The sequence below is a fragment of the Salvelinus fontinalis genome, chromosome 33 (genome assembly GCF_029448725.1).
Source record: "Salvelinus fontinalis isolate EN_2023a chromosome 33, ASM2944872v1, whole genome shotgun sequence".
NCBI lineage: Eukaryota > Metazoa > Chordata > Actinopteri > Salmoniformes > Salmonidae > Salvelinus > Salvelinus fontinalis.
Genome location: NC_074697.1, coordinates 7,340,155 through 7,484,333, shown reverse-complemented (window position 1 = coordinate 7,484,333; position 144,179 = coordinate 7,340,155). Strand labels below are relative to the sequence as shown.

Below are 144,179 nucleotides of genomic sequence, written 5' to 3'. Positions count from 1 at the left end.
GTCCCCAGCAGAGCATCTCCTCTGGGGCTCAGAATGAGGTACAGACCACAACTCCTCCACAACCGCTGTCTACAAAGGTGTGTGCGTGTGTGTGTGTGTGTGTGTGTACACACGTGTCTCACAAGGCCTGGGGGTTCTCAGAAGGGGACTACACAGGGGTGGCTCTACGAGGGGTTGAGAGGGAGGAAAAGAGGAGAAGGAGATAGAGGGCAGTGTTTGATTCTAGGTGGTCTGAAAAATGATTAATACATCTGATGATCTAAACACTGTGTTCTCTCCTTAATCCCCCCCCCCCCCCTCTGACTTTATACAAGTCCCAAAACATCAACTCCTCCCTCTCTCTCTCCCTCTGTCTGACCTTATACAAGTCCCAAAACATCAACCCCTCCCTCTCTCTCTCCCTCTGTCTGACCTTATACAAGTCCCAAAACATCAACCCCTCCCTCTCTCTCTCCCTCTGTCTGACCTTATACAAGTCCCAAAACATCAACCCCTCCCTCTCTCTCTCCCTCTGTCTGACCTTATACAAGTCCCAAAACATCAACCCCTCCCTCTCTCTCTCTCTCTCCCTCTGTCTGACCTTATACAAGTCCCAAAACATCAATCCCCCCCTCCCTCTGTCTGACCTTATACAAGTCCCAAAACATCAACCCCTCCCTCTCTCTCTCCCTCTGTCTGACCTTATACAAGTCCCAAAACATCAACCCCTCCCTCTCTCTCTCCCTCTGTCTGACCTTATACAAGTCCCAAAACATCAACCCCTCCCTCTCTCTCTCCCTCTGTCTGACCTTATACAAGTCCCAAAACATCAACCCCTCCCTCCCTCTGTCTGACCTTATACAAGTCCCAAAACATCAACCCCTCCCTCTCTCTCTCCCTCTGTCTGACCTTATACAAGTCCCAAAACATCAACCCCTACCTCTCTCTCTCCCTCTGTCTGACCTTATACAAGTCCCAAAACATCAACCCCTCCCTCCCTCTGTCTGACCTTATACAAGTCCCAAAACATCAATCCCCCCCCCTCCCTCTGTCTGACCTTATACAAGTCCCAAAACATCAATCCCCCCCTCCCTCCCTCTGTCTGACCTTATACAAGTCCCAAAACATCAATCCCCCCCCTCCCTCTGTCTGACCTTATACAAGTCCCAAAACATCAATCCCCCCCTCCCTCTGTCTGACCTTATACAAGTCCCAAGACATCAATCCCCCCCCTCCCTCTGTCTGACCTTATACAAGTCCCAAAACATCAATCCCCCCCCTCCCTCTGTCTGACCTTATACAAGTCCCAAGACATCAATCCCCCCCCTCCCTCTGTCTGACCTTATACAAGTCCCAAAACATCAATCCCCCCCCTCCCTCTGTCTGACCTTATACAAGTCCCAAAACATCAATCCCCCCCTCCCTCCCTCTGTCTGACCTTATACAAGTCCCAAAACATCAATCCCCCCCCCTCCCTCTGTCTGACCTTATACAAGTCCCAAAACATCAATCCCCCCCCTCCCTCCCTCTGTCTGACCTTATACAAGTCCCAAAACATCAATCCCCCCCTCCCTCTGTCTGACCTTATACAAGTCCCAAGACATCAATCCCCCCCCTCCCTCTGTCTGACCTTATACAAGTCCCAAAACATCAATCCCCCCCCTCCCTCTGTCTGACCTTATACAAGTCCCAAAACATCAACCATCACTCTCTCTTTATTCCCCTCTGACTACCTGCTCTCTCCACCCTTCCTTCCCCCTCTCTCCACCCTTCTTTCCCCCTCTCTCACATCCCCTTCTTTCCCCCCTCTCACATCCCCTTCTTTCCCCCTCTCTCACATCCCCTTCTTTCCCCCTCTCTCACACCCCCTTCTTTCCCCCTCTCTCACATCCCCTTCTTTCCCCCTCTCTCACATCCCCTTCCTTCCCCCTCTCTCCACCCTTCTTTCCCCCTCTCTCACATCCCCTTCTTTCCCCCCTCTCACATCCCCTTCTTTCCCCCTCTCTCACATCCCCTTCTTTCCCCCCTCTCACATCCCCTTCTTTCCCCCTCTCTCACATCCCCTTCTTTCCCCCTCTCTCACACCCCCTTCTTTCCCCCTCTCTCACATCCCCTTCTTTCCCCCTCTCTCACATCCCCTTCCTTCCCCCTCTCTCCACCCTTCTTTCCCCCTCTCTCACATCCCCTTCCTTCCCCCTCTCTCCACCCGTCTTTCCCCCCTCTCTCACATCCCCTCTCTCTCCCCCCTCCCCTCTCACACCCCTTCTTTCCCCCTCTCTCACATCCCCTTCTTTCCCCCTCTCTCACATCCCCTTCTTTCCCCCTCTCTCACACCCCCTTCTTTCCCCCCTCTCTCACACTCCCCTTCTTTCCCCCCTCTCTCACACCCCCTTCTTTCCCCCCCTCTCACATCCCCTTCTTTCCCCCCTCTCTCACATCCCCTTCTTTCCCCCCTCTCTCACACCCCCTTCTTTCCCCCTCTCTCACATCCCCTTCTTTCCCCCTCTCTCACACCCCCTTCTTTCCCCCCTCTCTCACATCCCCCTTCTTTCCCCCTCTCTCACATCCCCTTCTTCCCCTCTCCACACCCCTCTTCCCCCCTCTCACATCCCCTTCTTTCCCCTCTCTCACATCCCCTTCTCTTCCCCCCTCTCTCACATCCCCTTCTTTCCCCCCTCTCTCACATCCCCTTCTTTCCCCCTCTCTCACATCCCCTTCTTTCCCCCTCTCTCACATCCCCCTTCTTTCCCCCTCTCTCACATCCCCTTCTTTCCCTCTCTCTCACATCCCCTTCTTTCCCCCTCTCTCACACCCCCTTCTTTCCCCCTCTCTCACACCCCCTTCTTTCCCCTCTCTCTCACATCCCCTTCTTTCCCTCTCTCTCACATCCCCTTCTTTCCCCCTCTCTCACATCCCCTTCTTTCCCCCTCTCTCACACCCCCTTACCCCATCTCTCACACCCCCTTACCCTCTCTCTCACATCCCCTTCTTTCCCCCTCTCTCACACCCCCTTCTTTCCCCCTCTCTCACACCCCCTTCTTACCCCCTCTCTCACATCCCCTTCTTTCCCCCTCTCTCACATCCCTTCTTTCCCCCTCTCTCACATCCCCTTCTTTCCCCCTCTCTCACATCCCCTTCTTTCCCCCCTCTCTCACATCCCCTTCTTTCCCTCTCTCTCACATCCCCTTCTTTCCCCCTCTCTCACATCCCCTTCTTTCCCCCCTCTCTCACATCCCCTTCTTTCCCTCTCTCTCACATCCCCTTCTTTCCCCCCTCTCTCACATCCCCTTCTTTCCCCCTCTCTCACATCCCCTTCTTCCCCCCTCTCTCACATCCCCTTCTTTCCCCCTCTCTCACATCCCCTTCTTTCGCCCTCTCTCACACCCCCTTCTTACCCCCTCCTTTCCCCCTCTCTCACACCCCCTTCTTACCCCCTCTCTCACACCCCCTTCTTACCCTCTCTCTCACACCCCCTTCTTTCCCCATCTCTCACACCCGCTTACCCCATCTCTCACACCCCCTTACCCCCTCTCTCACACCCCCTTCTTACCCCCTCTCTCACACCCCCTTCTTACCCTCTCTCTCACACCCCCTTCTTACCCCATCTCTCACACCCCCTTACCCCCTCTCTCACACCCCCTTCTTTCCCCCTCTCTCACACCCCCTTCTTTCCCCCTCTCTCACACCCCCTTACCCCATCTCTCACACCCCCTTACCCCATCTCTCACACCCCCTTTCCCCCTCTCTCACACCCCCTTCTTTCCCCCTCTCTCACACCCCCTTATTCCCCCATCTCTCACACCCCCTTCTTACCCTCTCTCTCACATCCCCTTCTTTCCCCCTCTCTCACACCCCCTTATTCCCCCATCTCTCACACCCCCTTCTTACCCTCTCTCTCACATCCCCTTCTTTCCCCCTCTCTCACATGCCCTTCTTTCCCCCTCTCTCACACCCCCTTCTTACCCCATCTCTCACACCCCCTTACCCCATCTCTCACACCCCCTTACCCTCTCTTTCACATCCCCTTCTTACCCCATCTCTCACACCCCCTTACCCTCTCTCTCACATCCCCTTCTTACCCTCTCTCTCACACCCCCTTCTTACCCCATCTCTCACACCCCCTTACCCCATCTCTCACACCCCCTTACCCTCTCTCTCACATCCCCTTCTTACCCCATCTCTCACACCCCCTTCTTACCCCCTCTCTCACATCCCCTTCTTTCCCCCTCTCTCACACCCCCTTCTTACCCTCTCTCTCACACCCCCTTCTTACCCCATCTCTCACACCCCTTACCCTCTCTCTCACATCCCCTTCTTTCCCCCTCTCTCACATCCCCTTCTTTCCCCCTCTCTCACACCCCCTTCTTACCCTCTCTCTCACATCCCCTTCTTTCACCCTCTCTCACACCCCCTTCTTTCTGTCCCTCTAACAGTCTCTGTGCTCCATCCCTCTCTTCCTAAAGTAAGGGCTGGCGTGTGCCGTGCCAAACTGTTCCAGTGTACACTGAACTTCTGAGGATAACCATCAGCTGCAGGAAAAGCCTAAATTAGTTAGGAGAGAAGTATCGATGGCGAGAGAGGGGAGGAAGGAGAGAGTGTGTGATATTGACCAGAATATTTCCCATCTTTTGTTTTTCGACAGGTCTATCTGAAAAAGATTTTTTTTTTAAATCACTCCCACGCATGCCTGTGTACATATGACCCTCGCCCTAAAAGTACAGTACAAATTGAAGTCGCTCATACACACTAGAATGACATTGAGTAAATGCAAGGCTGTGTGAGTGGGGGGTTCGGGACCATTATGCTAGCGACAAGATAGATAGGACCACATTCCTGCTGCCTGTCTAAGTGAAAACACCTCAGACCCGTTGGGGGCTGGTCCTCTTTCTCGCTCTCCCCTCCCTCTCTAAATTTAATTTATTGGCACGGTAAACATGTTTATAATTCCTAAGCAAATGGAATAGACAATAAACAAAAAGGGAAATAAACAAGGGAAACATTAGTGAACAGAAAAGTTTTAAAATAAAATAGACATTTCAAATGTTATGTAGTGTTGTAACAAGTAGTCTCCGTACTTCACTCTCTCCTCCTCCCTCTCCTCCTCCCTCTCCTCCTTCATCTCCTCCTTCATCTCCTCCTTCATCTCCTCCTCCCTCTCCTCCTCCCTCTCCTCCTCCCTCTTTCACACACTCTCTGCAACTATTCCGCTCCCTTCATTTTTGGTTCAGACTTCCCTCTTCTTTTCGCTGATCTTCTCTGTTTTTCTCCTCCAGTCTTCACCTGTCTCCCCCTCTCCCTCCCCCTCCCTCCCTTGTTCTGTGTTCCTGTACCTGATATCTGGCTAAACCTGTCTCCCCCTCTCCCCCTCTCCCTCCCTTGTTATATGTGTTTGTGTACCTGATATCTGCCTAAATCTCACCCCAAGAAGCCTGAACGAGATGACCTCATCTCCCAGCAATGCTCAGAGAGAGAGACGAGAGCAGAGTGGCGTAGGAGAGATAGAGAAGAGTGGCGTAGGAGAGAGAGAGAAGATAGGGGGGCAGGAGAGAGGAGAGAGAAGAGTGGCGTAGGAGAGAGAGACGAAAGAAGAGTGGCGTAGGAGAGAGAGAGAAGATAGGGGGGCAGGAGAGAGGAGAGAGGAGTGGCGCAGGAGAGAGAGAAAGGATAGGGGGGCAGGAGAGAGGAGAGAGAAGAGTGGCGTAGGAGAGAGAGACGAAAGAAGAGTGGCGTAGGAGAGAGAGAGAAGATAGGGGGGCAGGAGAGAGGAGAGAGGAGTGGCGCAGGAGAGAGAGAGAAGATAGGGGGGCAGGAGAGAGAAGAGAGAGAAGAGTGGCGTAGGAGAGAGAGAGAGAAGATAGGGGGGCAGGAGAGAGAAGAGAGAGAAGAGTGGCGTAGGAGAGAGAGAGAGAAGATAGGGGGGCAGGAGAGAGAAGAGAGAGAAGAGTGGCGTAGGAGAGAGAGAGAGAAGATAGGGGGGCAGGAGAGAGGAGAGAGGAGTGGCGCAGGAGAGAGAGAGAAGATAGGGGGGCAGGAGAGAGGAGAGAGAAGAGTGGCGTAGGAGAGAGAGACGAAAGAAGAGTGGCGTAGGAGAGAGAGAGAAGATAGGGGGGCAGGAGAGAGGAGAGAGGAGTGGCGCAGGAGAGAGAGAAAGGATAGGGGGGCAGGAGAGAGGAGAGAGAAGAGTGGCGTAGGAGAGAGAGACGAAAGAAGAGTGGCGTAGGAGAGAGAGAGAAGATAGGGGGGCAGGAGAGAGGAGAGAGGAGTGGCGCAGGAGAGAGAGAGAAGATAGGGGGGCAGGAGAGAGAAGAGAGAGAAGAGTGGCGTAGGAGAGAGAGAGAGAAGATAGGGGGGCAGGAGAGAGAAGAGAGAGAAGAGTGGCGTAGGAGAGAGAGAGAGAAGATAGGGGGGCAGGAGAGAGAAGAGAGAGAAGAGTGGCGTAGGAGAGAGAGAGAGAAGATAGGGGGGCAGGAGAGAGAGACGAGAGAAGAGTGGCGTAGGAGAGAGAGAGAAGATAGGGGGGCAGGAGAGAGACGAGAGAAGAGTGGCGTAGGAGAGAGAGAGAGAAGATAGGGGGGCATTATTCCTCCTCCACCAAACTTTACAGTTGGCACTATGCATTGGGGCAGGGAGTGTTCTCCTGGCATCCGCCAAACCCAGATTGATCCATTGGACTGCCAGAGGGCGAAACGTGATTCATCACGACCGAGAACGCTAAGGTGTATGTAAATGTCCGACTTCAACTGTATGGAATCATGAGAATCACAATCTCTACCCCAGAGCCATATTCAGAGCAGTTTCTCTACCTCAGCGCTATAGAGATAAGGAGCTTGGCAAACTGTCCTCCATATCTGCTCCAAACACTCCATCGCTATAACATTCTACTGACTAAACACACACGCGAAACCAAGCACTCACACACGCAAGCGTCCACACACACACAAACAGAGAGAGAGAATCCTGGCACAGCTCTTTAAAGTTGGGCTGATGTTTTTGCATCCTGATTCATAAAGGGCCCCTCCTTGAACACATCATTAGCAGCCTAATATGGGTAAGATACATGTCAGAACATACTCCATCTAGCAGTGTGGTTTTCATCCATGACAACAGCAAACATTCAGCCTCCTGCAACATCAAAACACACTTTTGACCACTTAGACACACACACACACACACACACACACACACACATACACACACACACACACACACACACACGTTGGCAATGTTACTCACCACTCTGGGTTTGGCTCTCTGTGGGGCTGGTGGGGTCAGCTCTTCACTGCTCTTCCTCTGCAGTCTGGGTTCTCTGGCACCACTGGGAGTAGCAGGGCTGGAGTTGGACCCGTCTGGTACAGGCACCGTTCCTCTAGACCCAGACTCAGAACCAGACGGCTCGCTCTCGCCCCCTGGAGCAGTCAGGGCCAGAATATACCGCTTGGTCACATCTTCCAGGGAGGGGGCCTCCTCACTGGTGGGCTTACCCAGGATGGAGGGTTCACAGGCGGGTGGTAGGGAAGGCGGATTCCCCTGGGCTCGCTGGGGCTGTGGAGGTGGGAAGATGGGGATGAAGGTGGCAGGTTCGCTGGCGTGGCGGACGTGCTTGGACCTAGTTTTGGGTCTGGGGGGGGGCAATGGGGGGGTGAGATCAGTCTGGTCTTGATCCTGGTCCTCTGAACCTGGTTTCGAGTGGTCCGGCTCCTCTGATGCTGATTGGGTGACCCAGTTGGGGCGTTTCCTGTAGGTCCGCCAGCCCATTCCGGGAGACACAACCTCCGCTAATTTGAGGTCAGAGTTCAATATCTCCCCTCCTCCCACTCCGTCTGTGTCATCACCATGGAGACAGGAGTGCACCTCCCTTTCTGATTGGGAGCGGAATTTCCCGCCTTCATTGTTGCCATGACGACTAATTAATGGGCGTCCACATTCATCTCCGAGCTCCCACAGCTCATCTCTCTGCTCACTCAGGATTGGCTCACTGCTGGAGGGCGGGATCTGACCAGGCTGATCCAGCTCACTGACTGGTTCTTTAGGGTGATGGTGACTTTTGAACCCTGGTTCATCAAGCAGGGGGCCGTCACCACGGCGACTGGGGTCAGAGAAGGACTTCTTCTTCGTGGCTTTCCCGTTGTTCTTGTCATCCGTCATCAGTCTGTCCATCGCTCCTGGCTCCGCAACAATGCTCCGGATCACATTGCTGTAGTCGTCACGGAGACCACCATCACTGCACAGCGATAGGTCGCTGGCCGCGCTGCCCGTACACTCTGATAGATCAGCTGCAGAGGACGACTCTGGGACACTTCCACCTCTGACTCCTCCTGCCCCCTTGGAGGAGAGAGAGAGCGACCCCAGCAGGTTACTATCCACAGAGAAACTGTTATTCCCTTCTTCTGACACAGAGTGGCACCGGTGAGGCATGGGGTCGCTTAGCGAACGGTAAACAGTAGGATCTCCGTTCCCGTTGGACTCCCCGTTGCTGCCGTTACTGGAGTCAGAGCCCGTATTCCCGGTTGAGGAGAACTTACGGCGGCGGCGGATAGCGCTCGGAGTGGGAGGAGCCTCAAGTCCTGAGGCACTCTGGGATACATTGGCCCTCCCGCTAGTACTGTTGTTGTTATTGACACCGATCATCTCTGTTACTACAGCAATGCTCTCACTCTCAACCCCAAGGGCAGGAACTGAGTCAGGGTCCTCTCGTTTCTCTCTCGCTCCTGCGTGTAGCCCTAAACCCCCTCTCATCCCCTCGTTTAACCCTAAACCCCCTCTCATCCCCTCGTGTAACCCTAAACCCCCTCTCATCCCCTCGTTTAACCCTAAACCCCCTCTCATCCCCTCGTTTAACCCTAAACCCCCTCTCATCCCCTCGTTTAACCCTGGCCATTCCTCCTCATGCAGAGCAGACTGCTTCCAGATGGTCAGGGGTTGACCCAGCACATCTCTGGCCAACGATGATCCTAAACTTGACCTGACAAATAACCTCTCAGGGTCACCAGGTCCAGTCTCTGGTTCTGTGACTATGCCCTCGTCTGTGAGGCTCGACTCGTGACCCGATAGCTCATCAACAGAACGGTCATAAAACACGTTCTCCTCAGAATCTCCCTTCTGTTGGCACTTCTCTTTTTCCCTGTTTTCACATTCCCCCTCCCTCTTCTCTTGTTCCCCTGAAACGGAGGCTGCCCCAATGTCAACCTCAGCCTCTCTAGCGCTCCCCTCCCTCCTCTCTTTTTCCCCTGAAACGGCAACCTCAGCCTCTCTAGTTCTCCTCTCCTCTTTTAATTCACCTCCCTCGCTATCTTTTATCTCCTGCTCCTCCACTTGTTTTCTTTTGAAACCCTCGTCTTCAGTGCCATCTGTCGCTAGCACATCATCATCATCGTCAACATCCTTGCGAGCGCTCATCTGGCAGATATCTCTGATTACCTGCCTGGCCTCCTGGACATACCGGTCCTGCAGCGGAGTGGGCATCACATCCTCATACCCATAACCCCCTGCTCTGCAGTCTCCTCCATCACTCTCCACCTCTCTGTCGGGCACCGCCCCCCTCCCTCCATCCCTCTCTTCGTCTTGATCCAGACGTTGCTCAGAAGAGCTTCTTTTGGCCGAGGACTCGGCTGGATGTTGCCTCCCTACTGGTTTATCAGAGTAAGTGAAGGATTTGGCACGTCTGAGAGTTGCAGTGAGGTCCTTTAATGAAGGGCGGAGTCCTGGGTAGAGGCCTCTTGACCCCATCCTGTACACCGTAGATGACCCCTCAGTAACCCCTGACCTGTCCGTCTTTCGAACTCTGAGATCTGATAGGTCACTTTTCAGGAAGCTGAGGAGGGACATTGTTTCCGAGGCGATGTCCGGGTTTGACATTGACATCCTGTTCTTGTCCTTATCACCGACTACGCCACCACTTAGCAACCGACGGAACACTGTAGTCTCCTCCCTAGCAACCCCTCCAGTGTCCCCTGTGGCTGGGGATGGGGGATTGACAGGGGGAAGAATGCGGGGTTGGCCTTTAACAGGGGCGTGGGAAAAGTTATCCCCGTGTCCGAAGCTGGGGGAGCGGTACATGGTGAAGTTACCGTGGTAGGTCTTACTGAGCATGGAGGAGGATGCACCAACCACACTGCCTGGGGTAGTAGCATTACAGTTCACCTTTCTGTTAGCATAGCTAGCTTGGTCCTCTTCTTTCAGTGTCTCGGTGCTACAGTATCTACTGCGGCTCTGTGAGCCGCCGGGACTCGAAATAAATGACGAGATGTTGACCTTTGACACCCGCGACACCCCTGGGAGGGGTGTGGTCATGCGAGATGTCCCCGCCCCGCCTGATGTGTATTTACGTCTGTAGCTCCCCTGAGCGCCCATCTGGTTAGGAGTGGAATTGCGTCCCCACTGTGCTGCACAGGTGCTAGAGGCTTTGGGTTCTCTGAGCCGGTTCCGGGAGCTCCCAGTCTGTTCTGGGGTGATGTTCTGTTGGTGTCTCTCAAGGTGTTCCATCATACCCATCTGCTCGTCGTCACTGTCGTCTGATTCGCCATCGTCTCTCCCCGTTGCTACGGCAACCTCGCTGTTCTTCTTTTTTCTAAGTGAGCGGCGTCTCACAGTGTCTCGGCTGGGTCCTAGTGAAGCAGGGTTGTCCTCCTCACTGCCTGAAGACCTGCCAAGGACCTTACCACCCCACCAGCCATTCTTACCGCGGGAGAGGTAACCTCTGCTGACACCTAACGAGCGAGCGCTCCTTCCTCCTGCTCGGTGGTACTCCTCTTCTTCGTCTCCTGAGCTGAACCTCCAGCGGGCTGTGATGGCTGCCCTGGCTGAAGCTCTATCAGAGGAGGGGGCCACCGGTCTGGAGGAGCTATGTGAGGAATGTAAACTGTCCCTGGGCTGCCCGGCCCCCTGGCTCTGCCTCTGCTCTCCAGCGGGGCGGGCACGGGAGGAGGAGAGGCCCACGGAGTTGCTCCGAGGTGGGGGAGCGGGTGCAGCGGCGAGGTCAGAGGGTGGAGGGTCAGAGTTCAGACTAGAAGTCCAGGTCTCAGGCCCCTCTCCTCCACTGCTGGGGCTGTGGGCTCTGTGCGTGTTTGATGCCTGGGCCACGCTAAAAAACCTACCACTTCTACTAATAATAGTGCTGGCTGGCTCAATCTCTGCCTCGTCTGAGTAGTGCTGGTCAGGGCGAAAGGCTGAGTCCATGCCCTGGTGTCTCCTCTCTCTGCCCAGGGACGCAGCCCTGCTGAGGTGTCTGTCTGGCAGTGAGAGGCTAGTGGCTTCGGGGGCTGGGCTGTTGGGAGACTGCCTGTCGCTTATGTCTGCTAAAGAGTTGTCTTTAGAGCTGGCGGAGTGCTGGAGGTGGTCAGCAGATTTTAAATCCTCTGCATCAAAAAGCTCTCTGATCTTGGTGACACTGGGCCAGTAGGTTAGGTCAACGTGAACAGGAGAATCTCCATGGTGACTTGGGAAATAGCTCCTGTGTGACTTGCAGGCACGCACCCCACTGACAAAAACGTAATCCTCAGTGTTCGAAGTCTTACTGCAGTTATTGTTATAAGAGACAGACGGATCAATTTGGGAATTATCTATTTTACCAGCCCCAACGCTGCCTTGAGAACATTTGCGAGTATACATCCATTTTTGATTTCTCTCCGAATCCGATCCAGAGACCGAGTCTGTGCCTGAATAACACTTCTGTTCGTGAACTTTAGTGTCATCCGGAGACACTGTTAAAACCGTGTCAGTAACTTGTAAATATCCACTGTCCTCATGGAATGATTTCCGAGATGGGGACCCTTCTCCCCTGCTGCTTTTAACCCTGGGTAAAGTTGTGCTTTTCCCGGCAACGTTACTGCCAGGGCTCGGAGCTCCATGCGTTCGAGACGAATTAGTGCTACTGAACTTCTCAGTGAGTTGGCGAATAGAGGGAGAAATGGAGGAGAGAGGAGTGGAAGAGGCTTTCTTTAGCTCTGAGGTTGGGAGGCTTGCAGCGGAGATTTTGGAAACTTTCCTTGACACACTAACATTACGCATAGCCGAGGGCTGCGCTTTCTCCGCCGCTGCTGTAGACGGAGGGGGAAGGGCGCTGCTACTACCCTCCAAAATCGTTGTTTTGTTTAGTTGTTCTTCACAGCAACTTTTGTTCGCGCTACAACCTAACTTGTTGAAAGAGACACTGCGATACACCTTCTCCTTTTCTGCCATGGTGCACGTCTTTATTTTGTTCGTTTATCTCCTTTTGCTAATTCATTGATACAGTACTTGTTATTTTTGCAGTGCCCCAGGTTTTCACCCCCTTTCAAACAAGTACAATAGTCTACTTTTTAACCACAACTTGCTGGCAAGGATTTTTCTCTCTACTCCACTGAAAAGAGGCCAAATCGTTCACACTAAAAGGAGAGTGAATTATGGAGTAAACAAAGTGAAAGAAATAGATAACTATTCTGCATTCTGACCTTACAATATGTCCTCTCGAATCGCATCCAAGCACGACGAAAAAGGGCAAAAGTTTGTCCAAACGTTTCTCCCTTCAACTATGCAGGGGTTTTTTTCTCCATAGATTCCCCCATATTCCAGACTCTTTCCCATCGCTTTATCCACGCGGATTGCCCTAAACTCACAATTCACTATAATCCCGAACTGTTGCTATATTCCTTATTTTTGTTGACATAATTGAGTGATTTATGTTTTTGAATGCAAATGCCTGAGAATGAGGGAACAGTCGTGGGCGGGACTAGTCGTGGTATAAGGGCTGTCATAGCCCCTCGGGAATAGGTAGAAAAACCACATTTCCTTTTAGATGGGAGAAAACAGATATTGCGGACACAGAGGGATAATTATAGCTCAGGACCGTGTAAACCGTCGGAGCGCTGAGAAATTGTACTTGAAACTAAATTAAACTAGAATAACACTTGGTGACAGTGTTCCCACTGTCAATGTATTTCATTAAGTGATTATTAGTGCTGACTCATGCGGGGTCGTGAGTGTCGTGTTTGCGAATTGTGTCAACGTTATTTATAAAGCATTTTCTCTCATGCACAATGATTTATGTTTTTTCCCATGACTGTCTGGTAAAGGCAGCTCTTTGTTCGAGCAAGGATATTATACCGGCCTCTGGGCGATGGAATGTTGACCGCAGCGCCATCTTACGGCCAATGTATAAAAGTTCACCATCCTTTTTGCTCTTAGTGTCGAGCGTGACCTACCTCTCCCAAAAATCTGCTCCCACTGTTTTTGTAGATGAGGGGCAGAGCAGGAACAGAACATTTCCAATGAATATATTAACTGTATACCAGAATAAAACACATTCGGTTGATACATGCAATCTTTATTGACAAGAGCAAGTTTATTACAGTGTCAACAGGCTTGTTAATTTGAGGTCATCTACAAAGCAGAGGCATGTATGAAACAACACAACTAATAAATACATATACAAACATAAGTGAAGAAAAACTAAATTTGTAACAAAAATATAATTCAGTTATGTTATAAAAATAAGATTTCACTGTAGAAAAAAATACACTGACTCAGAAATATATCCGCTCCAAGAAGAGCATCTGACATCTACCTTGGTTCCTATTAGACCCATACAGACATGTGCCCCACATATCAAACTTATGTTATCACTTCATTAAGGGCCTTATGCTAAGAAAGAGGTTATACATACACATCACATTCCAGACAGACTTAGGAACAAAAACATCAGCTGTCACTCACATTTGACCAAAACAAGCCAATCATTTTGTGGTATTGAGCAATCCAATCTTCTGCAGCTGATCCACATAGGGACAACAGCTGCTCTGTTAGTCCTGTGACATTCTCTTGGAGACTTATGTATTTACAAGGCCATGGTTTGAAAAAAATAACAGAAAAACAAAAACACATTAAGCAACATTTAACGAAAAATCAAAAACTAGACCTCATCTTGTAGTGGCACAACTATTGAGTGAATTAGACCATAATGCATCAGTATCCATCTACATGTCAGGGACATGTTTTGTCATGCATACAAGTGCTTATTTTAATACATTTAAAATGTTTGTCTCAGACGTTCTCACTTTTAAAATGTCTAAATACCTATTAGATAGGAAAGGTACAGTACACACAGGAAACAGCACACCAGTCCAAACAGTCAATTTCAAAAAGATAATCCACCCCCAGAATATATATTTTTTTTTATGAAACTCTGGTCAATTTGGTGAAAGCATGTGTTCTATCGGTAGGTCAAGTAAAACATTTCTTCATGATTTAACTTGGAAGCGGTCAGTCTGTGAAATCAGGAAATCGTGAAGGAACGCGTCATAGCTACATGGTTCTCATCACATTTCATAAAAGTGTTTTAAAAAACAATTACCTGCACTCCAGATCACCAAATCGGCCAATAGATAGTATGGGCATACTTGTCTAGAGCGCATCCATCCATTTATATATATTACGGGTGGGTCTAATCCTGAGTGCTGATTGGTTAAAACCACATTCCAGCCGGTGTCTATTCCGCAAATTACCACTGTCTAAATCTATGACGTTAAAATGCCTATTTACTCTGTTCCATCTCACTGCGCAGTCCACTGTCTCATCAACCCAGCCAGGAAATGTATCAACTTGATCTCCACTATAAAAAGCATCTAGACATCATCTCACATTTCTTTTATACTAACATTTAGTTTTCAACAGCGGAGATTTGTATAAACCTTGCAGTCTGTCTCTCCGGCATTTGCAACATTGTTTCAATAATTCCCTCATAGCCAGTGTCTCGGGCCTAACATCACCCGTGTCAATATATCCTCCAAAGACCGGCTTCTCGGGCAAATATCATCATGACAAAGTACACATTTCACTTAGATATGCTCAATCTAAAACACTGTACCAATTTATTCAACTCAGTTTTCTCCTTCAAGAACCATCTCGCAATGCGCACTGCGTGTCTGTGGGGAAACGTTGGAATGGATCAGTGTTGCCATAGCAACGTATTCTGTACTCACTCTGGGCCGAGAGGAACTGCAAACTGAACACAGTGAGATATACTCCTAAATTGATAGTGCAGTTTGTTTAGGTGATTTTACAGCCAACTAGCTACTTCGCATGCTGATATTGACTTTGCTATTGTTGTGTGTAGCTACGTTTGCTAGCTAGCCAGCCAAGAAAGAGAGCATTGCATGTGTTGTAGTTGACTTGAGCTGCAAAAGATTCCACATCGATTTTCACATGGCTAAAAATAAAACATTTGTTCCCAAAAAAATAATATATATATTGTTTTCATACATTAGTGTTATACACTGTTAATCATAGGAATTTGTGGTTTGGGGTCGATTATCCCTTTAAGGCCATGGGACATATAGGTAATACACGCCACCTAGTGGCTCATATAGTAAACAACTAGCAGTATGCATTACATAATACTATGGCAACCAAACGCAGTGTTATGGCTGACTACTTCATGCATTTTAGCATACAGTCACAAGCAAACACAGTAGCAAACACACTGACTTGTTGCCATGCTGGCAGAGCAGAAGTCAATGAGGGTTCTGGATGGGTTCTAGGTACCCAAAACCCATGTATCTAGGTGTAATACAACTGTGGACTGTGGATGTTTCACACACACCTTAGTTCTTATGTTTCAAAGTGAGTTTATCATTGAATGAGCTTCTTGTTAAACATGGGTTCTAAATAATCAAGGTTTCTTGGTGAGGTTTCTCACTTTCTCAGATCTTGGTTCCCTGTCTCTGAGAGTGGTGATCTTGGTGACCAGTATTCTGGTGCTCCTGAGGAACCGCGGCTGTGTGAAATAGAACAGTATAGGATCTAGAACGCTGTTCATGCTGGCGAACGGCCTGGTGCACTTGTAGATCACGGAGAACAGGTTCCGTGTAGCACACGGAGCACCCGGTAAGGTTCGTACCAACAGGTACATGGTCTTAGTAAGGTGGAACGGCAGGAAGCTCACAGCGAACACCGTCACCACGATGATTATCATCTTCACCGCCTTGTCCCGTTTCTCCATTGAGGCGGCCATGTTAACACCCTGATAGGACGGCGGGTGGCAGAGGAGGTGGCCCATGCGACAGTAGCACACCACGATGCCCATAAAAGGCAACAGGAAGCCCAAGCAGGTCAGAGCCATCCCATAGGGGTAGTAGTCAGCCGAGTGCTCCGGTCGACTCAGGTCATAACAGACGGTGCGGTTACGCTGTGTTCCTGTGGAGGCGTAGTGGAAAGTGGGGGCACAGAGGACGGCGACCACCAGCCACACTCCCCCGCAGACCACCCATGCCAGCCTGCGACCCCCCTGCTTGTGCCAGCCGGCCATAGGGTGGCAGATGCCCACGTAGCGCTGGAGGCTGATACAGGTCAGGAACAGGATACTACCATGCAGGTTACTGTGGAAACAATAAATAACATCACTGATGTTATAATGACAGGGTTTTCTCTACAATACACTCAAAGCTCTCTCCGCAGAAAGGTAACATGCAGTGTATGACTCATTATTACTTGTAGAACTGTAAGTATGAGTTTTTCAAGTAATCTATAAAACTGATAGGAATATGTCAGTTAATGAGTAGCTATACTACCTGTAGAACTGAAAGCGGACCAGTTTGCAGGCCAGCTCTCCAAAGGGCCAGTAGTCATGACTGGCGTAGTTGTAGATGAGCAGAGGTAGTGACATCACATACAGGAAGTCAGCCGTGGCCAGGTTGAGCATGTAGACGTTGCTCCGGGTCAGGTTGGGTCGTGACCTCCAGATCTTAAGGATGACCACTCCGTTCAGAGGCAGACCAATCAGGAAGACCACACTATAGATGGCAGGAAGTAGGAAGCGCTTAAAATCCTCCTTATAGGTGCAGTCTGACCCTGTGACATTGTTGTCGCCCAAGGCGATGAGGTAGTCCTCCGAGTGGGGTTCTGTGTATGGTCCAGAGGAGGAACCTTCTGCTGTGAATGTTCCATTTAGGAACGGTTCCGTAGAGAACACTTCTAGAGAGGATATTGACATGGCAACAGCTTCACATTCTGAAACGGGGAAGAGAGGAGTGGGTTAATTGCATCAAAGTTGACAACCCTGCAGTGCTGCGCAATTAACCAACATTTATTTTTTTGTGGTTGTTAAATAACTAATTGACTGACATCGGTTCAATTACTTGAATTCTTTTGAGTTTTTTTGTGTGAGCCCAACGGCACCGTTTCTCTAAAGAGAAATCAAATAATTAACGAGAGAAATCAAGTAAAGAACTATGTGGAATGCAGGGCTGAAGAGAGTTGTAGTTTTCAGCCTAGTTCAGTGCAGAAACGTGGTAATTAACTACAATGACCATAATTCATTATGGCCCGTTCTTTTAGGCTCAGACAGAGATACATACACTTTTACACTATGTTAGGTTAGATACACACAGACCCACTGGCGTCATGAACCCCAAAAATCTGAGGGGGCACAAAGTACATGAGGATTGCTAGGGGAGGTGCTCTGTAGGGGGGCTTGGACCCCTGTCCATAAATTGGATAATTTAGGATTTTTGAAACACCTGAAACACCTTTTTCCTGCAATCTAGAGCCATAAGCATTATGCTTAATTCCATGTCAAAAATATATTTATTTTCCTGCTGACTGAAGGTTCTTTTTTTAAAGAAACTAAATATGCTTCTCTGCATCTCTGATGGGGAAAAAGGAGTGGCTAATAAATCTGGCTGGCTGGCTGGCTGACTGGCTGGCTGGCTGGCTGACTGGCTGGCTGGCTGGCTGACTGGCTGGCTGACTGGCTGACTGGCTGACTGGCTGACTGGCTGACTGGCTGACTGGCTGACTGGCTGACTGGCTGACTGGCTGACTGGCTGACTGGCTGACTGGCTGACTGGCTGACTGGCTGACTGGCTGACTTACTGCAAATTGAGGAAATGTGACTAAACTCAACAAAAGAGGAAGAAAATGTATCATGAAGCCAAGATCAATGATAAAGAAAACAAAAACAAAATCAGAAGGCTTATTCATCTCAAAACCATTTGATGTTGCCAATTACTTTAATGATTACTTCATTGGCAAAGTGGGCAAACTTAGGCAGGACATGCCAACAAAGAACAGTAAGCCATGGTATTAAGGTATAAAAAAATAATAATAAAGAAAAGCATTTCAAGTTTGAATTTTGTAAAGTTAGTGTGGGAGAGGTGGAAAAAGTATTTCGATCAATAATGACAAACCTCCTGGCATTGACAAAGATGGAAAGATACTGAGGATGGTAGCCGAATATGGCCACTCCTATCTGTCATGTCTTTAATCTTAGCCTAGAGGAAAGTCTTTGTCCTCAGGCCTGGAGGGAAGCCAAAGTCATTCCACTACCAACGCGTGGTAAAGCGGCCTTTACTGGTTCTAACAGCAGACCTATCAGCTTGCTGCCAGCTCTTAGCGAACCGTTGGAAAACATGGTGTTTGACCAAATACAATGCTACTTCTCTGTAAACAAATTAACAACAGACTTTCAGCATACTTATAGAGAAGGGCACATAACTGCATTGACACAATTGACTGATGATTGGTTGAAAGAAATGATTAATAAGAAGATTGTGGGAACTGTACTGTTAGATTTCAGTACAGCCAGTGATATTATTGACCATAACCTGTTGTTGAGAAAACTTGTGTTATGGCTTTTGGTACAAATCCTTCACTAAGTTGTAGACCTAGGCTGAATCTGGTAATGAATGGTGTGGTTGTTGAACAAGTTGAGGAGACTAAATGACTTGGTGTTACCTTAGATTGTAAACTGTTATGGTCAAATCGTATAGATTAAATGGCTGTAAAGATGGGGAGAGGTCTGTCCGTAATAAAGAGATGCTCTGCTTTTTTGACACCACACTCCACAAAGTCCTGCAGGATCTAGTTTTGTCTAATCTTGATTATTGTCCAGTCGTGTGGTCCAGCGCTGCAAGGAAACACCTAGTTAAGCTGCAGCTGGCCCAGAACAGAGCGGCACGTCTTGCTCTTCATTGTAATCAGAGGACTGATGTAAATACTATGCAGCCAGTCTCTCTTGGCTCAGAGTTGAGGAGCGGTACGTCTTGCCCTTCATTGTAATCAGAGGACTGATGTAAATACTATGCAGCCAGTCTCTCTTGGCTAAGAGTTGAGGAGTGGTACGTCTTGCCCTTCATTGTAATCAGAGGACTGATGTAAATACTATGCAGCCAGTCTCTTTTGGCTCAGAGTTGAGGAGCGGTACGCCTTGCCCTTCATTGTAATCAGAGGACTGATGTAAATACTATGCAGCCAGTCTCTCTTGGCTAAGAGTTCATTAAGGAAAGACTGACTGCGTCACTTCTTGTTTTTATAAGAAACATTAATGAGCTGGAAATCCAAGTACAGTGTTTAGCAGTGGGAATGTCTGTCTGCCCCCCACTACCCACTCTTGGATTGTACAGTTGTGGCCAAAAGTTTCGCGAATGACACAAATATTCCTTTTTCTAAGTCTGCTGCTTCAGTTTGTATGATGGCCATTTGCATATACTCCAGAATGTTCTGAAGAGTGATCAGATGAATTGCAATTAATTGCAAAGTCCCTCTTTGCCATGCACATGAACTGAATCCCCAAAAACATTTCCACTGCATTTCAGCCCTGCCACAAATGGACCAGCTGACATCATGTCAGTGATTCTCTCGTTAACACAGGTGTGAGTGTTGACGAGGACAAGACTGGAGATCACTCTGTCATGCTGATTGAGTTCGAATAACAGACTGGAAGCGTCAAAAGGAGGGTGGTGCTTGGAATCATTGTTCTTCCCCTGTCAAACATGGTTAGCTGCAAGGAAACACGTGCCATCATAATTGCTTTGTACAAAAAGGGCTTCACAGTTAAAGATATTGCTGCCAGTAAGATTGCACCTAAATTAACCATTTATTGGATCGTCAAGAACTTCAAGGAGAGCAGTTGAATTGTTGTGAAGAAGGCTACAGGGCGCCCAAGAAAGTCCATCAAGCGCCAGGACCGTCTCCTAAAGTTGATTCAGCTGCGGGATCGGGGCACCACCAGTACAGAGCTTGCTCAGGAATGGCAGCAGGCAGGTGTGAGTGCATCTGCACACACAGTGAGGCGAAGACTTTTGGAGGATGGCCTAGTGTCAAGAAGGGCAGTAAAGAAGCCACTTCTCTCCAAGAAAAACATTAGGGATAGACTGATATTCTGCAAAAGGTACAGGGATTGGACTGCTGAGGACTGGGGTAAAGTCATTTTCTCTGATGAATCCCCTTTACGATTGTTTGGGGCATCCGGGAAAAAAGCTTGTCCGGAGAAGACAAGGTGAGTGCTACCATCAGTCCTGTGTCATGCCAACAGTAAAGCATCCCGAGACCATTCATGTGTGGGGTTGCTTCTCAGCCAAGGGAGTGGGCCCACTCACAATTTTGCCTAAGAACACAGCCATAAATAAAGAATGGTACCAACACATCCTCCGAGAGCACCTCTGCCAATCATCCAGGAACAGTGTGATGACGAACAATGCCTTTTCCAGCATGATGGAGCACCTTGCCATAAGGCAAAAGTGATAACTAAGTGGCTCGGGGAACTAAACAGCGATATTTTGGGTCCATGGCCAGGAAACTCCCCAGATCTTAATCCCATTGAGAACTTGTGGTCAATCCTCAAGAGGCGGGTGGACAAACAAAAACCCACAAAAGTCCAAGCATTGATTATGCAAGAATCGGCTGCCATCAGTCAGGATGTGGCCCAGAAGTTAATTGACAGTATGTCAGGGCGGATTGCAGAGGTCTTGAAAAAGAAGGGTCAACACTGCAAATATTGACTCTTTGCATCAACTTCATGTAATTGTCAATAAAAGCCTTTGACACTTATGAAATGCTTGTAATTCTACTTCAGTATTCCATAGTAACATCTGACAAAAATATCAAAAGACACTGAAGCAGCAAACTTCGTGAAAATGTATATTTGTGTCATTCTCAAAACTTTTGGCCACGACTTTATGTCTGTGGTTTCAAGATCTCTCTGTTATCCTGGCCCCGTCGCCATATCTCTGTTATCCTGGCCCCGTCGCCATATCTCTGTTATCCTGGCCCCGTCGCCATATCTCTGTTATCCTGGCCCCGTCGCCATATCTCTGTTATCCTGGCCCCGTCGCCATATCTCTGTTATCCTGGCCCCGTCGCCATATCTCTGTTATCCTGGCCCCGTCGCCATATCTCTGTTATCCTGGCCCCTTCGCCATATCTCTCTTATCCTAGTCCCTTCACCATATCTCTTATCCTAGTCCCTTCACCATATCTCTTATCCTAGTCCCTTCACCATATCTCTTATCCTAGTCCCTTCACCATATCTCTTATCCTAGTCCCTTCACCATATCTCTTATCCTAGTCCCTTCACCATATCTCTCTTATCCTAGTCCCTTCACCATATCTCTCTTATCCTAGTCCCTTCATGTCAATGTCTTAAACTAGCCCCGTCACCAGCAACATCAATTTATTTTCCTATGCCCTTCACCATCAACATCATTATCACCCACATCTCTCTCAGTCCAAACCACAAGTGGGCAAGTGTTAGACTTTCTTTGGAAGTCAGCTCTAGCAATCTCAGACAAACATACTAGGCTTCTATTGTCTGAACAGTGACGCATGGTTTCACAACATGTCATACCAGGAATGACAAGTGAGGAGGATGGAAAGGGAGTGCCAATATTCCACATCACAGTGTGTGTGCGTTGGCTGAAGTACTCCCTCTCTGTGAATGTGTGCGTTGGCTGAAGTACTCCCTCTCTGTGAATGTGTGCGTTGGCTGAAGTACTCCCTCTCTGTGAATGTGTGCGTTGGCTGAAGTACTCCCTCTCTGTGAATGTGTGCGATGGCTGAAGTACTCCCTCTCTGTGAATGTGTGCGTTGGCTGAAGTACTCCCTCTCTGTGAATGTGTGCGTTGGCTGAAGTACTCCCTCTCTGTGAATGTGTGCGTTGGCTGAAGTACTCCCTCTCTGTGAATGTGTGCGTTGGCTGAAGTACTCCCTCTCTGTGAATGTGTGCGATGGCTGAAGTACTCCCTCTCTGTGAATGTGTGCGTTGGCTGAAGTACTCCCTCTCTGTGAATGTGTGCGATGGCTGAAGTACTCCCTCTCTGTGAATGTGTGCGTTGGCTGAAGTACTCCCTCTCTGTGAATGTGTGCGTTGGCTGAAGTACTCCCTCTCTGTGAATGTGTGCGTTGGCTGAAGTACTCCCTCTCTGTGAATGTGTGCGTTGGCTGAAGTACTCCCTCTCTGTGAATGTGTGCGTTGGCTGAAGTACTCCCTCTCTGTGAATGTGTGCGATGGCTGAAGTACTCCCTCTCTGTGAATGTGTGCGTTGGCTGAAGTACTCCCTCTCTGTGAATGTGTGCGATGGCTGAAGTACTCCCTCTCTGTGAATGTGTGCGTTGGCAGAAGTACTCCCTCTCTGTGAATGTGTGCGATGGCTGAAGTACTCCCTCTCTGTGAATGTGTGCGATGGCTGAAGTACTCCCTCTCTGTGAATGTGTGCGTTGGCTGAAGTACTCCCTCTCTGTGAATGTGTGCGATGGCTGAAGTACTCCCTCTCTGTGAATGTGTGCGATGGCTGAAGTACTCCCTCTGTGAATGTGTGCGATGGCTGAAGTACTCCCTCTCTGTGAATGTGTGCGATGGCTGAAGTACTCCCTCTCTGTGAATGTGTGCGTTGGCTGAAGTACTCCCTCTCTGTGAATGTGTGCGATGGCTGAAGTACTCCCTCTCTGTGAATGTGTGCGTTGGCTGAAGTACTCCCTCTCTGTGAATGTGTGCGATGGCTGAAGTACTCCCTCTCTGTGAATGTGTGCGATGGCTGAAGTACTCCCTCTCTGTGAATGTGTGCGATGGCTGAAGTACTCCCTCTCTGTGAATGTGTGCGTTGGCTGAAGTACTCCCTCTCTGTGAATGTGTGCGATGGCTGAAGTACTCCCTCTCTGTGAATGTGTGCGATGGCTGAAGTACTCCCTCTCTGTGAATGTGTGCGTTGGCTGAAGTACTCCCTCTCTGTGAATGTGTGCGATGGCTGAAGTACTCCCTCTCTGTGAATGTGTGCGATGGCTGAAGTACTCCCTCTCTGTGAATGTGTGCGTTGGCTGAAGTACTCCCTCTCTGTGAATGTCTGCGTTGGCTGAAGTACTCCCTCTCTGTGAATGTGTGCGATGGCTGAAGTACTCCCTCTGTGAATGTGTGCGTTGGCTGAAGTACTCCCTCTCTGTGAATGTGTGCGATGGCTGAAGTACTCCCTCTGTGAATGTGTGCGTTGGCTGAAGTACTCCCTCTCTGTGAATGTGTGTGTATGTCATCACTAGCCCCCTGAACTGCTGCCATGGTCCTTTGGGCAAAGGGTTTGCCCAACGCCTCTCATTTTATTGGAAACCTCTCTGAAGAGTGTGTGCATTTCCAATGAAAAGCTCCAGATTGCCACCTAATGTGGTGCTGTGTCTAATCCAGATACTTTTCAGGAAGCATAGACAGGTGCAAACTCACACACTGCAGAAGCTGTCAGACACACACACTTATTTATGAACTGCATGAGCAGGTGACCAAAAACCAGACACACCAGATATATCAACAAGATAACATTAAGCCTCATCTTCCATTTGCTCTTTCTCATGCACAGTGATTACACACACACACTATAATGAAATTCTCTGATTAAATCCCTGACCATGCGAGGAAGGCATCTTTTCCTCAGACTAATCAATGACTAATGCTGCAGTCTCCTCTTCTGTGATTTTACTGGATGGATGAGAGGGGGCGGTCACCCTGTCTAAAGCTCTGACGCACACACTATAAAGCCAAGGCCATATATGATTTAATACATTTACATCATCAATCAATCTGGAGACAGACGTTGTAACCTTAGAAACAAACACCATCAAACAATCTCAGAACAGATGAGGTACAACTCTAAAATAGACAGAAGGGCAAAAGTGGAAGTTGCCAGGGTTTATTTTTAACCCAAACCTGACCCTCACCTAGCCCAGCGGAGACACCAACACTTCACGATAACAAGTTGGGTCCACATCTCTGTGTGCTACTGTGGGTCAATATTACAACAAACAATACCTACCATTAGGGATTAGTGTCATCAGAGCTGGCTTCCCCACTGGGATGACACAGTTAGGGAAAAGCTAGAAGAACATGGAGTGACTGGAAAAAGGCTAAAAATCAGATCTGATGCACAGAAGCAGCAGTCTGCTCCGCTAAGTGTCCCGACGCCGGTCTGCTCCGCTAAGTGTCCCGACGCGGGTCTGCTCCGCTAAGTGTCCCGACGCGGGTCTGCTCCGCTAAGTGTCCCGACGCGGGTCTGCTCCGCTAAGTGTCCCGACGCGGGTCTGCTCCGCTAAGTGTCCCGACGCGGGTCTGCTCCGCTAAGTGTCCCGACGCGGGTCTGCTCCGCTAAGTGTCCCGACGCGGGTCTGCTCCGCTAAGTGTCCCGACGCGGGTCTGCTCCGCTAAGTGTCCCGACGCGGGTCTGCTCCGCTAAGTGTCCCGACGCGGGTCTGCTCCGCTAAGTGTCCCGACGCGGGTCTGCTCCGCTAAGTGTCCCGACGCGGGTCTGCTCCGCTAAGTGTCCCGACGCGGGTCTGCTCCGCTAAGTGTCCCGACGCGGGTCTGCTCCGCTAAGTGTCCCGACGCGGGTCTGCTCCGCTAAGTGTCCCGACGCGGGTCTGCTCCGCTAAGTGTCCCGACGCGGGTCTGCTCCGCTAAGTGTCCCGACGCGGGTCTGCTCTGCTAAGTGCAACATCAAGCTATCTATCTGATGTCATAGTGAGTAGAACAGCTTATTCAGCATGTAGCTCAATACCAATTCTACAAACTACTTATTTTTAGTCTCCAAACCCCTACAGTCTTACAGCTCCTGACTTTCAGTTACACCCAAAAGGAGATCCTACAGGGGTGTTTAGGCACTTATGCTCTGAAGAGCGCTCTCGAGTGCATCGTCAGAAGTTGTCATGGTTTCGCAAGGCGAAGAGGAAGTGAATCTGCAGCTGGTGAAAGGACCGTTATTAAAACTACAGAGACATGCAGGACAGTTAACTCTGACCAATAAAGGAAAGGGAAAGGGGGATACCTAGTCAGTTGTACAACTGAATGCCTTCAACTGAAATGTGTCTTCAGCATTTAACCCAACCCCTCTGAATCAGAGAGGTGAGGGGGGACAGTGGGGACAGTGGGTTAACTGCCCGGGGGACAGTGGGTTAACTGCCCGGGGGACAGTGGGTTAACTGCCTTGTTCAGGATGGTATTGTTATTTCTCACCAGGTCTCAAAGCACTTTAATATGTAGGTGAGGAACTCCCCAAATCCACCATCTGTAGCAATGACACCAACCTGTATAGTCCGTCCATCCCTGAATGAACGTTACCCCCCATCAGACCAGGAGAGAGTTAACATAGAATACACACTGCTTCTCAACCTCCCTCCATCCTCTATGTCAACTATGTCTGTGCCAGTGGAGACAGAGAAAGCACCCGCAGGACCCTGACTAATGTCCGGGGTGGTCTGACCCAACAGGACTGTTACCGGAAACACAGCCGTGGTCACTATACACGTAGTATGTTTTCCATCACAAAAGATGCACACACAGGTGTACACAGACACACACACTATTCTGCTGCTAGGTGTTAAAGAGAACACTGTCATAGCACCAGCTGTATAGCATTCATCAGCCAATGTGTTTTTATGAATAATTAGACGTGTTTCCCCTAGGAATTTATTCAGCAGCAGAGGAAGAGTTTAGCAGGAGTCCACAATAAATGTCACTGTTAAATGCATAAAAGGGGAAATGGGAAACAATGAGTAGCCTAAACACGTCTGGGACAGAAGGTACAGCTATGGAAAGCTGTACAACGGAGTGGGTACTGTACTCCATACGCACAACATAGTCCTTGCTGTTTCTAATCCAATATTATTGAATCTCAAACAAAGTGTGTGTACTTGAGGAAGGAGTAAGTCTACGGTTGGCTCTATCAACGGTTGGCTTTATCAACGGTTGGCTTTATCAACGGTTGGCTTTATCAACGGTTGGCTTTATCAACGGTTGGCTTTATCAACGGTTGGCTTTATCAACGCGCTGCTCTAAAGTGCACCACCAAAAGAGGATTTCCTGTTTTTACGAATTACAGCAATAGGACTACAAATTCCCAACCCTTCATCATAACACAGTGAAGGTTATTGAACAGCAATATTAGGACACCTCGTGTTGTTGACACGTGAAGACAGGTTTAAATAGCTATGTGGTTTAAAGGGGTAATCTGCAAGATCAAACAATAACATAGGAGTTACCGCACGCCACTGGTTGGGTAAACAACAGAGGGATAGGACTGGAGAAACGTATCCACTATCAAATTCACAGACAAAGTTATGGATGAAAGGACTGACCATCCACGAAACAAGATTCTAGTTTTAAAACGTGTTTTGAGGTTATGACAGTATTGGATAACATTACTTTATTTACAAACAATGGAGTAAAACAAGTGTATATCTTGGGTTCTGATGACGTACCACAATTTAACTAAGCTCATTAGGCATTTATCAATTTTATTCTTCAAGAATTAATGGGTATATTTCATGATCATTTTTTAAAATTCGATCTCAAAATTCCCCTTTAAGGTAATTAACTCATGCCTAAAAAAATTGTCTTTGATCATATTTAATTCGGAGAGCCATTGCCAAAATTATTTATATTATATGGGAAAATGTTTCAGACTACTATGGTATAATGACTATACAATGTGCCAATTAGGTTATTTAAACTCGTCTGTATTTAAAGTGAAATTGTAACTCTTACCTCTGCAGCTGCGATAAAAGATCGACTTTCTCTGTAGCTGTCAACAAGTGGGAGATCCAACCCTGCGGAGGTGCCTCAGTCTACCTCGTGTTTGACCAGGCAGTCGCCTAGTAGCGCAAACAAAGAAGTACTTTCATGAGAAAAAGAAGTTAGCCAATCAATGGAGAGCCTTCATAAAGTCCAACTGATTTTCATGTTTTTCGCAGCACAAGAGAGCATGATATTAATGGCATTTGGCGGTTTCGATGATGATGAGCCGCGCAGCACCGGTCTATAAGGCCCGTAACGTGAACTGGCAAAACCACTGAGGGAGGGGCGCCGTCTCAGACCGAACAGTAGTCTGCGCCGCTCGGTCATGTCGTCAACAAGGCAGCATCGTCCAGAAACATACATGTTCCTTAAAATATATATATGTTTGAATTTTCGAACTACTTTTCATTCGGAAGGCAAATAAAGAGTGTTTGTCAAAAGCAATCACTTTTGCATGTGGAAACAGAATCAAACTCATTACTCCGTGCTAATTACGTTACATGGGCCTTGAACAGGACACCGGGTAGTGGAGGGTATACGTCATATACACTCTTATTTTTCAGTGGGCATTGCTTATACTCACTTCTTAATCCCCACCGATATGTATAAAAAAATTATTACCTTCACGTTTCTATGGTGGGATTTTTGTCTATAGGCTACTTTGAAGCAAGGTAAAACATGCCTGATAATATAAAGTAAAACGGTCAGGTTTCAAACAATTAAGGAACAGGACAAATAGTGATGCTAATGATACCACTAACAGTCTTCTGGTAAAATGGAAAGACTTTCCCAAAAACTCTCTATTAAATGTTAACTAGCTACAAAGTAGCCTGCGCTTACCTGTCAAAATGATATCACGATTATTTGCATCAATCCAGTGGCCAATTCTTTTGCAAACTCCATCTCGCGTGCTACAGAACCACGGCGAATCAAACAGTAGCGCCACGTGCCTGCTGCACACGTCAATTAAAGGGTAACCGTTCTCAAAAATCAACATTTTATTCGATTTTTTCCCCCCAGACTTCAAAAGTGGTCTCCTGGTGTGGTTTAAGCATTGCTATGTACTTAGACCATATAATTGTTTTGTTTTGCTGTTTAAAAAAAAGGGTGACTTTGAGAACGAAAACCTGAAAAAAATGGTGGAACATCTGAAACCAGTGAATTTCTGACTCCGTTTATCTGTTTTAATAGTAGGTCTACTATTAGCCTAATGCACAGTACAGCTTGGGTTGGCCTGACTGTGAAAGACCAATATGGGATTTATCATTTTGGGTAATTCAGAGAGGATGTCATAGGTTGACTGGTGAGCTTAATGTGGCTCATTTCACAGTGTTTCAGAGTCCTTTAATAAGACCCATGACACCAATATTTGTGTAAACTCTACATGGTTGTGTTCTGTAGGTGTCACTGAGTAAACTGATACCCCATTTCATGGGTGCACCTTCCATAGGTAAGGCTGAACAGTGCATATACAGTGTATATATGTACTGTATGAATGTCCCCAATGCATTTAGGCAGTCTAATAAATCCACAGTGCGATTTGAATGTTTTTTTTTGTTGCTGTTTGTAAAATGTATATTAAAAAAAACGTTAAAAAGTTATATAAACAACATTCCAACTTTTTTTTTTTTTTTAGCATTGTCTAGTCCAAATATGGCATTATTCCACTATATGTATCCGTTTGGATCAGTTTTTTGGGGACTTTGGGGACTTTTATATTGAAGGTGTAACGGATGTGAAATGGCTAGCTAGTTAGCGGTGGTGCGCACTAATAGCCTTTTAATTGGTGACGATTGCTCTGCAAGGGCCGCGGCTTTTGTGGAGCGATGGGTAACGATGCTTCGTGGGTGTCAGTTGTTGATGTGTGCAGAGGATCCCTGGTTCGCGCCCGTGTCGGGGCGAGGGGACGGACGCAAAGTTATACTGTTACATTGATGCTGTTGACCCGGATCACTGGTTGCTGCGGAAAAGGAGGAGGTCGAAAGGGGGGTGAGTGTAACGGATGTGAAATGGCTAGCTAGTTAGCGGTGGTGTGCTCTGCTTGTATCAATTCCTCACAAGAAGTAGTTCTCGAGTAAAAAGGGGGAAAGCTGTCACACTGTAAGACTTTAATGACATTTCAACAGTAAAACACTAGAATGTACGGTCAAATATAATGAAATGTATTCAACATTAATGCTGTAGGTTGCACTGCAGCAACGCTGCTGCCAGTTTAATGCTGTAAATCTAAAGTGCAGAAGATGATGGATGAGCTTCATCACGTTCTCTCCAGAGGGAAAACAATCGAAATAATACAACACACCTCTGGCCCTGTCTCAACTTTTATTACCTTTTTATTGAATCTGTCAATACTGAAGCCTGGCTGCTGTTCAGGATCCAGGAGCGTTGAAGAAATATGTCCTCAACTGAAATATAGCTTAACCCACTGTATGTCCTCAATGAACACCATTCTGCATCAAATTATATCATGTTTGAATAAAATGCACATTTCACGTTGTCTACTAAATGAATGAAGGAATAATAAATAAACAAACAAATGAATACATAAATATATACATCATTTTAATTTCATATCCTGCACCAACAATGGTATCATGGGAATTAATAAATGAATGGAAAACACTTTGATAGAGATGGTTAACCCAGAGCAGAATAACATAATAATAAAATGACCTAACAGTCTTGCCGTAGTTGCATTAACACTGACACTTGTACTGTTCTCACTAGAGATCGTCCGTTATGGATTTCTTTTATCGCTGATACCGATATCGATTATTGGAGGACCAGAACAATTACAACAATACTGAATGAACACGTTTATTTTAACTTTGTCACGTTCCTGACCTGTTTTCTCTTGTTTTGTATGTGTTTATTGGTCAGGGCGTGAGTTGGGTGGGCAGTCTATGTTTTCCGTTTCTATGTTGGTTTTGGGTTGCCTGGTATGGCTCTTAATTAGAGGCAGGTGTTTTGCGTTTTCCTCTAATTGAGAGTCATATTAAGGTAGGTTGTTCTCACTGTTTGTTTGTGGGTGATTGTCGCTGTGTCTGTTGCACCACACGGTACTGTCTCGTCTCGGTCGTTCCTGTTCATGTGTTCTTCGTTTCATGTAAGTTCGTAGTTTAGGTCTGTCTAGTTCGTTTTGTTATGTTGTAAATTTAGTCAAGTGTATTTCGTGTCTGTTCTTCGTCTTGCAATAAAGTCATTATGTATTCATCACCCGCTGCGCCTTGGTCTACTAACTCACCGAAAGACAGCCGTTACAAACTTCATATAATACATAAAGAAGATTTATTTAGTCTCAAATAAATAATGAAACATGTTCAATTTGGTTTAAATAATGCAAAAACAAAGTGTTGGAGAAGTGAAAGTGCAATATGTGCCATGTAAGAAAGCTAACGTTTAAGTTCCTTGCTCAGAACATGAGAACATATGAAAGCTGGTGGTTCCTTTTAACATGAGTCTTCAATATTCCCAGTTAAGAAGTTTTAGGTTGTAGTTATTATAGGAATTATGCTGCGTCGACTATTTCTCTCTATGTCATTGTCACGAACGACTTATGAATAATAGGACCAAGGCGCAGCTTGAGTAGAGTTCCACATTTTAACGACAGTGAAACTTCCAAAACAACAAAGATATAACGATCGTGCAATACGTAGCGCACATAGGCATTCATACAAAACAATATCCCACATTGCAGGTTGGAAAAAAAACACACTAAGTATGATCCCCAATTAGAGGTAACGATTATCAGCTGCCTCCAATTGGGAACTGTACAGACACACCAACATAGAAATATAATACCTAGAAACCCCCCTAGTCACACCCTGACCTATTACACCATAGAGAACCCTGAGGGCTCTCTATGGTCAGGGGGCGACAGCCGTTTGTATTTCATATACCTTTGACTATTGGATGTTCTAATAGGCACTTTAGTATTGCCAGCCTAATCTCAGGAGTTGATAGGCTTGAAGTCATAAACAGCGCAGTGAAGCAAGCATTGCTAAGAGCTGCTGGCAAACGTAGTAAAGTTTGAATGAATGCTTACGAGCATGCTGCCGCCTACCACCGCTCAGTCAGACTGCTCTATCAAATATCAAATCATAGACTTAATAATAATATAATAAACACAGAAATACGAGCCTTTGGTCATTAATATGGTCAAATCCAGAAACTATCATTTCGAAAACAAAACGTTTATTCTTTCAGTGAAATACGTAACCGTTCCGCATTTTATCTAACGGGTGGCATCCATAGGTCTAAATATTACTGTTACATTGCACAACCTTCAATGTTATGTCATAATTATGTAAAATTCTGTCAAATTAGTTCGCAATGAGCCAGGTGGCCCAAACTGTTGCATATACCCTGACTCTGCGTGCAATTAACGTAAGAGAAGTGACACAATTTCCCTAGTTAATATTGCCTGCTAATGAATTTATTTTAACTAAATATGCAGGTTTTAAAAAAATGTACTTCTGTGTATTGATTTCAAGAAAGGCATTGATGTTTATGGTTAGGTACATTCGTGCAATGATTGTGCTTTTTTTCGCAAATGTGCTTTTGTTATATCATCACCCGTTTTGCGAAGTAGGCTGTGATTCAATGATAAATGAACAGGCACCGCATTGATTATATGCAACGCAGGACAAGCTAGTTAACCTAGTAATATCATCAACCATGTGTAGTTAACTAGTGACTATGTTAAGATTGTTTGTTTTTTATAAGATAAGTTTAATGCTAGCTAGCAACTTACCTTGGCTCCTTGCTGCACTCGCGTAACAGGTGGTCAGCCTGCCACGCAGTTTCCTTGTGGAATGCAATGTAATCGGCCATAATCGGAGTCCAAAAATGCTGATTACTGATTGTTATGAAAATTGAAATCGGCCTAAATTAATCGGTCAACTTCTAGTTCTCACTAACACTATACTTTACAGAGAGCTACTTTATTGAAGAAAGTTTTACTTGCTAAGACTGTGCTTTCCGAATGCACTGTAAATGATTCAGACCCCTTGACTTTTTCCATATTTTTTTTCTTCGTTACAGCCTTATTCTGAAATGTATTAAATTACATTCGAACAGATATACATACAGATTCGAACTTCTAATTTTAAAAATTAATCTCTCCAGAAATAAGTCTCTCACTGTTGCCGCCTGCTACCTACCCCCCTTAGCTCCCAGCTGTGCCCTGGACACCATCTGTGAATTGATCGCTCCCCATCTAGCTTCAGAGTTTGTTCTGTTAGGTGACCTAAACTGGGATATGCTTAACACCCCGGCAGTCCTACAATCTAAGCTAGATGCCCTCAATCTCACACAAATCATCAAGGAACCCACCAGGTACAACCCTAAATCCGTAAACATGGGCACCCTAATAGACATTATCCTGACCAACTTGCCCTCCAAATACACCTCTGCTGTCTTCAATCAAGATCTAAGCGATCACTGCCTCATTGCCTGTATCCGCTACGGGTCCGCGGTCAAACGACCACCCCTCATCACTGTCAAACGCTCCCTAAAACACTTCTGCGAGAAGGCCTTTCTAATCGACCTGGCCCGGGTACCCTGGAAGGATATTGACCTCATCCCGTCAGTTGAGGATGCCTGGTCATTCTTTAAAAGTTACTTCCTCACCATATTAGACAAGCATGCTCCGTTCAAAAAATGCAGAACTAAGAACAGATATAGCCCTTGGTTCACTCCAGACCTGACTGCCCTCGACCAGCACAAAACCATCCTGTGGCGAACTGCAATAGCATCGAAGAGCCCCCCCGATATGCAACTGTTCAGAGAAGTCAGGAACCAATACACGCAGTCAGTCAGGAAAGCAAAGGCCAGCTTTTTCAATCAGAAATTTGCATCCTGTAGCTCTAACTCCAAAAAGTTCTGGGATACTGTAAAGTCCATGGAGAACAAGAGCACCTCCTCCCAGCTGCCCACTGCACCGAGGCTAGGAAACACGGTCACCACCGATAAATACGTGATAATCGAAAACTTCAACAAGCATTTCACAACGGCTGGCCATGCCTTCCTCCTGGCGACTCCAACCTTGGCCAACAGCCCCCCCCCCCCCCCCCCCCCCCCCCCCCGCTGCTACTCGCCCAAGCCTCCCCAGCTTCTCCTTTACCCAAATCCAGATAGCAGATGTTCTGAAAGAGCTGCAAAACCTGGACCCATACAAGTCAGCTGGGCTTGACAATCTGGACCCCCTATTTCTGAAACTGTCCGCCGCCATTGTCGCATCCCCTATTACCAGCCTGTTCAACCTCTTCTTCGTATCATCTGAGATCCCCAAGGATTGGAAAGCTGCCGCGGTCATCTCCCTCTTCAAAGGGGGAGACACCCTGGACCCAAACTGTTACAGACCTATATCCATCCTGCCCTGCCTATCTAAGGTCTTCGAAAGCCAAGTCAACAAACAGATCACTGACCATCTCGAATCCCACCGTACCTTCTCCGCTGTACAATCCGGTTTCCGAGCCGGTCACGGGTGCACCTCAGCCACGCTCAAGGTACTAAACGATATCATAACCGCCATCGATAAAAGACAGTACTGTGCAGCCGTCTTCATCGACCTGGCCAAGGCTTTCGACTCTGTCAATCACCATATTCTTATCAGCAGACTCAGTAGCCTCGGTTTTTCTAATGACTGCCTTGCCTGGTTCACCAACTACTTTGCAGACAGAGCTCAGTGTGTCAAATCGGAGGGCATGCTGTCCGGTCCTCTGGCAGTCTCTATGGGGGTACATCAGGGTTCAATTCTCGGGCCGACTCTTTTCTCTGTATATATCAATGATGTTGCTCTTGCTGCGGGCGATTCCCTGATCCACCTCTACGCAGACGACACCATTCTGTATACTTCTGGCCCTTCCTTGGACATTGTGCTATCTAACCTCCAAACGAGCTTCAATGCCATACAACACTCCTTCCGTGGCCTCCAACTGCTCTTAAACGCTAGTAAAACCAAATGCATGCTTTTCAACCGTTCGCTGCCTGCACCCGCACGCCCGACTAGCATCACCACCCTGGACGGTTCCGACCTAGAATATGTGGACATCTATAAGTACCTAGGTGTCTGGCTAGACTGCAAACTCTCCTTCCAGACTCATATCAAACACCTCCAATCCAAAATCAAATCTAGAGTCGACTTTCTATTTCGCAACAAAGCCTCCTTCACTCACGCCGCCAAACTTACCCTAGTAAAACTGACTATCCTACCGATCCTCGACTTCGGCGATGTCATCTACAAAATAGCCTCCAATACTCTACTCGGCAAACTGGATGCAGTTTATCACAGTGCCATCCGTTTTGTTACTAAAGCTCCTTATACGACCCACCACTGCGACCTGTATGCCCTAGTCGGCTGGCCCTCGCTACATGTTCGTCGTCAGACCCACTGGCTCCAGGTCATCTACAAGGCTATGCTAGGTAAAGTGCCGCCTTATCTCAGTTCACTGGTCACGATGGCTACACCTACCCGTAGCACGCGCTCCAGCAGGTGTATCTCACTGATCATCCCTAAAGCCAAAACCTAATTTGGACGCCTTTCCTTCCAGTTCTCTGCTGCCTGCGACTGGAACGAATTGCAAAAATCTCTGAAGTTGGAGACTTTTATCTCCCTCAACAACTTTAAACATCTGCTATCCGAGCAGCTAACCGATCGCTGCAGCTGTACATAGTCCATCGGTATATAGCCCACCCAATTTACCTACCTCACCCCCCATACTGCTTTTATTTATTTACTTTTCTGCTCTTTTGCACACCAGTATCTCTACTTGCACATGATCATCTGATGATTTATCACTCCAGTGTTAATCTGCTAAATTGTAATTATTTGATTTATTGCCTACCTCCTCATGCCTTTTGCACACAGTGTATATAGATTCTCTTTTTTTTCTGCCATGTTATTGACTTGTTTATTGTTTACTCCATGTGTAACTCTGTGTTGTTGTCTGTTCACACTGCTATGCTTTATCTTGGCCAGGTCGCAGTTGCAAATGAGAACTTGTTCTCAACTAGCCTACCTGGTTAAATAAAGGTGAAATATATATATTTTTTTTTAAACATTCAATCTACACATAATACCCCATAATGACCAAGCAAAAACATTTTTTTTTAGAAATTCTACTAAGCTATATGAAATTGTTTTAAGAAGCTCATACCAAGGATAATTTAGCTATTTGATTTTGAATTTTAAGACCCCTTTAAGTATACAAAATATATTTAAAAATATGATTTGATTTAAAAAAAATTGGGCCTTACTGCTATTAGCCCATACAAACACATTGAATAACAGATAATCCTCCCCCAAAAAACAAGTTTGTTTGTTCTGAAGTGTCTGTCCTATATATCTGAGAGATATAAGAAAGATCAGGAAATATTTCTAGAATGTTTTTGTACATGTATTTAACCCCTTATTTTCGGCATTAAACAGTCTCCATATATATAATCCATATATTTTTTTCAACTGGTACCAGGGGATCTTCAGACGAGTCTTGTGAGACCTGTGGTCATCCTAGAACAAAACAATTGAGTCTCACCTTTCCACAGAGGGGTCATAGGCCTCCCGGGTGGCGCAGTGGTCTAGGGCACTGCGTGCTAGCTGCGCCACCAGAGTCTCTGGGTTCGCGCCCAGGCTGGGCTGGGTTCGCGCCCAGGCTCTGTCGCAACCGGGAGGTCCGTGGGGCGATGCACAATTGGCATAGCGTCGTCCGGGTTAGGGAGGGTTTGGCCGGTAGGGATATCCTTGTCTCAGTATGTAAAATGTAATGAAATGTAAAAAATTAATAAAAAAATAATAATTGTCATAAAATGTATGCACTCTACTGTAAGTCGCTCTGGATAAGAGCGTCTGCTAAATGACTAAAATGTAAATGTAAATATTAGTGTCTAACTCAAACTGTTGGGACGCTACAGACAGAAGTTGGCAGATGGGATGTACCGACTTCAGACGAGTCCCAAGACGCTTGTGGGGGTCGTAGAGCAAAACGGAGAGCACCATCGTGTCTGTGAGAGTTTCACCTTTCCATAAAGGGGTCATAATAGTTTGTATTTGGGATATCTCATGGTTTGACAAACACCGCTCTAGCTCTGTCACCTTTCACCTCAGATGCAGACGGCCAACATCAGCTGATGCGGTGGACTGAGACGCATCCAATGCAAAAAAAACAGATATCTCTACCTTAAACTGACTGTTTTTTATGTGGGTTTTGTTATTATGCTAATTACATGTCCGCGAGGGAGCAGACATCGACCTTAGGGGATAAGATGGATGCACTAACTGTAAGTTGCTCTGGACAAGAGCGTCTGTTAAATGACTAAAATGTAAATGTAACTCTCACACCCTGATCCTAAAGGATCACTTGGAGGAGCTGGTCTCCCAGGAGAGGAGCTGGTCTCCCAGGAGAGGAGCTGGTCTCCCAGGAGAGGAGTTGGTCTCCCAGGAGAGGAGCTGGTCTACCAGGAGAGGAGCTGGTCTCCCAGGAGAGGAGCTGGTCTCCCAGGAGAGGAGCTGTTCTCCCAGGAGAGGAGCTGGTCTCCCAGGAGAGGAGCTGGTCTCCCAGGAGAGGAGCTGGTCTCCCAGGAGAGGAGCTGTTCTCCCAGGAGAGGAGCTGGTCTCCCAGGAGAGGATTCTTGAGAAACCCTGGAAGATGATCATGTTGTTCTCTCATAATAACACTTTGCATTTAAATGTTGTGACACTGGGTGACAAATCTTTCCACTCGTTCCCTGAAAAAAGAGGTGATATGTCTGTAGCCTGTTCTGACATAAACTCTGTCCTTCATGAAATAAGTGGTGATACTGGTAGTCAGAAGAGACTGCCTAGTGTAGCCTGTTTGTCAGATAGAAATAATGGATAATACACACAATACACAGTACCAGTCCAAAGTTTGGACACACCTACTCATTCCAGGGTTTTTCTTTACTTTTACTATTTTCTACATTGTGGAATAACAGTGAAGACATCAAAACTATGAAATAACACATATGGAATCATGTAGTAAGCAAAAAAGTGTTAAACAAATATATTTCATATTTGTATTTGAGATTCTTCAATTCTAGCCACCCTTAGCCTTGATGACAGCTTTGCACACTCTTGGCATTCTCTCAACCAGCCTCATGAGGTAGTCACCTGGAATGCATTTCAATTAACAGGTGTGCCTTGTCAAAAGTTAATTTGTGGAATTTCTTTCCTTGTTAATGTGTTTGAGCCAAACAGTTGTGTTGTGACAAGGTAGGGGTAATATACAGAAGATAGCCCTATTTGGTAAAAGACCAATTCCATATTATGGTAAGCAAAGAGAAATGACAGTCCATCATTACTTTAAGACATGAAGGTCAGTCAATCTGCAAAGTTTCAAGAACTTTAAACATTTCTTCAAGTACAGTCGCAAAATCCATCAAGCGCTATGATGAAACTGTCTCTCATGAGGACCGCCACAGGAAAGGAAGACCCAGAGTTACCTCTGCTGCAGAGGATAAGTTCATTAGAGTTACCAGCCTCAGAAATTGCAGCCCAAATAAATGCTTCACAGAGTTCAAGTAACAGACACATCTCAACATCAACTGTTCAAAGGTGCCTTCGTGAATCAGGCCTTTGTAACAGTTTAACTTTAGTCCGTCCCCTCGCCCCGACCCGGGCGCGAACCAGGGACCCTCTGCACACATCAACAACAGTCACCCACGAAGCATCGTTACCCATCGCTCCACAAAAGCCACAGCCCTTGCAGAGCAAGGGGAACCACTACTTCAAGGTCTCAAAGCGAGTGACGTAACTGATTGAAACACTATTAGCACGCACCACCGCTAACTATCTAACCATTTCACATCCGTTACACTCACCCCCCTTTCGACCTCCTCCTTTTCCGCAGCAACCAGTGATCCGGGTCAACAGCATCAACGTAACAGTATAACTTTACGTCCGTCCCCTTGCCCCGAACCAGGGACCCTCTGCACACATCAACAACAGTTACCCACGAAGCATCGTTACCCATCGCTCCACAAAGGACGCGGCCCTTGCAGAGAAAGGGGAACCACTACATCAAGGTCTCAAAGCGAGTGACGTCACCGATTGAAACGCTATTAGCGCGCACCACCACTAACTAGCTAGCCATTTCACATCCGTTACACTAGCAATGCTTGATTCACTGCGCTGTTTATGACTTCAAGCCTATCAACTCCTGAGATTAGGCTGGCAATACTAAAGTGCCTATTAGAACATCCAATAGTCAAAGGTATATGAAATACAAATGGCTGTCGCACCCTGACCATAGAGAGCCCTCGGGGTTTGACTAAGAAGGAGGTTGATGGAGTGCTGCGTTAAATGGCCTGGCCTCAACAATCACTCGACCTCAACCCAACTGAGATGGTTTGCAATGAGTTGGATCGCAGAGTGAAGAAAAAGCAGCCAACAAGTGCTCAGCATATGTGGGAACTCCTTCAAGACTGTTGGAAAAACATTCCAGGTGTTTATATTTTGATTTGTTTAACACTTTTTTTGATTACTATATGATTCCATGTGTGTTATTTCATAGTTTTGATGTCTTCACTATTATTCTACAATGTAGAAAATAGTAAAATAAAGAAAAACCCTTGAATGAGTAGGTGTGTCCAAACTTTTGACTGGCACTGTTTACACATGTCACAGCACAGGGGGAAACCAACCAATAATAAATCATACAATGATAATGACAGAGCGACACAGAGGTGACTACATAGAACCCAGTCATCAACATTAGAGGATTTACAATAATCTGTATTCATTCCCAGAGTGAGGAGTGAGTGTGTGCAGGACTGGCTGTGTCAGGTAGCAGTTGCCTCTCTGTCGACTACTCCTTTATAGCTGCCTGGTGCACCAACAAAAAATCTTTACCTTTCCCCCTCTAACTGCCTCAGCCTGTTCAGACAGAAACTCTGTCCATCCTGCGTATTACTTACAGATTTTTTGGCTAAATAGCCTATGGTATGTCAGATAGTATTGTTTAAAAGAGATATGACTAATTCCTCTCCTTTCATCCTCCTCTTTACAGTATTTCAACAGTGACCAGGGAGAAGTGTCATTGATTTGAATGGGATCCAAATATTGATCATAACAAACTGTTAGGCAATTTATCAAAACAGCCTTGAAAATCAATGTTGAATGTCTGATACCGGCACAACACAACAACAACCACTGCAAAGTCTTCAGAACATAAAATACTCTATGTATTCTAGTGTTGGAGTTGACTGAAAGATCTCAGAGTAGTCATAGTTTGGTTTATTTTCATTGGAGTTGACTGAAAGATCTCAGAGTAGTCATAGTTTGGTTTATTTTCATTGGAGTTGCACATGTTTTGTAGGTACAGGCTCAAGCACATCCGGACGCTGCATGTGTGTGGGGTTGTGTGAGTTGTGTTGTGAGGTGTCAGCATGGTTTTGATAAGGTGTGTCAGGGGGTTGTCTTGAGGCAAGCAAGTCCAGTTCACGTGAACAGGTGATAAACAGTAGAAAAACACACTGAACCAGTTTGTGTGTGAGGTTTAGAAATGTACATTAAAAAAACAAACATTTGATAAGTTTTGTCATAATGTACCGAAACAGCTTATGTTTTTACATCGACTGGTAAACCAAGGAGAGTGGTCTGCTTCCGTCATTAAAATGCACTTACGTACGTCTGTGTATTTGTAAATATATCAGACCAGATATGTGGACTGTACTCTGCTGCGTCCTTCTATAGGTCACTTCACCTGTTCACGCAATAACTCCATCTAAACTCTGGCACAGAAATTGTGTTTCATTAGTGCCAAAATGTAAATTGCTTCAGAAATATTAAAGCTGCTTGAAATGCCAGCCGTCTTAAAACAAACACACTAAGTAAATCAGAGCTCTCTATTTGATCAACTTTTTAAAAAATCAACTAAATGAGCTTTGCTTATGACATGGATTATTTTAATGCAATATAGCAGCCTTGCATCAAATGTGTGTGTGTGTGTGTGTGTGTGTGTGTGTTGAAAGAATGCAATATTGCACAATGTTGCTTGAGCAATAACGACAGTTAGTTAGAATTAAAACTGGAAGTACCAAGGACCTGCTGTCCTCTTCATGTTCCAGCTTCCTGAAAAAGGAATGGAGTATCTTAAATAATACCACAATAACCTCCCTCCTCCCCCCCGACATTAAAAAAAGAAAATAAATAATCATAAAATAATACAAAATTGACTTTTGTTATCTAACACACAGTTACCCCCCCCACCCCCCACTACTATCTCTGACTTTATGATACTTTATTGAGGAAAAATGTACTTACTATGACTAAGATATGTGATTGTCCCACCTAGCTATCTTAAGATGAACTGTAAGTGGCTTTGGATAACACTAAAGGACAAACATGTGAAAAGTTACATTACAGATAACACATGACCTGACCAAGACAAATTAGCCCCTATCCATGACATTATAACAGATTATTGACATGACAATTTATCATGGTGGAATGGGAATTGCTGTGAAGGATCCTCCAGAACCGGTATTACAGCATGTACTGTATTCCAGGTTAGTACTGTACATGCAGGTATTATCGTAACCATTTCTCTCCTGCAGGGTGTGACTGCTGGGATTTATAGCAGTTTTTCCCGCAGTAATCATGTTCCAACGGACTTCTTCCATCACCCCCAGGCCTGAACCTGTATAGCTAGTGCATGTCAGCTATTTACCGTAGGGATTTATGACGTCAGGTCACCAGTGTGTGATCATTAATGTAACAGCAAGTCAAACAGGAGTGTATGTGTTATGCCCGACTCTGACTTTAAATGGTGTTGTGACGAATGGGTGAAAGTACTTGGTAAATACACTACATGACCAAAAGTATGTGGACACCTGCTCGTTGAATATCTCATTCCAATATCATGGGCATTAATATGGAGTTGGTCTCCCCTTTGCTGCTATAACAGCCTCTACTCGGCTGGGAAGGCTTACCACTAGATGTTGGAACATTGCTGCTATAACAGCCTCTACTCTTCTGGGAAGGCTTACCACCAGATGCTGGAACATTGCTGCAGGGACTTGCTTCCATTCAGCCACAAGAGCATTAGTGAGGTCGGGCACTGATGTTGGGTGATTAGGCCTGACTCGCAGTCAGCATTGCACATGGTGATCTTAGTCTTGGAAACCCATTTCTGAAGCTCCCAATGAATAGCTTTTGTGCTGACGTTGCTTCAAGAGGCAGTTTGGAACTCGGTGATGAGGACAGACGATAAGAGCTTTGGCACTTTGACATCCCGCTCTGTGAGCTTGAGTGGCCTACCACTCTGCAGTTGAGCCGTTGTTGCTCCTAGATGTTTCCATTTCACAATAACAGTACTCACAGTTGACCGGGGCAGCTCTAACAGGGCAGAAATTTGACGAACTGACTTGTTGGAATGGTGGCATCCTATGACGGTGCCACATTTATTGTCAATGAGCTTTTCAGTGAGACCATTTTATGCCAATGTTTGTCTACGGAGATTGCATGGCAGTGTACTGGATTTTATACACCTGTCAGCAATGGGCTCTCAGCTTCACTCCTCCATCAGTCTGGGCTCTCAGCTTCACTCCTCCATCAGTCTGGGCTCTCAGCTTCACTCCTCCATCAGTCTGGGCTCTCAGCTTCACTCCTCCATCAGTCTGGGCTCTCAGCTTCACTCCTCCATCGGTCTGGGCTCTCAGCTTCACTCCTCCATCAGTCTGGGCTCTCAGCTTCACTCCTCCAGCGGCCTGGGCTCTCAGCTTCACTCCTCCAGCGGTCTGGGCTCTCAGCTTCACTCCTCCATCAGTCTGGGCTCTCAGCTTCACTCCTCCATTAGTCTGGGCTCTCAGCTTCACTCCTCCATCGGTCTGGGCTCTCAGCTTCACTCCTCCATCGGTCTGGGCTCTCAGCTTCACTCCTCCATCAGTCTGGGCTCTCAGCTTCACTCCTCCATCAGTCTGGGCTCTCAGCTTCACTCCTCCAGCGGTCTGGGCTCTCAGCTTCACTCCATTAATCTGGGGTTGATGACAGCGCTGACAGAGACCCTTGGGGTTCAACAGGTACTAATCCAGGCACTTGTCATATCCTGTTTGGACTTCTGCAACTCTGTTGGCTGGACTCCCCGCTTGTGTCATCAGTGTGTGTGTGTGTGTGTGTGTGTATGTATGTATAGGGAGTGGTGTGTATTGCTCAACTACCTATAAAACCTGCCAGGGGCTTGGAGGGAGAAGTGAAACAGACAGACGTCTTACTCAATCAGTTACTTCTACACAAACACACTTTCACTGTCTGTAGTATCAGCAGCACGAGCTCTACAATATGTGCTCAAGGCAATGGAGCCTAACTGAAATCTATAGGCTTAAACCATCACTAGTCAGAGGCTACGGATGCACCCACCTACCACCACTATTTCTTAAAGAAGTTCTAATGTAACCACACCTTATAGTACCCACCCACATCTCCATTCATCCATCACTATTGTTAGTCATACCACTGCTCGTAATACACACCTATATTCGATGGAACAGAAAAACTTCCACCCAGAAAGGAGAGACCAAGACAGAATTCCTTTTATAGGAAAATTTTAATAGTTATTCAATGGCCTACATCTTACAGTAAATATTATACAATTACAAACGTGGCTTAGTTATGGTACGAAGACCACTATCTGATCTTCACAAAATAAAAAACAGATTTACACTTCATATCACAAGCCTGACATGGGTCCGCAACGCTGGACCAATAGCTAACATACAATTCAGTTCACTCAACGTTGAGAAAACGTTGTGCCATGGTTTGCCACAACGGTAGGGTAATGTTACCATTGTTTGTGCAAACTGGGTAACAAACTTCAAGGGGGTTGTTCCTAAACTCGCTCCAGGGATAAAAGTATTTTGGAAGACGAGGAATTTCCACTTTTTGCATCACATTTTTGTTTTCAAATTATTATTTTAGAAATAATAAGCTGCAGAACATTGAGGGGAAAAAAAACCCAAAATAAGTCCAACTATACCTCCAATAGTTGGGTTTTAATTTGAGGAAACTGCTAAGACATGAGAAGAGTCAGAAAAGAGAAGTGGGGTTAGAGGTCGGCGTTTGAGGGTGTATTTCAACATACAAACACCATTTTGACTTCCCATAGTTGTGAAGAAATGAATAATACACAAACATCATCAACAAATAATCATTTAACATCTTTAAAAAGGGTCTTTAACTTCTTTTACTCATTTTTTGGAAACGTATTCAGAGATGGAATGATACAAAAGGTGAAGGAATCATAAGTTGATAGTGTACCAATAAAAATACCGTAAAATATATCCCCCTTTTGAGCTCTGCTTGTGTTTATCAGGGTTCAGGTCAAGTCCATTTCAATTCAGACCCTTCCTGAAATGACGGAGTAGAAGTGGAATTGACCCCAAACCTCCTGAAATCAAAAACACAGTCATGCGAACATGTGACAGTGTGTGTGTGTGTGAGAGAAAGTCTGAAACGAGTTCCATCGGAGTGTGTTAGCAGAACCGCTGAAAATTGTGCCATATAATAATAAATACCAAATCGCTGTTTAAATCTTAAATAACACTTATGGTAAGAAAGTGCTCAACTTTACACGGCTCAGGAAATCCAACATTCTGTTTCCTATTTTATGCTGAGGTGTAGAATATTGTCCGTTACAAAATCATCCCCCCTTTTTTTGTTGCTCCTAAAGCACATGATGGGTTTAAGCAACATGGCAATAGCTCCACCTACAGTAGCCTTCTGGAAGGTTCCGTAGAGTTGAACAACCATCTTGCTTCAACACATCCAATCCTCTCAGATCTCCATGAGTTAGAGACTGATGTTAGACTGGGCGCCAGACTCTGGTGGTTTAGTGACACAACATACAGAGGTAAACCTCAGAATGGATTACATCAGACATCTACAGTCTTGGTTATCTACATGGTTCCAGTCTGCCATTACGCCTCACTTCTCATGACCTGTGTCATCACTTCATCTCTGTTATGCAGAGGGCTGCTCTTTACCAGCGCTTAAAGTGGGGGGGGGGGGGGTAAAATTCAGGAAGAGATACAGAAATGGAGAAACGCAGACCAGTTCCAACCCCAATGGCAGGATATTTTTATTTATTTTATTTGACCTTAATTTAACTAGGCAAGTCAGTTAAGAAAAAAAACGTATTTTCAATGACGGCCTAGGAACAGTGAACTGCCTTGTTCAGGGGCAGAACGACAGATTTATACCTTGTCAGCTCGAGGATTCAATCTTGAAACCTGCAGCCGGCTACCTGCCGCCCGGATATGGCGGTCATTAGTAACTAATTATTACATTACAACTGACTTGAACAGATTTTCCGACAGATTATGTTTGGGATTCGACAAAGACCAACAACTGGATTTACAAGTAACTTATTAAATAACATTTACTAAAATACACCACTGAGAAGGAAAGACAAACCAGAGAGTGTGAAGGAAGGAGGGGCAGCGTGAGAGAGGGAGAGAGAGGGAGGGAGACAACGTGAGAGAAGGAGAGGGAGCGAGGGAGGGGCAGCGTGAGAGAGGGAGAGAGAGGGAGGGAGACAACGTGAGAGAAGGAGAGGGAGCGAGGGAGGGGCAGCGTGAGAGAGGGAGAGAGCGAAGGAGAGAGAGAGACAGTGTGAGAACGGGAGAGAGAGGGAATGAGACAACGTGAGAGGGAGCGAGGGAGGGGCAGCGTGAGAGAGGGAGAGAGCGAAGGAGAGAGAGGGACAGGGTGAGAAAGGGAGAGAGCGAAGGAGAGAGGGACAGGGTGAGAAAGGGAGAGAGAGGGAGTGAGACAACGTGAGAGGGAGCGAGGGAGGGGCAGCGTGAGAGAGGGAGAGAGCGAAGGAGAGAGAGGGACAGCGTGAGAGAGGGAGAGAGTGGGTAATGTCTGATTTCTTAGATACTATAAGGTAGTGGATTTCTTCATGTTGATTCAAGCATGCTTTGCAGTAACACACAACCACTCGGTGTATAAATAGACTGCATTGTGATGCTCCATGCTACACTACACCTGAATATGAACCATCCCCACGCTCAAAAGACCACGGAAGGAAAAACACGCCATTTTTTTTCTCTTAACCTCAATGTGAAACAACACTGACATAGTGGTTGATTAAATAAATGCTCATGAACAACAATAAGCCATTTTCTTTAGTTGAGAATTATACTAACTAGTACAAGCACTATCAGGACTAAGGACACCTTACTGAACGCTTAATATCTATTGGTTAGTTTTCTTAAATGCCAGTTTTATCTGCCTCTCTCTGTTTCACTATGAAGTCTAGCTACCTGGTACCTAGTAGAAATTATTGTCGTCTGGTTATTTATTGTGCAACGCTTCCTCGTGAGATTATTACAATAACTCTGATATGTACTACTGCCACCTCAGAATACAGTAACAGTGAACTCTATGTACTGCTGCCACCTCAGAATACAGTAACAGTGAACTCTGATATGTACTGCTGCCACCTCAGAATACAGTAACAGTGAACTCTGATATGTACTGCTGCCACCTCAGAATACAGTAACAGTGAACTCTATGTACTGCTGCCACCTCAGAATACAGTAACAGTGAACTCTGATATGTACTGCTGCCACCTCAGAATACAGTAACAGTGAACTCTGATATGTACTGCTGCCACCTCAGAATACAGTAACAGTGAACTCTGATATGTACTGCTGCCACCTCAGAATACAGTAACAGTGAACTCTATGTACTGCTGCCACCTCAGAATACAGTAACAGTGAACTCTGATATGTACTGCTGCCACCTCAGAATACAGTAACAGTGAACTCTATGTACTGCTGCCACCTCAGAATACAGTAACAGTGAACTCTGATATGTACTGCTGCCACCTCAGAATACAGTAACAGTGAACTCTATGTACTGCTGCCACCTCAGAATACAGTAACAGTGAACACTGATATGTACTGCTGCCACCTAAGAATACAGTAACAGTGAACATTGATATGTACTGCTGCCACCTCAGAATACAGTAACAGTGAACTCTGATATGTACTGCTGCCACCTCAGAATACAGTAACAGTGAACTCTGATATGTACTGCTGCCACCTCAGAATACAGTAACAGTGAACTCTGATATGTACTGCTGCCACCTCAGAATACAGTAACAGTGAACTCTGATATGTACTGCTGCCACCTCAGAATACAGTTACAGTGATTCAAAGAGATTGAGGCTGGATACAGAGCCCAAAATGCAGATTTAAGGATGACCAGAATTAGGATTTTAAAATGATCTTAATTCTAAATGACTATAAAATAATGACTGTGCGGTAACCGTATAACAAGGCATTTTATCTTATTATTGCAAGTAAACGACTTGATCTCCTTGGATACACTGTAAATGCTTTGTAGTGACCCGTGCCTCACAGATCCTAACTGTGATTCATACTCCTCTATTAAAACCCTGAAACATGGCACACACACCATTCCCTGATACTATCTCCTCTCCTGAACCCCCAACTCCTCTCCTCTCCAGACCCACCACTCCCCTCCCCTCCTGACCCACCACTCCTCTCCTCTCCAGACCCACCACTCCCCTCCTGACCCACCACTCCCCTCCCCTCCCCTCCTGACCCACCACTCCTCTCCTCTCCAGACCCACCACTCCTCTCCTCTCCAGACCTACCACTCCTCTCCTCTCCAGACCCACCACTCCTCTCCTCTCCAGACCCACCACTCCTCTCCTCTCCAGACCTACCACTCCCCTCCCCTCCTGACCCACCACTCCTCTCCTCCAGACCCACCACTCCTCTCCTCTCCAGACCCACCACTCCCCTCCCCTCCAGACCCACCACTCCTCTCCTCTCCAGACCCACCACTCCTCTCCCCTCCAGACCCACCACTCCTCTCCTCTCCAGACCCACCACTCCTCTCCTCTCCAGACCTACCACTCCCCTCCCCTCCTGACCCACCACTCCTCTCCTCTCCAGACCCACCACTCCTCTCCCCTCCAGACCCACCACTCCCCTCCCCTCCTGACCCACCACTCCTCTCCTCTCCAGACCCACCACTCCTCTCCTCTCCAGACCTACCACTCCCCTCCCCTCCTGACCCACCACTCCTCTCCTCTCCAGACCCACCACTCCTGTCCCCTCCAGACCCACCACTCCTCTCCTCTCCAGACCCACCACTCCCCTCCTGACCCACCACTCCCCTCCCCTCCTGACCCACCACTCCTCTCCCCTCCTGACCCTCCCCTCCTCTCCTGACAGTACTCTCTCATGACCCACCCCTCCTCTCATGACTCACCCCTCCTCTCCTGATCCTCCACTCCTCTCCTGACCCTCCTCTCCTCTCCTGACCCTCCACTCCTCTCCTGATCCTCCTCTCCTGATCCTCCTCTCCTCTCCTGACCCTCCTCTCCTCTCCTGACCCTCCTCTCCTCTCCTGACCCTCCCCTGACAGTACTCTCTCATGACCCACCCCTCCTCTCATGACTCACCCCTCCTCTCCTGATCCTCCACTCCTCTCCTGATCCTCCTCTCCTCTCCTGACCCTCCTCTCCTCTCCTGACCCTCCACTCCTCTCCTGATCCTCCTCTCCTGACCCTCCTCTCCTCTCCTGACCCTCCTCTCCTGACCCTCCTCTCCTCTCCTGACCCTCCACTCCTCCCCTCCCCTCCCCTCCTCTCCTCTCCTCATCCTCCCCTCTGCCATGTCACCCTGCCCAGTGCTTCCACATGCCTTTAACACCTAAACATGTTCATCAACACGCTATCAGTCCGAGTGGTAGTCTAATGTACTGTGTGTGTGTGTGTGACCATGTGTTTGTGTGTGTTTAACTGTGTTGGCACACGTTTGATTCCACATATGATTATTTGATTGACATTAAGTGATCCTGCTTTAAGTATGACTTGTGTGTGTATTTATAGGATTTTGAATGGGACTGAATTGTATGTCCCCACCAGTTTAGTTAAACAAGACTGTGTGTATCTGTGTATGTGTAATTGTGTGACTGTGTGCATGACCACACATCCTGTACACACATACAGCTATATAAATATATATATATTGCAATTTATAGGTTTAAGCTTAATGACAAAATACCTCTAGATTGAAATGAATTCAGTAACTGGTAAGTACTGTGGCCATTGTGATGCTGCATCTAGTCAGACAGCGGAGCTAGTCATTACAGATCTAGTCAGACAGCAGATCTAGTCATTACAGATCTAGTCAGACAGCGGATCTAGTCATTACAGATCTAGTCAGACAGCGGATCTAGTCATTACAGATCTAGTCAGACAGCGCATCTAGTCATTACAGATCTAGTCAGACTGCGGATCTAGTCATTACAGATCTAGTCAGACAGAGGATCTAGTCATTACAGATCTAGTCAGACAGCGGATCTAGTCATTACAGATCTAGTCAGACAGCGGATCTAGTCGTTACAGATCTAGTCAGACAGCGGATCTAGTCATTACAGATCTAGTCAGACAGCGGATCTAGTCGTTACAGATCTAGTCAGACAGCGGATCTAGTCATTACAGATCTAGTCAGACAGCGGATCTAGTCGTTACAGATCTAGTCAGACAGCGGATCTAGTCGTTACAGAATCTAGTCAGACAGCGGATCTAGTCGTTACAGATCTAGTCAGACAGCGGATCTAGTCAGACAGCGGATCAAGACGTTACAGATCTAGTCAGACAGCGGATATAGTCAGACAGCGGATCTAGTCATTACAGATCTAGTCAGACAGCGGATCAAGACGTTACAGATCTATCTAAGAAACAGCTATAAGCTGGAAGACACCCCTTGTTATCAGAAGTGGAAGATGATCAGGACAGGATGTAAAGAAAACGACAGGTAAGCTGTTCCAACACACAGGATGTAAAGAAAACGACAGGTAAGCTGTTCCAACACACAGGATGTAAAGAAAACGACAGGTAAGCTGTTCCAACACACAGGATGTAAAGAAAACGACAGGTAAGCTGTTCCAACACACAGGATGTAAAGAAAACGACAGGTAAGCTGTTCCAACACACAGGATGTAAAGAAAACGACAGGTAAGCTGTTCCAACACACAGGATGTAAAGAAAACGACAGGTAAGCTGTTCCAACACACAGGATGTAAAGAAAACGACAGGTAAGCTGTTCTAACACACAGGATGTAAAGAAAACGACAGGTAAGCTGTTCTAACACACAGGATGTAAAGAAAACGACAGGTAAGCTGTTCCAACACACAGGATGTAAAGAAAACGACAGGTAAGCTGTTCCAACACACAGGATGTAAAGAAAACGACAGGTAAGCTGTTCCAACACACAGGATGTAAAGAAAACGACAGGTAAGTTGTTCCAACTCACAGGATGTAAAGAAAACGACAGGTAAGCTGTTCCAACTCACAGGATGTAAAGAAAACGACAGGTAAGCTGTTCCAACTCACAGGATGTAAAGAAAACGACAGGTAAGTTGTTCCAACACACAGGATGTAAAGAAAACGACAGGTAAGCTGTTCCAACTCACAGGATGTAAAGAAAACGACAGGTAAGCTGTTCCAACACACAGGATGTAAAGAAAACGACAGGTAAGCTGTTCCAACACACAGGATGTAAAGAAAACGACAGGTAAGCTGTTCCAACACACAGGATGTAAAGAAAACGACAGGTAAGCTGTTCCAACACACAGGATGTAAAGAAAACGACAGGTAAGCTGTTCCAACACACAGGATGTAAAGAAAACGACAGGTAAGCTGTTCCAACACACAGGATGTAAAGAAAACGACAGGTAAGCTGTTCCAACACACAGGATGTAAAGAAAACGACAGGTAAGCTGTTCCAACACACAGGATGTAAAGAAAACGACAGGTAAGCTGTTCCAACACACAGGATGTAAAGAAAACGACAGGTAAGCTGTTCCAACACACAGGATGTAAAGAAAACGACAGGTAAGCTGTTCCAACTCACAGGATGTAAAGAAAACGACAGGTAAGCTGTTCCAACTCACAGGATGTAAAGAAAACGACAGGTAAGCTGTTCTAACACACAGGATGTAAAGAAAACGACAGGTAAGCTGTTCCAACACACAGGATGTAAAGAAAACGACAGGTAAGCTGTTCCAACACACAGGATGTAAAGAAAACGACAGGTAAGCTGTTCCAACACACAGGATGTAAAGAAAACGACAGGTAAGTTGTTCCAACACACAGGATGTAAAGAAAACGACAGGTAAGCTGTTCCAACACAGTGCTTTGTTGGAAAGGAAAAGTAAGGGATTAAAACAAATCTTTCTGAATTCAATCAAAGCACTGTGCTGATATCTAATGGTTAGAACATTTGGCAGCATCAGCTGGTGATGATGACAGGGATGGAGCAGCACGTGACCAGTACATTCCCACCACTGACACACAGCAGCAGCACACAGCACACGAGCAGAGCAACAGACACTCGTGATTGGTCAATCACTCTGGAGTTCCAATGATGATGTAAGAATGTGGAAAACAATGTAATGACACGACATATTGGCGAATCAAAGGACAAAAAGAAAATAATCGTTGAGTAAACATAAAAATATCAAGCAGCTTCTGTAAAACCCTAGAGAATGCAGCAAGTGTCCGTTGCCTTTAGTTTTGTTGTTGCAGACAGGTGTGAGGTTGCCATGGTGACTGTGAGAAGCCCGTGTAAGACTGGAGTAGTTGCATACCATGTCGGACTCCAGATCTGAAACGACAGAGAAAGTGAGAAGATATTGGATTGATTTAAGAGTGGTATGTGGACATTTGGAATTATTAGATGACCTGGAAAGGTTCTTGGTTGAAAGCGAAAGGAGAGGAGAGAAATGAGGAAAGCGAGAGGAGAGAAATGAGGAAAGCGAAAGGAGAGGAGAGAAATGAGGAAAGCGAAAGGAGAGGAGAGAAATGAGGAAAGCGAGAGGAGAGAAATGAGGAAAGCGAGAGGAGAGAAATGAGGAAAGCGAGAGGAGAGAAATGAGGAAAGAGAGAGGAGAGAAATGAGGAAAGAGAGAGGAGAGAAATGAGGAAAGCGAAAGAGAGGAGAGAAATGAGGAAAGAGAGAGGAGAGAAATGAGGAAAGAGAGAGGAGAGAAATGCGAAAGAGAGGAGAGAGAGCTAGTAAAGGAGTGCTAGTCACATGACTTACTTCTCGTGGGGTGGGGGGGGGGTTCTACCAGTGGGGAGGGACATAGCTGTATCCAGGTGTGCCCTGGGGCCGGTACTGTGGCATGGTGACGTGTTGGTGCGTTCCCAGCTGAGCGTGCTGAGGTGTGGTCAGCAGGGTTCCTACAGGACGACACACATCATCGTTGGATGCCATTTTGTCCCTATTGTATTGACCGCAGCATTATGGTCAATATGGCACCGACCGAAACTAATACAACTTACACCAAAAAACACGCAATAGTAATATAATCATAACTTAAGCATAATCAATTTAGCATAGGAAATTCAATTAAATCATTCAAAAAGGTATTTTAATATGAAAATATCTTCAACAGCACATGCTGTAGCTACATCAACTTCCTCAGTCATCAGCCCGACCTGCACTCATAGCCATGGTGGTCCCGGCAACCATCCCCATGGCAGCCATTCCGTTGTTTCTAGGGGCTTGGACCGGGGCGGGGTAGAGGGCTGAGGGCAGGCTGTTTGGCTGAACCACTGTGGTGTGGTGGATTACATGTGGCTGAGGCTGAGCAGCATACACAGGCTGGGTGTAATACGCCTACAGACACAGAGACAGAGGTTAGAGTGTGTCTGTGTTAGTGTGTGTCTGTGTTAGTGTGTGTTTATGTGTGTGTACATGTGAGTAGTGTGTTGATTTACATAGGGCTGAGCCGCATACACTGGCTGGCCATAATACGATGCTGCCTACAGGGAGACAGAGAGAGAGGTTAGGGTGTGTGTGTGTGTGTGTGTGTGTGTTTACCAGTACATAACGGTTCTACTGAGGGTAGATGTTGATGGAGTAGAGTGTGTGTGTGTGTGTGTGTGTGTGTGTGTGTGTGTGTGTGTGTGTGTGTGTGTGTGTGTGTGTGTGTGCTTACCAGTACATAAAGGTTTTACTGAGGGTAGACGTTGAGGGAGTAGGGTCTGTGTGTGTGTGTGTGTGTGTGTGTGTGTGTGTGTGTGTGTGTGTGTGTGTGTGTGTGTGTGTGTTTACCAGTACATAAAGGTTTTACTGAGGGTAGATGTGGAGGGTGTGTGTGTGTGTGTGTGTGTGTGTGTGTGTGTGTGTGTGTGTGTGTGTGTGTGTGTGTGTGTGTGTGTGTGTGTGTGTGTGTGTGTGTGTGTGTGTGTGTGTGTGTTTACCAGTACATAAAGGTTCTACTGAGGGTAGATGTAGAGGGGGTAGAGTGTGTGTGTTTGCTGAGGTTAGGATTGTATATTGGTGTGTGTGTGTAAAAGCTGCTGATGGTAGGAGTTGGTGGAGTAGGGTGTGTGTGAAGGGTATGTGTGCTCACCTGTGCATATAAGTTCTGCAGGTTCTGCATGCTCTGCTGGGGGTAGGCACTTCTGATGGGGTACATGGCTGTCTGGTAGGGGTTGGGGGAGGGGGAGTAGGGCGGGGGGGCTCCGTTCATCTGGGTGGGGGGCACTTTATATGGAGTACCCGCTGTTGTGTATCCTACACACACACACACGCACACACACACACACACACACACACACACACACACACACACACACACACACACACACACACACACACACACACACACACACACACACACACACACACACAGAGAGAGAGAGCGAAGCAACATAAGTCCAACAGCCAAGACACATGTATCAGGGTAACACAGCCTTCCTCTCAGTCCTAATGAGGTACCATAGCACAGTATTCATTTTGTCAACATTGTGACTAAAATATTCGTCAAACAAACATTTTTCCAGTGGCAATTGAAGACACTATTACTGACTAAATAGACCCAGATAAAAAACGATAACTAAATGAAAATCATTTTTCATTTCTGTTGACTAAAAATAGAGACAAAACTATCTCTGACTAAAGTCTGACTAAAGTCTACCCGCGCTACATTCTCTTTATTTATATCGTGAACCGCCTCATTTTACATTCATAAAGCCGGTGTAAACTAGGCCACTTGCGGACCGGACCGTTAACCATTTGTTTAGGCAACACCTTGTTCAGTCATGTTACCTCATTAGTTAGCTATGGCTGACAACCTGGGCTGAACGTGGCTCTGGTAACTACACCAGTAGCCTGCTGAACGTGGCCCTGGTAACTACACCAGTAGCCTGCTGAACGTGGCCCTGGTAACTACACCAGTAGCCTGCTGAACGTGGCCCTGGTAACTACACCAGTAGCCTGCTGAACGTGGCCCTGGTAACTACACCAGTAGCCTGCTGAACGTAGCCCTGGTAACTACACCAGTAGCCTGCTGAACGTGACCCTGGTAACTACACCAGTAGCCTGCTGAACGTGGCTCTGGTAACTACACCAGTAGCCTGCTGAACGTGGCCCTGGTAACTACACCAGTAGCCTGCTGAACGTGGCCCTGGTAACTACACCAGTAGCCTGCTGAACGTGGCCCTGGTAACTACACCAGTAGCCTGCTGAACGTTGCCCTGGTAACTACACCAGTAGCCTGCTGAACGTGGCCCTGGTAACTACACCAGTAGCCTGCTGAACGTGACCCTGGTAACATTACCAGTAGCCTGCTGAACGTGGCTCTGGTAACTACACCAGTAGCCTGCTGAATGTGGCTCTGGTAACTACACCAGTAGCCTGCTGAATGTGGCTCTGGTAACTACACCAGTAGCCTGCTGAACGTGGCCCTGGTAACTACACCAGTAGCCTGCTGAACGTGGCCCTGGTAACTACACCAGTAGCCTGCTGAACGTGGCCCTGGTAACTACACCAGTAGCCTGCTGAACGTGGCTCTGGTAACTACACCAGTAGCCTGCTGAACGTGGCTCTGGTAACTACACCAGTAGCCTGCTGAACGTGGCTCTGGTAACTACACCAGTAGCCTGCTGAACGTGGCCCTGGTAACTACACCAGTAGCCTGCTGAATGTGGCTCTGGTAACTACACCAGTAGCCTGCTGAATGTGACTCTGGTAACTACACCAGTAGCCTGCTGAACGTGGCCCTGGTAACTACACCAGTAGCCTGCTGAACGTGGCTCTGGTAACTACACCAGTAGCCTGCTGAACGTGGCTCTGGTAACTACACCAGTAGCCTGCTGAACGTGGCTCTGGTAACATTACCAGTAGCCTGCTGAACGTGGCCCTGGTAACTACACCAGTAGTCTGCTGAACGTGGCCCTGGTAACTACACCAGTAGCCTGCTGAACGTGGCTCTGGTAACTACACCAGTAGCCTGCTGAACGTGGCTCTGGTAACATTACCAGTAGCCTGCTGAACGTGGCCCTGGTAACTACACCAGTAGCCTGCTGAACGTGGCCCTGGTAACTACACCAGTAGCCTGCTGAACGTGGCTCTGGTAACTACACCAGTAGCCTGCTGAACGTGGCTCTGGTAACTACACCAGTAGCCTGCTGAACGTGGCCCTGGTAACTACACCAGTAGCCTGCTGAACGTGGCCCTGGTAACTACACCAGTAGCCTGATGAACGTGGCCCTGGTAACTACACCAGTAGCCTGCTGAACGTGGCCCTGGTAACTACACCAGTAGCCTGATGAACGTGGCCCTGGTAACTACACCAGTAGCCTGCCGAACGTGGCTCTGGTAACTACACCAGTAGCCTGCTGAACGTGTCTCTGGTAACTACACCAGTAGCCTGCTGAACGTTGCCCTGGTAACTACACCAGTAGCCTGCTGAACGTGGCCCTGGTAACTACACCAGTAGCCTGCTGAATGTGGCCCTGGTAACTACACCAGTAGCCTGCTGAACGTGACTCTGGTAACTACACCAGTAGCCTGCTGAACGTGGCCCTGGTAACTACACCAGTAGCCTGCTGAACGTGGCTCTGGTAACTACACCAGTAGCCTGCTGAACGTGGCCCTGGTAACTACACCAGTAGCCTGCTGAACGTGGCCCTGGTAACTACACCAGTAGCCTGCTGAACGTGGCTCTGGTAACTACACCAGTAGCCTGCTGAACGTGGCCCTGGTAACTACACCAGTAGCCTGCTGAATGTGGCTCTGGTAACTACACCAGTAGCCTGCTGAATGTGACTCTGGTAACTACACCAGTAGCCTGCTGAACGTGGCCCTGGTAACTACACCAGTAGCCTGCTGAATGTGGCTCTGGTAACTACACCAGTAGCCTGCTGAACGTGGCTCTGGTAACTACACCAGTAGCCTGCTGAACGTGGCTCTGGTAACATTACCAGTAGCCTGCTGAACGTGGCCCTGGTAACTACACCAGTAGTCTGCTGAACGTGGCCCTGGTAACTACACCAGTAGGCCTGCTGAACGTGGCTCTGGTAACTACACCAGTAGCCTGCTGAACGTGGCTCTGGTAACATTACCAGTAGCCTGCTGAACGTGGCCCTGGTAACTACACCAGTAGCCTGCTGAACGTGGCCCTGGTAACTACACCAGTAGCCTGCTGAACGTGGCTCTGGTAACTACACCAGTAGCCTGCTGAACGTGGCTCTGGTAACTACACCAGTAGCCTGCTGAACGTGGCCCTGGTAACTACACCAGTAGCCTGCTGAACGTGGCCCTGGTAACTACACCAGTAGCCTGATGAACGTGGCCCTGGTAACTACACCAGTAGCCTGCTGAACGTGGCCCTGGTAACTACACCAGTAGCCTGATGAACGTGGCCCTGGTAACTACACCAGTAGCCTGCCGAACGTGGCTCTGGTAACTACACCAGTAGCCTGCTGAACGTGTCTCTGGTAACTACACCAGTAGCCTGCTGAACGTTGCCCTGGTAACTACACCAGTAGCCTGCTGAACGTGGCCCTGGTAACTACACCAGTAGCCTGCTGAACGTGGCTCTGGTAACTACACCAGTAGCCTGATGAACGTGGCCCTGGTAACTACACCAGTAGCCTGCCGAACGTGGCTCTGGTAACTACACCAGTAGCCTGCTGAACGTGTCTCTGGTAACTACACCAGTAGCCTGCTGAACGTGTCTCTGGTAACTACACCAGTAGCCTGCTGAACGTTGCCCTGGTAACTACACCAGTAGCCTGCTGAACGTGGCCCTGGTAACTACACCAGTAGCCTGCTGAACGTGGCCCTGGTATTAGGACAAGGCTATGTATGCACATGGAAGTCAGTTATTTATGTTTACTATAGGTTAATGAGGCAATTCAAATGTGATAAGGAAAATCAAAGGGAATTTAGTTGCCTAAAATGGCAATATGGCAAAATTGACAATAACTAGACAATCGTTATTCAAATGACAAAAATGTGAATTGATATTTTAGTCAAAACGACTAAAACCAGAATAAATCTAAGAATAATTAACACTGTCATCAGTCAGCGTATGACTGGTCAGTGTCTCCACCTAGTGGTAGAGCCTCATCACGACAGTCTCCTCCTAGTGGTAGAGCCTCATCATTACAGTCTCCTAGTGGTAGAGCCTCATCATTACAGTCTCCTAGTGGTAGAGCCTCATCATTACAGTATCCTAGTGGTAGAGCCTCATCATTACAGTCTCCTAGTGTTAGAGCCTCATCACTACAGTCTCCTAGTGGTAGAGCCTCATCATTACAGTCTCCTAGTGGTAGAGCCTCATCATTACAGTCTCCTAGTGGTAGAGCCTCATCATTACAGTATCCTAGTGGTAGAGCCTCATCATTACAGTCTCCTAGTGTTAGAGCCTCATCACTACAGTCTCCTAGTGGTAGAGCCTCATCATTACAGTCTCCTAGTGGTAGAGCCTCATCATTACAGTCTCCTAGTGGTAGAGCCTCATCATTACAGTCTCCTCCTAGTGTTAGAGCCTCATCACTACAGTCTCCTCCTAGTGGTAGAGCCTCATCATTACAGTCACCTAGTGGTAGAGCCTCATCATTACTGTCTACTAGTGGTAGAGCCTCATCATTACAGTCTCCTAGTGGTTAGAGCATCATCATTACAGTCACCTAGTGGTAGAGCCTCATCATTACAGTCTACTAGTGGTAGAGCCTCATCATTACAGTCTCCTAGTGGTAGAGCCTCATCATTACAGTCTACTAGTGGTAGAGCCTCATCACTACAGTATCCTCCTAGTGGTAGAGCCTCATCATTACAGTCTCCTAGTGGTAGAGCCTCATCATTACAGTATCCTCCTAGTGGTAGAGCCTCATCATTACAGTCTCCTCCTAGTGGTAGAGCCTCATCATTACAGTCTCCTAGTGGGAGAGCCTCATCATTACAGTCTCCTAGTGGTAGAGCCTCATCATTACAGTATCCTAGTGGTAGAGCCTCATCATTACAGTCTCCTAGTGGTAGAGCCTCATCATTACAGTATCCTCCTAGTGGTAGAGCCTCATCATTACAGTCTCCAAGTGGTAGAGCCTCATCATTACAGTATTCTCCTAGTGGTAGAGCCTCATCATTACAGTATCCTCCTAGTGGTAGAGCCTCATCATTACAGTCTCCTAGTGGTAGAGCCTCATCATTACAGTCTCCTAGTGGTAGAGCCTCATCATTACAGTCTCCTAGTGGGAGAGCCTCATCATTACAGTCTCCTAGTGGGAGAGCCTGATCATCACAGTCTACTAGTGGTAGAGCCACATCATTACAGTATCCTCCTAGTGGTAGAGCCTCATCATTACAGTCTCCTAGTGGTAGAGCCTCATCATTACAGTCTACTAGTGGTAGAGCCTCATCACTACAGTATCCTCCTAGTGGTAGAGCCTCATCATTACAGTCTCCTAGTGGTAGATCCTCATCATTACAGTATCCTCCTAGTGGTAGAGCCTCCTCATTACAGTATCCTCCTAGTGGTAGAGCCTCATCACTACAGTCTCCTAGTGGTAGAGCCTCATCATTACAGTCTCCTAGTGGTAGAGCCTCATCATTACAGTCTCATAGTGGTAGAGCCTCATCATTACAGTCTCCTAGTGGGAGAGCCTCATCATTACAGTCTCCTAGTGGGAGAGCCTCATCATTACAGTCTCCTAGTGGGAGAGCCTCATCATTACAGTCTCCTAGTGGTAGAGCCTCATCATTACAGTCTCCTAGTGGTAGAGCCACATCATTACAGTATCCTCCTAGTGGTAGAGCCTCATCATTACAGTATCCTCCTAGTGGTAGAGCCTCATCACTACAGTATCCTAGTGGTAGAGCCTCATCATTACAGTCTCCTCCTAGTGGTAGAGCCTCATCATTACAGTCTTCTCCTAGTGGTAGAGCCTCATTACTACAGTCTCCTCGTGGTAGAGCCTCATCATTACAGTCTCCTAGTGGTAGAGCCTCATCATTACAGTCTCCTAGTGGTAGAGCCTCATCATTACAGCCTCCTACTGGTAGAGCCTCATCATTACAGCCTCCTAGTGGTAGAGCCTCATCATTACAGCCTCCTAGTGGTAGAGCCTCATCATTACAGCCTCCTAGTGGTAGAGCCTCATCATTACAGTATCCTCCTAGTGGTAGAGCCTCATCATTACAGTCTCCTAGTGGTAGAGCCTCATCATTACAGTCTCCTAGTGGTAGAGCCTCATCATTACAGTCTCCTAGTGGTAGAGCCTCATCATTACAGTCTCCTAGTGGTAGAGCCTCATCATTACAGTCTACTAGTGGTAGAGCCTCATCACTACAGTATCCTCCTAGTGGTAGAGCCTCATCACTACAGTATCCTCCTAGTGGTAGAGCCTCATCATTACAGTCTCCTAGTGGGAGAGCCTCATCATTACAGTCTCCTAGTGGTAGAGCCTCATCATTACAGTCTCCTAGTGGTAGAGCCTCATCATTACAGTCTCCTAGTGGTAGAGCCTCATAATTACAGTCTCCTAGTGTTAGAGTCTCATCATTACAGTCTCCTAGTGGTAGAGCCTCATCATTACAGTCTCCTAGTGTTAGAGCCTCATCACTACAGTCGCCTAGTGGTAGAGCCTCATCATTACAGTCTCCTAGTGGTAGAGCCTCATCATTACAGTATCCTCCTAGTGTTAGAGCCTCATCACTACAGTCTCCTAGTGTTAGAGCCTCATCATTACATTCTCTTTCTAGTGGTAGAGCCTCATCACTACAGTCACCTAGTGGTAGAGCCTCATCATTACAGTCTACTAGTGGTAGAGCCTCATCATTACAGTCACCTAGTGGTAGAGCCTCATCATTACAGTCTACTAGTGGTAGAGCCTCATCATTACAGTCTACTAGTGGTAGAGCCTCATCATTAGTCTCCTAGTGTTAGAGCCTCATCATTACAGTCTCCTAGTGGTAGAGCCTCATCATTACAGTCTCCTAGTGTTAGAGCCTCATCATTACAGTCTCCTAGTGGTAGAGCCTCATCATTACAGTTTCCTAGTGGTAGAGCCTCATCATTACAGTATCCTAGTGGTAGAGCCTCATCATTACAGTCTCCTCCTAGTGGTAGAGCCTCATCATTACAGTCTCCTCCTAGTGGTAGAGCCTCATCATTACCGTCTCCTCCTAGTGGTAGAGCCTCATCATTACAGTCTCCTCCTAGTGGTAGGGCCTCATCATTACAGTCTCCTCCTAGTGGTAGAGCCTCATCATTACAGTCTCCTCCTAGTGGTAGAGCCTCATCATTACAGTCTCCTCCTAGTGGTAGAGCCTCATCATTACAGTCTCCTCCTAGTGGTAGAGCCTCATCATTACAGTCTCCTAGTGGTAGAGCCTCATCATTACAGTCTCCTAGTGGTAGAGCCTCATCACTACAGTATCCTCCTAGTGGTAGAGCCTCATCATTACAGTCTCCTAGTGGGAGAGCCTCATCATTACAGTCTCCTAGTGGTAGAGCCTCATCATTACAGTATCCTCCTAGTGGTAGAGCCTCATCATTACAGTATCCTCCTAGTGGTAGAGCCTCATCACTACAGTCTCCTAGTGGTAGAGCCTCATCATTACTGTCTCCTCGTGGTAGAGCCTCATCATTACAGTCTCCTAGTGGGAGAGCCTCATCATTACAGTCTCCTAGTGGGAGAGCCTCATCATTACAGTCTCCTAGTGGGAGAGCCTCATCATTACAGTCTCCTAGTGGTAGAGCCTCATCATTACAGTATCCTAGTGGTAGAGCCTCATCACTACAGTATCCTAGTGGTAGAGCCTCATCATTACAGTCTCCTCCTAGTGGTAGAGCCTCATCACTACAGTCTCCTCGTGGTAGAGCCTCATCATTACAGTCTCCTAGTGGTAGAGCCTCATCATTACAGCCTCCTAGTGGTAGAGCCTCATCATTACAGCCTCCTAGTGGTAGAGCCTCATCATTACAGTCTCCTCCTAGTGGTAGAGCCTCATCATTACAGTCTCCTCCTAGTGGTAGAGGCTCATCATTACAGTCTCCTCCTAGTGGTAGAGCCTCATCATTACAGTCTCCTAGTGGTAGAGCCTCATCATTACAGTCTCCCAGTGGTAGAGCCTCATCATTACAGTCTACTAGTGGTAGAGCCTCATCACTACAGTATCCTCCTAGTGGTAGAGCCTCATCATTACAGTCTCCTAGTGGGAGAGCCTCATCATTACAGTCTCCTAGTGGTAGAGCCTCATCATTACAGTCTCCTAGTGGTAGAGCCTCATCATTACAGTATCCTCCTAGTGGTAGAGCCTCATCATTAAAGTATCCTCCTAGTGGTAGAGCCTCATCATTACAGTCTCCTCCTAGTGTTAGAGCCTCATCATTACAGTCTCCTAGTGGTAGAGCCTCATCATTACAGTCTCCTAGTGGTAGAGCCTCATCACTACAGTCTCCTATTGGTAGAGCCTCATCATTACAGTATCCTCCTAGTGGTAGAGCCTCATCATTACAGTCTCCTAGTGGTAGAGCCTCATCATTACAGTCTCCTAGTGGTAGAGCCTCATCACTACAGTCTCCTATTGGTAGAGCCTCATCATTACAGTATCCTCCTAGTGGTAGAGCCTCATCATCACTCTCAAAATTACAATTGTTCACAGAGAATTGTTTTGGGGAGATGTTCTGACTCCATGTCAATGCTTAAATCACATCAGAACACAATTCTATTTTGGTCTGGAAGAAAACTAACATTCATATTTTATTTTATTTTAAAGTTAACTAGGCAAGTCAGTTAAGAACAAATTCTTATTTACGATGACGGCCTACCCCAGCCAAACCTGGACAACACTGCGCCACCTTATGGAACTCCCAATCACGGCCGGATGTGACGCAGCCTAGATTCGAACCAGGGACTGCAGTGAAGCTTCTTGCACTGAGATGCTGCGCCACTCGGGAGCCCTTTAGCTGCACATCTAGCGAGTGAAGAATGTGCAGGTATAATAACTTTGCAGTAAACGTTTCATTAAGAAGGATTTGGGGAAGTATCTGTCAACTCAAACCAACTGGCTACAGACGGTGTTCCCAGGTCGTCATTGAAAATAATAATTTGTTCTTAACTGACTTGCCTAGTTAAATAAAGGTCAAATAAAATGAATAGACAAACGCACATACCACGCAGACAGCCAGGGTCAATATTGCTGGAAATTAATTGGCAGATATTGTGTTAGGTTTGGCTTTAGTGGCTAACCAGGATAATGTCAACGTTGCGTAAATTAGATAGAAACTGTGAGCTTGCGTTGTCTGATACTTGTGAGATTTGTTTATGACAGTTTTCAGTGGAATAGATAAAAAATGTAATGTATGTTCAGAATTGTTTGGCAAGCTACTCATATGTTGGCTGTGAGTTACTGGTAGCTCGACCTGATCTACAGTTGAAGTCGGAAGTTTACAGACACTTAGGTTGGAGTCATTAAAACTCATTTTTCAACCACTCCACACATTTCTTGTTAACAAACTATAGTTTCGGCAAGTCGGTTGGGACATCTTTTTTTGTGCATGACACAAGTAATTATTCCAACAATTGTTTACAGATTATTTCACCTATAATTCACTGTATCACAATTCCAGTGGGTCAGAAGTTTACATGAACTAAGTTGACTGTGCCTTTAAACAGCTTGGAAAATTCCAGAAAATTATGTCATGGCTTCAAAAGCTTCTGATAGGCCAATTGACATAATTTTAGTCAATTGGAGGTGTACCTGTGGATGTATTTCAAGGCCTACCTTCAAACTCAGTGTCTCTTTGCTTGACATCATGGGAAAATCTAAAGAAATCAGCCAAGACCCCAGAAAAATAATTGTAGACCTCCACAAGTCTGGTTTATCCTTGGGAGCAATTTCCAAATGCCTGAAGGTATCACGTTCATCTGTACAAACAATAGTACAAGTATAAACACCATGGGACCACGCAGCCATCATACCGCTCAGGAAGGAGACATGTTCTGTCTCCTAGAGATGAATGTACAATCCCAGAGCAAAGGACCTTGTGAAGATGCTGGAGGAAACAGGTGCAAAAGTATCTATATCCACAGTAAAACAAATCCTATATCGACATAACCTGAAAGGCCGCTCAGCAAGGAAGAAGCCACTGCCCCAAAACTGCCATAAAAAAGCCAGACTACGGTTTGCAACTGCACATGGGGACAAAGATTGTACTTTTTGGAGAAATGTCCTCTGGTCTGATGAAGCAAAAATAGAACTGTTTGGCCATAATGACCATCGTTATGTTTGGTGGAAAAAGGGGGAGGCTTGCAAGCCGAAGAACACCATCCCAACAGTGAAGCACGGGGGTGGCAGCATCATGTTGTGGGGGTGCTTTGCTGCAGGAAGGACTGGTGCACTTCACATCATGAGGAAGGAAAATTATGTGGATATATTGAAGCAACATCTCAAGACATCAGTCAGGAAGTTAAAGCTTGGTTGCAAATGGGTGTTCCAAATTAACAATGACCCCAAGCATACTTCCAAAGTTGTGGCAAAATGGCTTAAGGACAACAAAGTCAAGGTATTGGAGTGGCCATCACAAAGCCCTTGACCTCAATCCTATAGAAAACTTGTGGGCATAACTGAAAAAGCGTGTGCGTGCAAGCAGGCCTACAAACCTGACTCAGTTACACCAGCTTATTGTGGGAAGCTTGTGGAAGGCTACCCAAAACGTTTGACCCAAGTTAAAAAATTTAAAGGCAACGCTACCAAATACTAATTGAGTGTATGTAAACTTCTGACCCACTGGGAATGTGATGAAAGAAATAAAAGCTGAAATTAATCATTCTCTCTACTATTATTCTGACATTTCACATTCTTAAAATAAAGTGTTGATCCTAATTGACTTAAAACAGGGAATTCTTACGAGGATTAAACGTCAGGAATTGCGAAAAACTGAGTTTAAATGTATTTGGCTAAGGTGTATGTAAACTTCCGACTTCAACTGTATACCTTTGTGTAGTACTCCGTCAGAACCACCAGGGGGCAGATGAAGGTCATACAGTAAAGTGCTGCTCTGCTTAGAGGCTTCTAGAATACAGAGCCAAGGACACAGAAACAAAGAGAGAGATGCTGAGGAGCTCCAGTATGCATCACCGTCAACCAGCTCTGAAAGGCAACATCAGCGTACAGCCGATACCAATCTGTGTTATTGTGTCCAGTCTGAAGGCCACGGATGAATGAATAGTATGTGGACAATGTATTAATCACGACGCTGCCCTCTGAAATTGACTTGAGGGCGTAGTCTATTCAGAACGTTGAAGTCTAGTGCTGAAAACATGAAGTCCTCATGTAACCCACCAGAGATTAACTAGGGCCAGAAGGTGGAGACGAGACAAGGTTATGTTAGCTTTAAACCCCCCCCCCCCCCCCCCCCCAAAAAAAGGAAAAGCCACTAGTAGCTCCGACGCAATCATTTATATTCACCAACATTTCAACAGGAAGCTGTTCATTTATATTCACCAACGTTTCAACAGGAAGCTGTTCATTTATATTCACCAACGTTTCAACAGGAAGCTGTTCATTTACATTCACCAACGTTTCAACAGGAAGCTGTTCATTTATATTCACCAACGTTTCAACAGGAAGCTGTTCATTTATATTCACCAACGTTTCAACAGGAAGCTGTTCATTTATATTCACCAACATTTCAACAGGAAGCTGTTAATTTATATTCACCAACGTTTCAACAGGAAGCTGTTCATTTATATTCACCAACATTTCAACAGGAAGCTGTTCATTTATATTCACCAACGTTTCAACAGGAAGCTGTTCATTTATATTCACCAACGTTTCAACAGGAAGCTGTTCATTTATATTGATTATGATTATTATGTAGTAATTATGACCATGATTACTAAGTTTAGAGATCCTGGCAGCTAGACTAACTTACTAATCTAATTATGTTTGCTGACATGGGCCAATTGAGTAACTATCAGTGACTGACATGAGAGAAAAACTGCTAATGCACAACCAAATATTCTACTATACTAACTTGCAGCAGTAAATTGAGACCCAAAGTGAGCAGATTGACAGCTCCAGCAGTAACCCTACCTCCTAGAGCTAGCTGACAGCTCCAGCAGTAACCCTACCTCCTAGAGCTAGCTGACAGCTCCAGCAGTAACCCTACCTCCTAGAGCTAGCTGACAGCTACAGCAGTAACCCTACCTCCTAGAGCTGACAGCTCCAGCAGTAACCCTACCTCCTAGAGCTAGCTGACAGCTCCAGCAGTAACCCTACCTCCTATAGCTAGCTGACAGCTCCAGTAGTAACCCTACCTCCCAGAGCTAGCTGACAGCTCCAGCAGTAACCCTACCTCCTAGAGCTAGCTGACAGCTCCAGCAGTAACTCTACCTCCTAGAGCTAGCTGACAGCTCCAGCAGTAACCCTACCTCCTAGAGCTAGCTGACAGCTCCAGCAGTAACCCTACCTCCTAGAGCTAGCTGACAGCTCCAGCAGTAACCCTACCTCCTAGAGCTAGCTGACAGCTCCAGCAGTAACCCTACCTCCTAGAGCTAGCTGACAGCTCCAGCAGTAACCCTACCTCCTAGAGCTAGCTGACAGCTCCAGCAGTAACTCTAACTCCTAGAGCTAGCTGACAGCTCCAGCAGTAACCCTACCTCCTAGAGCTGACAGCTCCAGCAGTAACCCTACCTCCTAGAGCTGACAGCTCCAGCAGTAACCCTACCTCCTAGAGCAGGGGTGTCAAAGTCAAATGGACGGAGGGCCAAATAAAAAATTTAGCTACAAGCCGAGGGCCGGACTGTTCGAATGTTCATTGAAAAATTTTTAAATGACGCATATAGTCTAGTGAACCTAATTGAACCTACTGAAAACCTAACAAATATATTCCAATATGATCAGATAAATAAAGCAATATTTTCTTATGGCTCTGTCAGTAATCTTTAATTTTCAACAGACACAAAAGACAAATTTCCTTTATATAAAAATCCCCATAACATGAACATTAAATGAAAGAAACCGGTATTCAAGGCACCATCAGTAGCCTATATTTTCTATTTTAGCAAAAGTGGGCTAAATTTACTTCAAAGAAAAAAACAATAATAGCAATTTTCTATCATCCACTCAACTGAAATATTTTTAAAATATAATTGGATTGAAATACAATAAAATAAAGTGCAAAAATCTATTAATCAAAAACAACACTTTGTTTAAGGAGAAGTAACATGCAGTGAAAACAAATATTAAACTTTAACTTTTAAACTTGAACTGAGTAAAAACTCTAAATATGTGATTGCACAGTAATGTTCACTTGTTTGAGGTTGAGGGTGATACTTGGTGGTGTCCCATCTTTTCCACAAGTTCATCAATGTTCGGGGTAAGGCTCTGAGCTGAGGAAATCCTCAGAATTGAGTGGAGGTGTTCAGCAGTAAGTCGACTTCTGTGTGATGTTTTGTTCAGGTTCATCAAAGAAAACAGTTGTTCACACAGGTATGTGCTGCCAAACATAGACAACGTTTGAGCAGCCTGGATGCGCAGCTGGGGCATTGTGTCGGGGAGGAAATGGGCGAACTCCGCAGCACCCACTGCCGCATATTTTGCCCTCAGTGCATCATTGCATTGGAGGTCAATCAACTCCATTTGGAGGTTTGGTGGTGAGCTTTCCACGTCAACAGCAAATGGGTTACCGAGCAGTTCCAACCTGCTTTTTTGTGCTTCAAAGTCAGCAAATCGGCGTCGAAAGTCAGCGGCAAGCATACCTATTTTATCAGCCAACTGTGCGCTCGGGAACGCACTGGTAGAGAGCTTCTCTTTCATGGTCTGGCAGCTGGGAAAGTGGCTCAAATTTTCTTTCCGCATCTGCGTCTCCCACAGAGTCAGTTTGGTTTTAAATGCCTTCACTGTACTGTACATATCAGAGATGACATGATCCCGACCCTGCAGCTGCAAGTTCATTGCATTTAGATGACTCGTAATGTCACACAGAAAAGCCATTTCACACAGAAACATTTCGTCTCGGAGTTGTGTTGTGTCTTTCCCTTTGCTGTCCAAGAACAGACAAATCTCCTCACGAAGCTCGAAACATCTTTGAAGCACCTTTCCCTGGCTTAGCCATCGCACCTCTGTGTGATAAGGCAAATCACCATGCTCCGTTTCTAACTCCGTCAGAAATGCCTTGAACTGGCGGTGATTCAAACCTTTGGCTCTGATAAAGTTAACTGTGCGCGTGATGATGCTCATTACATGCTCCATTTTCAAGGCTTTACCGCACAACGCTTCCTGGTGTATGATACAATGATAAGCTGTCAGCTCACCTGTCGCGTTTTCCTCTTGCATCTTTTCCCGTATCTTCGCCACCAGTCCGCTCCTGTGTCCACACATCGCAGGTGCTCCGTCGGTTGTCAAACCCACGAGTTTTTCCCAAGGCAGCTCCATCTCATTTACACATCTTGACACCTCTTCATACAAATCATGCCCCGTAGTTGTGCCATGCATAGGACGTAAAGCCAAAAACTCCTCTGTCACGCTTAGGCTGGAGTCCACTCCGCGGATGAAAATTGACAACTGGGCAATGTCAGAAATGTCGGTGCTCTCATCCACAGCCAAGGAATATGCAATGAAATCTTTTCCCTTTTTCACAAGCTGCTCTTTTAGATTGATGGACAACTGGTCTACTCTCTCGGCAATGGTGTTTCTGCTCAGACTCACATTTAAAAAGAGTTGCCTTTTTTCTGGGCAAACTTCGTCACAAACTTTAATCATGCAGTTTTTGATGAAATCCCCCTCCGTAAATGGCCGGGCTGATTTAGCGATCTCTTCTGCCAAAATAAAACTGGCCTTGACAGCAGCCTGGCCTTGTGATTTGGCTTTTTTGAACAGAGCCTGTCGAGATTTGAGGCCTCGTTTTAATTCCTCTGCCTTTTGTAGCCTTTGTTCCATGTCCATATTCTTGTTTTTGTCCGCGTGTTTCGTTTCATAATGTCGTCTCAGATTATACTCTTTCAGTACCGCCACACTTTCTCCACACAGAAGACACACAGGTTTTCCAGCTACCTCCGTGAACATATACTCCGACTCCCACCTTGTTTGAAACCCCCGGTTCTCAGTGTCCACCTTCCGTTTTGCCATTTTTGATGGGTATCTGAAAGTTAATTTTACTGTGATGCTGACGACTGCTGTGCCAATAAATATTGAAATGAAGCAGCCTACTGCTCGGTGCGTCACCGTTGCATTGTGGGAAATGTAGTATTGGTGCGTGTAAAAGATCTGCGGGCTGCCGGCTTGCTGCGGTCTGCGGGCCGGTTCTAATAATAAATCAAGATCATCCCAGGGGCCGTAAAAAACCTTCTCGCGGGCCGGATGTGGCCCGCGGGCCTTGACTCTGACATATGTGTCCTAGAGCTAGCTGACAGCTCCAGCAGTAACCCTACCTCCTAGAGCTAGCTGACAGCTCCAGCAGTAACCCTACCTCCTAGAGCTGACAGCTCCAGCAGTAACCCTACCTCCTAGAGCTAGCTGACAGCTCCAGCAGTAACTCTACCTCCTAGAGCTAGCTGACAGCTCCAGCAGTAACCCTACCTCCTAGAGCTAGCTGACAGCTCCAGAATTAACCCTACCTCCTAGAGCTAGCTGACAGCTCCAGCAGTAACTCTACCTCCTAGAGCTAGCTGACAGCTCCAGCAGTAACCCTACCTCCTAGAGCTAGCTGACAGCTCCAGCAGTAACCCTACCTCCTAGAGCTAGCTGACAGCTCCAGCAATAACCCTACCTCCTAGAGCTAGCTGACAGCTCCAGCAATAACCCTACCTCCTAGAGCTAGCTGACAGCTCCAGCAGTAACCCTACCTCCTAGAGCTAGCTGACAGCTCCAGCAGTAACCCTACCTCCTAGAGCTAGCTGACAGCTCCAGCAGTAACCCTACCTCCTAGAGCTAGCTGACAGCTCCAGCAGTAACCCTACCTCCTAGAGCTAGCTGACAGCTCCAGCAGTAACCCTACCTCCTAGAGCTAGCTGACAGCTCCAGCAGTAACTCTACCTCCTAGAGCTAGCTGACAGCTCCAGCAGTAACCCTACCTCCTAGAGCTAGCTGACAGCTCCAGTAGTAACCCTACCTCCTAGAGCTAGCTGACAGCTCCAGTAGTAACCCTACTTCCTAGAGCTAGCTGACAGCTCCAGCAGTAACCCTACCTCCTAGAGCTAGCTGACAGCTCCAGTAGTAACCCTACCTCCTAGAGCTAGCTGACAGCTCCAGTAGTAACCCTACCTCCTAGAGCTAGCTGACAGCTCCAGCAGTAACCCTACCTCCTAGAGCTAGCTGACAGCTCCAGCAGTAACCCTACCTCCTAGAGCTAGCTGACAGCTCCAGCAGTAACCCTACCTCCCAGAGCTAGCTGACAGCTCCAGTAGTAACCCTACCTCCTAGAGCTAGCTGACAGCTCCAGCAGTAACCCTACCTCCTAAAGCTAGCTGACAGCTCCAGAATTAACTCTAACTCCCAGAGCTAGCTGACAGCTCCAGAATTAACTCTACCTCCTAGAGCTAGCTGACAGCTCCAGCAGTAACTCTACCTCCTAGAGCTAGCTGACAGCTCCAGCAGTAACCCTACCTCCTAGAGCTAGCTGACAGCTCCAGAATTAACTCTACCTCCTAGAGCTAGCTGACAGCTCCAGCAGTAACTCTACCTCCTAGAGCTAGCTGACAGCTCCAGCAGTAACCCTACCTCCTAGAGCTAGCTGACAGCTCCAGCAGTAACTCTACCTCCTAGAGCTGACAACTCCAGTAGTAACCCTACCTCCTAGAGCTAGCTGACAGCTCCAGCAGTAACCCTACCTCCTAGAGCTAGCCGACAGCTCCAGCAGTAACCCTACCTCCCAGAGCTAGCTGACAGCTCCAGCAGTAACCCTACCTCCTAGAGCTAGCTGACAGCTCCAGCAGTATCCCTACCTCCTAGAGCTAGCTGACAGCTCCAGCAGTAACCCTACCTCCTAGAGCTAGCTGACAGCTCCAGCAGTAACCCTACCTCCTAGAGCTAGGTGACAGCTCCAGCAGTAACCCTACCTCCTAGAGCTAGCTGACAGCTCCAGCAGTAACTCTACCTCCTAGAGCTAGCTGACAGCTCCAGCAGTAACCCTACCTCCTAGAGCTAGCTGACAGCTCCAGCAGTAACCCTACCTCCTAGAGCTAGCTGACAGCTCCAGCAGTAACTCTACCTCCTAGAGCTAGCTGACAGCTCCAGCAGTAACCCTACCTCCTAGAGCTGACAGCTCCAGCAGTAACTCTACCTCCTAGAGCTAGCTGACAGCTCCAGCAGTAACCCTACCTCCTAGAGCTAGCTGACAGCTCCAGCAGTAACCCTACCTCCTAGAGCTAGCTGACAGCTCCAGCAGTAACCCTACCTCCTAGAGCTAGCTGACAGCTACAAGTGTCACTGCTATAAGCCTCAAGTATAGCTAGGTGATGATTTATGAAATTGTTAAAAACCACTGCGATAAGCCGTTTTATACCTGTGTGTGTGCGTGTGTTCTTACCTGGTGGGTAGCCTGGACTACCCGTTTGGAAGAGGTTAGGTGTGTGTGTAGGTTCTTACCTGGTGGGTACCCTGGACTACCCGTTTGGTAGAGGTTGGGTGTGTGAGTGTGTTCTTACCTGGTGGGTACCCTGGACTACCCGTTTGGTAGAGGTTGGGTGTGTGCGTAGGTTCTTACCTGGTGGGTAGCCTGGACTACCCGTTTGGTAGAGGTTGGGTGTGTGAGTGTGTTCTTACCTGGTGGGTAGCCTGGACTACCCGTTTGGTAGAGGTTGGGTGTGTAGGTTGGAGCAGCAGTGGGGTAACCTCCTGGGTAGCCTACAGACAGAGGACAAGAGAGAGTCTTAAGGCCTCCGCAAGCTTCCCATCCGAAACAGTTTGAAACAGTTCATATATGATGAGAATTTGACAGCGTTTTTGTTCGTTTTAGTCTTCGGCAAAAGTTTTTTTCCGGCTGTTCGTGAACACAATTTTTTGCGAGCCGAAGACCATGCCCCTTTGTCTGTGATTGGTCAACAGTATGGATTCTTCAATGAAGTGTTTGTTTTCATTCAAGGAGAGACAACACATTTTTTTCACTTGAGAAACACTGCACCCAACATCAAGACCTCCTCGGCAAAAACATCAACATTAAAGACGTATTTCTTGATTTATCTTAGATTGATTCTGACTATTTTGAGGAAGTGCTACTGGGTATGTTGTTGGTATGAGGTCTCAAGAGGGACAAACACTAAACATCTTGTTTTTCTAGTGAAGGTATTTTAAGGGAGTATGGGAGCAGATATTCACTTCGCCTAGACGAGTTCAGCTCGAAGCAAACCAAACCTATGTATGCGGACGCAACACACACACTGTCATACAACACACTCTGGGGTGAACCAACACACACACTGGAATACAACACACTCTGAGGGCGAACGCAACACACACTGTCATACAACACACTCTGGGGCGGACGCAACACACACTGGAATACAACACACTCTGGGGTGAACGCAACACACACACACACACACACACACACACACACACACACACACACACACACACACACACACACACACACACACACACACACACACACACACACACACACACACACACACACACACACACACACACACACAGTCATACAACACACTCTGGGGCGGACGCAACACACACACTGGAATACAACACACTCTGGGGTGAACGCAACACACACACACACACACACACACACACACACACACACACACACACACACACACACACACACACACTGGAATACAACACACTCTGGGGTGGACGCAACACACACACTGGAATACAACACACTCTGGGGTGGACGCAACACACACACTGGTATACAACACACTCTGGGGTGAACCAACACACACACTGGTATACAACACATTCTGGGAGGAACGCAACACATTGACATACAACATACTGGGGTGAACGCAACACACACACTGGCATACAACACACTTTGGGGTGAATGTACAGTTGTAAACATTGACATAGGACGACCCGTAGGTGTGTGTATATACAAGATTATCTCTCGGTCTTACAGTGTGTATGCATATGGTTTTAACACACACAGCAGGAGGGGGAGAGCTCCCCTGCTGAGTAAACACCTGTGTGTGTGTAGACAGTAGAACCTGGTGCACACCAGGATACTACAGCATGTTGAACAGTGGTTCTGGCTGTTCATCTGTCTTCATTGTGTTTCACACAACCAGACAACTGGAACCAGTGTGTGTGTGTGTGTGTGTAAGTGTGTGTGTGTGTGTGTGTGTGTGTGTGTGTGTGTGTGTGTGTGTGTGTGTGTGTGTGTGTAATGATGAGATGAAACGGCTCACCAATTAGCAGACATTACAACCTCCAGTATAACCACTAACGAGACAAGGAATTGTTTATCTTTTCAGTGATTACACTGTGTGGGAGGAAGGTGAGAAATGAGAGGGATGGAGAGAGGGAGGGAATGAGGAAGAGAGAGAAAGATGGAGGAAGAGAGAGAGGGATGGATGAGAGAGAGAGAGGGATGGAGAGAGAGATGGAGAGAGAGGAATGATGGAGAGAGAGAGAGGGATGGAGAGAGAGGAATGATGGAAAGAGAGATGGGTGGATAGAGAGAGAAGAAGCATGACACACAGGCAGCATCCATGTTGCTGTGTGTGTGTGGTATGTGGAGGTGACAGCTCTGTGATTGGGGACAGTCATACATTCTGATAGATATCGCACTCAGTCCCATCATACAGGCCCTGTCATAACCCTGTTATAGTGAATGGTAGCATCACAGTGACATACAGGCCTGTCATAACCCTGTTATAGTGAATGGTAGCATCACACTGTGACATACAGGCCTGTCATTACCCTGTTATAGTGAATGGTAGCATCACACTGTGATATACAGGCCTGTCATTACCCTGTTATAGTGAATGGTAGCATCACACTGTGACATACAGGCCTGTCATTACCCTGTTATAGTGAATGGTAGCATCACACTGTGATATACAGGCCTGTCATTACCCTGTTATAGTGAATGGTAGCATCACACTGTGATATACAGGCCTGTCATGTCATAACCCTGTTATAGTGAATGGTAGCATCACACTGTGACATACAGGTCTGTCATGTCATAACCCTGTTATAGTGAATGGTAGCATCACACTGTGACATACAGGCCTGTCATTACCCTGTTATAGTGAATGGTAGCATCACACTGTGATATACAGGCCTGTCATTACCCTGTTATAGTGAATGGTAGCATCACACTGTGATATACAGGCCTGTCATTACCCTGTTATAGTGAATGGTAGCATCACACTGTGACATACAGGCCTGTCATTACCCTGTTATAGTGAATGGTAGCATCACACTGTGATATACAGGCCTGTCATTACCCTGTTATACTGAATGGTAGCATCACACTGTGACATACAGGCCTGTCATAACCCTGTTATAGTGAATGGTAGCATCACACTGTGATATACAGGCCTGTCATTACCCTGTTATAGTGAATGGTAGCATCACACTGTGATATACAGGCCTGTCATAACCCTGTTATAGTGAATGGTAGCATCACAGTGACATACAGGCCTGTCATGTCATAACCCTGTTATAGAGAATGGTAGCATCACACTGTGATATACAGGCCTGTCATGTAATAACCCTGTTATAGTGAATGGTAGCATCACACTGTGACATACAGGCCTGTCATAACCCTGTTATAGTGAATGGTAGCATCACACTGTGATATACAGGCCTGTCATAACCCTGTTATAGTGAATGGTAGCATCACACTGTGACATACAGGCCTGTCATAACCCTGTTATAGAGAATGGTAGCATCACACTGTGATATACAGGCCTGTCATAACCCTGTTATAGTGAATGGTAGCATCACACTGTGATATACAGGCCTGTCATAACCCTGGTATAGTGAATGGTAGCATCACACTGTGACATACAGGCCTGTCATTACCCTGTTATAGTGAATGGTAGCATCACACTGTGATATACAGGCCTGTCATTACCCTGGTATAGTGAATGGTAGCATCACACTGTGATATACAGGCCTGTCATAACCCTGTTATAGTGAATGGTAGCATCACACTGTGATATACAGGCCTGTCATGTCATAACCCTGTTATAGTGAATGGTAGCATCACACTGTGATATACAGGCCTGTCATAACCCTGGTATAGTGAATGGTAGCATCACACTGTGACATACAGGCCTGTCATAACCCTGTTATAGTGAATGGTAGCATCACACTGTGATATACAGGCCTGTCATAACCCTGTTATAGAGAATGGTAGCATCACACTGTGATATACAGGCCTGTCATAATCCTGTTATAGTGAATGGTAGCATCACACTGTGATATACAGGTCTGTCATGTCATAACCCTGTTATAGTGAATGGTAGCATCACACTGTGATATACAGGCCTGTCATTACCCTGTTATAGTGAATGGTAGCATCACACTGTGACATACAGGCCTGTCATAACCCTGTTATAGTGAATGGTAGCATCACACTGTGATATACAGGCCTGTCATTACCCTGTTATAGTGAATGGTAGCATCACACTGTGATATACAGGCCTGTCATTACCCTGTTATAGTGAATGGTAGCATCACACTGTGACATACAGGCCTGTCATAACCCTGTTATAGTGAATGGTAGCATCACACTGTGATATACAGGCCTGTCATAACCCTGTTATAGTGAATGGTAGCATCACAGTGATATACAGGCCTGTCATGTCATAACCCTGTTATAGTGAATGGTAGCATCACACTGTGACATACAGGCCTGTCATTACCCTGTTATAGTGAATGGTAGCATCACACTGTGATATACAGGCCTGTCATTACCCTGTTATAGTGAATGGTAGCATCACACTGTGACATACAGGCCTGTCATTACCCTGTTATAGTGAATGGTAGCATCACACTGTGATATACAGGCCTGTCATAACCCTGTTATAGTGAATGGTAGCATCACACTGTGACATACAGGCCTGTCATTACCCTGTTATAGTGAATGGTAGCATCACACTGTGACATACAGGCCTGTCATTACCCTGTTATAGTGAACGGTAGCATCACACTGTGATATACAGGCCTGTCATAACCCTGTTATAGTGAATGGTAGCATCACACTGTGACATACAGGCCTGTCATAACCCTGTTATAGAGAATGGTAGCATCACACTGTGATATACAGGCCTGTCATTACCCTGGTATAGTGAATGGTAGCATCACACTGTGATATACAGGCCTGTCATTACCCTGTTATAGTGAATGGTAGCATCACACTGTGACATACAGGCCTGTCATAACCCTGTTATAGTGAATGGTAGCATCACACTGTGATATACAGGCCTGTCATAACCCTGTTATAGTGAATGATAGCATCACAGTGACATACAGGCCTGTCATGTCATAACCCTGTTATAGTGAATGATAGCATCACAGTGACATACAGGCCTGTCATGTCATAACCCTGTTATAGTGAATGGTAGCATCACACTGTGATATACAGGCCTGTCATAACCCTGTTATAGTGAATGGTAGCATCACACTGTGATATACAGGCCTGTCATGTCATAACCCTGTTATAGTGAATGGTAGCATCACACTGTGATATACAGGCCTGTCATGTCATAACCCTGTTATAGTGAATGGTAGCATCACACTGTGATATACAGGCCTGTCATTACCCTGTTATAGTGAATGGTAGCATCACACTGTGATATACAGGCCTGTCATAACCCTGTTATAGTGAATGGTAGCATCACACTGTGAAATACAGGCCTGTCATAACCCTGTTATAGTGAATGGTAGCATCACACTGTGACATACAGGCCTGTCATAACCCTGTTATAGTGAATGGTAGCATCACACTGTGATATACAGGCCTGTCATTACCCTGTTATAGAGAATAGTAGCATCACACTGTGATATACAGGCCTGTCATAACCCTGCTATAGTGAATGGTAGCATCACACTGTGATATACAGGCCTGTCATAACCCTGTTATAGTGAATAGTAGCATCACACTGTGATATACAGGCCTGTCATTACCCTGTTATAGAGAATAGTAGCATCACACTGTGATATACAGGCCTGTCATAACCCTGCTATAGTGAATGGTAGCATCACACTGTGATATACAGGCCTGTCATAACCCTGTTATAGTGAATGGTAGCATCACACTGTGATATACAGGCCTGTCATAACCCTGTTATAGTGAATGGTAGCATCACACTGTGACATACAGGCCTGTCATGTCATAACCCTGTTATAGTGAATGGTAGCATCACACTGTGATATACAGGCCTGTCATAACCCTGTTATAGTGAATGGTAGCATCACACTGTGATATACAGGCCTGTCATAACCCTGGTATAGTGAATGGTAGCATCACACTGTGACATACAGGCCTGTCATAACCCTGTTATAGTGAATGGTAGCATCACACTGTGACACACAGGCCTGTCATTACCCTGTTATAGTGAATGGTAGCATCACACTGTGACATACAGGCCTGTCATGTCATAACCCTGTTATAGTGAATGGTAGCATCACACTGTGATATACAGGCCTGTCATAACCCTGTTATAGTGAATGGCTGTCATACCATCTCCAAAGTCAGTCTCTGACCCATCAGATGGTTGTACAGGGGACTGATAGAACTGAACAGGCCACTTCCTGAACGTCTGCTGTCGGCGTAGGGATTGTGGGGCGTAAACGTTTAAATGTTCAAACTCATAAACAAATTTTGGATCCTTAACGTTGAGAAAAAAATGTTCCCTCTTTTTTTCTTCTTCTTCAAATGAAAATCCCAGTCCAGCTGGCTCACCTGCTCTTTCTCCTCGCTTAACGATGCCAGTGTGTTCAGGCTTGGGTCTGTTGCATGTAGAATATCCTAGCCTATTCATTGATGACAGGCTCTGCTTTACTGAAGACGCGAGACATTACAAGCCAAGATATTGTGAAATACAGCATCCCATTGCGAGATACAGCTTTGATTGCAGATAGTCAGAACCGTGCACTAGGCCTGTCTGCCTGATGGCCGAACCTACCTATACTGCGCCCCTCGGTTGCTTGCTATCTAAGATGCAAGTGTTTGCGTTCTCGGAAACACGGTAACTTATCAGTCTCCTCCGTTTCAAAAATTCATAATCTTAAGGAGTTGATTCCAACCGGAAGATGTGTTTTGGCTGAACCCATTTAATCGACTGGTCAATTGTTTGGTTGATAGGCTGTTGGCCGACCACGGTTTCTTTAGTCGAGTATATATAATTATAATGGTGTACAAGACACCTGTCTGATTCACGCTTGTCTGAGTGGACTGATCCATTGTGGAGGCCGTGGGGATGGTACAGTCCATCACTCTAATTGGATATGGTTATATTATGTAATTAAAGTTATATTATGTAATTATAATTATGTAATTATAGTTATATTATGTAATTATAGTTATATTATGTAATTATAATTATGTAATTATAGTTATATATGTAATTTTAGTTATATTATGTAATTATAATTATGTAATTATGGTTATATTATGTATTTATAGTTATATTATGTAATTATGTAATATTATGTAAAAATTATAATTATGTAATTATAGTTATGTAATTATAGTTATATTATGTAATTATAAATATAGTTATATTATGTAATTATAGTTATGTAATTATAATTATGTAATTATAGTTATGTAATTATAGTTATGTAATTATGTAATTATAATTATGTAATTATAGTTATATTATGTAATTATAATTATGTAATTATAGTTATATTATGTAATTATAGGTATATTATGTAATTATAGTTATATTATGTAATTATGTAATTATAGTTATATTATGTAATTATAGTTATATTATGTAATTATAGTTATATTATGTAATTATGTAATTATAGGTATATTATGTAATTATAGTTATATTATGTAATTATGTAATTATAGTTATATTATGTAATTATAGTTATATTATGTCATTATGTAATTATAGTTATATTATGTAATTATAGTTATATTATGTAATTATAGTTATATTATGTAAGAACAATGATGCAACACTAATACAAATGATATTATCTTAACTAATGCACTTTCTCCCGCGTTAGATAGCGGTTGCTGTCCGCGGTTCAGAAACACTTCAGTGCGCTGTTTACTTGGTGGCTTTTCCGAGACCATGTTGCGTAATAGCAAAGTTAACCAGCATATTGGTGTTGAGAACAATGTGGCGGAGGCAGCAGCAGAACGAGGAGACGAGAAAACAGCCCTTGCCTTAACTGTCTAAGAAAAGTGAGGAGAGAAAACCAATCGAATTAGGTCTATAATCAATAGCCTTTCTGTTAAATGCGCCTGGCTTAATAAATCATCAATTTCTATAGAAATAAGACACATCCTGCTTCTATTTGAGTGTTTGTTTTATAGCTTACTGATTCTGTAAGGCTTGTCAACCACAACATGTTGGATAAACAATTCCACAAATGTGTCTGTTTTTAATCTTAGCTATGCTGAAATAAAGGCTTCACACTGTTTTTAGGGGTACAGCGGCCTCTCTGGTATTACTTCGAGTTTTTGGTCAGAAAAATAATATTTATAATAATAATAATAATGTTCCATTTTCTTGATCTTCTTATTACTATCATTATAATAATGAGTAATGTCATTATCATTAGTAGACTTAGTATAACCATCATGTCATTATCATTAGTAGACTTAGTACAGCAGCCTAGTATAACCACCATGTCATTATCATTAGTAGACTTAGTATAGCAGCCTCGTATAACCCCCATGTCATTATCATTAGTAGACTTAGTATAACATGTCATTATCATTAGTAGACTTAGTATAGCAGCCTCGTATAACCACCATGTCATTATCATTAGTAGACTTAGTATAACCATCATGGCATTATCATTAGTAGACTTAGTATAGCAGCCTCGTATAACCACCATGTCATTATCATTAGTAGACTTAGTATAACCATCATGTCATTATCATTAGTAGACTTAGTATAACCATCATGTCATTATCATTAGTAGACTTAGTATAACCACCATGTCATTATCATTAGTAGACTTAGTATAACCATCATGTCATTATCATTAGTAGACTTAGTATAGCAGCCTCGTATAACCACCATGTCATTATCATTAGTAGACTTAGTATAACCATCATGTCATTATCATTAGTAGACTTAGTATAACCATCATGTCATTATCATTAGTAGACTTAGTATAGCAGCCTCGTATAACCACCATGTCATTATCATTAGTAGACTTAGTATAGCAGCCTCGTATAACCATCATGTCATTATCATTAGTAGACTTAGTATAACCATCATGTCATTATCATTAGTAGACTTAGTATAACCATCATGTCATTATCATTAGTAGACTTAGTATAACCATCATGTCATTATCATTAGTAGACTTAGTACAGCAGCCTCGTATAACCACCATGTCATTATCATTAGTAGACTTAGTATAACTATCATGTCAATATCATTAGTAGACTTAGTATAACAGCCTCGTATAACCACCATGTCATTATCATTAGTAGACTTAGTATAGCAGCCTCGTATAACCACCATGTCATTATCATTAGTAGACTTAGTATAACTATCATGTCAATATCATTAGTAGACTTAGTATAGCAGCCTCGTATAACCACCATGTCATTATCATTAGTAGACTTAGTATAACCACCATGTCATTATCATTAGTAGACTTAGTATAACCATCATGTCATTATCATTAGTAGACTTAGTAAAGCAGCCTCGTATAACCACCATGTCATTATCATTAGTAGACTTAGTATAACCATCATGTCATTATCATTAGTAGACTTAGCATAGCAGCCTCGTATAACCACCATGTCATTACCCTTAGCAGACTTAGCATACAAGTCATTCATGATTTGAAATGCAATCGAGCATTTTAGTTTTAAAATGAAATAAAGCGAGCCTTGAATAATTAGCTTAAACAACAAATAAACAGTTACATTTTGGGAATATGACTGTTTTCAGTCTTAGCAGATTTTTGGATTGACAGTTCTGGTCACTTAGTGATGGACTTCAGAAGCACCGTTCCTTTACAGACAAGTAAAATGCCCGTTCAGTGGCTCTTCAAAATGACCTCCAGAGAAGAGAAGGTTTGAGTAGGAATTTAAATTTCGTGGTATCGAATTGGTAGTTACAGTCTTGTCTCATCGTTGAGAGGCGAAGGTCGAGTGCCAACCAAACCGCACTGCTTCTTGACACAATGCCCACTTAAGCCGGAAGCCAGCCGCACCAATGTGTCAGAGGAAACACTATCACACCTGGCAGCCGTGTCAGCGGGCACTGCGCCCGGCCCGCCACAGGAGTCGCTAGTGCGCGATGGGACAAGTACATCCCTGCAGCCCAAACCCTCTTCCTAACCCGCACGACGCTGGGCCAATTGTGCGCTGCCCCATGGGTCTCCTGATCGCGGCCGGCTGCAACAGAGCCTGGACTCTAACCCAGAATCTCTAGTGGCACAGCTAGCACTGCCTTAGACCACTGTGTCACTCGGGAGGCCCTAGACATTCCTAATAGGACCATTATTCTGCATTGTGAATTGATGAGGAATTTTATGATTTTCTCTTATAGTTTTAATGGGAAAAGGATATAAAATGGCAATTTAAATGTTAAGTAAATTTCCTAGTAAGGATCCAGCAGGACACATCTTAGACCAGATCTGTTTACTTCTGTCATTTCTGTCTACCGTTCGCTAGCCCAATCACTTCAGTTTGATTAGAGGGTGTTGATTGGTGGGTGGGAGCAAGGTAATGTGTGTCTCACCTGTGTAGGCCATGTTCTTGGGGTTACCGTAGGGAGCTCCAGGCTGAACAGGACTGTAGACAGGATTCATACTGCTGGATAATCTGTTCTTACTGAGAGGGAGAAAGTGAGGGGGAGAGAGAGAGAGAGAGACGGGGGATAGGCGGAGAGAGAGAGACGGTGGATAGGGGAGAGAGAGAGAGAGAGAGAGAGAGAGAGGCGGGGATAGGGGAGAGAGACGGGGGATAGGGGGAGAGAGACGGGGGGAAGAGACAGGGGAGAGAGAGACGGGGGATAGGGAGAGACAGGGGATAGGGGGAGAGAGAGAGACAGGGAGAGAGAGAGACAAGGGATAGGAGAGAGAGAGAGACAAGGGATGGGGAGAGAGACAAGGAACAGGGAGAAGGGGGGGAACATGTTAGAGCACATAGCAGGACAAGCCGGGTCTCTTTAATAGTTACTCAGTTTAAAACAACAGGACAAGCCGCGTCTCTTTAATAGTTACTCAGTTTAAAACAACAGGACAAGCCGGGTCTCTTTAATAGTTACTCAGTCAAAAACAACAGGACAAGACGGGTCTCTTTAATAGTTACTCAGTTTAAAACAACAGGACAAGCCGGGTCTCTTTAATAGTTACTCAGTTTAAAACAACAGGACTGTAACAATTCCAGTGGTGGAAATAAGAGTCAGGTGCAGAGGTCTCTCTAGAGCGCTGTACCCATTCCTCCACCGCAGGAGCCTCAGTCTGGCTCTGGTGCCACGGAGCCAGGACCGGCTGGTACCCCAGTACACACTCGAAGGGCGACATGTTCGTAGATGAGTGGCGGAGTGAGTTCTGGGCCAACTCCGCCCACGGGACGTACCTCGCCCATTCTCCTGGCCGGTCCTGGCAATACGACCTCAGAAACCTACCCACCTCCTGGTTCACTCTCTCCACCTGCCCATTACTTTCGGGGTGATACCCAGAGGTGAGGCTGACCGAGACCCCCAGACGCTCCATAAACGCCCTCCATACCCGGGACGTGAACTGGGGACCTCGATCAGATACGATATCCTCCGGCGCCCCATAATGCCGGAAGACGTGGGTAAATAGAGCCTCCGCAGTCTGTAGGGCCGTAGGGAGACCAGGCAATGGGAGGAGACGACAGGACTTAGAGAACCGATCCACAACGACCAAAATGGTAGTGTTCCCCTGAGATGGAGGAAGATCCGTCAAAAAATCTACTGATAGATGAGACCATGGCCGTTGTGGAACCGGAAGGGGTTGTAACTTCCCCCTTGGTAGGTGCCTAGGAGCCTTACTCTGAGCGCATACCGAGCAGGAGGAGACATAGAGTCTCACGTCCTTAGCCAAGGTGGGCCACCAGTATTTCCCTCTAAGACCACGCACTGTCCTCTCCACCCCCGGATGACCCGAAGCAGGTATTGAGTGAGCCCACCGAATCAATCGATCACGAACACCAAGCGGTACGTACCTACGGCCAGTCGGACATTGGGACGGCGCAGGTTCTACCCTCAACGCCCGCTCGATGTCCGCGTCCACCTCCCATACCACCGGAGCCACCAGACATGAGGCGGGAAGGATGGGAGTCGGATCGATGGGCCGGTCATCCGTGTCATAGAGACGAGACAGCGCGTCGGCCTTTGTGTTGAGGGAACCTGGTCGGTAAGAGATCGTAAATCTAAAACGAGTAAAGAACATGGCCCACCTCGCCTGACGCGGATTCAATCTCCTCGCCTCCCAGATATACTCCAGATTGCGATGGTCAGTCCAGATGAGAAAAGGGTACTTAGCCCCCTCAAGCCAGTGTCTCCACACCTTCAGGGCTTTTACCATAGCTAGTAACTCCCTGTCCCCCACATCATAGTTCCGCTCCGCCGGACCCGACTTCTTAGAAAAGAAAGCACAGGGACGGAGCTTCGGTGGCGTGCCCGAGCGCTGTGATAGCACGGCTCCAACACCAGCCTCGGACGCATCCACCTCCACTATGAACGCTAATGAAGGGTCCGGATGCGCCAACACGGGAGCCTCAGTGAAACGTGCCTTCAACTGGTTAAAAGCTCTCTCAGCCTCGGCCGACCACTGTAGACGCACCGGCCCTCCCTTTAGCAGTGAGGTAATGGGGGCCGCCACTTGGCCAAAACCCCGGATAAACCTCCGGTAGTAATTGGCAAACCCTAAAAACCGCTGCACCTCCTTTACCGTGGTTGGAGTCGGCCAATTACGCACGGCGTTAACACGATCACTCTCCATCACCACCCCTGAGGTGGAAATGCGATAACCCAAGAAGGAAACGGCTTGTTTGGAAAACACACATTTCTCAGCCTTGACGTATAGGTCATGCTCCAGCAGCCTCCCAAGAACCCTGCGCACCAGGGAAACATGCGCGGCGCGTGTAGCAGAATAGATCAGGATGTCATCAATATACACTACCACACCCTGCCCGTGCATGTCCCTGAGAATCTCATCTACAAAGGATTGGAAAACGGCTGGAGCATTCTTTAACCCATACGGCATGACAAGGTACTCATAGTGGCCTGATGTGGTACTAAACGCTGTTTTCCACTCGTCTCCCTCCCGAATACGCACCAAATTATACGCGCTCCTAAGATCCAGTTTTGTGAAAAAACGTGCTCCGTGGAATGATTCCACCGCCGTAGCGATGAGAGGTAGCGGATAACTAAATCCCACTGTGATTGAATTTAGACCTCGATAATCAATGCACGGACGCAGACCTCCCTCCTTCTTTCTCACAAAAAAGAAACTCGAGGAGACGGGTGACATGGAGGGCTGAATGAACCCCTGTCTCAGAGCTTCCGTGACATATGTCTCCATAGCCAACGTCTCCTCCTGTGACAAGGGGTACACATGACTCCTGGGAAGTGCAGCGTTCACCTGGAGGTTTATCACGCAATCCCACCGTCGATGAGGTGGTAATTTAGTCGCTTTCTTTTTACTAAAAGCGATAGCCAAATTGGCATATTCTGGGGGAATGCGCACAGTGGAAACCTGGTCTGGACTCTCCACCGAGGTGGCACCGATGGAAACTCCCACACACCTACCTGAACACTCCTCTGACCACCCCTGAAGAGCTCCCTGTCTCCAGGAAATGAGGGGATTGTGAATGGCTAGCCAAGGAACCCCCAACACCACCGGAAACCCAGGTGAATCAATAAGGTAGAAACTAATCTGCTCCCTATGATCCCCCTGTGTTACCATGTCCAGCGGAATCGTGGCCTCCCTGATCAGCCCTGACCCTAACGGTCGGCTATCTAAGGAGTGCACAGGGAAAGGAGGGTCTATCTGTACCAACGGAATACCCAACTTACGTGCTAGACCGCGATCCATAAAACTCCCAGCTGCGCCTGAGTCGACTAGCGCCTTATGCTGGAGAGAAGGGAAAAACGCAGGGAAAAAAATAACCAAAAACATGTGACCGACAGGAAGCTCTGGGTGAGTCTTGTGCCTACTCACCTGGGGTGATCGAGGAGTATTCCGCCTGCCATCTCCACTCCCAGAGGCGCTTCTCCAACACCGGTCTGAAGTGTGTCCTCTCCTGCCACAATAGGTGCAAGAGAAGCCACCTCCTCTGGCCCCCCTAGATGCAGCCCCTCCCATCTCCATCGGGGTTGAAGCGGGAGGACTGGGAGGTGGAACTGACAGGACCCCCTCTGAACGCCCGCGGGCAGCTAGCAGGTTGTCCAGTCGTATAGACATGTCAATTAACTCATCGAGAGAGAGCGTAGTGTCTCGACAAGCTAGCTCCCGACGGACGTCCTCCCGAAGGCTACATCGATAATGGTCCATCAGGGCCCTGTCATTCCACCCCGCGCCAGCAGCCAAGGTCCGGAACTCCAAAGCGAAGTCTTGCGCACTCCTCGTCTCCTGTCTGAGGTGGAACAGTCTCTCACCCACCGCTCAGCCCTCCTGAGGGTGGTCAAATACGGCCCGAAAGCGGCGAGTGAACTCTGGGTAGTTGTCTCGAACCGAGTCTGGGCCGTTCCAGACCGCATTAGCCCATTCCAGGGCTCTACCCGTCAGACAGGAGATGAGGAGGCTAACACTCTCCTCTCCAGAGGGAGTTGGACGAACAGTGGCCAAGTAGAGCTCCAACTGGAGCAAAAACCCCTGGCACCCAGCCACCGCTCCATCGTACTCCCTTGGGAGCGCAAGACGCAATGCACCCGAACCTGATGCTGACGTTGATGGAGAAGGTTGCGCCGTCTGGGAAGGAGCTGGGGTTGTAGTCGGGATACCACTCCTCTCCCATCGTTCCATCCTCTCCATCATCATGTCCATTGCCGTCCCTATCCGATGGAGAACGGCGGTGTGATGATGGACACGCTCCTCTATCGATGGGAGAGGGGTGGTTGCTGCTTCTGCTGACTCCATTATGTGGTGCGGGCTTCTGTAACAATTCCAGTGGTGGAAATAAGAGTCAGGTGCAGAGAGCAGGAATCTCTTCAACGAGTGGAATTTATTCCTTACAGTAATCACCAAACAAACCGGTGACGCCACACTAAACACTGGGCGCGTAAAGAGAAATGTCCAAAGTAAATTGAATTACAAAAATCCACTAATACACACCACAAACACGAAACAGAAAAAACAAGCCCGCACAAAAGGGAGCGGGCAAACTGGGTTTAAATAACCCCTAATCTAAACACACAACAGGTGAAACAAATTAGACCAACTAAAAGGAAAACAGAAAAGGGGATCGGTGGCAGCTAGTAGACCGGAGACGACGACCGCCGAGCGCCGCCCGAACGGGAAGAGGCACCATCCTCGGCGGGACTCGTAACAAGGACAAGCCGGGTCTCTTTAATAGTTACTCAGTTTAAAACAACAGGACAAGCCGGGTCTCTTTAATAGTTACTCAGTCAAAAACAACAGGACAAGCCGGGTCTCTTTAATAGTTACTCAGTCAAAAACAACAGGACAAGCCGCGTCTCTTTAATAGTTACTCAGTTTGAAACAACAGGACAAGCCGGGTCTCTTTAATAGTTACTCAGTCAAAAACAACAGGACAAGCCGGGTCTCTTTAATAGTTACTCAGTTTAAAACAACAGGACAAGCCGCGTCTCTTTAATAGTTACTCAGTCAAAAACAACAGGACAAGCCGGGTCTCTTTAATAGTTACTCAGTCAAAAACAACAGGACAAGCCGGGTCTCTTTAATAGTTACTCAGTCAAAAACAACAGGACAAGACGGGTCTCTTTAATCGTTACTCAGTCAAAAACAACAGGACAAGCCGCGTCTCTTTAATAGTTACTCAGTCAAAAACAACAGGACAAGCCGGGTCTCTTTAATAGTTACTCAGTTTTAAACAACAGGACAAGCCGGGTCTCTTTAATAGTTACTCAGTTTATAACAACAGGACAAGCCGCGTCTCTTTAATAGTTACTCAGTCAAAAACAACAGGACAAGCCGGGTCTCTTTAATAGTTACTCAGTTTAAAACAACAGGACAAGCCGGGTCTCTTTAATAGTTACTCAGTTTGAAACAACAGGACAAGCCGGGTCTCTTTAATAGTTACTCAGTTTAAAACAACAGGACAAGCCGGGTCTCTTTAATAGTTACTCAGTTTGAAACAACAGGACAAGCCGGGTCTCTTTAATAGTTACTCAGTCAAAAACAACAGGACAAGCCGCGTCTCTTTAATAGTTACTCAGTTTAAAACAACAGGACAAGCCGGGTCTCTTTAATAGTTACTCAGTTTAAAACAACAGGACAAGCCGGGTCTCTTTAATAGTTACTCAGTTTGAAACAACAGGACAAGCCGGGTCTCTTTAATAGTTATTCAGTCAAAAACAACAGGACAAGCCGGGTCTCTTTAATAGTTACTCAGTTTAAAACAACAGGACAAGCCGCGTCTCTTTAATAGTTACTCAGTCAAAAACAACAGGACAAGCCGGGTCTCTTTAATAGTTGCTCAGTCAAAAACAACAGGACAAGCCGCGTCTCTTTAATAGTTACTCAGTCAAAAACAACAGGACAAGCCGGGTCTCTTTAATAGTTACTCAGTTTAAAACAACAGGACAAGCCGCGTCTCTTTAATAGTTACTCAGTCAAAAACAACAGGACAAGCCGGGTCTCTTTAATAGTTGCTCAGTCAAAAACAACAGGACAAGCCGGGTCTCTTTAATAGTTGCTCAGTCAAAAACAACAGGACAAGCCGGGTCTCTTTAATAGTTACTCAGTTTAAAACAACAGGACAAGCCGGGTCTCTTTAATAGTTACTCAGTCAAAAACAACAGGACAAGCCGGGTCTCTTTAATAGTTACTCAGTTTAAAACAACAGGACAAGCCGGGTCTCTTTAATAGTTACTCAGTTTAAAACAACAGGACAAGCCGCGTCTCTTTAATAGTTACTCAGTCAAAAACAACAGGACAAGCCGGGTCTCTTTATCACACAATCTTCATTCATAAAGAGGAGATGAACAGAGCGAATCATACCATCTATAACACATCCTCATCATGTGTGTACTTACCTTATCCTACTGTGTAGGTCTTACTGGTGTGAGAGCGCCTAGTACCTGTCCATACCTCGTGTGTGTTTGGTTGGTGCATAGAAACTATGAGTTGGTGTGTGTGTTTTACCTCTTGTACATGACTGGTGTGTGTGTGTTGTACCTCGTGTGTGTGTGTGTGTTGTACCTCGTGTGTTTGTGTGTGTTGTACCTTGTGTGTGTTGTACCTCGTGTGTGTGTGTGTGTGTTGTTCCTCGTGTGTGTGTGTTGTACCTTGTGTGTTTGTGTGTGTGTGTTGTACCTTGTGTGTGTGTGTGTTGTACCTTGTGTGTGTGTGTGTTGTACCTCGTGTGTGTGTGTGTGTTGTACCTCGTGTGTGTGTGTGTTGTACCTCGTGTGTGTGTTTTGTACCTTGTGTGTGTGTGTTGTACCTCGTGTGTGTGTGTTGTACCTCGTGTGTGTGTGTTGTACCTCGTGTGTGTGTGTGTTGTACCTCGTGTGTGTGTGTGTTGTACCTCTTGTGTGTATGTGTGTCTTGTACCGTGTGTGTGTGTGTGTTGTACCTCGTGTGTGTGTGTTGTACCTCGTGTGTGTGTGTGATGTACCTCTTGTGTGTATGTGTGTATTGTACCTCGTGTGTGTGTGTGTGTGTGTGTGTGTGTGTGTGTGTGTGTGTGTCGTACCTCATGTGTGTGTGTATGTATTGTACCTTGTGTGTGTGTATTATACCTCTTGTGTGTGTGTGTATTATACCTTGTGTGTGTATTGTACCTTGTGTGTGTGTGTATTATACCTTGTGTGTGTGTGTGTGTATTATACCTCGTGTGTGTGTATTGTACCTTGTGTGTGTGTGTATTATACCTTGTGTGTATTATACCTCGTGTGTGTGTATTGTACCTTGTGTGTGTGTGTGTGTGTATTCTACCTCGTGTGTGTGTATTGTACCTCCTGTGTGTGTGTGTGTGTGTGTGTGTGTGTGTGTGTGTGTGTGTGTGTGTGTGTGTGTGTGTGTGTCGTACCTCTTGTGCGTGTCTGGTTGGTACATGAAACTGTATTTGTCAGTAGGGTGCCCGCTCGCCATTCTCGCTGTATGCAAATGAGGAAGAGGTGGGAGTGGATATGCAAATCTGAAATTAAAACAGCAACAGATCATGATTATAATGAAGCACATCAATCACAGTTGTGGTAGAGGCCTGTGTTTATGTGGTGGGATCTTATGCTGAACGGTTGTACTAGTGTGTATGTGAGAGAGAGTTGCATGTTCATAGTTGTATTAATTGATTTGTGTGTTTATGTACACTGAGGGTACAAACATTATGAAAACCTGCTCTTTCCATGACATAGACTGACCAGGTGAATCCAGGTAAAAGCTATGTCCCCTTATTGATGTCACCTGTTAAATCCACTTCAATCAGTGGAGATGAAGGGGAGGAGACGGGTTAATGAAGGATTTTTAACCCTCGACACAATTGAGACATGGATTGTGTACGTGTGCCATTCAGAGTGTGTCAAGAACTGCAACGCTGCTGGGTTTTTTACGCTCAACAGTTTCCCGTGTGTATCAAGAATGGTCCACCACCCAAAGGACATCCAGCCAACTTGACACAACTGTGGGAAGCATTGGAGTCAACATGGGCCAGCATTCCTATGGAACGTCTTCAAACACCTTGTAGAGTCCATGACCCGACAAACTGAGGCTGTTCTGAGGGCAGAAGGGGCTGCAACTCAATAGTAGGAAGGTATTCCTAATGTTTTGTACACTCAGTGTATATGTCTCTGTCTCTCTGTATGTGTGTATATGTAGGCATCTGTGTGTGTGTGTGTGTGTGTGTGTGTGTGTGTGTGTGTGTGTGTGTGTGTGTGTGTGTGTGTGTGTCCATGCAAAGCAACCCTCAGACAGGCGTAGCCCCAATGCACACCAGCAAAACAATGGAGGCAGCAAAGCAAACACACCATCTGCCACTGAGAAGGAACAAAAAGAAAGAGAAAGAGAGAAATCGAGAGAGGAAGAGAGAGAGGAAGAGAGATCGAGAGAGGAAGAGAGAGAGAATATAGGGATTTGCCAAATGATCCACCAAGCAATGGATCAATACACAAATGAGCTGATCACAGCAAATGTGTTGAGTCAAGTGTGTGCGTGCGCCTGTCAGTCAGTCAGTCAGTCAGTCAGTCAGTCAGTGTGGTGCTCTGATTTGTGTGCCCCATATGTATTTTACTACTGAGTGTAGACTGTGTACATGTTATTTAGTGTTGCTCTGTGTGTGATTAATCAGGCCTTGACAGGATCACCTCCTGCTGCTGATAGAAAATAAAGGTGCCCCATGTGCTCTACATCCCTCCACTTCTCCCTCCACTTCTCCCTCCACTCCTCCCTCCACTTCTCCCTCCACTTCTCCCTCCACTCCTCCCTCCACTTCTCCCTCCACTTCTCCCTCCACTCCTCCCTCCACTCCTCCCTCCACTTCTCCCTCCACTCCTCCCTCCACTTCTCCCTCCACTTCTCCCTCCACTTCTCCCTCCACTCCTCCCTCCACTCCTCCCTCCACTTCTCCCTCCACTTCTCCCTCCACTCTCCCTCCACTTCTCCCTCCACTTCTCCCTCCACTTCTCCCTCCACTTCTCCCTCCACTTCTCCCTCCACTTCTCCCTCCACTTCTCCCTCCACTCCTCCCTCCACTCCTCCCTCCACTTCTCCCTCCACTTCTCCCTCCACTCTCCCTCCACTTCTCCCTCCACTTCTCCCTCCACTCTCCCTCCACTTCTCCCTCCACTTCTCCCTCCACTCTCTGCCTCCACTCTCTGCCTCCACTCTCTGCCTCTTTCTCGCTCCCTCGTTTGCCGGGTTAGGGGGGGGTTCTAGACTCAGCAGGGTCGGGGAGTTCTAGACTCAGCAGGGTCAGGGGGTTCTAGACTCAGCAGGGTCAGGGGGTTCTAGACTCAGCAGGGTCAGGGGGTTTCTTTCTACAAGGACTTTCTACAAGGCTACTGAAAAAGTGTTGTTTTCAATAGGCGTGAGGTGTTGCAATGTGAACATGTTCAAATGCACTGTGTTGTGGGGATATTTTGTGTTGAGTTTTGGGGAAACATTTGTTTTTAAACTAACGCATCAAAATTTGTAAGGCCGATACCTACCATCAACAGACAATTACATTCACACCCACTGGTAACTGACGAGAAAAACTCCTTGTTGAGGAATGTGATTACTTTGCTTCTTTCTTGTAAATATTTGAGGTCTTTATTACTTTGCATTTGTAAATGTTTTATAATTTGTGTACATGCAGGGCTCCGTTGCAAAACAGGCCTCGGTCTCAATGGGATATCAAATTAAAATACACAAAACATCTAGTGGTTTAAACACTGTGAGGGACTGGAGGTCCATCTGCACTCACTGGAGGCCTCAGACACACAGTACTGTTACTGGGAAACCCTTTACAAACTGATAGCTGGAGACTAGTGGAGGCCCATCTCTCTCTCTCTCCACCCCTTCACGCATCCACTGTTCTCTACCTCGTCTCTCCTACCACCCTATACGGCCCCAGGCAGACACACAGCCTGAGGCTCCATCCAGACAGAGCAGCTATGTGCACAAGCAGACAGGCAGACACACGCAATCACAAGCAGACAGGCAGACACACGCAATCACAAGCAGACAGGCAGACACACATAATCACAAGCAGACAGGCAGACACACGCAATCACAAGCAGACAGGCAGACACACGCAATCACAAGCAGACAGGCAGACACACACAATCACAAGCAGACAGGCAGACACACGCAATCACAATGAGACAGGCAGACACACGCAATCACAAGCAGACAGGCAGACACACTCAATCACAAGCAGACAGGCAGACACACACAATCACAAGCAGACAGGCAGACACACACAATCACAAGCAGACAGGCAGACACACTCAATCACAAGCAGACAGGCAGACACACACAATCACAAGCAGACAGGCAGACACACGCAATCACAAGCAGACAGGCAGACACACACAATCACAAGCAGACAGGCAGACACACACAATCACAAGCAGACAAGCAGACAGGCAGACACACAATCACAAGCAGACAGGCAGACACACACAATCACAAGCAGACAGGCAGACAGGCAGACACACACAATCACAAGCAGACAAGCAGACAGGCAGACACACACAATCACAAGCAGACAGGCAGACACACACAATCACAAGCAGACAGGCAGACACACGCAATCACAATGAGACAGGCAGACACACGCAATCACAAGCAGACAGGCAGACACACACAATCACAAGCAGACAGGCAGACACACACAATCACAAGCAGACAGGCAGACACACACAATCACAAGCAGACAGGCAGACAGGCAGACACACACAATCACAAGCAGACAGGCAGACACACACAATCACAAGCAGACAGGATAACATACACTGATCCATCGCCTCATCTCTTTAACAACTCTCACTCCTTTCTTCAGATTCACTCTCAAGCCTTCCCCCTCTTTCCCAGAGAGAGAGGCAGAGAGAGAAAGAGGGAGAGGCAGAAAGAGGGAGAGGCAGAGAGAGAAAGAGGGAGGCAGAGAGAGAGAATCAGATAGACAGAGAGGCAGAGAGGCAGGGAGACAGAGAGGCAGAGAGAGAATGAATAAGGCCAGGTATAAATTATTCAACTGCTGAGAGGAACACTGTAGCAGCATAGTAAGCCAAGAGTGTGTGCCACTCTGCGGGAACCCTGTGTGTGCCACTCTGTGGGAACCCTGTGCGTGCCACTCTGTGGGAACCCTGTGCGTGCCACTCTGTGGGAACCCTGTGTGTAAAACTCAGTGGGAACCCTGTGCGTGCCACTCTGTGGGAACCCTGTGTGTGCCACTCTGTGGGAACCCTGTGTGTGCCACTCTGTGGGAACCCTGTGCGTGCCACTCTGTGGGAACCCTGTGTGTGCCACTCTGTGGGAACCCTGTGCGTGCCACTCTGTGGGAACCCTGTGCGTGCCACTCTGTGGGAACCCTGTGTGTGCCACTCTGTGGGAACCCTGTGTGTGCCACTCTGTGGGAACCCTGTGCGTGCCACTCTGTGGGAACCCTGTGCGTGCCACTCTGTGGGAACCCTGTGCGTGCCACTCTGTGGGAACCCTGTGCGTGCCACTCTGTGGGAACCCTGTGCGTGCCACTCTGTGGGAACCCTGTGCGTGCCACTCTGTGGGAACCCTGTGCGTGCCACTCTGTGGGAACCCTGTGCGTGCCACTCTGTGGGAACCCTGTGCGTGCCACTCTGTGGGAACCCTGTGTGTGCCACTCTGTGGGAACCCTGTGCGTGCCACTCTGTGGGAACCCTGTGCGTGCCACTCTGTGGGAACCCTGTGCGTGCCACTCTGTGGGAACCCTGTGCGTGCCAGTCCTGTTGGTTAACTAGCTATCGCTGGCCAAAGGACAGGTTCAGAGGCAGCCTCTGACACACAGACACGATTAGTTGACTTGTGTGTCAATGCTGGGCTTGAACCTGCACACTGCCACTCCAGACCCCTGGTTCCATGCTAAGTGTCATTGATTGGAAGTGACGAAGAGCGATAGCAGGTCAGAGTCACTGATTGATTGAGGTTGAGTGGGTTCCAATCAGATATACTCCTCTCTTTACCCCTTCCGTACTCTCGTTTTCTCTCCTTCCCGTTTCCCTTTCCCCATTCCATCACAGCCGCCCCCCCAGGTATCCATGGTGACGGCTGGCTCACACTTGATAAAGGAGGTCGTCAGTACAATCTAATTGCAGTGTTTCTAATTCAATAAGACCGAGGGAAGCAACCCACCGTGAAATCGCTAATCTACCCTCACACACAGTCTGCTACCACCACTGTTGCCACTCAAATCCAACATGAAATACTGTCTTAATCAAGTACTGCTGCTTTTCTTTCCTCGCTGGTAGTTTGGCTAATTGATAGTTTATTATAAGCTGGGTGGTTCGAGCCCTGAATGATGATTGGTTGACAGCCATGGTATATCAGACCGTATACCACGGGTATGACAAAACATTTTTACTGCTCTAATTACGTTGGTAACCAGTTTATAATAGCAATAAGGCACCTCGGAGGTTTGTGATATATGACCAATATACAACGGCTAAGGGCTGAGTCCAGGCACTCCGCGTTACGTCGTGCCTAAGAACAGCTCTTAGCCGTGGTATATTGGCCATATACCACACCCCCTCGAGTCTTATTGCTTCATTAATTGGCCAGATATTCTGCTCAACCGTCATGTTCAGTACTCAGGAAACAGGCAAAACCTCTGCAAATTGAAAGACCTCTATCTACCCATCATTGTCACATCAAATCAAAATTGATTTGTCCCACACGCCGAATACAACAGGTGTCGACCTTAGTGAAATGCTTACTTAGAAGCCCTTAACTAACAATGCTTTAAGAATTAATAAAAATATTAAATATAATAAGTGTTCAGTAAAAAATAGAAAATAAAAATAACAAGTAATTAAGAGCAGCAGTAAAATAACAAGCGAGGCTAAATACAGGGGGGCACTGGTTAGTTGAGGTAATATGCATATGTAGGTAGAGTTAAAGTGACTATGCATAGATAATAAACAGAGAGTACAGCAGCGTAAAAGAGGGGTCTGGGTAGCCCTTTGATTAGCTCTTCAGGAGTCTTATGGCTTGGGGGTAGAAGCTGGTAAGAAGCCTTTTGGACCTCGTCTTGGCGCTCGGTACCGCTTGCCGTGTGGTAGCAGAGAGAACAGTCTATGACCAGGGTGGCTGGAGTCTTTGACAATTTTTAGGGCCTTCCTCTGACACCGCCTGATATAGAGATTCTGGATGGCAGGAAGCTTGGCCCCAGTGATGTACTGGGTCATACGCACTACCCTCTGTAGTGCCTTGCGGTTGGAGGCCGAGCGGTTGCCATACCAGGCAGTGACGCAACCCATCAGGATGCTCTCGATGGTGCAGCTGTAGAACCTTTTGAGGATCTCAGGACCCATGCCAAATCTTTTCAGTCTCCTGAGGGGGAATAGGCTTTGCTGTGCTCTCTCACAACTGTCTTAGTGTGTTTGGACCATGATAGTTTGTTGGTGATGTGGACACCAAGGAACTTGAAGCTCTCAACCTGTTCCACAACAGCCCCATCAATGAGAATGGGGGCGTGCTCGGTCCTCCTTTTCCTGTAGTCCACAATCATCTCCTTAGTCTTGGTTACGTTGAGGAAAGAGGTTGTTGATCCGGCACCACACGGCCAGGTCTCTGACCTCCTCCCTACAGGCGGTCTCGTCGTTGTCTGGGGTCAGGCCTACCACTGTTGTTTCATCGGCAAACTTGATGATGGTGTTGGAGCTGTGCCTAGCCGTGCAGTCATGAGTGAACAGGGAGTACAGGAGAGGACTGAGCACGCACCCCTGAGGGGCCCCAGTGTTGAGGATCAGCATGTCGGATGTGTTGTTCCCTACCCTTACCACCTGTAGGCAGCCCGTCAGGAAGTCCAAGATCCATTTGCAGAGGGAGGTGTCAAGAAACTCAAGAAATCGGTCATTAACTTTGACATTTTTGCCAAGGAGATCTTGGTTGTGCAATTTTACATATCACTAAGACATTTGGTGCAGTATTTCTCAAGTGAAAAAAATGTGCATGAAAAAGAGTCGACTCGTTGAATGACAAACACTTAATTGAAGAATCCCTACTGTTGACCAATCACCGATGAAGGGGCGTAAAAATTGTGTGCAAACAGTAAAAAAAAGTACAAAAACTTGCCGAGCACCAAAATGTCACAAAATGTCATAATGTATGCACAAACTGTTTCGGATGGGAAGCGTGGGGACGCCTTCCTCCCTCCCACCATCACCGCCCTTCAGAAATCTCACCTTCACCTCCCCTCAGAAACTTCCCTTCATCTCCCCTCAGAAATCTCACCTTCACCTCCCCTCAGAAACCTCCCTTCATCTCCCCTCAGAAATCTCCCTTCACCTCCCCCAGAAACCTCCCTTCACCTCCCCCCAGAAACCTCCCTTCACCTCCCCCCAGAAACCTCCCTTCGTCTCCCCCCAGAAACCTCCCTTCGTCTCCCCCCAGAAATCTCCCTTCGTCTCCCCCCAGAAACCTCCCTTCACCTCCCCCCAGAAACCTCCCTTCACCTCCCCCCAGAAACCTCCCTTCATCTCCCCCCAGAAACCTCCCTTCATCTCCCCCCAGAAACCTCCCTTCACCTCCCCCCTTCACCTCCCTTCACCTCCCCCCAGAAACCTCCCTTCACCTCCCCCCAGAAACCTCCCTTCATCTCCCCCCAGAAACCTCCCTTCACCTCCCCCCAGAAAACCTCCCTTCATCTCCCCCCAGAAACCTCCCTTCATCTCCCCCCAGAAACCTCCCTTCACCTCCCCCAGAAACCTCCCTTCACCTCCCCCCAGAAACCTCCCTTCGTCTCCCCCAGAAACCTCCCTTCGTCTCCCCCAGAAACCTCCCTTCGTCTCCCCTCAGAAATCTCCCTTCGTCTCCCCCCAGAAATCTCCCTTCACCTCCCCCAGAAACCTCCCTTCACCTCCCCCAGAAACCTCCCTTCACCTCCCCCCAGAAACCTCCCTTCATCTCCCCCCAGAAACCTCCCTTCATCTCCCCCCAGAAACCTCCCTTCGTCTCCCCCCAGAAATCTCCCTTCGCCTCCCCCCAGAAACCTCCCTTCGCCCCCCCCCCAGAAATTCTCCCTTCGTCTCCCCCCAGAAACCTCCCTTCATCTCCCCCCAGAAATCTCCCTTCACCTCTCCTTTCACTCATTCAGTACACATGTACACAGAACGCACAATAATCCTCCCTTCACCCCCACAGACCAGTGGACAGGTGGCTAATCTAGCCCTGGGGGTCCTATCCTATTCCGTGACTAAGGTTGGGCGTTAAATCAAAATTAATTTCATTAATTAGAATTTAGAATCAAGGTTTTGTTCATTTTCTGTTTTTATGAGCGTTTATGTCCACTTGTTCTCATGTTGTATTTTTGATCTCGTCTCCTCCGCTCCTCTGTGTGCACCTTCCCATTTACACCAGAGATCTGTATATAATGAAGAGATGTACGTCTCTGCCCCAACAATGGGAGTCGTTGTCCCCAAGTAGAACCCATAGAAACACATTGGCCATATTTTGGACAGATGTTAGCGAGACTGAAAAACCTCTCGCTCCGTCTCTTCCTCTATGGTTTACACACACACGCACCAGTCACGCTAAACTCTGCCTCTGCCTGTCACGCTAAACCCCCCAAAAAGTGGAGAGATCACATACTCCTCCTGTATTTGAGGTTTGGTCCAACGGAAATCGGTCATGTGGACACCAAAACACACAGACATCATTATACTGTGATAAAGGAGTTCACTTATCTAACAATGCCCTTTTTATGTCTCAACTACTCAAGGTACGCACAGACCAGACACTACTAAAACGAGAGTATGAGAATGTTGATTTTAGAAAATGAATGTTCATCGGGGTACCACTTACCGCTAGCAGCATTTCAGCCAAAGACCGTTACACTAGCCGTCTAGTCTTTATAAGCATAAAACACAATTATATAAGGAATTGGCAACTCGTTCTCATTCTGAGGAATGAGGTAGTTCCACCTGATTTCAACATCTGAACAAAGCGGACAGAAAAAGGTCCTTTTCAAAACAGTTGGAGACAGACAGTTCCAACCTGTTAGCTAGCAAATAGATCCAAGATGGCTAAACATGAAATATAAAGATTAGCTGGCTAATCACTAGCACGTGGGCTTGAGAGACTGTTGATGAGACCTGTGTTCATTTTCTACTGCCTGCTACAAGATGTTAGTCATTATTAGTGAATCTGCATTATGCATGGTTATAGTTAAATCTGTAATGAAAAAAGGGTATTTTTTATAGACTTGAAAGCCAGATCAATGATCATTGCAACAACAACAAAAAAGCAGGTTAAACTATATAGATACAATATTAGTAGCGGGTCTTATGACTGTGGAAGGCCTATATTTAGCCTTGGTATGACTGAACTCATTAGATTATTGCTGACTGTTTGAAATGCAGTGTATTTGACCTTTAAATGCACAACACTTATTTTGAGAAAACAAATATTTTTTAGATGATGTATCTATTGTGAATCGCCCATAAGTATAAAAAAAAAAATAAAAATAAAAAAATAGAGATAGGATTTTTAGGCCGTATCGCCCTGCCCCTACCCAGGACCCCATGGCACGTCCTAGCTGTGCCTGAATAAAAAGACAAGGTGAAGTGTCTGTGTGTCAGAGTTTGACAGTGTGTGTCTGTGTGTTTTAACTGGTTGATGTTGAGTGTTTTTGGCCCCTTGGTTGTGAAAAGCCCATTCCTCCCCTAAGCCCTCCATTCCACAGACCACTTAAAGCTATTCTTCACAGGACAATCACACTGAACCAACACATCAGAACGAGACAGAGAGATCTTTAAATTCCTACAGGCATTATGAGAGATCGACACCTTTGTGTCAGAGCTATAGTTCACACAACTACAATGTCACACAACCATATGATGGGGCATATGAGGGGGGGACGATTAAGTGCAACACACCTGATCCCAGACTCAGCCGAGCGGCTAGGGGGACTTAATTAAGCAGAGCACACTCAGTGGCCATGGGGCACAACAATAACAGAGAGAGCAGCTGTTCCTAGCCTGGTGATGTGCACAGCTACATGCTAACAGCTACATGCTAACACTGTGTGTGCAGGAGCAGGTGTTTTTTGTTCTCCTTCCCTTGGGCTCTCTAGTGGGCCTAGTTGGTAGTTATGCAGGGGGAGGGTGAAGAGGGAAGGGGTGGATTACAGTGAAAAGAATATAAACTTATATTTTCCCCCCTCCTCCTCACTTTACCCAGCATCTGCTGTCTGGGCAGCCTTGTGTTATTAAGGTATAATGACATACTACTATTCACATACACTCCTCCCCCTCTCACTCAGAAATAACCCTGGGCTCTGTAGTGTCAGTAGCATATAGCCCTCTACTAGATTCACATTACAGACACATGTGAGGGAGACACTTTCTTGCCACAAGGACTGATTCTAGCTCTGATAAGAGGTGGTGCGCCTCATCCATGGGCTGAAAGTTTGAAACTCTATTGGCCAAGCCATCTGAGGCTTTGCCTAAATACAGCCTTCATGAAGGTTTTGGGTGGAGGATTAACGTATGAAGAGTGGATTAAGAGAGATGATTGCGTGGAATACCTCATCATTAAATGTAGATGACGTTATCTTCCGAGATCCTTTCCTTTGGTCACTGCTGTGTATATTTCCCCCCAAGCAGACACGGCGACGGCTCCAAGCAGACAAGCAGACACGGCGGCGGCTCCAAGCAGACACGGCGGCGGCTCCAAGCAGACACGGCGGCGGCTCCAAGCAGACACGGCGACGGCTCCAAGCAGACACGGCGACGGCTCCAAGCAGACAAGCAGACACGGCGGCGGCTCCAAGCAGACACGGCGACGGCTCCAAGCAGACACGGCGACGGCTCCAAGCAGACAAGCAGACACGGCGGCGGCTCCAAGCAGACACGGCGGCGGCTCCAAGCAGACACGGCGACGGCTCCAAGCAGACACGGCGACGGCTCCAAGCAGACACGGCGACGGCTCCAAGCAGACACGGCGACGGCTCCAAGCAGACAAGCAGACACGGCGACGGCTCCAAGCAGACAAGCAGACACGGCGACGGCTCCAAGCAGACACGGCGACGGCTCCAGGCAGACAAGCAGACACGGCGACGGCTCCAAGCAGACAAGCAGACACGGCGACGGCTCCAAGCAGACAAGCAGACAAGGCGATGGCTCCAAGCAGACAAGCAGACACCTCGACAACTATTTGCAAACTTGAAACCGCATATCCTAAGGCTGCATTGATTGTAGGCTGACATTACCAAAAGTATGTGGACACCTGCTCGTCGAACACCTCAATCCAAAATCATGGGCATTAATATGGAGTTGGTCCCCCTTTTGCTGCCGTAACAGCCTCCACTCTTCTGGGAAGGTTTTCTACTACATGTTGAAATATTTCTGCGACGACAAGAGCATTAGTGAGGTCGGGCACTGATGTTGGGTGATTATGCCTGACTGGCCAATTCCAATTCATCCCCAAGGTGTTCGATGGGGTTGAGGTCAGGGCTTTTTGCAGGCCAGTCAAGTTCTTCAATACCGATCTCACAAACCATTTCTGTATGAACCTCGTTTTTTGCACAGGAGCATTGTCTTGCTGAAACAGGAAATGGTCTTCCCCAAACTGTTGCCACAAAGTTGGAAGCACAGAATCGTCTAGAAAGTCATCGTATGCTGCAGTGTTAAGATTTCCCTTCACTGGAACTAAGAGGCCGAGCCCAAACCTTGAAAAACAGCCCCAGACCATTATTCCTCCTCCACCAAACTTAACAGTTGGCACTATGCATTGGGTTATGGTAGCGTTCTCCTGGCATCCACCAAACCCAGATTCGTCCGTCGGACTGCCAGATGGTGAAGCTTGCTTCATCACTCCAGAGAAAGTGTTTCCACAGCTCCAGAGTCCAATGGCAGCAAGCTTTACACCACTCTAGCAAACACTTGGGATTGAGCATGGTGATTTTAGGGTTGTGTGCGGCTGCTCGGCCATGGAAACCCATTTCAATAAGCTCCCGACTAACAGTTCTTGTGCTGACGTTGCTTCCAGAGGCAGTTTGGAATGCGGTAATGAGTGTTGCAACCAAGGACAGCCGATTTTCACGCGCTACCCACTTCAGCTCTTGGCGGTCCAGTTCTGTGAGCTTTTGTGGCCTACCACTTCGCAGCTGCGCCGATGTTCCTCCTAAACGTTTCCATTTCACAATAACAGCACTTACAGTTGACTGGGGCAGCTCTAGCACGGCAGAAATTTGACGCACTGACTTGTTGAAAAGGTGGCATCCTATGACTGTGCCACGTTGAAAGTCACTTAGCACTTCAGTAAGGCCATTCTACTGCCAATGTTTGTCTATGGAGATTGCATGGCTGTGCGCTCGATTTTATACACCTGTCAGCAAAGGGTGGCTGAAATAGCCGAATCCACTAATTTGAAGGGGTGTCCAAATACTTTTGTATATATAGTGTAAATATACAGTGCATTCGGAAAGTATTCAGACCCCTTCACTTTTTCCACATTTTCTTACGTTACAGCCTTATTCTAAAATTAAATAAATAAATAAAACATCCTCATCAATCTACACACAATACCCCATAATGACAAAGCAAAAACAGGTTTAGACATTTTTGCATATTAATTACAAACAGAAATAACTTATTACATACAGTTGAAGTCAGAAGTTTACATACACTTAGGTTGGAGTCAATAAAACTAGTTTTAAACCACTCCACACATTTCTTGTTAACAAACTATAGTTTTGGCAAGTCGGTTAGGACATGTACTTTGTGCATGACACAAGTAAATTTTCCAACAATTGTTTACAGACAGATTATTTCACTTATAATTCACTGTATCACAATTCCAGTGGGTCAGAAGTTTACATGAACTAAGTTGACTGTGCCTTTAAACAGCTTGGAAAATTCCAGAAAATTATGTCATGGCTTTAAAAGCTTCTGATAGGCCAATTGACATAATTTGAGTCAATTGGAGGTGTACCTGTGGATATATTTCAAGGCCTACCTTCAAACTCAGTGTCTCTTTGCTTGACACTATGGGAAAATCAAAAGAAATCAGCCAAGACCTCAGAAAAAAAAAATTGTAGACCTCCACAAGTCTGGTTCATCCTTGGGAGCAATTTCCAAATCCCTGAAGCTACCACATTCATCTGTACAAACAATAGTACGCAAGGTACAAAAGTATCTATATCCACAGTAAAACGAGTCCTATATTGACAGAACCTGAAAGGCCGCTCAGCAAGGAAGAAGCCACTGCTCCAAAACTGCCATAAAAAAAAAGCCAGGCTACGGATTGCAACTGCACATGGGGACAAAGATTGTACTTTTTGGAGAAATGTCCACTGGTCTGATGAAACAAAAATAGAACTGTTTGGCCATAATGACCATTGTTATGTTTGGAAGAAAAAGGGGGAGGCTTGCAAGCCAAAAAACACCATCCCAACCGTGAAGCACGGGGGTGGTAGCATCATGGTGTGGGGTTGCTTTGCTGCAAGAGGTACTGATGCACTTCACAAAAGATGGCATCATGAGGGTAGGAAATTATGTGGATATATTGAAGGAACATCTCAAGACATCAGTCAGGAAGTTAAAGCTTGGTCGCAAATGGGTCTTCCAAATGGACAATGACCCCAAGCATACTTCCAAAGTTGTGGCAAAATGGCTTAAGGACAACAAAGTCAAGGTATTGGAGTGGCCATCACAAAGCCCTGACCTCTATCCTATAGAAAATTTGTGGGCAGAACTGAAAAAGCATGTGCGAGCAAGGAGACCTACAAACCTGACTCAGTTACACCAGCTCTGTCTGGAGGAATGGACCAAAATTTACCCAACTTATTGTGGGAAGCTTGTGGAAGGCTACCTGAAACGTTTGACCCAAGTTAAACATTATAAAAGCAATGCTACCAAATACTAATTGAGTGTATGTAAACTTCTGACCCACTGGGAATGTGATGAAAGAAATAAAAGCTGAAAGAAATAATTCTCTCCTATTATTCTGAAATTTTACATTCTTCAAATGAAGTGGTGATCCTAACTGACCTAAGACAGGGAATTTTTACTAGGATTAAATGTCAGGAATTGTGAAAAACTGAGTTTAAATGTATTTGGCTAAGGTGTATGTAAACGTCCGACTTCAACTGTTAGTATTCAGAACCTTTACTATGAGACTAACGCTCGTTGGAAGAAGACCAAGGTGCAGCGTGGTACGTGTTCATGCTGGTTCCTAGGTCGCCATTGAAAATAAGAATTTGTTCTTAACTGACTTGCCTAGGTAAATAAAAGGTAAAATTTAAAAAATATTTATATTAAATTCTTAAAATGGAAGAAGTTTGGAACCATCAAGACTCTTCCTTAAGCAGGCTGCCCAGCCAAACTCAGCAATCGGGGGAGAAGAGCCTTGGCCAGGGAGATGACGAAGTACCCCAATGGTCACTCTGACAGAGCTCCAGATTTACTCTGTGGAGATGGGAGAACATTCCAGAAGGACAACTATCTCTGCAGCACTCCACCAATCAGGGCTTTATAGCAGAGTGGCTCGACGGAAGCCACTCCTCAGTAAAAGGCACATGACAGACCGCTTGGAGTTTGCCAAAAGGAACCTAAAGGACTCAGACCATGAGAAACAAGATTCTCTGGTTTGATAAAACCAAGATTGAACTCCTTGGCCTGAATGCCAAGCATTACCTGGCCAATACCATCCCTACGGTGAAGCATGGTGGTGGCAGCATCATGCTGTGGGGATGTTTTTTGGCGGAAAGAACTTGGAGACTAGTCAGGATTTAGGGAAAGATGAAATTAGCAAATTACAGTGAGATCCTTGATGAAAACCTGCTCCAGAGCGCTCAGGACCTCAGGCTGGGGCGAAGGTTCACCTTCCAACATGACAACGACTCTAAGCACACAGCCAAGACAATGCAGGAGTGGCTTCAGGACAAGTCTCTGAATGCCTTGAGTGGCCCAGCCAGAGTCTGGACTTGAACCCAATCAAACATCTCTGAAAAGACCTGAAAATAGCTGTGCAGTGACGCTCCCCATCCAACCTGACAACGTTTGAGAGGATCTGCAAAGAAAAATGGGAGAAACTCCCCAAATACAGGTGTGCCAAGTTTGTAGTGTCATACCCAAGAAGACTTGAGGCTGTAAATCACTGCCAAAGGTGCTTCAACAAAGTACTGACTAAAGGGTCTGAATACTTATGTAAATGTGATATTTCAGTTTTACATTTTTTTATACATTTGCAAACATTTCTAAAAACCTGTTTTTGCTTTGTCATTATGGGGTATTGTGTGTATAGATTGATGAGGGGGGGAAAAAACGATTTAATCCATTTTAGAATAAGGCTGTAACGTAAGAAAATGTGGAAAAAGTCAAGGGGTCTGAATACTTTCTGAAGGCACTGTATTCTCTGGACTCCGACATTGATCGCTCTGATATTTCTTAACTTCTTTCTTTTTACTTATGGATTATGTGCAGATTGTTTTGTATTGCTGCACTGTTGGAGCTAGAAACACAAGCATTTCACTGCGCCTGTGATATCTACAAATCTGTGCACGCAACCAATAAACTTGGATTTTATTTGATTCAAGAGGTGAGCTCATTTATTCCTGTTCGGAAAAGCGGGGAACCCTGAAGCTTTCATATTCTGGGAAGTACAGCTAAAGACGATGACATGAGACAGCAATCATCAATTATAAATCAACCAGGACCCCTAGTTGGCTTCCATTGAGACCATTCCAGTGGGCCTTCTAAAAAACACACATGGCTCCACCGGGGAACATGAATGACAGGACCCCTAGTTGGCTTCCATTGAGACCATTCCAGGGGGCCTTCTAAAAAACACACATGGCTCCACCGGGGAACATGAATGACAGGACCCCTAGTTGGCTTCCAGAGACCATTCCAGTGGGCCTTCTAAAAAACACACATGGCTCCACCGGGGAACATGAATGACAGGACCCCTAGTTGGCTTCCAGAGACCATTCCAGTGGGCCTTCTAAAAAACACACATGGCTCCACCGGGGAACATGAATGACAGGACCCCTAGTTGGCTTCCAGAGACCATTCCAGTGGGCCTTCTAAAAAACACACATGGCTCCACCGGGGAACATGAATGACAGGACCCCTAGTTGGCTTCCATTGAGACCATTCCAGGGGGCCTTCTAAAAAACACACATGGCTCCACCGGGGAACATGAATGACAGGACCCCTAGTTGGCTTCCATTGAGACCATTCCAGGGGGCCTTCTAAAAAACACACATGGCTCCACCGGGGAACATGAATGACAGGACCCCTAGTTGGCTCCACCGGGGAACATGAATGAGGGATGGATAGAAACGTGTGAATCAAATATTGACTGTTGGGATTCTATAAAAACAGGGGTCCAGACTAACATCAATATTCATATTGTTTATGCTTATGGGGTGTCCTGATTGGTCATGGCGGTGTCCCGCATCTAGAAGTTTATAGTTGGTGGCAGACAACTTGTTGTTACTAGAGAAGAGAGGGAATGCCTACACACACACCTCTCTGTAGCAGTGTCTCAGAGAGCAGACTGAAAGGATGACTAGCCCACTGGTCACAGCATGGCTAGACAGCATGACTGACTCACAGACCTGGCCTTGGATTTGAGCACTTCTGTCTGTCTCTCTGGCTGGTGGGAGAAGCTCACCTTTTGGGGATAACACAGAAAATAGGGTGTAGGCCAGAACTAACCTCTCACAAGGCAAGAGGACAGAGATGCACTGACCATTAAAACTGTTTTGGCAGACACTACAGAGGCCGATGAGTGATTGTCACCAACAAGAAGCAGCACCGTCAGGTAGGGCAAGGGACAACAAGACACAGAAGAGGGCCAGCACATGCTGTCACACCTGACTGGACTATCCATGGGTTCATCTTTAGGTGTAGGAGGAACACAGGAAACTAATGATCCTGGAGCGGAAGTAGGGTTGAGAATAAGAACACAGAAATGCCCGGCTTCCAGTTTCCACTCTGGCACCTCCGCCATGAGTACAGAAAGACACACAGGATTCTTTCATCCTGGCAAACACATAGCGAGAAATGTTCCAACAACACACACACACAAACAAACAACAGGTCAAGAAGCACACATATCTTGCATTCGAACACTGAGGACACTGACGGCGTAATTCCACCAAAAAAGTCACAAGTAGTCAAAGGACAGTGAAAAGTGGAATGAACATTCTGTCAACTCTTCTGTCAAGTCATTTCTGCAGACATTTGACGATTAAGCCTATTTCAAAAATCCACCTGCCACTGAAACATCAAAACAAACAACTTCAGAAATCAAAACAAGACAACAATAATGTTCTGAAGTCATGAAACTGTTCAAATACAGGCCATTCAAGTCCTTGACAGGTGAACATTCATTCAACACACAAAGAAGACCAAGTCAATATTCTGCCTCTGATGGAACAATTCCTCCTGAATTGAGAGTAAGTAGCCTGTACTAATCCACTGGTCCTATTCACAAGCAGAATGATCAGACAGAAGAGAAGTCTATTCCTGTCTATAGACCTTGGTCCTGTAGGGCCCTCTTCCTTTCTCCCTCCCTGTCAAAGTTTTATGGCTGCATTCATTGTTCCCGAGCTGCCTACCGTTCAAGTACATAACAATAAATAACTCACGCACACAAAGGTACACGTGGTTTTAAGCTTTATGGGGTTAAATAATTGTAGCTTGAGTGCCGTCCACTTTCTCTATAGCTAATATTTTAATTACTGTAATTGTATTGTATTTTCTTTGTGTCAAGGTATGCATGTATGAATAAAACGCACAATGACATGAATTGTCCCACTCATTTTGGATGGCTAGACGCAAGTGTCGTCATTACTGCTTGGGCCGTGAATAATTTTCAGTGATGCGTTATAACGTTATTACTAGGCCTAGTTATTCAACCATATCTCGACCAAATAAAAAAATATGTTCAGCATTCAAATGTCCTCGTTATTATAGTGCCTGTCGTGATTGATTGCACAAATTCCCACACGGGTTATAACGTCAGTCAATAGCCATAAAACCTGCGATAAATCCCTATTATAAACCGGATAATCGGAAATTCGAAGATTAGGCTCACATCAAGACACTAATCCAGAAAGGATTTGACCCGTTAACGTTTCTCTTTCAACACGCATCTGAAATTGTTGATTGCCTTGTTAAATCGAAACAATACCAGGCTAATTGATAACGCAATGGCCACTTCAGTTATTCAATGTTTATTATTATTCAATGTATCGGTAAACAACAATTAACATTTATTTTTGACAAAATGCTTTGATAAAGTGAATTTAGATACCTAAAATCCACACCCGCAGCAATAGTTTAAGCGAGTTATGCTAGTTAGTTACATTCCAACATTAATTAAACCAAACAGAGATGGTTTAACAAAAATGGGCTCACAAGCTTCCGACACCATTTTGAAAAACCACTGTTCTTTACTGCGCTGTGTGGTTTAAAAATGCGTGACCAGCGAGCTATTGGAAAGTAGTAGCTAGCTAGACACTAGACAATTCTACCGCAATCATACTAGATCCCATCACGTTTGCTAGCATCCTTCCCACACACTGTCCCTTCTCTTACAATCTGTCAATCGATATGTAGATTGGCTAGCTATTTTACCTCAAACGATGGAGGAAGTGCATAACATTTCGTCACATAAAATAGATACACTATTTAGCCCATCGCTGAAATGTTATTTTTGTCCACCTACTAAGATAGCGCTAGTTAGCTCGCTAATGCTAGTTATCCTCCACCATCAATACATTTTCCAAGTAACGTAACCATGCTATATCGGTGTCGGACAATTGACAGAAAAAGGGGGAAGGAGCAGAGATGACACAACAATATTGAGCGGGCGAGCCTTACCAATGTCTGATGGACAAATGCTGTTATCTAAATTCCTTATTTTGTTCAGGTATCTTCAAACTCGTTGGCACTGGCTATGTTAACGCTGTCGGTGTTCTAGGTTCTCACTTTGCTACAGCGATTTCTGGCTAGCAGCGGCGTTGGGAACACCGCGGAGTGGGGGATGGGGATGCCGAGATTGGGAGTGATGGGTGGAGAGAGGGGCCATGAGCAGGCAAACAAACATTGGATGGTGATGGGCTTTTCAGCCTCCCAAAATTACAAAAGGACACCACCTCTAGAACTACAACTTAAGCTTGAAATGGGGTAAAGATATATCAGTTTGGAAGTAACCAATTTTAAAGAGAATGAAAATTGAAATGATTTGGTCATGATGATAAAGAACGTCGAGGTTGAAACTTGAGCTTGTTTGAGCAAAAAACGACATTTCCCATTAACGTATTTTAGAGTACGGCGCCATTTTATGACGTTTTGTAGGCAATGGATGGCGCTTGAGCGGCACATTTGGATTTGTCCCAAACATAATTTAACAAACTAGCACTGTCACTAAAAACGATGAGATGTTTGCCTTTCTTTTAGAGAAATTGAAATCAACATAGAGTTTTGTTAGGCTAAATAAACGTGAAAGGGTAGGAATATAGTTTGGGACTCTAATTAGTAGAACAGGTAAAATATGATAGGGGCGTTCAATTATTAGTATTGTTATTATTTATTTTATTTTATTACCAATGTAGAAAAGTCTGTATACATACAATAAGTACATAAATAGACAATGATAACATATGCTAGGGGGCACAACAAATTACAAATTATACAAAGACCTTAAAAGAAATACAGATATTGATTGTTTTAACAGCTTTCTTATTAGAAGAATGTAGAATGGTCTTAATATACTGTTTGAACTCATTATAGAAAACACGGAAGAGTGTTTTAGTGAATTTACAGTTATGAATATGACATTTTTCCATTAGCACAATTAGATTTCTGAGGTAAAAATTGTTTTCTTTATCTTTATTATAGTTAAGGATACCGAGCAGCACATTCTCCCATAACAAACAAAAGTCATCAAGAATATGAACAATTATAAAACTGTGAATATCTTTCCATAATTGTTTTACATGTAAACAATGCCAAAATAAATGTTAAACTCTTTCTGGATGCTCAACACAAAAAGTAAAATCAATGTTAATGTCTTTTTTGAGTTTCTTCAGGTAATGATTCGCAGGGTAATACCTATGGATCATTCAGAAAGAGACCTCTTTGACCTTGTTAACAAGCAAGTATTTGTGTGGTAATAAGCAGACTTTTTTCCAACAGATATTAGTGACCAATGTATTCCAGTAACTTGTGACGAAAGGAATGGATACAATATCCCTTTGAAATTTAACACGTATAGATCTGTTGTTCTGAGGGAGCAAGGAGAAACACATTTTCCCTATTGGAGAGTCAACTGGATTAAGCGAGGGTAGGTCAAGAAGGTGAGGTCTGGTTCCACCTCTAAACAACATGAGAGTTCCAGATGGAATAGCATCAAAGACTATGGTGAACTCTCTAGTTGTTACAGGGATATTGTAACGATATAAACAATCCTTCTGCATTAAAAAGTTGACTCACCAGCAGGATATGATTATTGAACCAGTTCTTAAAAAATAAAGACTTGTTTCTATACAAGATGTCCTTATTGTTCCAAACGAAATACCTATACGGGGAAAAATTATGTTTATATATTAACGACCATGCTATAAATGCTTGTCTATGAAAAGCAGATCATTTTGTAGGAATCTTATCAATGTTATAGTTACAAAGTAACAAAATTTAGTCCACCAAAACGGGAGAAGATATAATGAGGGATGAAATTCCAAATTGAAGTTGGATTCTTTAAAAAATGTTTAGCCCAATTCATCTTATAAGTATTATTCAAAGTAGGAAAATCTAAAATATTGAGACAACCATATTCATATGAGTTCATAACGACAGATTTCCTAATATAATGTGTACGATTTTTTCAGATGAAGTTGAAAAGCACCTGGTCAACCGCTTTACCTATTTTGTTGTCAAGATATTTTTATTTATTTATTTATTTTACCGTTATTTTACCAGGTATAGGGACTGGGCTGCATAAGTAAGGCTAGAGATACCTTCAGCTTTAGAAAGCAATACTCAACCTTTCAAGGATAAATCCCTCTGCAACCAATGGTTCAACTTCTTTAGTTTTTTTCAATAATAGGTATAAAATTTAATGAGCATCTTTCCTGTTGATCCTTAGATATGGTAATCCCAAGGTATGTTACTTTTTCCTTGACTGGAATTAGGATATAAAGGGAATCACACAATCTTTAACAGCAAACAATTCACACTTATTAGGGTTTATGCAAAGACCAGATGCTTTGGAAAATATATTCATCACATCGACTGCTCTAGGAATCTGGTCAGCATCTTTCAAAAAGAGTGTTGTGTCATCTGCAAGTTGACTTATGATAATATCTCTGTCAGCAATAGAGATCCCTTTTATATTACTGGATTTAACAGAACTTGTAAGAAGTTGGGTTGCAAGCAGGAAGAGGTAAGACGAAATTGGGCAATCTCGCCTAATTCCTCTTTTCAAATCAAATCTGTGAGAAGTGCCATGCTTTAATTTAATTGAACTGTTCCCATTCATATAAAGACTTTTAATAGTACTACAAAATAATTCCCCAAAACTAAATTTCTCAAGTGAGAAATAGAAACTCATGTTCCACTTTATTGAAGGCTTTATAAAAGTCTAAGAAGACAATAAAACTATCTTCGAAGATTAAATCAGAATAGTCAATAAGGTCTAACACCAGTCTGATATTATTAGATATATGTCTATTCCCCGTAAAGCCAGATTGGGTCTCTTCTATAATTGAGTCCAATACTGCCTTCATTCTTTTGCAAATATAGAGGCTGTCACGTTCTGACCTTTATTTTCCTTTGTTTTGTCTTTAGTTAGTATGGTCAGGGCGTGAGTTGGGGTGGGCAGTCTATGTTATGTGTTTCTATGTTTAGGTTTGTCATTTGGTCTAATATGGTTCTCAATCAGAGGCAGGTGTTTTGCATTATCTCGGATTGGGAACCATATTTAGGTTGCCTGTTTTCACTGTTGGTTTGTGGGTGTTTGTTTCCTGTGTCTGTGTTCATGCCACACGGGACTGTTTCGGTTAGGTTACATTGTTATTTTGTGTTTTTTGTCGTGTTCAGTGGATTATATTGAAACATGGACACTTACCACTCTGGGTCTTGGTCCGATCCCTGCTACACCTCTTCAGACGAAGAGGAGGAAATCAGCCGTTACAGAGGCTAATATTTTGTAGTCATTATTGAGCAGACAGATTGGACGCCAATTATCGAGTAGAAGCAAGTCTTTCTTGGGTTTAGGGATTCATGTAATCAGACCTTGAGTCAAACTGGGAGGAAGAACATTATTTACAATGCTTTCAGAAAAGACCTCCAACAGAAATGGGGCTAACTGTTGAGAAAAACTTTTGTTAAAATCAGCAGATATACCATCAGTCCCAGGAGACTTATTATTTTTAAGGTGTTCAATAGAATAAATGATCTCTTCAACTATAATAGGGTCATCACACTCTCTCCTCTCAGCCTCCCCAATTGATTTCACATTCCCCAGAGAGTCAAAGAAAATGTCACGCCCTGACCATAGAGAGCTTTAATTCTCTATGTTGGTTAGGTCGGGGTGTGATTAAGGGTGGGTTATCTAGGTGAATTCTATTTCTATGTTGGCCTAGTATGGTACCCAATCAGAGGCAGCTGTTTATCGTTGTCTCTGATTGGGGATCATATTTAGGTAGCCATTCCCCATTGTGCTTTGTGGGATCTTGTCTATGTATAGTTGCCTGTGAGCATTATTCTAGCTTCACGTTTCGTCAGTTTGTTTTGTTGTTTGAAGTTTTCTATTCCAAAATAAGGGATGGAAACATACCACGCTGCATCTTGGTCTACTCCTTATGACGAACGTGACAGAAAAGAGTTGAGAAAACCTCACAATACTTAGAACTATATCAATTCCTGTAGAAGTTGCAACTACATTTAGAGATTAATTTGGGATCATCTGTGATGAGACCATTAATATTTAATTGTTGAATTGTATTATTTTTAGAGTGGTATTTTTCTAACATGAAAAAATAAGATGAATTTTGTTCACCCTCCTCTAGCCACTTCTTCCTAGATCTGACAAAGGCTCCCTCTACTTTCAGTTTATACATATCATCCAACTTGTTTTGTAGCTCAAACAGAACAGACTTGTCCTCCTCTGAGAGACTTTCAACAGGCTTTAGAACAAGAGAGGTGATCTTTGTAATGACACTTTCTTCTTCAGCTCTCCTCGTCTTGGCAAGAAAACGCCCATATTTTCTTAAATATTTTCCAACCTTATATTTAAAAAGCTCCCAGTTATTACTGTATGAATTGTCACTTATAGCTTTGTTCCAAAAGTGTGTAATTACATTGTTTATCTCCATCAGTAGATGCTCTGCCAATGCCATTATCAGAGATAAAACGTTTAATGTCAATATAAATAGCTCTATGATCAGTAAGGGGAGTGGCAAGGATGTTAACAGAAATACCCTGTTTATCAAAACACTTGACACCAGCCAAAAATCTATGGTGATTGTCTGGAGCGGGTCTTATTTCTCCCTGTGAAAGACTAGTCATTAGGAAACTTTACTCTCCAAAGATCTATAATATCAAACCTTTCCATAAACTGGCTCAAACTTGTATTCATAGAAGTGGACTGTCCCGGAGGCCATCTATCAATGAAATAATTCTGAGTAATATTAAAATCCTCACCTACTATAAGTAAAGCATTCGGGAACTTGGTTAGCCAATGGAGAATACGCTTTTCTAAATGTTGGTAATAATAATGATGATGTTGTTACAGTTGAAGACAAGACAAAGAAAGTGACCAAAAGGGTCACAGTCAGAGTGCAAAATAGGAACATTGAACTGATTCATTAGAGTGGTGACTCCAGCAGAGAGTTCAGAACCATGAGAGAGCCATACATCATTACCCCACTGAGATCTCCAGAAGTTGACGTCGGTAGCAACTGAATGAGACTCTTGAAAATAATATAAATCTGTTTTAAGCTGTTTGGCAAATAAAAATAATGCTTTGCGCTTTACAATTTTTCTTAACCCCCTAGCATTGAGTGAAACTATAGACAACGACAAAGTGGAATATAGAACAGAGTACTATGAGCTAAACAACAATCGCAAATCGAAGAAGAATGAAAGGAAACCGGCGTTGCATACCATATAGATATCAAATGATTGAGTGAGAATATAATGGGAGCGTTCAAGTGGGTTCCTTTTGTCAAGTCGATGACCATCGTTGGTCACCTCCTTTCAAAGTGTATTGCATTATGGCGATACAAATTGGCCGACTTGCTCCTACATACTGCATGAATTTGACAAAAATCATGTGATCAAATGTCATGAAGTTTCAACTGCAAGTTGCTCTTCAACTTCATCCTGCAACCATCGCCTTTATAGAGTACCACAGTATGAGTCATAATACCCATAAAACCTATTGGTCAAACAGGAAAACAGTGCCAATCGTTTTTCCCACCAGGGAGGCTTTTTTAGTGACAATTAAAATAAGGGCTGTGTTTTGCGTAGGCTTACCCTGGCGTGACATTTTGAAAACTGTGCAAATCTCTCTAGGACAAGGTGACTTTTATCAATATATTCGCCTGTATTTACCCACAAATGAAATGTTAATTAGTTGCTAATGTGGCTATCATAAAGAACTACAAATGCCATGATGATCTGGTCAGGCTGCTGAATCGAGGAAAAGGTAAGAATCTCTTGATTAACTATCTAATGTTAGCTATATGTAGCAATTTATAAATTGGCAAAATGTCTTTAAATGGACAATTCTATGAATTGTCTTGCACAAGTTTTTCTTTGACACAATACCTCTTAGCAAAGGTGTCAGCTAGAGATTACGTACAGGAGCGTGCTGGGATTTGTAGTTTTGCATGATGCTAATTAGCATTTTCGAATCTGAGAGTAAATAGAGCCAAATATATTGATAAGTCACCTTGTCCGAGAGAGATTTACATGGTTATCAAAATGTCAAGCCAGGGTAAGTCTACACGAAACACAGTCCTTATTATAAGTGTTTCTAAAATCCCTAATGGAAAAAATGTCTGGTGTAAAAATGTTGGAACCATTTCCCGGTTTGACCTCTAGGTTTTATGGGTATTGAACTGTGGAACTCTATTATGGGAGGCTTTATTGTCAACCAATCATTATGGTGTTTTTGTTTGACCCACGCAAACGTGACCAAGGACATGATGGAAAAAGGAAGCAACTTTGTCACAATTCATGTAGTGGATATGTACAAATTAATGTGATATTTGAGTCTCTCTCACCAATTGATTGTACAACGTATTTCCAGTTTCCAGTTTGTGAGTGTATGCCTTAATTGACATCCATGTCTTCGGCGCCCGGGGAACAGTGGGCTAACTGCCTTGCTCAGGGGCAGAACGACAGAAGGGGAGAAAGAAGGATTTTTAAGCCCTGAGACAATTCAGACATGGATTGTGTATGTGTGTCATTTAGAGGGTGAATGAGCAAGACTAAAGAGTTAAGTGCCTTTGAAGAGCACAGGAGGTTGGTGACATCTTAATTGGGGAGGACAGGCTTGTGGTAATGGCTGTAGCGGAACAGGTGGAATGGTATCAAATACATCCAGCACATGGTTTCCATGGTTTCCATGTGTTTGATGCCATTCTATTTGCTCTGTTCCAGCCATTATTATGAGCCGTCCTCCCCTCAGCAGCCGCCTGTGTTGAACAGTGTATGGTAGTAAGTGCCAGGCACCTACTGCAACGCTGCTGGGTTTTTCACGCTCAACAGTTTCCCGTGTGTATCAAGAATGGTCCACCACCCAAAGGACATCCAGCCAACTTGACACAACTGTGGGAAACATTGGAGTCAACATGGGCCAGCATCCCTGTGGAATGCTTTCAACACCTCGTAGAGTTCACGACCTGACGAATTGAGGAAGTTCTGAGGGAAAGCTCAACATTAGGAAGGCTTAATGTTTTTGTACACTCTGTGTATATGCGGCACCGCCCCTAGCGTATTAATAAGTATGACATGAGAAGTATTGCTTCTTGTGTGTATCACTTCCGCCCACTGGTGGATTTCAGCATTCATTTCCCCTCAGAACATTCTGAAACAGTGAATCTGAGTGATAAACAAATGTGTGTGAGTGTGTGTGTGTGTGAGTGTGTGTGTGCGTGTAAGTGAGTGTGTGTGTGTGTGTGTGTGTGTGTGTGTGTGTGTGTGTGTGTGTGTGTGTGTGTGTGTGTGTGTGTGTGTGTGTGTGTGTGTGTGTGTGTGTGTGTGTGTGTGTGTGTGTGTGTGTGTGTGTGTGTGTGTGTGTGTGTGTGTGTGTGTGTGTGAGAGAGAGAGAGAGATAGCAAGCCTCTAGACTATTGAGGTGCACCCAGTCTGCTGTTCTGTAGTGATTTAATGTAGTCTAATACAGGGGCAGGTCTGTTGCTGCTATGATGCAGAGGATCCTCTAGAGGGCGATGTGACTCCACAGCACCTCAGACATACTGACAGATAGACAGACATGGCGCCTTGGGAAGCCCAGAGGTTTCCATGGTTCCCATGGCATCAATAACATTGACACACTCACAGCTGAGCATGGCCGTGTGAGTGGGAGAGTTACTTCTTGACACAGAACAGATGTTCCCTGCTAGTTGTCAGGACTAAGGAGAACCATTGACACTCAGGTTATCAGGGTATTTGACTTTAAAGGGGATAGTTGAAAGACAAAGATTGTGTTTGTTCTCAGCTGTCCAGTTCTTTCATGTACGTACAGATGAAGGAGAGGAGACAAGGTGATGAAACGTCTTTAGACTTTGTCTCCTGCCTTCATGCACCCTTGATCAGTCTTTTGACAAGGGCATATTTATCTAGCAGACACTGTTTTAGAGGAATTACACAGCCTCTGCAGCTGTTCCACTGTGCTGCAACCCAGTATGGAACTACTATTGCACTCTGTTCACAGACTCCTCTCCGTCTAGCCAAGGAGCACAGACTCCTCTTTGTCTAGCCAAGGAGCACAGACTCCTCTCCGTTTAGCCAAGGAGCACAGACTCCTCTTCATCTAGCCAAGGAGCACAGACTCCTCTCCGTTTAGCCAAGGAGCACAGACTCCTCTCCGTTTAGCCAAGGAGCACAGACTCCTCTCCGTTTAGCCAAGGAGCACAGACTCCTCTTCGTCTAGCCAAGGAGCATAGACTCCTCTTCATCTAGCCAAGGAGCACAGACTCCTCTTCATCTAGCCAAGGAGCACAGACTCCTCTCCGTTTAGCCAAGGAGCACAGACTCCTCTTCGTCTAGCCAAGGAGCACAGACTCCTCTCTGTCTAGCCAAGGAGCACAGACTCCTCTCCGTCTAGCCAAGGAGCACAGACCCCTCTCCGCCTAGCCAAGGAGCACAGACTCCTCTCCGTCTAGCCAAGGAGCACAGACCCCTCTCCGCCTAGCCAAGGAGCACAGACTCCTCTCCGTCTAGCCAAGGAGCCAATAGCGGTGCGTGGGTAAAATCACCATGAAGCCAGAAAAAAAGCCATATGACAATCTATGTGTTGTGATAATTGCGTTGTTTGTTCTTTAACCTGTTAGTTCAGATGTCTTGTCACCGTGATATTTAGGCCTAAAGGCCGAGACAATAAGAAGACACAGTGGCAGAATAAATTCAACCACACATTTTGTTTTATCACAAAACCACAGAGCAACATCTGTCTGGTGAAGTCCACAAAGTATATTGCATGTACAATAACAGACAGTTACATGACCTACAGCATGGTCAAGCAAGTTAATGTTTCTGACATTTTCAGACCACTAAACAACTATTGATTTATAACCACAGAGAGTTACTGCAAGTCACAAAGAAAACAGGAGCTGCTTCCACTATTCCAGCACCATTTCAACTTCATAATTTCAACATCATCTTAGTTTAGTTTAATACAGTGACATCTAAAAAATAACAGAACTATTTAGTCCAATCAACGTAAGCTAGATATGTGTCTGTCCATGGTATTAATTTCTGTTTGTGTGTCGTGTGTGTGTGTAGGTGCAAGTAGAAAAAATGTTGACTTACACCAATGCCATCCTCCTCTTTCATGTTGCCTAAACCGTCTATGACTCTGTTATACAATACAGGTTTGTTGTTTTTGTTGTCCTAGGCTACCTAGCTAAATTGCTTACTTGTAAGCCTAACTTCCTTTCATGTTCAGCAATGTGCCAGGCCAGCTAGTTAACATTAGCATACTACATCTAGCTACATGTTCAACTTACATCCTCTCAGGCCAGTGGCACAATGTATGAATTTATGGTTGGATTACAGTCACTGTTATAATCATTAGCCAGTACGGAGAATTAAGTAAAACCACAAGTCCAAATCCCTATCTCCATCCATGGCTAATTTAGGAAAGGGAGATTTTAGCTACCTAGCTAGCCACCGGAGGACAACAACATAACGAGATGGAACAATTCAAGTTTATTTCTGTCAAGGATGTTTGGCTTCTGATATGAAGTGATTGGTCTGAAGCCAAATCCACACTGGCTTCTCTTTACACTGTTTTCTGGTGCACCAGGACAATTCACAACTGAGCATAGCTCAACGCTGATTGGCTAAATGCTTGCTGGCTTCCCTTGCATACAAGGCAACGAGCGACAACAATGTCATACTCTTTTTGACCAGACAGCATCAGATCGATACACTACTCATACTGAGAAAGAGAGGAGCTGTTTCGTTCGATAAGATGATTCTCCGGTGAGATGCATTCAGTTACTAGGCGAATTGAAGGACATTTAGGAAACACAAAGAGACGAAAGAAATTGTTAAAATGAAAAAAAATCTTGGTCTATTTTTCGGTTATCTTGGTCCAATACATGCCCCTGCAAGGAGCACAGACAAACTGTATCTTCGTCTAGCCAAGGAGCAAAGATGATAGTGTGTTCAGTCTGCTGTGATCTGGCTTGGCTCCCGTCTGAAAAGTCAGTGTTGCTTTTGTTGTCTTCCGCAGTGATTTGACGTTCAAACATTTATGGAACATAATATCAACTGTGTAGCTGAATCATCTCATCATGGCATGGTACATGTGACTGAGGGTAATGGAATGTATGTTTCTATGGAGACCAGCTCACCATGGCATGGTAAATGTGACTGAGGGTAATGGAATGTATGTTTCTATGGAGACCAGCTCACCATGGCATGGTAAATGTGACTGAGGGTAATGGAATGTATGTTTCTATGGAGACCAGCTCACCATGGCTTGGTAAATGTGACTGAGGGTAATGGAATGTATGTTTCTATGGAGACCAGCTCATCATGGCATGGTAAATGTGACTGAGGGTAATGGAATGTATGTTTCTATGGAGACCAGCTCATCATGGCATGGTAAATGTGACTGAGGGTAATGGAATGTATGTTTCTATGGAGACCAGCTCATCCTGTCTTCCATTCACATCCCTCTTCTTATCCCTCTCTTCTGGCTGACTGACACCCCAGACACTTTGATCACTCTTCATGTTTGTACAGCTCTGTAGAGACTGGTAATGACAGTGAGCGAGAGAACGAGATTGAGTCAGAAAAGGAGAAAAATACCACCCCTCCTTTTGTTTTTTTTCTGAGCGTCGTGCGTCTATGGAGACCGAGGCTCTTTGAGGGGAATCTGAGGTCTCTCTCTGACTTCTAAAAGTCTTCCAGAGGCCTGGCACACACATACACACGCTGCAGTGCTCTTAACCAGCTATACATACCTAGCTACCAAAGGAAAGGTAGAGGGGGAGAGACAGAGGGGAGAAACCTAAGGATGTGAAGAAAAGGAACGTTAGAGAAACCAGAGACTGAGGAGGATGGGGGAGAGAGGGAGGGTGAGAACGAGGGTGAGAGATGGAGAAACCAAAAACTGAGGAGGATGGGTGAGAGCGAGGGTGAGAGATGGAGAAACCAAAAACTGAGGAGGATGGGTGAGAGCGAGGGTGAGAGATGGAGAAACTAAAGACTGAAGATGGGGGAGAGAGAGCGAGGGTGAGAGATGGAGAAACTAAATACTGAGGATGGGGGAGAGAGAGGGGAAGTGACAGAGAGAGATGATAGAGATGTACTTTAGAAGAACAAGGACAGACATGAGAAAGCTGTCAAGGTGACAACAGATGGCAGCTCTCTTCAGAGTGTGCGTGTGTTTGTCCTTTGATGTCTGGCTGGGTTGAGACTGCGGTTAAATGCGTTGCCAAGTGGAGGCAACAGCCGCACTGTACGTGCCTCAGGTAGTTGCGGACACATCAAGGACACACCACTGCTCGAATCAGCGAAAGCCGCCTGTTCAGAAGACATTGGGCACATCTAAATAGTCTAAAATTGCTTCCTCGTTTCATTTCCTTTCCTTCCTCTCCACTGATATGAAAACATAGGATAGGTGAGAGCAACATGAATGCTGTAATGCATCGACTTGACTCCGACTCATGGGAATCATTAACCTGTACTTTATTCTTGGTCTCAAAACCCATCCAACTTTATACCCCAAGCCTAGCCCCATCCGTTCCTCACGTGCCTCATAGTCCCTGCTGGTATTGCACCACTTGGTGTCACTAAATACACTACATCCCTAACCATTATGATGACACTAACCATTATGATGACACTAACCATTATGATGATACTAACCATTATGATGACACTAACCATTATGATGATACTAACCATTATGATGGTGCATCTCCACACTGCAGATCAATGCATTATAATGTAACAAAACATTATTTAGTACTCAAAATAAAGTATGTCTTGTATACAGTATTTACATATTTTCCAACAACAACATACTGTAATGTCCTACTTTTATTTTCCTTAAACTCCGAACCATAACACTGGTTACATCGCTGGACCTCTTTTGTTGACAATGTTTATTTAATAAGAATTCTTGCCAGAAATGTTCTGTGATGGCTAGGGGTAGACTGCCCAGCCATTGAGACTTTACCAGAGATTATTCTACTCCATTGTGGCAACATGTCTATCTAACATAGTCCTTCAGATGCACCGCTTGTTGTCTGAGTGTTCGGGGTCGAGGCTGTAGTTGATTGGCCTCGTCAGGTGCAGCTACAGCACTTGTCTAGGCAGTGTGTCAGGTTCTGCTCGGTCAGTGTCTCTGTAACTTGTAGTTCATTGTCCTGACTGTGGTTGTATCCACAGTTTCACAAAAGAAACATGTTGCATGGCCATCTTGCTACTCCTTTCCAGGACAACAGTACTTCCCTTCCTGTACACGATGGTCTATGGCTCTGTTTCGAAGGTAGTTGACAACTTGTTCTGCGTTGGTTGCTGTAGCAGAATCATGTCACCTTGCTGGATTATGCTCTGGCAGTTTCTCTCCTACATCTGATGGTGTGGTTCAGCTCCTGGCTGCATGTCGGCTGATAGCTCTGGCAGTTTCTCTCCTACATCTGATGGTGTGGTTCAGCTCCTGGCTACATGTCGGCTGATAGCTCTGGCAGTTTCTCTCCTACATCTGATGGTGTGGTTCAGCTCCTGGCTGCATGTCGGCTGATAGCTCTGGCAGTTTCTCTCCTACATCTGATGGTGTGGTTCAGCTCCTGGCTGCATGTCGGCTGATAGCTCTGGCAGTTTCTCTCCTACATCTGATGGTGTGGTTCAGCTCCTGGCTACATGTCGGCTGATAGCTCTGGCAGTTTCTCTCCTACATCTGATGGTGTGGTTCAGCTCCTGGCTGCATGTCGGCTGATAGCTCTGGCAGTTTCTCTCTTACATCTGATGGTGTGGTTCAGCTCCTGGCTGCATGTCGGCTGATAGCTCTGGCAGTTTCTCTCCTACATCTGATGGTGTGGTTCAGCTCCTGGCTGCATGTCGGCTGATAGCTCTGGCAGTTTCTCTCCTACATCTGATGGTGTGGTTCAGCTCCTGGCTACATGTCGGCTGATAGCTCTGGCAGTTTGGTTCAAATTTGGCTGTTGAACAACAGTCAAATTGGTCACATACACATATTTAGCAGATGTTTTGGCAGGTGTAGCTAAATGTTTGTGTTCCTAGCTCCAACAGTGGAGTAGTATCTAATAATTCACAACAATACACACAAGTCTAAAGTAAAATCATGGAATTAAGAAATATGTAAATATTAGGACCAGCAATGTCTGAGTGGCATTGACTAAAATACAGTATATACATATGAAATTAGTAAAACAGTATGTAAACATTATTAAAGTGATCAGTGATTCCATGTCTATGTACATCACATTTGTCACTGTTGAGGGTGAGCCCTGTCTCCTGCAGTATCTCAGGACTTGGTGTCGTCGTTTTTGTTGTGTTCTTGTGTGTTCTTCCCAAACACAATGATATCATTTGAGATGTTGTGGACCCCCTCGATGTCTTGTAGGACTTGGTGGACGATGTGTTGATATGTCTCTGGAGCAGAGGAGACACCAAACATCAGTCTCTTGTAGGACTTGGTGGATGATGTGCTGTTTTGGCTCTGGAGCAGAAAAAAGCCACAAACCTGTTTGAGTCACAACTGTGGTCAGGGAACGAGACTGTGGTTTCAGTTTGAACATTACATTTACATTACATTTAAGTCATTTAGCAGACGCTCTTATCCAGAGCGACTTACAAATTGGTGCATTCACCTTATGACATCCAGTGGAACAGCCACTTTACAATAGTGCATCTAAATCTTTTAAGGGGGGGGGGGGGGGTCAGAAGGATTGCTTTATCCTATCCTAGGTATTCCTTAAAGAGGTGGGGTTTCAGGTGTCTCCGGAAGGTGGTGATTGACTCCGCTGTCCTGGCGTCGTGAGGGAGTTTGTTCCACCATTGGGGTGCCAGAGCAGCGAACAGTTTTGACTGGGCTGAGCGGGAACTGTACTTCCTCAGTGGTAGGGAGGCGAGCAGGCCAGAGGTGGATGAACGCAGTGCTCTTGTTTGGGTGTAGGGCCTGATCAGAACCTGAAGGTACTGAGGTGCCGTTCCCCTCACTGCTCCGTAGGCAAGCACCATGGTCTTGTAGCGGATGCGAGCTTCAACTGGAAGCCAGTGGAGAGAGCGGAGGAGCGGGGTGACGTGAGAGAACTTGGGAAGGTTGAACACCAGACGGGCTGCGGCGTTCTGGATGAGTTGTAGGGGTTTAATGGCACAGGCAGGGAGCCCAGCCAACAGCGAGTTGCAGTAATCCAGACAGGAGATGACAAGTGCCTGGATTAGGACCTGCGCCGCTTCCTGTGTGAGGCAGGGTCGTACTCTGCGGATGTTGTAGAGCATGAACCTACAGGAACGGGCCACCGCCTTGATGTTAGTTGAGAACGACAGGGTGTTGTCCAGGATCACGCCAAGGTTCTTAGCGCTCTGGGAGGAGGACACAATGGAGTTGTCAACCGTGATGGCGAGATTATGGAACGGGCAGTCCTTCCCCGGGAGGAAGAGCAGCTCCGTCTTGCCGAGGTTCAGCTTGAGGTGGTGATCCGTCATCCACACTGATATGTCTGCCAGACATGCAGAGATGCGATTCGCCACCTGGTCATCAGAAGGGGGAAAGGAGAAGATAAATTGTGTGTCGTCTGCATAGCAATGATAGGAGAGACCATGTGAGGTTATGACAGAGCCAAGTGACTTGGTGTATAGCGAGAATAGGAGAGGGCCTAGAACAGAGCCCTGGGGGACACCAGTGGTGAGAGCGCGTGGTGAGGAGACAGATTCTCGCCACGCCACCTGGTAGGAGCGACCTGTCAGGTAGGACGCAATCCAAGCGTGGGCCGCGCCGGAGATGCCCAACTCGGAGAGGGTGGAGAGGAGGATCTGATGGTTCACAGTACGAAGGCAGCCGATAGGTCTAGAAGGATGAGAGCAGAGGAGAGAGAGTTAGCTGAACTTGATTATATCTCCACTTTAGGGCCCGCTTTGAGAAGACCACGGCTCCTGACATGTCCTCCTTTTCATCCATGTCCTCTAGCTCATTCATCTTCTCTTCATCCATGTCCTCTAGCTCGATCGTCTGCTCTTCATCCATGTCCTCTAGCTCATTCATCTTCTCTTCATCTATGTCAACTAGCTCATTCATCTTCTCTTCATTCATGTCCTCTAGCTCATTCATCTTCTCTTCATTCATGTCCTCTAGCTCATTCATCTTCTCTTCATCTATGTCAACTAGCTCATTCATCTTCTCTTCATCCATGTCCTCTAGCTCATTCATCTTCTCTTCATCCATGTCCTCTAGCTCATTCATCTTCTCTTCATCCATGTCCTCTAGCTCATTCATCTTCTCTTCAACCAGCTTCCTGATTCTGAATGGTATTTTGCTTACTGGATGTGTAACAGGTGTGACAGTCTCATCTACATGAATTCCTAACTGGAAGTCTTTCAATTTTCCCATCCCTGTGAAAGTCTTTTGGATTCTTCCTGCAGTGCAGCTTTGAATGTCTGAGTGTCATCATCTTGGACTGAGTTTGTGTGCCTTTGGTCCTATGTGCAAAATGCCAAGAGCAACTGCTGTTATCTTTCCCAGTACATATGTCTCTTTCCCAGTACAGATGTCTGTGCATCTTTCATGACTAGAATGTCTGCAGTGACTGACTCAGAACTAACAACTGTTAGTTGGCAGTGAACAAGCTCTCAAAAGGCTTCAACTTCCTTGGCGTACACATCACTGACAAACTGAAATGGTCTGCCCACACAGATAGTGTGGTGAAGAAGGTCGCAACAGCGCCTCTTCAACCTCAGGAGGCTGAAGAAATTTGGCTTGGTACCTAAAACCCTCACAAACTTTTACAGATGTACAATTGAGAGCATCCTGTCAGGCTGTATCACCGCCTGGTACGGCAACAGCACTGCCCACAACCGCAGGGCTCTCCAGAGGATGCGGAGGGGATCAGCCACCCGAGCCACTGCCTGTTCACTCCGCTATCATCCAGGCAGCGAGGTCAGTACAGGTGCATCAAAGCTGGGACCAAGTGACTGAAAAACAGCCTCTTTCTCAAGGCCATCAGACTGTTAAATAGCCATCACTAGCCAGCTACCACCCGGTTACTCAACCCTGCACCTTAGAGGCTGCAGCCCTATATACATAGACATGGATTCACTGGTCACTTTAAATGGAAAACTAGTCACTTTAATAATGTTTACATACTGTTTTACTCATTCATATGTCTATGCTGTACTCTCCTGTATTTTTTGTCAATGCCACTCAGACATTGCTGATCCTAATATTTATATATTTCTTAATTCCATTCTTTTACTTTTGGATTTGTGTGTATTGTTGTGAATGATATACTACTGCACTGTTGGAGTTAGGAACACAATAATTTTGCTACACCCGCAATAACATCTGCTAAATATGTGCATGTGACCAATGACATTTCATTTGATTTGAACCGCTAACGGTTGTGTTGAACCATATGGGTAAAGTCTCTTGGAATTTGGTTTCAATTGCACATTGCATTTGGTCTGCAAATGACTGAATGTTGCTGTGCCACAATATTACAGCTAACCCCAGAGTCAATTAGCATGTTACCTGGCTGGCCATTGACTAATAACTGTATTTTAGCAACATCAGTAGTGCTGGGAAGTGTGAAGACATGTTCATCATTGTCATTGTCCGTTTTATTTTGTAAGGCACGTATGTTTGTGACTGGATTTTTATTCTGTTTTGTCTTTGTCCTGCACATTTTGGAGAAATGTCTATCTTTGCCACATATGTTGCATTGTTTACCTTTTGAGATGGATCTGCCTCTCCTCTATGGTCCTCCTCAACACACCTGAAGCATTTTACAGTGTGGTCATCATTAGATGGCTTGTCCTCCTCAACACACCTGAAGCATTTTACAGTGTGGTCATCATTAGATGGCTTGTCCTCCTCAACACACCTGAAGCATTTTACAGTGTGGTCATCATTAGATGGCTTGTCCTCCTCAACACATCTGAAGCATTTTACAGTGTGGTCATCATTAGATGGCTTGTCCTCCTCAACACATCTGTATAATTTGACAGTGTGGTCATCATTAGATGGTTTGTCCTCCTCAACACATCTGAAGCATTTGACAGAGTGGTCATCATTAGATGGCTTGTCCTCCTCAACACATCTGAATAATTTGACAGAGTGGTCATCATTAGATAGCTTGCCCTTGTTGTGGAATATTCTAATCAAGTGAAAGAGACTATGTCATTTCTTCAAACAATCCTCTTTATTCTATATCGATTCATTATTCCAATAATGAAACTGGTCGATCCCACCACACACTCTCGAGTGTTGGACTGAGAGTTCCACCAGCAGAACTAAGCCACAGCATTTTATAGTTAAGACACATCCTCCTGAATAGGTGACAAACAACAGATGTGTGGAATGAGTCAAAAGGTTAGGATTGTTATGAAAGAAATGAATAATTCACAGCAGACAATATCTGCTGTGAAGACTGTTCTCATTGTATGGAAACCAGGGTTTGGCCCCCCAAGACGAGGTTCTCCTTATCAGCTATTCGTAAAAGATCTCGTCCCTGGTATTTTACACCCACACAGACACTAATTCAGTCTATAAAATGCAGACTCAGTCAGACCGGAGACATCTCCCTCACATGCACCATTTGTCATAGAATGGAAAATGTGGCTGTTGGTTTTATCACCTAGCCATCACTTAATCATTTGACAGCCCAAGCAGAGGCTCAACTGAGTTCACACAGACACAGATGAGAGAGTTCTGAGAACTCTATTCTATAGCATGAAACAACCATTTGATGCATAAACAGTATTATAACATAATCTTGTCATTTTTCTATCATACCATCCTGACCACATCTGAAGCATTTGACAGTGTGGTCATCATTGGATGGCTTGTCCTCCTGACCACATCTGAAGATTTTGGGCTCCTGAGTGGCGCAGTGGTCTAAAACACCACATCTCAATGATTGAGGTTGTCACTACAGACGACCTGGTTCAAATCCAGGCTGTATCACAACTGGCTGGGATTGGGAGTCTCATAGAGTGGCGCACAATTGGCCCAGCGTCGTCCATGTTTGGCCGATGTGGCCGTCATTGCAAATAAGAATTTGTTCTTAACGGACTTGTCTAGTTAAATAAAGGTTCGAAAAAAATGTTGGGACAGCGTGGTCATCATTAGATGGTTCTTGTTAGATGAAGAACATTTTGTTCTATTCCCGTCCGGGTTATTTTTGTTCTTTTCCCCTTTTGAATTGCATTGTTCTTGCTCTATCCATTGTGTCCGCCTGCTGGTCAACAGCCTCCATTGTTCTTGTCTTTCCATTGTGGCCGCCTGCTGGTCAACAGCCTCCATTGTTCTTGTCTTTCCATTGTGTCCGCCTGCTGGTCAACAGCCTCCATTGTTCTTGTCTTGCCATTGTGGCCGCCTGCTGGTCAACAGCCTCCATTGTTCTTGTCTTTCCATTGTGGCCGCCTGTTGGTCAACAGCCTCCATTGTTCTTGCTCTATCCATTGTGTCCGCCTGCTGGTCAACAGCCTCAATTGTTCTTGTCTTTCCATTGTGTCCGCCTGCTGGTCAACAGCCTCCATTGTTCTTGTCTTTCCATTGTGTCCGCCTGCTGGTCAACAGCCTCCATTGTTCTTGTCTTTCCATTGTGTCTGCCTGCTGGTCAACAGCCTCCATTGTTCTTGCTCTATCCATTAGAGCGGTGAGAGCGAGGACCCTCTCGCATAGATGCCGCTTGCGCAACACATTTGAGTGACACTGGTCAATCACTCGGTTCCTTAATCACATGTAGCAGCCAACTGTTTGTCTACTCACAAACGTGTCCACTGATTTCCCCCTGCGCTTGTTCAGCTTGCCTAAACAAATGTCTCTTATAGGGAATGTTAATTTTTTTGTGGAATGAAGTACTCGTTTAGATTTGTCAACGCGATCTCATAGTCCTTGTCTTCCCCCATGTCCTCTAACGTGGTGAATATATTCTGCTCATCCCAAGAGCTTGTTTTCATGCTGCATCTTTGACTCCTGAATCAGTGATGAACAGTTTGAAACTAGTAATCCATTTTGCTCATAGCAAACCAACACTGGCTGGGTCTGAATGCACCTCAAGCATCGGAAGAGAAGTTAAGTTCAGTGCCATTGTTCTTAGCTTCTTTTGCTAGCTAGCACATATGTTTGCTAGTTAGCTCTGTTAACTGAACGGTTTGGCTAGATTTTCATGAAAAGTCCCTTTACAAATGAACTTTTCCTGCACTCACCCAGCTTCTTGAGTGGATAATTTTTATTTTTATTTCCATATCATCGTCGCCATTTGTAATGTATCGACTTGCCTCAGGCTCACAGGAATCATTGACCTGTATTATGTTCCTGGTCTCAAAACCCCTCCAACTGCATACCCCAAGCCTCATCCGTTCCTCACGTGCCTCGTAGTCCCCGCTGCCATGTCACCACTAGGTGTCACTAATACACTACAGATGCCTACCAGGTATTTGCTTAGGTCACCTGTTGAATGATTTCACGTCAGTACTGAAAAGGTACATTTCAAAGACTCAAGGAGAGGAAGCCATTACTGTCCAGCCCTCCCAAACACAAAACAATATACTTCAGAAGTCTTAAGGTACAACTGGGCTTTGAACCGGCAACCTTTCTCCTGTTAAAGAGGACGATGTCACTGGATCAAACAACTTTACAGTCAGCCAGCTAACCCGTCGCTTCATTAAAGATGAAGGAATACCTCCCCTACCTGAGGGCACACACGCACGCACCGCATGCACACACACGCACGCACACACGCACACACACACGCACGCACACATGCGCGCACATGCACAGATGGAAACTTTGTTTTGGTTCTGACCTGACTTCAGAAGAGTTTGACACAGACACCATCAACTCTCTCATTATCTAACACAACGAGACACTCACAGACCTGACGATCAAAAGAAAAGAACAGGTTCTGCTCTCTTTCTTTCCCCCTTTCTCTTTCTACTCTGTCTGTCCGTCTCTCCTCTGAGCGCAGTCAGGACATCAAAGGGGTGAGTAGCGAAATGAGGGCTATCTAAATGGAAAACATAAGAGCAGTGAGTGAAGCTGTAATCTCTGCCTCCATGCACTGTAATGATGTCTTGAGAGATGCGGTGGTGGTACTCTGAAAGGGCAGTTTAAACAGAGAAAAGAAGCTAGTGTGTCAGTAAACAGACATGTTATCTTTGTTCAAGCATGATGAAGACCTGCAGTAGTGGAAAACGCTGCTCATATCACGACCAGGCATACAGCTGAGTAGCCTTATGGAGTACTGAGAGAGAGAGAACTTCAGACACCTCCACTGAGTACTGAGAGAGAGAACTTCAAACACCTCCACTGAGTACTGAGAGAGAGAACTTTAGACACCTCCACTGAGTACTGAGAGAGAGAACTTCAGACACCTCCATTGAGTACTGAGAGAGAGAACTTCAGACACTTCCACTGAGTACTGAGAGAGAGAGAGAACTTCAGACACGTCCACTGAGTTCTGAGAGAGAGAGAGAACTTCAGACACCTCCACTGAGTACTGAGAGAGAACTTTAGACACCTCCACTGAGTACTGAGAGAGAACTTCAGACACCTCCATTGAGTCCTGAGAGAGAGAACTTCAGACACCTCCACTGAGTCCCGAGAGAGAACTTCAGACACCTCCACTGAGTACTGAGAGAGAGAACTTCAGACACCTCCAATGAGTCCTGAGAGAGAGAACTTCAGACATCTCCACTGAGTCCTGAGAGAGAGAACTTCAGACATCTCCACTAGAGAGAGAGAGAGAACTTCAGACACTTCCACTGAGTCCTGAGAGAGAAAACTTCAGACACGTCCACTGAGTACCGAGAGAGAGAACTTCAGACACCTCCACTGAGTACTGCCCTTCATCTCCCAATACAAGCCCCCTCTCTCTCTCTCTCTCTCTCTCTCTCTCTCTCTCTCTCTCTCTCTCTCTCTCTCTCTCTCTCTCTCTCTCTCTCTCTCTCTCTCGTTACCCCTCTCAATTCTCTCCTTCCCTCTGTTTATCTAAGGTGAAAGCAGGGAATGGAGACAGAAAACAGTATGATATCAGACCCGTTCAGTTCACAGTACATGCTAAACTCTTCTTCCCCCTGCTGTCGACAGATCTAATAGCTTTTCATTCGATTCAGAGGGTAAAACCAGGACTTCTCCAACAGTTCACAGAAAGAACGGCACACTCACTCGTTCCAACAGTGAAAAGGAAAACAACATTATTAGCAAAGGATTCCAATAAACCTAATTTTCTGTATTGTGGAACATCAAGGTAAACAAATAGCTGTTTAAGGGATACAGTGTGGATTACACCATGCACTGTGCCCCAGCCCTTAAATTACGCAGTTCCCAAAATAATAATCTCAATGTGTGATGATGAGAGAAGACACACCACAAAAACCACACCTACAGACAGGCCAGGGAAGGATCCTCAGAGGAGGAAGGGGAGGACCATCCTCCTCAGTGAATTTCATAAAAATAAGATTAAAACATTTTAAAAGTTATCCTTTTTAGATAAAACTATACAAAATATAATCACCTGTCACCAAATAATTGATTAAAACACTGTTTTGCAAAGAAGGTCCACAGTAGCCTCAACAGCACTCTGTAGGGTAGCACCATGGTGTAGCCGGAGGACAGTTAGCTTCCGTCCCCTTCTGGGAACATTGACTTCAATACAAAACCTAGGAGGCTCATTGTTCTCATCACCTTCTATAGACTTACTCAGTAATTATGACAACTTCCAGAGTACATCCTCCAATCTATCAGAGCTCTTGCAGCATGAACTGATATGTTGTCCACCCAATCAAAGTATCAGAGAATGAATCTAGTACTGAAAGCATAAGCTACAGCTAGCTAGCACTGCAGTGCATAAAATGTGGTGAGTAGTTGACTCAAAGAGAGAGAGAGACAATAGTTGAACAGTTTTGAACAGATTAATTTCTTCCAAAATGCAGCTAGCTAGTTCAGCCTACTGAAACACCCTGTTCAAACAGAGGGGTGATATGTTAGCTAGCTGGCTATGACTATCCAACACAACACTGAAACACCTCCAAGTCAAGGTAAGCTTCTGGTTTGACTAATTTATTGCCACCGGGGCCTGCCAGTGTAACTGCTCACTGACTGTATACTGTAACGTTACTGCATGATTGTGGTGGGTTTACTAACGAGTTAGTTTCTATTAGCTATGGTGACTACGACGTTACTTTATCAAATGTGGTGACAACGATGTAGGCTGTGTGCAGCGGTTTGACTTGTAAAGTTTTTTTCGCCAGGTTACATACAGCTGATGTGTTGTGCATTGAAGTCAAGAGAAGGGAAGCGGTGAGAAGAGGAGAGCGCACGTGAGAAGGAATACAACGTGGCTGCTTTGAAAGTGAACTGTGTTGACGTGTGATCAGGGGTGTATTCATTCTGCTGATTCTGTTGAAAAACATTTCTTAAATGGAAGCAAAAGGAACAAAACGGGGATAAACATACCTGAATTTGACCAATAGAAACTCTTGTTTGCAACTGTTGGACTAATGATTACACCCTATATCAGCAAGATGCAGGTAAGAGTGTGCAAGGCGGTCACATCAAATTTGTCTCTTGACCTGTGTGCACTTACAAATGACAGTCATCCAATATGCTGTAATAGAAATAAGGCCGTGCTCATGAAAAAAAACAGTTGTCCTCCCTCACCTTAAACGGCACCGACCGCCACTGATACAGGCAGATTTTCAAATGAACCTCTTTCTCACCAAACTCCATGAGAGACAGCAGGAGCTAGGTAGCACTCATCTTTCTCATCTCTGTCAGTTTTTTCCTTTCCCCATTTTTTTTTTACATTTCAAAGAGACAGTTCAAGAGGCTAACATTCCTAGCTTTATTTGAGACATTAGGAGGTGAAGTGAGAGCACTTCAGTGGTTTTGTGTGTGCATGTGTGAGTGCGTGTGTGGTGCTCTGATGGCAGCTGATCCACTGGTGATGTGATCAGTGGGGATGGAAAGCAATTTGCTTCATGGGTAGAGAGCTTTGGTAACCGCTGGTAACCACTGTGTAGAGCCAGGTTTATGGGATGGTGACAGTCAGAAAACACAGATCAGGTGTAAAGAGACCTCCTCTATGTTGAGGACCCTTTACAACTGTTCATAAGTGTTCATAAGTGTTCATAAGTGTTCATTAGTACAGCCACACAGTGCCTTCATAAAGTATTCATATCTCTTGAATTATTCCACATGTTGGTGTTTCAGCCTGAATTCAAAATGGATGACATAGATTTCTTTCTCTCACCCATTTACACACAATACCCCATATTTACAAAATGTATTGAAAATGAAATCTCATTTACATAATGAAATCTCATTTACATATCTCATTTACATAAGTATTCACACCCCTGAGTTAATACCTTGTGAAGCACCTTTAGGCAGTGATTTCAGCTGTGAGTCTTTCTGAGGAAGTCTAGAAGAGCTTTCCACACCTTGATTGTGCAACATTTGCCCATTATTTATTTTTTTAATTCCTCAAGTTCTGTCCAATTGGTTGTTGATCATTGCTAGACAAACTGTAACTCGGCCACTCAGGAACTTTCACTGTCTTCTTGGTAAGCATCTCCAGTGTAGATTTGGCCTAAACTGGTTTCCCTCTAGGATTTTGCCTGGGCTCCATTCCGTTTTATTTTTTATGCTGATAAACTCCAAAGTCCTTGACGATTACAATCATACCCATAACATGATGCAGACACCACTATGCTTGAAAGTATGGAGAGTGATACTTAGTAATGTGTTGTATTGAATTTGCACCAAACATAGCACTTTTGTATTCAGGACAAAAATTTAAATTGCTTTGCCACATTAGCGCCTTGTTGCAAACAGGATGCATCTTCTGAAATATTTTTTATTTGCATTTAGTATGTTACATCTAGTCTATGAGACCAGGCTGAGTAACTCCAATGTTGTTGATCCATCCTCAGTTTTCTGTTATTTAAGCCATTAAACTCTGTAACTGTTTTAAAGTTACCATTGGCCTCATGATGAAATCCATAGGAAGGACACCTTTTTCTTTGTAGTGACTGGGTGTATTGATACATCACCCACAGTACTGTGCAGCCGTCTTCATCGACCCGGCCAAGGCTTTCGACTCTGTTTATCACCGTATTCTTATCGACAGATTCGGTTTCTCTAATGACTGCCTCGCCTGGTTCGCTAACTACTTATCAGATAGAGTGCAGTATGTCAAATCGGAGGGCCTGTTGTCCAGACCTCTGGCAGTCTCTATGGGGGTGCCACAGGGTTCAATTCTCGGGCCGACTCTTTTCTTTGTATATACAGTTGAAGTCGGAAGTTTACATACACCTTAGCCAAATACATTTAAACTCAGTTTTTCACAATTCCTGACATTTAATCCTAGTAAAAATTCCCTTACAGATAATTGTGTGTGTGGGGTACAGCGATGAGGTAGTCATTCAAAAATCCTGTTAAACATTACTATTGCACAGAGTGAGTCCATGCAACTTATTATGTGATTCGTTAAGCTACTTTTTACTCCTAACTTATTTAGGCCATAACAAAGAGGTTGAAGGCTTATTGACATTTCAGTGTTTAATGTTTTATTACTTTGTAAAAAATTAAAAAACATAATTCCACTTTGACGTTATAGGGTATTGTGTGTAGGCCAGTAACAAAAACATATCAATTTAATACATGTTTAATTCCTCCCTTCCTTGCTCCTTCCTCCTCTTTGGTCAAACAAACAATCTGAACCAAAGTGAGCTAGGCCTAATCATCTGTGTATAATGAAGTCTGTTAGTTTACTTTGTCAGTATCTTGTCAGTATCTTGTCATAATTAACAGACTGACATGCAGGCACACACACGCGCGCACACACACGCACACACGCACACACGCACACACACACACACACACACACACACACACACACACACACACACACACACACACACACACACACACACACACACACACACACACACACACACACACACACACACACACACACACACACACACACACACACACACACACACACACACACACACACACAGAATGCTTCCCTCTTAGATCAGAAGTACATGGGGTCAGACAGCAATTATAATGGTGGCGTGTCCTCAGGGTGGTGAGACTACTGACATGTGTTACCCTGAACAGTCTATAATGAGGGCTGAAGATATTTAAAAGTCTGAGTCTAACCCTCTGGTACACCTTGTTTTATATCTCATTAAAACCTCACTAGGCTACCAAACACTACATTCCTTAAATATTGTGTTGTTTATCTGATGACTATTATTTATTTAATCCACTAACTATGTTTTAATTGTTACTCGATTTAAATTAATCATGTAACAATTAACTCATTAGGAATTTGGGGCACCACGGGAAGAGTTGTTTAACGAGTTACCATCTCCATTCAACTCAAGATGATATGTAAGATATATCGATAACAGTCATTTATTAATCATTACCTCATATCAGTCTCATTCTGAATGTTGCAGACTCCTTGAATCCACAAGAAACCCAGCCTTTTCTGATTATTCAGTTCTACACAAATTGATTTAGTTATTTATTTACTAACTAACTAAATAATAACACGGAATACACATACACACTTACATGAGACAAAAGTGCTACATGAGACAAAAGTGCCCACAATGGAGAGGGGGTGGGGAAAGAGAGAGATAGAGAAAGGGACATTTATCGTGGATGCATTCTATAACTATTCTCACATTAATCATATACCTTGCACATGAACCACCGCCCGTCTCGGTAAGAAATGTAATGTATTTAAGTGTAGATGTAGTTGCTTGTTGTCTCTCTGTTGCAACCAATCAATCCTTCTGTGGGAAGGACTCGATGGGTGTAAGGCTCTGGTTGTCCACCAGAGGTCACAATGTCCTTCTTAGTTGTCGGTGGCGTCAATGATTCACCAGTGATTGTCTGAGGTGAGCTTCTTGCCTCTTTTCTCGGGTAGATAGTCAAAGTTCTAGATCCCTTTACATGCACAGCTGCAGACTGACAAGTTATCTGGTTTAGTCTTTATCTTCTTCACCTCGTGTGGAGATTCAAAGTTTTAAATCTTTTCAGCCGTTAGCCACAGCTACACATTTTCTGGTCTTAGAGTTTCAACCATTTGTTACGTTTAGCTCACGCTTCAAGTCTGCTGGGCTGGTATGTTAATTCCTAGCGAGTCCAATTAAGCACTCTGGTCGAAAAAGGGCGGTTCCATCACACTGACATGCTCTTCTGACCTCATTATGGGCGTGGCTTAGCTAATGTGCAACGGACATGAAACTATGGTCTCGTTAGTGAACTAAAATCACATTCCTATCTTAACAAAAATACTTCAATCATTCTTCATATTGTATTGACGTCATATTGGATGGAAACTTAACAGCCGAAGGCGGTTTCCTTCCCAAGTTACAGTATTTGGTTCATACAGTTTTTAATAACGTCACAAAATGAAAAGCAATATGGCATGATTATTCTTTAGATCCCCACTGACCATTCTTAACATTCCTATCTCAGAAATATTGTTTCAAAGTTCCCTCTTTGCACATTAGAATTTGTGGGGCGTCAACATGTCACACCCTGATCTGCTTCACCTGTCTTGTGCTTGTCTCCACCACCCTCCAGGTGTCACCCATTTTCCCAATTTCCCCTATGCATTTCTACCTGTGTTTTCTGTTTGTCTGTTTCCAGTTCGTCTTGTCTCGTCAAGCCTACCAGTATTTTCCCCTCACTCCTGTTTTTCTCTCTAATCCCTGTTTTCTAGTTTTCCTGGTTTTGACCATTCTGCCGGCCCTGACCCTGAGCCTGCCTGCCGTTCTGTACCTTGTGACATTGCCCTGGATTACTGACCTCTGCCTGCCCTGACCCTGAGCCTGCCTGCCGTTCTGTACCTTGTGACATTGCCCTGGATTACTGACCTCTGCCTGCCCTGACCCTGTCGTTTGCTTGCCCCCTGTTTTTGTTATAAACTTTTGTTACTTTGCACTGTCTGCATCTGTGTCTTATCCTGAGGTCTGATAAAATGTCTCCTTAACAAAGACATTCCAACATTGATACTAAAAAGCACGAGAGAGTTCTCTACTGCATAAAATTTACGATTGGCGTGAGGTGTCATAAAACCGGCCCATCCTTCCCTCTCCTGTGGGAGAGAGGGGGTCTGGCTGTCAGCCATTTTCCAAGCTCATCTGAGGCCTTGGATCCTCGACTAGAAGAGTCATAACAGTGTTGTATAACTGAGTTTCTGTACTGTGACACACCTAAAGGATTTAGAGTTCTGTTGTGACCCACCTAAAGGATTTAGAGTTCTGTTGTGACACACCTAAAGGTTTTAGAGTTCTGGTGTGACACACCTAAAGGATTTAGAGTTCTGTTGTGACACACCTAAAGGATTTAGAGTTCTGTTGTGACCCACCTAAAGGATTTAGAGTTCTGTTGTGACCCACCTAAAGGTTTTAGAGTTCTGTTGTGACCCACCTAAATGATTTAGAGTTCTGTTGTGACACACCTAAAGGATTTAGAGTTCTGTTGTGACCCACCTAAGGGATTTAGAGTTCTGTTGTGGCTCACCTAAAAGATTTAGAGTTCTGTTGTGACACACCGAAAGGATTTAGAGTTCTGTTGTGGCACACCTAAAGGATTTAGAGTTCTGTTGTGACCCACCTAAAGGATTTAGAGTTCTGGTGTGACACACCTAAAGGATTTAGAGTTCTGTTGTGACACACCTAAAGGATTTAGAGTTCTGTTGTGACCCACCTAAAGGATTTAGAGTTCTGTTGTGACCCACCTAAAGGATTTAGAGTTCTGTTGTGACCCACCTAAAGGATTTAGAGTTCTGTTGTGACCCACCTAAAGGATTTAGAGTTCTGTTGTGACCCACCTAAAGGATTTAGAGTTCTGTTGTGACCCAACTAAAGGATTTAGACTTCTGTTGTGACCAACTAAAAGATTTAGAGTTCTGTTGTGACACACCTAAAGGATTTAGAGTTCTGTTGTGACACACCTAAACGATTTAGAGTTCTGCACTGACACACCTAAAGGATTTAGAGTTCTGTTGTGGCTCACCTAAAGGATTTAGAGTTCTGTTGTGGCCCACCTAAAGGATTTAGAGTTCTGTTGTGACCCACCTAAAGGATTCAGAGTTCTGTTGTGACACACCTAAAAGATTTAGAGTTCTGTTGTGACACACCGAAAGGATTTAGAGTTCTGTTGTGGCACACCTAAAGGATTTAGAGTTCTGTTGTGACCCACCTAAAGGATTTAGAGTTCTGGTGTGACACACCTAAAGGATTTAGAGTTCTGTTGTGACACACCTAAAGGATTTAGAGTTCTGTTGTGACCCACCTAAAGGATTTAGAGTTCTGTTGTGACACACCTAAAGGATTTAGAGTTCTGTTGCGACACACCAAGTTAACAACCTATATATGTTTCTAGTCAGGACACAGTCTGTAGCTGTGACATACAGCCTACTGAACAACCGGTTCAAAATATGCCACATAGTAGATATAGCTACGAAAGCAGACTACGGTCTCCACGAGACAGTCTGGTCAATTAAAGCTTAGAGACAGAAAGTGATCTTTTTATTATCCACCATCTTGATAGTGTTTGGGAGGCGGGGACGCTGAGTCATTTGTTTCCTAGATGGGGAAGGAAAAGTGACAAGATGGAACGGACTGATGGGATGTGACTTGGCAAGTAGGCGTCAGTATTGGAACAAACAACTGTGATGACAGTGTATGTGTGTGTGTGTTCATTAATTCTTGAGTAACTCTAAGTGCCAATACTGTGCCCCATATTCACTAGTCACTGGAGCAGATGCCATGTGTTCCGTCACACGTCACTTTTCATTTCAACTTACTTTTAAGGGAGGGAGAGAAAATGAAACAAATAAATGAACAGATTTTCACCAATGCTTTTCTCCTGATTGGGCTCTGTATTTACAGACATCTCTCCTGATGGGCCTCTGTATTTACAGACATCTCTCCTGATGGGCCTCTGTATTTACAGACATCTCTCCTGATGGGCCTCTGTATTTACAGACGTATCCCCTGATGGGCCTCTGTATTTACAGATGTATCTCCTGATGGGCCTCTGTATTTACAGACGTATCTCCTGATGGGCCTCTGTATTTACAGACGTATCCCCTGATGGGCCTCTGTATTTACAGACGTATCTCCTGATGGGCCTCTGTATTTACAGACGTATCTCCTGATGGGCCTCTGTATTTACAGACGTATCTCCTGATGGGCCTCTGTATTTACAGACGTATCTCCTGATGGGCCTCTGTATTTACAGACGTATCCCCTGATGGGCCTCTGTATTTACAGACGTATCCCCTGATGGGCCTCTGTATTTACAGACGTATCTCCTGATGGGCCTCTGTATTTACAGACGTATCTCCTGATGGGCCTCTGTATTTACAGACGTATCTCCTGATGGGCCTCTGTATTTACAGACGTATCTCCTGATGGGCCTCTGTATTTACAGACGTATCTCCTGATGGGCCTCTGTATTTACAGACGTATCTCCTGATGGGCCTCTGTATTTACAGACGTATCTCCTGATGGGCCTCTGTATTTACAGACATCTCTCCTGATGGGCCTCTGTATTTACAGACGTATCTCCTGATGGGCCTCTGTATTTACAGACGTATCCCCTGATGGGCCTCTGTATTTACAGACGTATCTCCTGATGGGCCTCTGTATTTACAGACGTATCTCCTGATGGGCCTCTGTATTTTCAGACGTATCCCCTGATGGGCCTCTCTATTTACAGATGTATCCCCTGATGGGCCTCTGTATTTACAGACGTATCCCCTGATGGGCCTCTGTATTTACAGACTTATCTCCTGATGGGTGTCACGAATATTACCGAAGGTGGCTCCCCTTCCTGTTCGTGCCGCGCTCGGCGGTCGTCGTCACCGGTCTACTAGCTGCCACCGATCCCTTTTCCCTTTTTCGTTTGGTTTTGTCTAATTGTTTTCACCTGTTCATTGTTTGGTTGTTAGGGTGGTGTTATTTAAGTTTGTTTAGCCCGCTTCTGTTTGTGCGGGCTTGTCTTCTGTTTTGTGTGAGGTGTTTGTGTTTATTGTTTTTTTTTCGCTGTCCGGATTATTTTACCAGAGTGTACTGAAGTGGGGTTTATTACGCCTATGTTTTGGTGTTAACATTTGTACCTTTTTTGGTTGGACATTAAAGCGTGTTTTTCCCCGTATCCTTTGCTCTCTGCGCCTGACTCCACACCCATTCACTCTTTGAGCGTTACAATGGGCCTCTGTATATACAGACATCTCTCCTGATGGGCCTCTGTATATACAGACATCTCTCCTGATGGGCCTCTGTATATACAGACATTTCTCCTGATGGGCCTCTGTATATACAGACATTTCTCCTGATGGGCCTCTGTATATACAGACATTTCTCCTGATGGGCCTCTCTATATACAGACATTTCTCCTGATGGGCCTCTGTATATACAGACATTTCTCCTGATGGGCCTCTGTATTTACCCTAGTGGACTGACAAGATATGACGGTTTGAATCACAATGGAGAGGGGGTGGGGAAAGAGAGAGATAGAGAAAGGGACATTTTTATCGTGGATACATTCTATAACTGTTCTCACATTAATCATATACCTTGCACATGAACCACCGCCCGTCTCGGTAAGAAATGTAATGTATTTAAGTGTAGATGTAGTTGCTTGTTGTCTCTCTGTTGCAACCAATCAATCCTTCTGTGGGAAGGACTCAATGGGTGTAAGGCTCTAGTTGTCCACCAGAGGTCACAATGTCCTTCTTAGTTGTCTGTGGCTTCAATGATTCACCTGTCAAGGCCGTCGAATGAAGTAGACCAAAGCACAGCGTGGTGAGCGTACATATTCCTTTTATTTAGAAATGACGCCGACAAAAACAATAAACAATACAAAACAACCGTGAAGCTTAAGGGCTATGTGCCACAAACAAAGTTAACTTCCCACAAAAAAGGAGGGAAAAGGGCTACCTAAGTATGGTTCCCAATCAAAGACAACGATAGACAGCTGTCCCCGATTGAGAACCATATATATTATATATACCATTATACCATTATATCATTATATATTTCATTTGTTTTGACAATGTTAACATATGTTTCCCATGCCAATAAAGCCCTTCGAATTGAATTGGAGAGAGAGAGAGCGGAGGAGAGAGAGAGAGACACCATATGTCAAGGAAGATGAGGGTAGGCGCAGCATCAGGGGCTGAAACAGAAAGAACTGTGTTTTTAGTCTTTAAAGAGCGTTCCTCTCTCCGCCAACCTGCGTCCGTCTCTCCGCCAACCTGCGTTCCTCTCTCCGCCAACCTGCGTTCCTCTCTCCGCCAACCTGCGTCCGTCTCTCCGCCAACCTGCGTTCCTCTCTCCGCCAACCTGCGTTCCTCTCTCCGCCAACCTGCGTCCGTCTCTCCGCCAACCTGCGTTCCTCTCTCCGCCAACCTGCGTTCCTCTCTCCGCCAACCTGCGTTCCTCTCTCCGCCAACCTGCGTTCGTCTCTCCGCCAACCTGCGTTCCTCTCTCCGCCAACCTGCGTCCGTCTCTCCGCCAACCTGCGTTCCTCTCTCCGCCGACCTGCGTTCCTCTCTCCGCCAACCTGCGTTCCTCTCTCCGCCAACCTGCGTTCCTCTCTCCGCCGACCTGCGTTCCTCTCTCCGCCGACCTGCGTTCCTCTCTCCGCCAACCTGCGTTCCTCTCTCCGCCAACCTGCGTTCCTCTCTCCGCCGACCTGCGTTCCTCTCTCCGCCAACCTGCGTTCCTCTCTCCGCCAACCTGCGTTCCTCTCTCCGCCAACCTGCGTTCTCGTCCTCAACCGTTCTAGAAACAGACACACTGAGAGAGCGCAGCACGCTCTCTCTTTACTCTCTCCTATCTCAATCTTTCATCTATCTTCATCTCTCTACCCATGCAGGATTCTCTGGTTTCTGTTTGAAACCTGCAAGTGACAATATTTGTGTGTTTGTGTGTGTGTGTACACGCTCAGGTTAATTGGTAGACCTTCCTGCTGTGCGCCCAGTACCACAAACCAGTCTCAACAGCCACCATGGTATTAACTTAAGGACATAAATATCTAGCCTAGCAGTTAGAGAGGAGAGCCAGCAACCGGAAGGTTGCCAGTTTGAATCCCAGGTCTGACGGGAAAAATCTGGCGCGAAGTGAGCTGGCAACTGGAGGGTCGCTGGTATCAAATCCTAGATGCCGTTGCCTGTCGTTGTGCTCTTGAGCAAGTCACTTACACCCCCCCCCCCCCCCCCCCACACAACAACAGCGCCCTGTGTGGCAGGTGTTGGGTTAAAAGTGGTAGTAAAATTTCAGTTGGACCTTGTGTACAATTGACCAATAAAGCGATCTCTTAATATTAATGTCTGGTTTGTGTGTCACTCAAGGTTTCAGAAGGAAATAATTTGTAACAATTTTTTTATTTTTAAATCTGCACTGCTTTGCAAGACCAAGGACAAGCCCATCAGCCACGTCATTGACCCCAGATAGGAGTTGTAGCCGTGAAAGGTGTTGGATTCTAGCTTGAAAGATATACTTAATCATGTTACTATACTCCAACTCCGTTACATGGTTAATGTTATTGTTCAATCTCAGGAATCCTATGGAAAGGGCAAAAGGGTAACAGTCTGGTTTCAGTCACTGATAAGGTTGGATAGCAGTGGATTAGGGAGGAGTGAGGACTGTGGGCCGAGGTCGGGTCAGATGAAGTGACAAGGACCCAAAGTTTACACTGTAAAGAGGGTGGTCACAAAGGGGCGGGGTGTAGATGGGCCTTGGCATGAGAGATGTGTACCTAACCTGACCACAGGGATGCATTATCCACAGATACCGACTGTAGCAGAACACAGGCTGTCATTGGAGGAGTGAGGAATGTGGGCCGAGGTCAGGTCAGATGAAGTGACAAGGAACAGTCCTATTACACACACACACACACACACACACACACACACACACACACACACACACACACACACACACACACACACACACACACACACACACACACACACACACACACACACACACACACACACACACACACACACACACACACACACCACCTACGTTCCTGCCTAGCAACAGAGATGTATTGGCTGTCTAGATGTGCAAGGAAGAGACTCTGCCTAATAGGAAGGAATAAATACTTGTACTGGTGGAAAGGTGTGGTGGTCTTTTCAGTTGTTTCACCCAGTGGGGGAATACACTTGTTTTGAGCTTTTACTTTGTTTGTTGAGAACCTGACAAAGGTAAGAGGGGAATGAGATTATGATTCAGAGTGGCAGTGGGTCGGTTTCTACCGACTCTCGTAGCCTCGTAGCCTCGTAGCCTCGTAGCCTCGTAGCCTGTAGCCTCGTAGCCTGTAGCCTGTAGCCTCGTAGCCTCGTAGCCTGTAGCCTCGTAGCCTCGTAGCCTCGTAGCCTCGTAGCCTCGTAGCCTCGTAGCCTCGTAGCCTGTAGCCTCGTAGCCTGTAGCCTGTAGCCTCGTAGCCTCGTAGCCTGTAGCCTCGTAGCCTCGTAGCCTGTAGCCTCGTAGTCTCGTAGCCTCGTAGCCTCGTAGCCTGTAGTGTTCCGGGGTTTCGCAACTGTTGACAATTGTGCAGTCAAGGACACACGCGCTACCTATACATTCCTTCCTCTACTCAGATATCTGTCTAGCATATGACAGAGAAACAAGCAGATGTGTCCATCTATAACGAGACGTCTTATTATTTCCAGTGAATGGTTTATATGTATATTCTGTCAGCTTCAAACACATCAGTCTACTTTGGGCTTGGTTGTTGGATGCTTGTGCTGAATCACTATGCAGACCTATATGCACAGCCACTCATACTCTAGGCAGGTATCCAAGGGGTTACATCAGCGGACGTGCTACCTGTCCCAGACCTGCTGTTTTCAACTCTCTAGAGACAGCAGGAGCGGTAGAGATACTCTGAATGATATGAAAAGCCAATTGACATTTACTCCTGAGGTGCTGACCTGTTGCACCCTCTACAACCACTGTGGATATTATTATTTGACCCTGCTGGTCATCTATGAACATTTGAACATCTTGGCCATGTTCTGTTATAATCTCCACCCGGCAGAGCCAGAAGAGGACTGGCTACCCCTCATAGCTTGGTTCCTCTCTAGGTTTCTTCCTAGGTTCTGGCCTTTCTAGGGAGTTTTTCCTAGCCACCGTGCTTCTATACCTGCATTGCTTGCTGTTTGGGGTTTTAGGCTGGGTTTCTGTACAGCACTTAGTGACATCAGCTGATGTAAGAAGGGCTTTCTAAATACATTTTATTGATTTATGATAGAGTGACGGGCCAGCAAGCCAGTTCGAATCCTGGGTCTGGCGTGATGTGAATCAACAACCAGAGGAATCCTACATGTCGTCTCCTGTCGTTGTGCTCTTGAGCAAGGCACCTAACCTTTAACCTGTCTAGGATCAGCGTGGCGCTAGCGGCACACCCCCCCCCCCCCCCCACTGAAAAACCAGTGCCGCGAAATTCAAAAAAAATATTTTTTTTAAATATTTAACTTTCACACATTAAAGTCCAATACAGCTAATGAAAGACACAGATCTTGTGAATCCAGTCAACATGTCCGATTTTTAAAATGTTTTACAGGGAAGACACAATATGTAAAGATGTACATCTATTACCTAAAAACACATTAGCACAATCCACCATCTTTTATTTGTCCACCAACACCAGTAGCCATCACCAATTCGGCTAAACTAAGATATTTATAGCCCCTAACCAACAAAAAAACTCATTAGATGACAGTCTGATAACATATTTATGGTATGGGATAGGTTTTGTTAGAAAAAAGTGCATATTTCAGGTAGATGGCATAGTTTACAATTGCACCCACCGTCACAAATGGACTAGAATAATTACAATGAGCAACGTGTTTACCTAACTACTAATCATCAAACATTTCGTAAAAATACACAGCATACACGAATCGAAAGACACAGATCCTGTGAATACAGACAATATTTCAGATTTTCTAAGTGTCTTACAGCGAAAACACAATAAATCGTTATATTAGCTTAGCACATAGCAATTAGCAGCCCAGCATTGATTCTAGCCAAAGTGAGCGATAAAAGTCAACATCGCCAAAAGATATTAATTTTTTCACTAACCTTCTCAGAATTCTTCCGATGACACTCCTGTAACATCACATTACAACATGCATATACAGTTTGATCGAAAATGTTTATATTTAGCCACCAAAATCATGGTTAGACAATGTGAAATGTAGCTCAGTTGGTCAGAAAATTTCCTTGCGCCACTTAGACAGTGATCTACTCTTATACATAAATACTCATAAACGTGACTAAAAAATATAGGGTGGACAGGGATTGATAGACAATTTAATTCTTAATACAATTGCGTTATTACATTTTTTAATTTATCCTTACTTTTCAATACAGTTTGCGCCAAGCGAAGCTACGTCAAAAAACATTGCGTCCTAAGCCACTAAAATGTTTCGACAGAAACACGATTTATCATAATAAAAATGTCCTACCTTGAGCTGTTCTTCCATCAGTATCTTGGGCAAAGGATCCTTTCTTGGGAGAAATCGTCTTTTGTTGGAAAGCTGTCCTCTTGCCATGTGGAAATGTCAACTGCGTTCGGGATGAACTGAAAAGCGTGCCCAACTTTTCACATCGTTGCAAAAATAAATGTCCCAAAATCGCACTAAACGGATATAAATTGCTATAAAACGCTTTAAATTAACTACCTTATGATGTTTTTAACTCCTATAACGAGTGAAAAGATGACCGGAGAAATATAACAGGCTAAACTAAGGCTTGGAACAGGAGCGGGTCGGTGTCCAGCACGCGCGTTACGCAGCAAGGAAAGACTTGCTAGCTACAGGGTTTTTTGATTTATAGGGCCTGTGAACGCGCAATCGACCCCATTGGAATCGTCATCACGTAAAGGCATCCAGGGGAAGACGTAAGAAGTGTCCGTATAGTCATAGCAATGACAGTGCCCTTTTAACTGACTTCAGAAGAGTGGCCAACATTTCTCAAATCTGACTCCATGTCAGGGAAATTGCTGTAGAATGGGCTCTGTTCCACTTAGAGACAAAATTTCAACTCCTATAGAAACTATAGACTGTTTTCTATCCAATAATAATAATAATATGCATATTGTACGATCAAGGATTTTGTGGGAAGCCGTTTCAAAAATTAGCCAAATTAGCATAAATAGTCTAAACAGCGCCCCCATCCCCAACAGGTTAAACTGCCTCAGGGGTGCTGTGCCATGGCTGTCCCTATGCTCTAACCTCTCTAACCTCAGTGTGTGTGTGTATGTAACAGATGTATAGTGTACTCTCCATGCGTTGTGTTTTATAATAATAAATAACTTCGGCCAGTGGTCCCAGTTGAGCATCATTTATTTCTGCTGTTGTTAAATGGGAAACAGCACGTTAGTTGTGCAGGGCTTAACAGTGTTGATGGCTGTCGATGACAAAATCCCTTGCATCACATTTTCATACTGGGCGAACAAAATACAAAAATACAATACAAAATATAACATGTATAAATACCTGTTGTTAAATGGGAAACAGCACGTTAGTTGTGCAGGGCTTAACAGTGTTGATGGCTGTCGATGACAAAATCTGTAGCATGAAGACAACTGTGTTAGCCGTGGCTTATGTGACCATGACATCGGTGTATGCTAGCTAACACAATTATTTACAGCAATCATATGCCAAATCACATCCCAGAAAGCCCCTCAATCCCTAACAGGTACCATATACCCACACATGTATACAATCAGTAACGTACAGCAAACTTGTACACATTGTAAAATAGAAAATAGAAAACAGTATTCAGAACGTGACCTACCCCTTGCATCACATTTTCATACTGGGAAGACCTGACGTTCGCGATCTCCCCCTATCTGCAAGTGGGGCCAATCACAACACCCCTTATTGTCATCAGAATTGAACTAACCAATAAGAATGCTTGAACATCAAATACACATTTCTTTAGAGGCAAGTGGAAACATAACCAACCCTGTTACATTGTGTGTATAACTTTACGGCGTCCCTTCGCCCCTACACGGGCGCGAACCAGGGACCCTCTGCACACATCAACAACAGTTAACCACGAAGCGTCGTTACCCATCGCTCCACAAAAGCCACGGCCCTTGCAAAGCAAGGGGCAACACTACTTAAGTCTCAGAGCAAGTGACGTAACTGATTGAAATGCTACTAGCGCGCACCCGCTAACTAGCTAGCCATTTCACATCCGTTACACTCACCCCCCTTTCAACCTCCTCCTTTTCCGCAGCAACCAGTGATCCGGGTCAACAGCATCAATGTAACAGTATAACTTTAAACCGTCCCCTCGCCCCGACACGGGCGCGAACCAGGGACCCTCTGCACACATCAACGACGGTCGCCCACGAAGCATCGTTACCCATCGCTCCACAAAGGCCACGGCCCTTGCAAAGCAAGGGGCAACACTACTTAAGTCTCAGAGCAAGTGACGTAACTGATTGAAATGCTACTAGCGCGCACCCGCTAACTAGCTAGCCATTTCACATCCGTTACATGTCGGTAAATCTTCTTTATCTTCAGTCACAGGAGTGATAGGAGATATGTTTTCCATAAGTAATATTATTACAAATCAAATCAAATTGTATTTGTCACATGCGCCGAATACTGTGAAATGTTGAATACAACAGGTGTAGACCTTACTGTGAAATGCTTACTTACAAGCCCTTAAATAACAATGTAGTTCAAGAAATAGCGTTAAGAAAATATTTTCTAAATAATCTAAAGTGAAAAAAAAGTAACACAAAAAAATGACTTTACAATAACGAGGTGATCAGGCCTACCACTGAGCAAACTTAAGGATGGTGTTGGAGTCGTGCTTGACCAAGCAGTCGTAGGTGAACAGGGAGTACAGGGGGGGACTAAGCACGCACCCCTGAGGGGCCCCCGTGTTGAGGATCAGAGTGGCAGATGTGTTGTTACCTACCCTTGCCACCTGGGGGTGGCCCGTCAGGTAAATCAACTGTACGTCATTAAATGAACATGAATATATTTATGACATCTCCCCCACTGCCTATCCTAGCTCAGACTGGAAACCTTATCAAACATTCTGTCTGATCAGCATTCATTAATTATCAATATGAGAACAAACACATTCTTGTGTGTGTGAGATCAGGATTAGTGTGTTCTGAATATGAGAACAAACAAGT

At 45.5% G+C, this 144,179-nt stretch overlaps 4 protein-coding genes across 10 annotated transcripts in view; all 4 read right to left on the bottom strand.

The window, feature by feature from the left end:
- LOC129831699 (rho guanine nucleotide exchange factor 17-like) overlaps positions 1-12,672 on the bottom strand; it is a 111,899-nt gene extending 99,227 nt beyond the window's left edge. Inside the window, exon 1 of the mRNA XM_055895076.1 lies at positions 7,213-12,672. Within this exon, the coding sequence (XP_055751051.1) occupies positions 7,213-12,156 (4,944 nt within the window). The 5' untranslated portion in view covers positions 12,157-12,672. The remainder of the gene's footprint in view (positions 1-7,212) is intronic.
- Positions 12,673-13,274: 602 nt separating this feature from the next.
- LOC129831698 (P2Y purinoceptor 3-like) lies at positions 13,275-27,702 on the bottom strand. Of its 3 annotated transcripts, XM_055895072.1 has the most exons (4): positions 27,614-27,702; positions 26,744-26,850; positions 16,521-16,959; positions 13,275-16,328 (listed from the first exon to the last, which is right to left on the bottom strand). In XM_055895072.1, exons 3-4 carry the CDS (start codon positions 16,940-16,942, stop codon positions 15,623-15,625), a joined length of 1,128 nt encoding a protein of 375 aa, XP_055751047.1. In that variant the 5' UTR covers positions 16,943-16,959; positions 26,744-26,850; positions 27,614-27,702; the 3' UTR covers positions 13,275-15,622. The 3 variants fall into 3 exon arrangements, with proteins under 3 accessions (XP_055751047.1, XP_055751048.1, XP_055751046.1); XM_055895073.1 differs by lacking the exon at positions 26,744-26,850; XM_055895071.1 differs by lacking the exon at positions 27,614-27,702 and having other exon boundaries at positions 26,744-27,073.
- Positions 27,703-42,317: 14,615 nt separating this feature from the next.
- On the bottom strand, positions 42,318-50,070 carry LOC129831695 (uncharacterized). 2 transcript variants are annotated; one of them, XM_055895066.1, is made up of 2 exons: positions 45,192-50,070; positions 42,318-45,150 (listed from the first exon to the last, which is right to left on the bottom strand). In XM_055895066.1, exon 1 carries the CDS (start codon positions 50,068-50,070, stop codon positions 49,168-49,170), a length of 903 nt encoding a protein of 300 aa, XP_055751041.1. In that variant the 3' UTR covers positions 42,318-45,150; positions 45,192-49,167. The 2 variants fall into 2 exon arrangements, with proteins under 2 accessions (XP_055751041.1, XP_055751040.1); XM_055895065.1 differs by having other exon boundaries at positions 42,318-45,537; positions 45,579-50,070.
- LOC129831696 (protein FAM168A-like) lies at positions 42,318-106,280 on the bottom strand. Of its 4 annotated transcripts, XM_055895068.1 has the most exons (10): positions 105,905-106,279; positions 88,327-88,369; positions 87,427-87,534; positions 79,958-80,049; positions 69,849-69,929; positions 52,201-52,364; positions 51,563-51,607; positions 51,281-51,461; positions 50,883-51,022; positions 42,318-50,444 (listed from the first exon to the last, which is right to left on the bottom strand). In XM_055895068.1, exons 3-9 carry the CDS (start codon positions 87,486-87,488, stop codon positions 50,907-50,909), a joined length of 741 nt encoding a protein of 246 aa, XP_055751043.1. In that variant the 5' UTR covers positions 87,489-87,534; positions 88,327-88,369; positions 105,905-106,279; the 3' UTR covers positions 42,318-50,444; positions 50,883-50,906. The 4 variants fall into 4 exon arrangements, with proteins under 4 accessions (XP_055751043.1, XP_055751042.1, XP_055751045.1 ...); XM_055895067.1 differs by lacking the exon at positions 88,327-88,369; XM_055895070.1 differs by lacking the exons at positions 87,427-87,534; positions 88,327-88,369 and having other exon boundaries at positions 105,905-106,280.
- Positions 106,281-144,179: the final 37,899 nt, after the last annotated feature.

Excerpts from the sequence above, each read along its gene's own strand:
- LOC129831698 (XM_055895072.1), bottom strand. The coding sequence starts at position 16,942 with ATGTCAATATCCTCTCTAGAAGTGTTCTCTACGGAACCGTTCCTAAAT. Across the intron at positions 16,329-16,520 it reads GTCCGCTTTCAGTTCTACAG|TAACCTGCATGGTAGTATCC; the intron begins GTAGTATAGCTA and ends TTGTTTCCACAG.
- LOC129831696 (XM_055895068.1), bottom strand. The coding sequence starts at position 87,488 with ATGGCGAGCGGGCACCCTACTGACAAATACAGTTTCATGTACCAACCA. Across the intron at positions 52,365-69,848 it reads TAGTCCAGGCTACCCACCAG|GATACACAACAGCGGGTACT; the intron begins GTAAGAACACAC and ends GTGTGTGTGTAG. Across the intron at positions 51,462-51,562 it reads TGTATGCGGCTCAGCCCTAT|GCGTATTACACCCAGCCTGT; the intron begins GTAAATCAACAC and ends CTGTGTCTGTAG.
- LOC129831695 (XM_055895066.1), bottom strand. The coding sequence starts at position 50,070 with ATGCTGCCAAATGTTCTAACCATTAGATATCAGCACAGTGCTTTGATT.